The 111,642-nt window shown below is 40.1% G+C and overlaps 3 protein-coding genes across 25 annotated transcripts; 1 reads left to right on the forward strand and 2 right to left on the reverse strand.

Annotated features, from left to right (window-relative positions):
- Window positions 1-14,994: 14,994 nt before the first annotated feature.
- Window positions 14,995-51,323, reverse strand: MRPL22 (mitochondrial ribosomal protein L22). Of its 9 annotated transcripts, none has more exons than XM_033407943.1 (8): window positions 51,188-51,323; window positions 49,093-49,135; window positions 35,248-35,283; window positions 27,815-27,950; window positions 24,079-24,144; window positions 23,200-23,277; window positions 21,395-21,464; window positions 14,995-15,291 (listed from the first exon to the last, which is right to left on the reverse strand). In XM_033407943.1, the coding sequence occupies exons 1-8, from the start codon at window positions 51,306-51,308 to the stop codon at window positions 15,080-15,082; spliced, it is 762 nt and encodes a 253-aa protein (XP_033263834.1). In that variant the 5' UTR covers window positions 51,309-51,323; the 3' UTR covers window positions 14,995-15,079. The 9 variants fall into 9 exon arrangements, with proteins under 9 accessions (XP_033263834.1, XP_033263833.2, XP_049563803.1 ...); XM_033407942.2 differs by lacking the exon at window positions 51,188-51,323 and adding an exon at window positions 49,206-49,258; XM_049707846.1 differs by lacking the exons at window positions 35,248-35,283; window positions 51,188-51,323 and adding exons at window positions 26,382-26,880; window positions 28,562-28,654.
- Window positions 50,819-96,041, forward strand: GEMIN5 (gem nuclear organelle associated protein 5). Of its 4 annotated transcripts, none has more exons than XM_004280994.3 (28): window positions 50,819-51,052; window positions 51,865-52,025; window positions 52,743-52,924; window positions 55,765-55,916; window positions 56,127-56,246; window positions 57,897-58,029; window positions 59,078-59,243; window positions 60,113-60,325; window positions 61,327-61,412; window positions 65,156-65,238; window positions 66,607-66,743; window positions 67,992-68,065; window positions 68,770-68,951; window positions 72,977-73,116; window positions 74,114-74,285; window positions 76,108-76,335; window positions 77,356-77,469; window positions 78,217-78,339; window positions 79,113-79,208; window positions 79,635-79,772; window positions 80,778-80,925; window positions 83,985-84,104; window positions 84,631-84,841; window positions 85,898-86,152; window positions 87,596-87,758; window positions 88,383-88,887; window positions 90,254-90,350; window positions 90,913-96,041. In XM_004280994.3, exons 1-28 carry the CDS (start codon window positions 50,887-50,889, stop codon window positions 91,078-91,080), a joined length of 4,533 nt encoding a protein of 1,510 aa, XP_004281042.1. In that variant the 5' UTR covers window positions 50,819-50,886; the 3' UTR covers window positions 91,081-96,041. The 4 variants fall into 4 exon arrangements, with proteins under 4 accessions (XP_004281042.1, XP_012392619.1, XP_033263816.1 ...); XM_012537165.3 differs by having other exon boundaries at window positions 56,130-56,246; XM_033407925.2 differs by having other exon boundaries at window positions 50,833-51,052; window positions 79,110-79,208.
- On the reverse strand, window positions 59,502-108,353 carry CNOT8 (CCR4-NOT transcription complex subunit 8). 12 transcript variants are annotated; one of them, XM_049707835.1, is made up of 7 exons: window positions 108,335-108,353; window positions 101,414-101,598; window positions 100,037-100,230; window positions 97,855-98,016; window positions 96,974-97,118; window positions 96,168-96,278; window positions 92,957-94,484 (listed from the first exon to the last, which is right to left on the reverse strand). In XM_049707835.1, exons 2-7 carry the CDS (start codon window positions 101,528-101,530, stop codon window positions 94,335-94,337), a joined length of 879 nt encoding a protein of 292 aa, XP_049563792.1. In that variant the 5' UTR covers window positions 101,531-101,598; window positions 108,335-108,353; the 3' UTR covers window positions 92,957-94,334. The 12 variants fall into 12 exon arrangements, with proteins under 12 accessions (XP_049563796.1, XP_049563794.1, XP_033263829.1 ...); XM_033407934.2 differs by lacking the exon at window positions 108,335-108,353 and adding an exon at window positions 107,256-107,406; XM_004280995.4 differs by lacking the exon at window positions 108,335-108,353 and adding an exon at window positions 106,944-107,114.
- Window positions 108,354-111,642: the final 3,289 nt, after the last annotated feature.

Here is a 111,642-nt window from a genome sequence, read left to right on the forward strand (position 1 = left end):
GGTCCAGTGGTTAAGAATCTGCCTTCCAATGCGGGGGATGCAGGTTTGATCCCTGGTCGGGGAACTAAGATCCCTAATGCCGCGGGGCAATTAAGCCTGTGCACTGCAACTATTGAGCCAGTGTGCCACAACTAGACAGCCCATGTGCCACAACTACAGAGCCCACGCACTCTGGAGCCTGTGCACCACAACTAGAGAGAAGCCCACGCGCTGCAACAAAGGAGCCTGCGTGCTGCAATGAAAGATCCCGTGTGCTGCAACTAAGACCCGACGCAGCCAAAAATAAATAATTTTTTAAAGAAAGATAGTAACTTAACAAAAAAAATACCAATAACCAAATAGACATCGTGTGCCACCCTGTGGGGTGTGATTAAAAGAAAAAAAAAAGCATCTGTGACATTCCAGTCAAAACACATAACCTGAGTCTAACCATGAAGAAACTGGTCAAGACCAAACTGAAGGAGATTCTACAAAATGACTGGCCTACAATCTTCAACCATGTCCACGTCACAAAACATAGGATTACCACATGATCCAGCAATTCCAATTCTGTATAAATACTCAAGAGAAGTGAAAGCAGGGACTTGAACAGATATTTGTACACTCATGTTCAGAGCACCAATATTCACAGTAGCCAAAAGGTGGAAGCAACACAAGCCTCCACTGAAGGGTGAATGAATAAACAAAATACGATATATTCATACAATGGAATATTGTTCAGCCTGGAAAAGGAAAGAAATTCTGAAACATGCTATAGCATGGACGAACCTTGAAGACATTATGCTACATTAAACAAATCAGTCACAAAAGGACAAATAATGTATGATTCCCCATATATGAGGTGCTTAATAGAGTGGGAAGATTCACAGAGACAGAAAGTAGCATAGTGGTTGCCAGGGGCTGGGAGGAGGGAGAAATGGGGAGTTCGTGTTTACCGGATAGAGTTTCAGTTGGAGAAGATAAAAAGTTCTGGAGATGGATGGTGGTGATGGTTGCACAACAATGTAAGTGTATCTAATGCCATAAAAATGTACACTTAAAATAGTTAAAATGGTAAGTTTTGTGTTGCATGTATTATACCTCAATTTAAAAAAAAAGTATTCAAGCTTTCGAGTCAAACCTGGGTTCAAGGGCTGGGATGAGGAGATGGGTAAGCTTATGGCTCTGACAGTAATGATAGTTTCACAGGTGCATAGTTATCTCCAAACACCTCAAGTTATATATATTAAATACCTATAGCTTTTTGTGTGTCAATCATACCTCAATAAAGTGGTGAAGAAAAAAAAAACCTGGGTTCAAATTCTGACTGTGCTACTAACTCACTGGGTGACCCTTAGGAAAGTTATTTAATTTCTTTGAACCTCAGCCTTCTCATTTATAAAATGGAGACGATATTCAAGCCTACAAGATAGGATGGTTATGAGGCAGAAGATAATACATGTAGCACAATGCCTGGCACATAGTAGGCAGTGGATAATATTAGCAAGATGATAAATGTCCCCACACATGAGATAACATGCTACATGTTTTTAGAGGACGAAGCTACTTTGGTGTGGTTGGAGTATGTGGTGCTGAGCGAAGGTACTAGAATGAAAAGCAGATCTTTTATGCCAAGATGAAGAGTTTACACTTTGTCCTGAAGCCTGTGAGGAGTCACTGGAGGATTGTAAGCAGTGGAGGGAAATATTAGAGAAGAAGAGAGAGAGGACAAAGACATCTGTATATTTCACTCCGTCATGGGCTTTCTCCTCTCCATCCACACAGATAATTAACACCACTGGCTTCAGGCAAAACAAGCCATTAACAGAAACGCCACATTTAACACTCTCACTTTGCAGCAAACACCTTATCAGAAGAGGGAACTCGGATATAAAGAAGTAACGAGCCACATAATAAAGTTAGGCTTAAGCACAAACTCCAAAAAGATGGCTCTGCCTTTATCTCCCACTTGAATCACTGGGTGGAGGGTACAGGAGCTTCCCGTGCTTCTATGACTTAACCAAGGCTTCCCACTGCCTTCTCCATCTGTCCCCTAACCCGTGCCAAGCTTCCTTTGGCCCCTTAACATCTGTGATGAGCAGGGCTGGGTCAGAAGCATTTTGCTCCGGTTCAACCTGCACATCAAGAATGGCGTCACATAACCTCATCTCGTTTCAGTGTTCTAATGTGGTCACATTTTCACCACTGTCACTGAATGTCATTTTAAATAGCTGCTCTCTACTGATTTTTCTCTCCATCTATAACGCTTAAGCGTTTAGGTGAAACTCAAGGTAATGAAAGTAGCCAAAAGCACACATTTCTCCTGGCTAAGCTGCATTTTTCACCTGGTTCTGCTCAGTACTCTAAATGAGATTTTTGATTTTACTGGGTTTTTTCCTAATTACCTAAGTAATATACGTTCCACCTAGAAAATGTCAAAAATATAGAAAAGCAAAAAGGAAAAATAAAAATTACCTATATTCTTATCAACCAGATATAATATGCTTAAAAATACTGGTATACATCCTTCTAGGTTTGTTTTTTTTTTCCTAGTTTTCTATGCATATTACTACTTGCTCTTTTTAAAATTGGACTCATGTTGTACATAGTGAAAAACTTATGTTTTAAATAATAACTAGTAATTAGTCTTAACACTTCACATTTTATGTCATTAATAGCAATATTGTGAACCTATCCCTATGTCATTCAAAAATGTGCTTTAACGACTCCATAGCACACCATCACATTGTGTGTATCAGAGCTAGGATCTCCGCTGTCCACGTTGTTGCCTGCACAAACTGGTAGGCCTGGCATGGGGTGGGGTCCCCCTGGAATAAGAGGAGCCTTTTTTCTAAGTCACACAATGGTGTGCATTTTAGCTAGAAAACGCCCAGGTACACAAAGGGAACATAACCTAGCCAGTTCCCCAACATTGGAATGTTTTAGGTCATATCCAGTTATCTTTATTATAAATATCTTTGTACATATCTTGTTAAATCAAAGAATATACAATTTTTGAGACTCTTGTTAATGTTGCTGGACTGCTCTCCTACCAAGTGTTTCAGAGTGTTCTTTTCTCTACAACTTTCCAATTCTGGATGTTTCCCTTCTTTTTAATCCTGGGAAATTATATATGTGACAGGTACACACTTTTAATGTGTAACTACTTGATTACTAGGGAGAATGAATATTTTTAAATGTTTATTAGTAATATGTATTTCTTCCCTTAAAAATGCTCTATCCATATTTCTTGCCTGTTTTTCTACTGCAGTATTGGTCTCATTGATTGTAGGGCTCTTTGCATTTCAAGAATGTTAACCATTTATCTGCCATATATATATATATTTTTTTTAATTTATTTTTGGCTGCGTTGGGTCTTCGTTGCTGCGCGCAGGCTTTCTCTAGTTGCGGCGAGCGGGGGCTACTCTTCGTTGCGGTGCACAGGCTTCTCACTACGGTGGTTTCTCTTGCTGCGGAGCACAGGCTCTAGGCACGCGGGCTTCAGTAGTTGTGGCACGCGGGCTCAACAGTTGTGGCTTGCGGACTCTAGAGCACAGGCTCAGTAGTTGTGGTGCACGGGCTTAGTTGCTCCACAGTATGTGGGGGATCTTCCCAGACCAGGGATCTAACCCATGTCCCCTGCATTGGCAGGCGGATTCTTAACCACTGCGCCACCAGGGAAGTACCCTGCCATGTATTTTTTAAACTTTTTCCCCAATTGTACATTGTCTTTCCATTTTTGCTTTGATGTTTAAAAATTTGTACATCATTTTTAACTTGGGAGTAATCAAACCTGTCGATCTTTTCCTTATGTCTTCTGCCTTTGATATTTAAAAAGGCTTTCTCCATTCCAAGTCAGATTGATTTCACCCATATTTGTTTAATTTTTTATTATACACCTCATAACTGCAACCTAGGTTCTTTTAAACTGGGTTTGGTTTATGAGGTTCACAGTCTTTAAACCTGTGCTGAACCATGTAGTTGCTCTGGCTGGTAGAGCATTGTATAGGGAATGGGGAATTGGATGAGGAAATGGATTATCTTCACCAATGGACTTGGATCCTCTGTGCCTAAATCCTCTGTGTGTAAAATATAGGAAATTACATTTGGAACCCAAGTTTTACCTTTTTCAAAATTATAAAATATGGTACATATACAGAGGGCCGCACAGTGTGATGAACAATCATAAAACAAGTGTTCATGTAACTGCTATCCATATTACTGAGATGGAGAGGGAGGGAGAGAGAGGAAACGAGGGAGGGAAGAGGAGGAGGAAGGGAGAGTGGAGGGAGGGAAGGAGGGACGGAGGGAGAGAGAAGACAGAAATTCCTACAATGGGTTCTTTCTCAAGGACACGCTCCTTTTATCTCTTGATAATCACTATCCTGTTTCAGTCTTCACTTCCTTGTTTTACTTTATGCTTCGCTCTCGTATGTATTCATCACCTATCTTTTCTGCATATTTTTAAGTTTCTAATGGTTTGAATTTTTTTCACTCTTATTTATAATCCATTTGGAATTTATCTTATCATACGATGTGAGGAATCAAAAGTTAATTTTCCACAAATGGTTTATCAATTTTTTCAGCACTGTTTAGCATAATACTTTCTTCCTGAATCAGTTTTTTAAAGTCAGATCTCTCAAGATGTAATTCATCCTCTTTAAGATTATAATGCCACGAATTCTGACAAATACATAATGCGTAGTCACAACAATCAAGACATATAGATGGAGTATTTCCATCATCCCAGAAAGTTTGCTTGTGCCCTTTTGTAGTCAATCCCCCATCCCCACCTGCCAGCTCCTGGAAACCACCGATCTGTTCTCTGTCCATACAGTTTTGCCTTTTCCTGAATGTCAACTGAATATAATTATACAATGTATATAGCCTTTTTTTTTCCCCAATGTTTTATCCAGCCTTTTGAGTCTGGCTTTTTCACTTACTGTAATGCTTTTGAGATTCATCCATCTTATTGATGAGAAGTATTCCATTGTAGGGACGTACCACAATTTATAGATTCAATCTTCCAGCATTAAGTATAATGGTAGCCATAGGGTTTTTGTAGATGTCCTTTATCAGATTGAGGAAGTTCTAGTTTGCTGAGTTTTTATCATAAATGGATGTTCAATGTTATCAAGTGCTTTTCATGCAGATATTAAGCAACACATCTTGGTCCGTCTGCCCTGGGAGTAATAGACTCTGCCACTCCAGAGACTTGAGGTTGTAGTCTACTGTCCAGGGAAAATTGTCCAGGTTAGTAGGCAGGGCCTTGGGCCTCACATCCACTGATCACTTTGAACCCTGTGGGTAACTGAGTTTGCTGCCCTACCCACAGTAGCTTAGAGCTTTTGATCCCTAAAGGAGGAAAATCCAGGGAAGCCAATGGCATTTTGTGTCCCCAACATCCATTGATTGCCTCCCTCTGCCTGGACCTCAGAGGTGGGCTCAAGAGGGCCAGCCTCCTGCCCTGCTCCCAATATTTCTTGTGAGCACCTGGTGGAAGTCTGTGGAAGAGAGTTTGTAGCTGAGTGGAAACTCCTCTTCTACCTCAGCTTTCCCAGGTTTACACACTCACCCACACATGGATTTTGTGTTACAATTTAGCTGATTTCTTCTCCCCACGTGGACAGTGGCTATGCCTCTCCTCCCCATGCTCTGCCAGAATGGAGACAGCTGTGAAGCCCATTTCTCCTCGGAGGGGCTTGTCTCTCTTCTGAATGAGGTTACTTGCTTGCCTCACAACCTCATCTTTCTCATGAGCCCAACAAAAGTAACGATTTTGTAGTTTATCTGTCATTTTCTCATTATTGGGACAGAAGCGATGTGCTTAGCAGCTTTCTGTAACTTAAGCAGAAATATAAGAACATTTCAATTCTACCTTTATCCTAAACCATATGTATATACTTGAGCCTGTCTGGGCTATTTTTATTCTTACACAAGAATCATGCTACTTTTATAATAAATCTTTCTTTCTAGCAGTGTAAGTCACCTCTCAATCTTCTAAAAATTCTTCAGCCTTTTATTAAGCTTCCCAGGTGACCTTAGGATTATATGGTCTAGTTAAAAAGAAAAATACTTTTGACATTTTTATTAGAATTGAAATGGCTGAATTATTGTTATGCCATCCAAGAATGTGGTATGCCCTACCATTTATTTAAGTCTTCAAGTCTCTCAGGTAAGTTTTACAGTTTTATTTATATGGGTCCCTCATACTTTTCTTATGTCAAGTTTATTCCTAGATATTTTCTATTTTAGTCTCTATTTTAATGCCTTTTTTAAATTGTATATTCTGATGATTATTGATTTAAGGCATAAGCATTGACTTTTGTATACTGATTTTGTAACCAGCTGCCTTACTGAACTCTCCTTACTTCTAATAATTCTTCAGTTGATTTTCTTCGGTTCCTAGGGAGGCAATTATACGCAAGTAATAATTTGTCTCTTCCTTTCCAAAGATTTTTCTCTTATTTCATTTTATCTTACTGCTTTGACTAAACTTTTGGTAAATTAAATAACCATGGATGGTGGGCATACTTGACTTGTACCTGACTTTGGTGGGAAACTCCAGAGCTTCATCATTAAGTACGATGAAACCTGAGGCAGATACAACAAATTCGCTTACTGAGCAGTCACTCAAATTCCCTTCCAGCCTGTACTTGAAAAAGAAGAGAAAGGAACAGCCCCTGACATTCAGAAGCTGGCCAGGCACTCAACGCTGTTATTCTCCTTTTGGACGTAAACCAGGTGTCTCACAGAATACCAACTCAGACAAGGTCATTCTGAGAACATGATTAAATCATATAAAGCAAGTCCACAACATAATTTTGTCTAAGCACAGACAAAAATAAGGTTGCTGTGCCATCCACAAAATACCAACCATCACCCTCTTTTTGCTTAAATGAGTGACTGTTAATTCTTTATCAATTAATGACACCTGTTTCCTCACCCTAGTCTGCCCTCCCTATGTATAAAATTTGAGATAATCATAGAATTCCCACACACACACTTTCTGATGGCATCCAATACAGAGCAAACCTTAGCTTCCTTAGACTCTCCACAACTCAATCAACCAAAGCCCAGATCCTATAAAGTCACTCAACCAAAGCCCAAATCCTAATATCCTCTTGCTGAGGATTCCCCATGGTTCCCCACAGTGTGTGTTCTCCCTTGCTGCAACAATAAACCTGACTTTTTCAACTATAATTGTGATCATGGTGGTCTCTGGCTGCAGGACATTGACATGTTTTAAGAGGCTAGAAAACTAGAAAGTACATTTCTATACTCCTTTATAGCTAAGGTTCAGTCCTATGACATTTCTGCCAGTCACTGATACCCATGCTTAAATTACTCTAACAAGATGTTGGAATGGGACACTTGCTACCTTAGTGTGGTGTCTTAGACTGAGGCACCACTGTGATAGGTATCGAGATGCCAAAATGATTGTGAGAGAATCACTTCTAACTCCCAATTATGACTCAAGTTCATCTTTTGATCAATTCTAATCCAGAACCGTACAGAGAAATAGAATGATCCAGCTCATTCCTACAAAGAATTTTAAATTTTTTCTGTATGTTTTATGCCCTTGTCTCATACGTATTTTTTCATTTGTATTTCTTTTTAATTGTAGTTGATTTACAAGGTTGTGTTAGTTTCTGGTATACAGCAAAGTGATTCAGATACGTATATATATACACACACACATATACTTTTTCATATTTTTTCCATTATAATTACAAGATATTGAATATAGTTCCCTGTGCTATACAGTAAGACCTTGTTATTTACCTATTTTATATATAGTAGTTTGTATATGCTAATCCCAAACTCCTAATTTATCCCTCCCCCACCCCCTTTCCCCTTTGGTAACCCTAATTTTGTTTTCTACGTCTGTGAGTCTGTTTCTGTTTTGTAAATCATTTGTGTCATATTTTACATTCCACATAAAAGTGATATCATACGGTATTTGTCTTTCTCTTTCTGACTTACTTTACTATGATAATCTCTAGGTCCATCCATATTGCTGCAAATGGCATTATTTCATTCTTTTTTATGGCTGAGTAGTATTCCATTGTATATATACATATATACACACCACATCTTCTTTATCCATTCACCTACTGACAGATATTTAGGTCACTTCCGTGTCTTGGCTATTTGTATCATTTGTATTTCTTATTGGACTTACAAGATCTGTCCATTTCAATGATTCTTTCCCCCAAAGAACCAAGAATTAGGAGTGTTTTATTATCAAGTATATTATGCTTAAACTTTCTTTTTAAGAACAAATTTCTGGTTTTAGGGCAGTATTTTTTAAAGTGACCTAGGGCTTCCCTGGTGGTGCAGTGGTTAAGAATCCACCTGCCAAAAAAAAAAAAAAAAAAAAAGAATCCGTCTGCCAATGCAGGGTACATGGGTTCGAGCCCTGGCCAAGGAAGGTCCCACATGCCCCAGAGCAACTAAGCCCATGCACCACAACTACTGAGCCTGTGCTCTAGAGCCTGCAAGCCACAACTACTGAGCCCACATGCCGCAACTACTGAAGCCCGTGCACCTAGAGCCCGTGCTTTGCAACAAAAGAAGCCACCGCGATAAGAAGCCTGCACATCGCAACGAAGAGTAGCCCCCGCTCATCACTAGAGAAAGCCCACGCACAGCAACAAAGACCCAATGCAGCCAAAAATAAACAAAAATAATTTTTTAAAGTGGTCTATATAATTCTTATTTGAGATAATGTGAGGTCTTCTTTGTAAATCAATTTTACAATTGTAGAATCAATTTAGAGTCTACAACTGTAGAATCTAAAATTTGTAGAATCAATTATACAAATTGTTATGGACATTTGAAAAGGATAAGTATTCTCCTTAAGAGTACAAAGTTTGAAATACTTATCACAGCTGCTACTATGTAGCAAACTACCTCATATTTCAGTGGCTTAAACAATAAGAACTTACTTATTTCTTCATGAGTCTGTAGGTCATTTTGTGGTGGTTTACCTGTTCTCACCTGGGCTCATTCATGCTTCTGTCATCAGTTTTTGCTGCATCTGCAGCTGTGCTGATGTCTGCTGGGCTCTCTCGTGTTTTGTGGTTGGCTGCCTGTAAGCTGGGGCCCACATCTCTCTTCCATGTGGTCTCTCGTCCTTGAGCAGATCAGCCTGGGCTTGTTTACATGGAGAAGCAGAGGTCCAAGAAAGAAAGAGGAAGCAAACAGGGCCAAGGCTGAAAACCTGCAAACTGTCACTTCTGCCACGTTCTATTACAAAGTAAGCCCAAATTCAAGAGGTCAGAAGAGACTCCACCTCATAATAAGAGGCGCTGCAAAGTCACACTGCAAAGAGCATGGATATAGAAAAGAGTCAAGAACTGTGGCCAGAGAAAATGAACTTAAATCATTTCTTATGCTGGGGTCCACTATGGAAACTTGGAACTTTTCGATGACCTTCAGGAGGTTTAGAAATGGTTTCACATTGACTGCAGAATGTATTCCTCCATATGTGCATTAAACAACGCTTTTAGGTTCATTTATGTCTTTTCCTTAAATTCCACTTTGTGATATTAATATTGCCAACCCTTACTTTCCAGAGTGGAATTTTTATAAGTCTCCTTGAGCCATAAGTGAAAATAAAAATTCATTCAAGTCCCTATTGGACAAACACAAAAAATATTTTACTTGACTGCACAAGTATGATTCATTTCCCAATATTTTCTCTTTGATCCAATGTATTTGTGATTCCATACAGATAAATCCTAAGTTATGTACTAACATAACTCAGAGTAGGCTGGTTTGCTTAAGAATAAAGGCTAGAACCTCTCTTATATAGAGATCTGATCCTAGACAGTTATATCAGAGACAGCGGGTTAAGAAGAGGTGCCTATTCCTAGAAGTGTTAATAATGTCACCTACATAGACAAAACGACATAGTTTTGTCCTGCTTTAGAATCTTTCTGGAAGCTCACCTACGCCAAAACATTTCCTGTTTTAAACCCACACGTGTGATTGAGCTCTTCTTAATCAACTAAAATTGTAATTACAACCTCTGCACTAAAATGAAATGACTGGAAAAAATCTAATCGTTTTCATCACATAGAAAAACATATCCCTTTTATTTTGCAATGTTTGCAGTATACTCACTTTGCATGCCTTTCCCCTCAGTGTTAGCTGGAGCCTCATAAAGTTTAGTAACTCTGAGTCAGCTCCAAAGACAGTATATTCCCCATCCACATCCCACATCCCACATCTTATTTCTGGAAGGATGAAGTGGTCCTAACATTTATAGAGTTGAAAACAAAACCCAAGTCGGCATTCTGACAACATAACCCTTTACTGATCCATATGACATTTGTCATTTTACCCTTTCCCCTTACCGTATCTTTAAGAAAATAAACGTGCCCCAAAATCCAATGACTGTTTTCCAGGGCACCCTGATGTCTGCTCCCATAGGCCCATGTCCCTCTGCTTTCGTAACACTCAGGACAGTGAAGACTTGTAGTTAGTGATTTACTGAATTACTCTGCCTTTCCCAGCAGAGTGTGAGCTCCAGGAGCAAGGGCTGATTCCTCTTTCACTATCTGTATCCTCAGCACCAGGCATATAATGGTTGCCCAATAAATTATGCTGAGTTAAAGAAAACAAAAGCTAACCTTTAAAAAAAAAAATCTATCATATGGTAGCAGTCGGGGTGACGGTTACCTTTGGATAGGTGGGTAGTGACTGGGAAGGGGTATGAAGGGGACTCAGGGTTGCTATCACATTCTATTTCTTCACCTGTTTACCTGGGCACGTTCACCACTTGATCAATTATTGAGCTAAACTTATGATCAGTGCACTTCCTGAATGTGCTACACACCAACTAAAAAAGTTTAAATCTATCATAACTCTCTGACAAAGAAAGAAGGAAATCACAAGCATTCAGTTATTGCCATTAAAGAATAATTAAGACATTAGTTTCTGAACCATGTAAAGTTAATTTTAAGTGGGGACCAAAATGTTCATTTATGTTAGAAAGTGCACTCTCAGCCACGGAAACTAACCAGATGGACTTAGCAACAGTCACAATGGGAAAGATTCATTGAGAAAATATATATATACAGTGCTTAAAACAGTGCTAGGTACCCAGTGCTGCATGTTAGCAGTTAGTACACTTTAACCAGAAGCAGCTCCGAATAAAGGCTGAATCTTAGATCACAAGCAAACTTTCTTCATTAGAACCTAAGATCTGTTTTGTCCTTAACTCTTTCAAAACAGCTTTAACAGCCTGATGAAGCAGCAACCTCATTTACGTAATTTATAGTTACGGAGTCCACATCACCACCTGGCGTGTTTTAGTCACACCCGAGGAAGTCAAAACTCAAGGCTAAAACTCATGGAGCCTCTGCACTGAAAGAGAGCCCAGAGACCCTCTGGCCCAGTGATTCTCTAGCCACACATCACTGGGGCATTCACTACAAGTGCAAACCCCCTGGTCTCCCACACCAGCTCCTGACTCACTAAGTCTGAGATAGGGCCCAGGGATTTGGATCTTTTAACAAGTCCTTCAAGTGATTCTGAAGAAGGTGGTCTACAGACAACACTGAGCCTCTTATCTTCTGGATGAATGAAATGGAGGCCAGGGAGGGAGGAGACCTGCCCAAAGTCGTCTTCTGGTTAATGAGTATGCCAGGACTAGAATAAAGTTCCCTTTCCACCACTCCAGTGTTATTTCCATGATTCCATGCTATAATAGCTTAGCACCCAGGATCTGCCCTAAACCTCAGTGGCTTACTCCACTGAGCTCTTTGCCTTTTTACCCACACATTAAGGTAACTGCAGAGGCCCAGAAAATACCTGTATATTCACTAGGTATGCAGAACCAGGTACTTAAACCTAGAGTTTAAATCATAGCTCCAATATTCACAAACTGTGTGACCCTGAGACAGTTATTTGTAAAATATAGCATGGAACATGTCAAATAATGAGGTCCCAGTAAATAGTATCTATAATTAATGCCATCTTAAAACATGGCACTAAAGCTACATTCTTCATTTGACTAGAGGGATATTCTCAAAGTACAGTCCCCTACAACAGAATCACCTGGAAGTGCTTGTTTAAAACAGATTTCTAGTGAATCAGAATCTCTTGGGCGAAACCCAGAAGTCTGCACTAATAAGCAAGCACCCCAAGTTCTTCCTCTACATACAAACGTTTGAGAAACACCGGACTAGGGCTGTGGACAGAGTGCCTCTTGTCAATGAAAACATGTGTATCAACGAGAATCAGGTACTGCCGAACACTCTTAACAATTTTCTGCTAACAAGAGGGAAGTGAGTGCCACCTACTGCCTTATTTTTATTTATTATTTATTTATTATCATTATTTTATTTTTGGCTGTGCTGGGTCTTCATTGCTGCGCGTGGGCTTTCTCTAGTTGCAGTGAGCAGGGGCTACTCTTCGTTGCAGTGTGCGGGCTTCTCATTGCGGTGGCTTCTCTTGTTGCAGAGCACAGGCTCCAGGCACACGAGCTTCTGTAGTTGTGGCACGTGGGCTCAACAGTTGTGGCTCACAGAATCTAGAGCACAGGCTCAGTAGTTGTGGTGCATGGGCTTAGTTGCTCCACGGACTATGGGATCTTCCTGGACCAGGGCTCAAACCTGTGTCCCCTACACTGGCAGGCTGATTCTTAACCACTGTGCCACCAGGGAAGTCCTGTGCATTAATTTTGTATCCTGCAACCTTACCAATTCACTGATTAGTTCTAGTAGTTTTCTGGTGGCATCTTTAGGATTTTCTATGTATAGTATGTCATGGGCAAACAGTGACAGTTTTACTACTTCTTCTCCAATTTGTATTCCTTTTATTTCTTTTTCTTCTCTGACTGCTGTGGCTAGGACTTCCAATACTATGTTGAATAATAGTGGCAAGAGTGGACATCCTTGTCTTGTTCCTGATCTTAGAGGAAATGCTTTCAGTTTTTCACCATTGAGAATGATGTTTGCTGTGGGTTTGTCATATATGGCTTTTATTATGTTGAGCTAGGTTCCCTCTATGCCCACTTTCTGGAGACTTTTATAAGTGGGTGTTGAATTTTGTCAAAAGCTTTTTCTGCATCAATTGAGATGATCACATGGTTTTTATCCTTTAATTTGTTAATATGGTGTATCACATTGATTGTTTTGCATATACTGAAGGATCCTTGCATCCCTGGGATAAATCCCACTTGATCATGGTGTATGATCCTTTTAATGTATTGTTGGATTCTGTTTGCTAGTATTTTGTTGAGGATTTTTGCATCTATGTTCGTGATATTGGTCTATAATTTTCTTTTTTGTGATATCTTTGTCTGGTTTGGGCATCAGGGTGATGGTGGCCTTGTAAAACAAGTTTGGGAGTGTTCCTCCCTCTGCAAATTTTTGGAAGAGTTTGAGAAGGACAGGTGTTAAGTCTTCTCTAAATGTTTGATAGAATTCGCCTGTGAAGCCATCTGGTCCTGGACTTTTGTTTGTTGGAAGATTTTTAATTGAAGTTTCAATTTCATCACCTGTGATTGGCCTGTTTATATTTTCTAATTCTTCCTTACTCAATCTTGGAAGGTTGTACTTTTCCAAAAATTTGTCCATTTCTTCCAGGTTGTCCATTTTATTGGCATAGAGTTGCTTGTAGTAGAGTCTCTTAGGATGCTTTGTATTTCTGTGGCGTCTGTTGTAACTTCTCCTTTTTCATTTCTAATTCTATTGATTTGCATCCTCTCCCTTTTTTTCTTGATGAGTCTGGCTAAAGGTTTATTCATTTTGTTTATCTTCTCAAAGAACCAGCTTTTAGTTGTATTGATCTTTGCTACTGTTTTCTGTTTCTGTTTCATTTATTTCTGCTCTGATCTTTATGATTTCTTTCCTCCTACTAACTTTGGGTTTTCTTTGTTCTTCTTTTTCTAGTTGCTTTAGGTGTAAGGTTATATTGTTTATTTGAGATGTTTCTTGTTTCTTGAGGTGAGCTTGAATTGCTATGAACTTCCCTCTTAGAACTGCTTTTGCTGTGTCCCATAGGTTTTGGATCGTCGTGTTTTTGTTGTCATTTGTTTCTAGGTATTTTTTGATTTCCTCTTTGATTTCTTCAGTGATCTCTTGGTTATTTAGCAGCACTGTTTAGCCTCCATGTATTTGTGTTTTTTACTTTTTTTTTTCCTGTACCTGATTTCTAATCTCACAGTGTTGTGGTCAGAAAAGATGCTTGATACAATTTCAATTTTCTTAAACTTTCCAAGGCTTGATTTGTGACACAAGATGTGATCTATTCTGGAGAATGTTCCATGTGCACTTGAAAAGAAAGTGTATTCTTCCGCTTTCAGGTGGAATGTCCTAAAAATATCAATTATTTTAGAATGCAAGCCTGAGACTGGTTCAATTCCTCTCTCCATTAATTTGAATGCACTCTGAAAAATGAATCAATACTAAACAAGACAACCAAGCAATAGAAAGCATTGTTGGTAGGAGACATAAAATAGTCATTATTTAAGTAAAATAAAACTTTCTAAGTTAAATGGTTTTTGGAGTTTTAGATTAATATATCTAATAAACTCCTGTAATTTCAAGTTACTGCTAAATCAGTAAAGGAAAATATAATCCCTCATCCACTGGCCTACGCCAACAGTGAAAGGAAAAACTGAACTACAGAATGCCCTAAAATACTGCACTGAAACAATGTGCAGGGATGCTCCCGTCCACCACCCCCTCCCCCAGTTCCAGGAGAAAAATCAAGTGAAATAGTAAGGACAAGTTTTCTTATCCTGTAACTTTCTACTCAAGTCCAGTATCAAAAGTACCACCTGCAGGGCACAAGCTAGAAAGCTAACATTGCCTTCAAACATCACTCAAAAAAGCCTTCTGAATTACATAGTCTGTCACTATGTTTAAAGCTGATTTCTCCTTCTTAGTTGCAAATACATAAAATATACCCAGAGGCTCAAGAGAAATGGGCAGAGCTTTATAAATATTCATGTAAAACTAGCAGTTGTACTTCATATTTCAATAATTCAATGACAAATCATAAAAAGCATCTGTCTTTAATTTTTGTTGGTTTTAGGAAATGAATGGTAAAATATATACACTGTGGAGTCTTAATACCCCCATCATAGAGTGTGAATGATGGTCCGGTTGCGAAGCTCCTGGATATACTCTTTGGCATGGGCGACTGCTGTCTTTGGTGCCTCAGGTGGAGGTGGAGGGCCTTCCACCAACTTCACAAAATAATGGCAAAAAACCTTCTCCATAATCCCAAAGCGACCTCTGCCGTGGTATCGGATGCGTTTCAGGTACTGGCCTCGCCCTGAGGTGGACTGAGCTAGACAGAGAAGAAAAGAAAATTATAGGAAACAACTGTATCCACAAGATTACAGCTTGATCAGCTGAGCAATTTCTGCCCTTTCCTCAACTGGATTCTAAGACTACATGAGCTCACAGGCTGGCTACAGCAGGTTTGTCTCAAGACAAGTATCTCCTGAGTCCTTCCTTACTAAGGACCAGGTTCTACTCCAGGTGCTGCAGAAATAGGAGTGAACAAGAATAGCAAGGGCCCTGGCTCTGTGCAGTGCACACTCTAGAGGAGAAAGAGAGAAAATAAACATGATCATTTTAGTTAGTGACAAGTGCTACGAATAAAACAGTGATGTGACAGAGACTGATGGGGTGCTGGGAGGCAACTTGAGACTGGGGGGTGTCAAGAGGCATCCTTGAGGAAGAGACATTTGATCCAAGACCAGAATGAATCATTCATGCAAATATCTAGGGGCAAGGTGTTCCAAGAAGAGGGAACAGCAAGTGCAAAGGCCCAATGGTAGGAACATGCTTGGCTTGGTTCAGGAACAGAACCTGTTGAAGCATAGTAAGCAAGGGAAAGAGTGATACAAACAAGGGGACGAGATCAGAAATGCAGGCAAGATTACACAGAGCCCTGGAGGCTGAGGGATGACGTTCTGATTTTATTCTAACTGTATTATATTCTAACTGTTCCTTTGGAACCAATGATTCCCAAATGCTGTCCTCAGGCTACTACATCAAACTAACTTAGGGAACATATTTAAAATGCTGATGCTGAGATCCCATCTCTAGATACTCTATATTTGGAGTGGGCTTTGAAAATTAAATCCTGAGCAAACAACACTCCCCCACACCCCAAGCAATTCTGATTCACAGCCAGGTTTAGGAACTCCTGTATCACATCTGTCCCCTCATCTCCCCTCCCCCATTCAACATGTCAAAGTTTGACCCTGCAAAATTTGAAGAAACCTCTTGAACAGCACAAGAAGAAATCTGTTCACCTGTTCACCCACAGTAAATCAGGGTAGTAATTACCTTCTACCACCTTCTGAATTTACTTAGTCTTACGTTTTTAGTTAATTTAATAAGCCTTTTAAAAAGGCAAAATCTATAGCATATGTAGCAAATTAATTCACTTCAATACTCACCATTCTTTTACTGTGACAGAACTTTATATTGCAGGGACCATATCAAAGTACGTGCTCCACAACCCTCTAACTACAAACCTCTCATGAAATGGTTTCAGCAGAAGCACCCTAGCTTTGCCAAAGAGAAAGCTAAGGATGAAAGTGATTAAGAAAACTGCCTAGGGTCTCAGTGAGATAAGGAGAGAACTACCACCCTTTTATCAACTTCATCTACTGGCACTAAAGAAATGAATTTAAGAATTTCCAAAGATGGGGGTGGGGGGCAGGTGGCTGAAATGGGTGAAGGGAGTCAAAAGGTACAAACTTCCAGTGATAAAATAAATAAGCCATGGGGATGTAATGTACAGCACGGTGACTATAGTCAATAATACCGTATTGCATATTTAAAAGTTGTTAAGACAATAGATCTTAAAAGTTCTCATCACAAGAAAAAAAATTCTGTAACTATGTATGGTGACAGATGTTAACTAGACTTGTAATCACTTTGCAATACTGAATCATTCAGTTGTACACCTGAAAGTAATATAATGTTATACATCAATTATACCTCAATTTAAAAAAAAATTTAATTTTTCCAAAGAAAAAGCAGCATTACACAAATCACTTTATAATACAGTACTACCAGGTGCCCTGAATCCACTTGTCAGGAGGAATCCTACAAACAAAAACAGTGACACTGGGAAGAGTGTAGAAACTTCTAAAAAGATTTTACAAACATGATAGCTAATTTTATCCAAAACTGCTACTCTACCCAACTTGAGCACCAATTTCCAAATACCCTGAGAATAAGGAATACTACTCCAGTGAAGGAAGTATCAAAATTAGCTAACTGTGCAGGACTACATAATCTATCAAAACACAATGATCAACCCTATGAGGGTCTACGTTAACTACCATTTTCCTTCCATCTCTCCCAAAATACAGAAGAGAAGACACTCAATACCTGCTAAATGCCAGTTATGATTTCCTCCTTAATCCATAAAATATCATCTGCTTACCTTTATGCAAATAATGCCATCCTTTTTTTATATCAAAACAAAAACATTAATTCTTCTGAAACACCAGGATTCTTTAACACTCTGGAATGGGAATACCCAACACAGCCACTCGGACAACTGAATGAAATCAGGGCTTAGAGTATAAATTCCGAATTGGTTTTTTTTTTTTTTTGGCCGCACCACACAGCATACAGGATCTTAGTTCCCTGACCAGGGATCGAACCCGTGGCCCCTGAATTGGAAGCGTGGAGTCGTTTCAAACTGCTTTAGTACGGAACCATTTCAATTAAATGAAACAATACGTAGATGCCTACTTTCACGTGAATCTGTTAAGAATGAAACACGGGTGAGAGTAGATCCAAAACTACTGCCATTCATTCACCCAACATATAGAAATTCCAAGTTCCTGCTGGGTGTGAAGCGCCATCCTGGGCTCTAAGGATACAGCAGTGACCAAGAAGCCTTTCTGCTTGTCCCAGGCCCCACCCCTGGAGGCCTCAGAGCACAATTTCAAAACCAATGCTTAGAGTTAATAGTCTTAAAACACTGCCTTAATAACATAAATCTCTTACCTAAAAACTTCCTGTGGTTCCTCGTCAATACTGTTTTAACCAAATGCCACAGCTTGCCATGTTCAGCCCTCTGAAATCTAGGCCATGTTCACCTTTTCAATTTCATCTCCTCTAAGGCAAGCCTCTACTTCCTCTGCACTGTTCTACTCACTGTACCACACACTTACTGCTCATCCCAACCTATGTGGCTTTGCTTAAGTGGTTACCTCACTTTGAAAATTTTTCCTCTTGGACACTCCTTCAGATCCCCAAAAGCGTATCTTTAAAAGCTAAAATTGTCTAGAAAATCTCCATGACTATTTTAAACTATACTGACCTCCTCTTCTCTATTCCAACAATACCATTTACCTGTTACTCTTTTTGGTCCCAAACCATACACTACCTTGTGTACGTGTTCATGTTTCACCTGTAAAAGTTACTTCCTCAACAAAACTTACACTCCTCTTGTATTGTCCCCAAAGTTCATGCCCCATAAGGAACAGAAATGATTTTGAAATACATCTTCTGCTAATTAATATCATTTTTTCAATACAGATGTTTCTGGTAAATTTGCTTAAATTCTAAAATAAATTTCAAAGTTTTCCAAGTACATACAATACTAATAGTGTACATGGTTTTGTTCCAACTAGGGAGAACAATTTATGTATTTTTCCAAAGGGCTATTACTGTCAAAGAACAAAACTACTTGTGCTAAATGTTTTAAATTGCTATAAAAGATATACCATCACCTAACTGTGTGTGTGGTATACTCACTGAAGGCACTCAAATACTTTTTGAATGAAAGAAAAAACATAAAGACATCTCAAAAGTGGAAACGACCTTCTAAAGATAATGCCCAGCAGGTACCATATTTAAAATATTGTCAATATTTCCTAGTACTTGTATTTAGGTAAATACGAATCTTGACTTAACTTTAGAAACTCTCCCCCTTCCTCCTTCATCATTCTTAGCCCAGAAAACTGATTTACAAAGTCAGTCATTCACTTTCCCTGAAGTGAACTACTATAGATGTCATGAATCATGAAGCAGTGACATTTTATTAGTCCATGTCCACTTGTTAAGGCCTGTTCACAGTGTCATTAGTCATCATTTTAAGTCTGAAAAGGAAATGAACTTTCAAAGTCTGTGGTCATGCAATACCAGGTATTAGCTTTAGACTGATGACAAGCATTTGAGGGAATTACCACATAATGAGAACATATGCTACCAAAAAAGCAAGTCCCTTAAAATGCCAGTACTTACTTATTTCAGGGGACTGAAAGACCTATTGCTGAGCCGAAACAGTAGCCAACAAGTAACTAGTCTTTCAAAGCTCTAAAAGAAGTCTATGGAATAAAATGTCTAGGCCTTTTCAAAGACTGTAAGAAGATAAATCCATTTCCCAGATTTTATAGGTAAGAATGAATAGAACTTACCCAGGCTTCTCCCCTGGGGTTTCAGATTCAGTAAGTCTGTGGTGAGGCCTGGGAATCTGTATCTTTAATAAGAACCTCAGACGATGCTTATCAGGGAAGTTTAGCAAATACAGGGATAAAATGCCTGATGTGTTGTGGTCAGATACTTCATCTTCCTGTGGGTACTCATCTCTTTTTCCTTCATAATGGAATTAGGCAACAAAATACTTAGCAAATGAGTTTTTAAAATCATAAGACAAATCCAAAGTTATTAGCCCTACTTAAGAAAAGAGATTTTGACCCAGAACTACATGAAAGGAAGGTGTAGGAAGGGCAGAGGTTTTTCAGCAGAAATGTGCCTAAAGAGACCAATGCATTAAAGGACCATTCACATGGGACTGGTTAAGTTGATTTTTGCTTAAAGGCAACATTGGACTTTGCTCCTTCATTTGGGAAGACAGGATTAAGCTCCTCACCCTCTCTCTCAACAGTACTACAACTGTTGAAACATATTTAACACAAATTCCATTTCACTTGCATCTGATTTCCATTATGAAATGTTGCCTATCAGCTAAGAAGCCAATATTCCTATAAAGTTGAACAAAATTAAATAAATTTGATTTCATATTCAGTCATGGAGCAGGAAAGGTCACCAAGAGGTTTTAAGCAAACGGTCTTGCTCTTTATTTCATCTCTTCCAATGATTCTGGGTCCTTCCAGCATTATTTATTCATGCTGCTCCCAGAAGAAAATGCTTATGATTAATTACTGTGGACTGCATCTTCTGGGTTGCCATTTGATTCTCCTCTGTATAAGAATGTAATTAGTTATACAAGATTCAGCTTTAAAATAAGATATTTCAGTTGAAAATCATAACTCATTTGAATTTCAGAAGTAGGTGTGGTTGCCAGCATCAATTCCAGGTGAGATGAGGTAAGGTACTAACTAAATCAGAATAAATATCTCCAGTAGAGCAGAGGTTATATGACAAAGTGCAATTTAGATGTTTTTTTAAAATTCTAATTTTTGAAAAACTATAAGGCACAGCTAACTTCCCCCAGAATGATTCAGCCTTTTACCCTCCATTTGGAGAGCAGCAGTTCCCATATTTTGAGTTTAAAATAGCTTTAGGTAAAACAGTCCTTCTCATATGCAGGTTTGGCAGATTGAGAAAATTTTGCTTTGACATCAACATCTCTGTTTGATTACAAAACTGCTGAGGTTAGCAGTAATTGCTGCAGTAACTCCAGCCACTGCTCTACTTTACTGTGGTGTTAGGGGAGCGGGGGGAGAGCTTTATAATAACCATTGATCTCTTTCTAAAAAAAGGAGCAGTATGAAGGTATGCTACCAAAAAATCCCTTACATTTGTACAGTGTACCAGGCTTCCCAAAACATATTCCCACACATTAATTTAATGTGATGTGGAACAAGCATACAAAGCTGAAGTAATGCTTCAGGATGTAATAACAAAGGGGAACCAACACATCTGGGTCATCTGAGCCTTCGAAGGCCCCCTTGGCTTTTAGAGTTCAACAGATTTTCCATTCTGGTAAATGGAAGACTAACTTATAGGATACCTTTAGGGATTAGGCACCTGGTTTGGCACATTATAAATAAAGATTTTTTTAAGTCCACCTGTGATCCTTTATATATCTCCTTTGGGTTGACAAAGAATTCATTTTTTAAAAAATCAGTTACATTCTTCCATAGTTTCATTATGATTAACAGACCACTCTATATATCATCTTGATATCCATTATTTAATAATTATCAGCAATAGGTTTCACGATCTCAGTCTCATTACGGAACAGGTAACAATAAAGCAGTAAAGTTAGGACCATTTACAACTGACTAACATTAGCATGCTGAAGGCTGAAGAATAAGCTATTACCAGCAATTTTCACTAGCAAACACAGTCCAAAGTATTTAGATATCAAAGACTGTTATTAGATGAAGAATTTGGCATCACTGTTGGAAGCCATTTTCCAAAGCTAAGAATATTAAAGATCTTACCTATATATAAATTGGATCTGAATTCCACATTGTGGTCTCTCACTGCCATATCTTGTGCTTCTAAGAGAACCTTAAATAAGGAAAAGAAAGGCATTCATATGGCTGACCTGAACTAAAACAGAATTAAATTTCTCATTTCTTATTGTTATCTCTATGACTGCTAATCACATGCCTTCCTATTGCAGTCAGTTTTAAAAAGAGAATATCAAATTATAACAGTACTAAGGAAAAGGGATACAGTGAGCTTTCCTTCCTCAGACAAGAATTGCAAATGCAAAGAACACAGTCCAGGTCCTGCTAAGTTTTAAATGGAATGTGTAAGCTGTAAAGGAAGAGATAACAACACTTGCAGCAGTACCCTTGGTAATGGGCATTATGGCTTTGATTCATAGACTTGTCAAGTTCAAGAAGCTCAAGGGCTAAATCTTATTGAAAATTCTTAAACTTTAGATCCAAAATAACCATTAACAACATCAGACAAGTAGAGAAAATCATATTTGAAAATTTCCTTTAAGAATTATTAAATTTGGGAATTCCCTGGTGGTGCAGTGGTTCGGAACCCGCCTGCCAATGCAGGGGACACAGGTTCGAGCCCTGGTCTGGGACGATCCCATATGCCGCGAAGCAACGAAGCCCGTGGGCCACAACTACTGAGCCTGAGCTCTAGAGCCCACGAGCCACAACTACTGAGCCCATGTGCCACAACTCCTGAAGCCCATGCGCCCAGAGCCCATGCTCCACAACAAGAGAAGCCACCACGATGAGAAGCCCATGCACCGCAACAAAGAGTAGCCCCCTCTCACTGCAACTAGAGAAAGCCAGTGCACAGAAAGGAAGACCCAGTGCAGCCAAAGATAAATAAATAAATAAATTTTTTTAAAAAAGAATTATTAAATTTATACTCCAAGGATATTTTGAATTAACTTCCTCCAGAACACATTTTTTAAAATAGGACAACTGTTGTCAGAAATAACAGAAATCAGATCTTTCCCTCCTTTAAAGATGAAGAATGTAGTACAAAGCTGGGTACACAACAGATAATTAGTAACTGCATTCTGAATGGAAATAAATACAAGCATTACAACAGAGCTTCTTACAAGTCTGAATCCAACCACCTTAAATATTCACCCACTAAAAGATATGACTTTATATGAAAATTAACTGAACTATAGGAAATAATGCTAATATCCCCAGATGTCCTCAACTCAGCTTTTTGAAACAAAAACACTCATGTGCCTAGAATGAGTCAGCACAAATATCAACAGTCATGTGCACCTAGTGAATCAGCTACATTTAGAGCTAGAAGTGTCTTTAGAGATCATCCAATCCAACCCCACCTAGTTTACAAGTGAGAAAAATGGAACCAGACAAGTGTCTTGCCCAAAATCACAACAGAAACTATCAGAGAAAAGATAAGACTCCAACTCCCCTGAGTGCCAGTACAGTGCTCTTTCCACTCAACTAGTTATAAAATCCCAAGCTCTCAGTTGTGGAACTTACAAAAAAAAAAATCTTTTAAAAAGTTTATCAAGCCCCCAATCATTAAAAATAAGATGTATCACTTCACTTCACAGACAGATCATAAAACATAAATCACTATCTGGTGCAAATAAAAGCATCTAAGGAAAAAAAAAAATACTTAAAGCACAGAACATTCCTAAGGTATAAGGACATTAATAAAACTGAGTCCCCTAAATCTGTATTATATAAACTATGCATTTACACTAGCGAATTCAGGATTTAGGCAAAGCTTACTAACACCTGCAAGCCAACTATTCGCTCCCTCCCCACTAATCTTAGTTTACCTCTTTAATTATCTGGGCCCCTTTTTTGTCACTGAATTCCAACTGAGCCAGAGCCTGGTCAATGGACATTCCTCGTATCTAGAATTAAAGGGTAACAGACAAGAGAAAATAAACAAATTAGTTTACAAAGTCAGCATTCCCTTTTCAGTGAAAAGTAAAAGTCTTACATAATCCAAATAACTTCTAAAATTAGCTAACTAGTTACATGTTAATTACATCTCAATAAAAGTGGGGAAAAACCTTTTACATTAATAAAAATAGCTAACTGAATGCAGGCAAAAGAGAAGAAAACAAGTTTGAGAAGGGATGCCACCACCCTCTGTAGGTCAAAATCAAACTTAAAATTTTTAACCACTAAACCTGGATTATAATGGTTTCAATAATAATAAAAGAAAGCGGACGTGACAGAGAAAGGTCACAGGTTGGCAAGGATCACAGTAGGCACTAAAGGCATCTCCTTCTCCTATAGAAGAAATGTATTACATGTGTATTTGCTGCTTTTGTCTTCTCTCATATATAAATTTCATTTTCGAGGTAAAAAACTTACAAAGGCAACAGTTTTGAAATAGGTTGAATCAACTTTTACAGATACGTAAGTTTACTTCCTGGATTCTCTAACTATAGCCAGGTTCTTGATGCCTTTCTTCTAAAGTGTCTATATATCCAACATGATTTAGTTTGTCAGGAGGTAAAAATTAAGCAAAATCACCAATCTCTGAACTATCACTTTTGGATTACCTACGAAATGTCTAAAAATGTAATTATATTCCTCACTTTTTGGAAAAAACAGGGCAAGTTTTTTTGCTTTTTTCAAATCCTGGGGTAAAATTTGTAGCTTCTTTCCCTATATATTATACGGTAATAGTCATTTTAGCTTACCAATTTTGCCAAATACCACATCTTGTCTTTGCTGTACTTTATTTGTCTTCGACAATGGTAGATTTCCTTACAAACAGGAAAAAAAATTAAGCAATTTTATCAAAATGACAGTAAAACACTGTTAATAAAGTTTTTACTTTCTGTGCTTAATGAAATGCTGCCATAAGAAATAAAAACATTATTAAGAATTTGGAAGACTTCCCTGTGGTGCAGTGGTTAAGAATCCGCCTGCCAATGCAGGGGACACGGGTTCGAGCCCCGGTCCAGGAAGATCCCACATGCCACAGAGCAACTAAGCCCGCGAGCCACAACTATTGAGCCCGTGTGCCACAACTACTGAAGCCCGTACACCTAGGGCCCGTGCTCCGCAACAAGAGAAGCCACTGCAATGAGAAGCCCATGAGCCTAGAGCCCATGCTCTGCAACAAGAGAAGCCACTGCAACAAGAAGCCTGCGCACCACATCGAAGAGTAGCCCCCACTCACTGCAACTAGAGAAAGCCCACGTGCAGCAACGAAGACCCAAGGTAGCCAAAAATAAATAAATAAATTTATTTATTTTTTTAAAAAAAAATTTGGGGACGCTTTTTCCCTATACAAAGTTATACTTTTCCAAATTCTCACTATGTTATAAAGATTACTAAGGGAAAAACAAACTGTAAAATGGCTAGTTTGTGACAAAGTTTGCAATGCTGCTATACAGAGGAATAGTAAAAGACTTAAACTAAAGTATTTTGAAAACATTTAGCTGGCTAAAAGAACAAAAGAAAAGGTACAAAAAGGTTTCTTGTTAGTGAGGAGAACAATGGCAAAATGGATAAAGTAACTATTTTCATAAGAAAACCAATATTGTAAGTGTTCAGTCAAGAGCAGGTTCTAGAATCAGACTACCTCGGTTTGAATCCCAGCTCTACCATTTACCAGCTACTTAACTTCTCTCTGCTTAAGTTTCTTGTTCTTTAAAATGAAGATAATAGTACCTAACACATAAAACTATAATAAGGATTAAATAAAGTTACCTATATAAAGTAAGTACTTTACAGTGTCTAGCACATGGTAAGATCTTACTAAACGTTAGCTTTTATTGTCTTCTATTTATAGTGGTAGGTATATCCTACTGAATTTTTAAATCAATCATCCGTTAAACAATTTATAGTTCACAAAGCACTTTTCGTATTTCATATCATCTAACTCTATGAGTTGGGAGAAAAAACACTTTATAAACCTTTTACAAAATGAAAATCAGAGAAATCAAGTGACTTGTGCAAGATAGCAAAGTTGTAAGCTAGTGCCACACAGGGAAGTATGTGAAGGGCTTAATACAATGTCTGGCAGGTGTATCTTTAAAGTTCCCCTCATGACTCTAAAACCAACATTCTTCCTACTATTATACCATAATGCCACTTAAAAAAAAATTAGAAAACATTTTTCAAGGCAAATAAAAGCAGAGAAACCTCAAAACTTTCTAACATTCTGACTCCTGCTAGAAGTTTACAAATGCCTTAGGATTTTACTCATTGCCCCATCTACTATTATTTAACTACATATTCCAAATTCTGAAGATAAGAATGAGATAGAATAGTAAATATTATCTGGCCTTCTTCTAAACAAGAGATAAAACAAATTTTTAAAATGTTTGCAGGTAGCGGATTGGAAAGCCTAAGGGACACTGCAAATAATGGCACAGTGTATCAACTATGTGGCTAGGTGAGGAAATTATTCCCTGTTAATAAGCAAGGTGTTTATAAACAGCATTAATAATTTAGTCATAACAGGTATAACTGTTACACCAAAATCAATTTACTAAATACTATTTAAAATCAGAAAATGTTAAGGTATTTTCCAAAAGTCTTAATTTGTCCCAGAAAAGGATTACTCCCTCAAACAAAATCTGTGCAAAATAGAGAACTAAATGATGTTTCTCCAAAGTGCCCATATAAAATCTAACCAAACGTCTTCACACAGGCACTTATAGAAGTATATATTATGCAAAAGTTAACCAAAATAGTTTCAGTAAATTACAATATATAACAAATGATTTAATTGACACTGTTCTTCATTTGCTAGAGTTAGGTAGATAATCTACTGTTAACTATTTGAATTTTGCTATTTAGGATGTATCCTGAAGTGTGTTTAACATCCAAAAAGACTGGTACTTACAAAATACAAACTTTCGCTTTAGATTCTGGACCTGACAAATACTATTATGATTTCTTTATTTCCAGTTAAAGCCAAGTCCAGAGAGCTCAAGTAAGAAGTAAAGAAAGCTCATTATAGAAAATATATATATTTTTTAATTTTTACTTTATTTTTGGTTGCATTGGGTCTTTGTTGCTGTGCGTGGGCTTTCTCTAGTTGCGGCGAGAGGGGGCTACTTTTCGTTGTGGTGCACGGGCTTCTCATAGCGGTGGCTTCTCTTGTTGCAGAGCACAGGCTCTAGGCGCACGGGCTCAGTAGTTGTGGCACATGGGATTAGTTCCACCACGGCATGGGGGATCTTCCCAGACCAGGGCTTGAACCCATCTCCCCTGCATTGGCAGGAGGATTCTTAACCACTGTGCCACCAGGGAAGTCCCTAGAAAATATTTTATTTATGATATTTGTACAAATGTGTAAATTTTGGTTAATTACAAAATGGAGTCAATGCTTAATAGCACAGATTCTATGACAAATCAAACTTTTAAGCTCTGATGGCACAGTAAAATATGAAAGTTAACAACTCATTTGTTTAAGCTATTAAGATCTCTTTTTCTTCTTAGTTCCCAATCAGGTAGGAGGTCTTTAAATGAATAAATTAACTCCCCTAAATGAGAAAAAAAAAAAAACATAAAACTGTACTAATTCAGACTAATATCTAGATAGCAACTGAATTTTAATAAAATGCATGCTGTCAAGTTCATATAAAAACTAAGCAAATGACATTACTTAGATTATATTGATTATCCAGTAGCCTTAAATTCCAAAGGACCTTAAAAGATGTTTGCTAAACTGAATGATTTATAATTAACACAGTAATTCTATTTCTAAAGTACTTATCACAGTTCATTTTCTTAAGGATTCAAATGTTCCCACCTTGTTTATGCTATTATTACTTACTTAAACTTTTTAAGAGATGTGTATGTATCCCACAGAAAATTCATATTAAGCTAGAAATTTGTCTTTTATTTCAGACTAGAGCAATGTCTAGCAATTTGGAAAGGGCAAAAGGATTCTGAGCAACTAAAGATAAGTTAAAGTCTGGAAGGAATAAGGTATCTCTGGAAGGAATCCAATGATTAGATTCAAACCTTAGGTTCAAAGTTTTGTAAATTACAAAAAAAAAAGGAAGACAAACCTCACAACCAAGTGTGTCTATACTCAAGTATAAAACATTGGAAAATCATACATATGATTTAAATATTGGCCAACGGCTTAAGCCATTCTTACCAACCGCTCATGCTCCATTATCAAGCCTCCTGGAGTCAAAAATCAGTCGAAACGTCTCAAGCTATTAGCTCAGTTTTAGAGTTAAGGCTCCTATCCAGGAAGTTAAGTCAAGGCAAATAAGTAAAACAAAGACAATCATTTTAACTACAAAAAAGATAAATCTAGAACATTTTCTGTACCAATTAAAAGATCAAGCAAATTCCTGTATAATTTTTTTCTTTTCTTAACATGGAATAATAAATCACTGCTAGCCACACAAGAGCAAGAGTGCTTTATCAAAATCAAGAGATTAGTTCTACCCACAAACTTACAGCTGGTCTCCGAGGTTCTCCAGGCAGTTGTGGAGGATAAACAATTTTATTCTTCTTCTCCCATTTTCGAGATATTTCAAGAGAAGCACTTGTGTGAATATGTGATTGGGGTAAAACGCTGTGAGATGAAAAATGCCTGTAAAGCAACAGACATTTAGAATCTTTTCCAAAGCTTATCTATCTTCTGAACCACATCAGCTCCATTTTGATGGCAACTATTTAAGGATCACAAGTGGAAACATTCTAGACATATTTGTTAACAAAGAATCGAGATTACATAAAATACCACAAAGAGCTAGTAGTTTACTGAAGACTAAGAAGAGTGAAAAGTCAGTAACTCATGTAAGTCAAATAATAAACAGTTATTAACACAAGATTTTAATTGAGGTATAGCTGGTGTACAACATTACGTAAGTTTCAGGTGTACAGCACAGCGAGTCACAATTTTTAAAGGTTACATTCCATTTACAGTTATTATAAAAGTTTGGCTATGTTCCCTGTGTTGTACAGTATATCCTTGGAGCTTATGTATTTTATACATAGTAGCTTGTACCTCTTAACCTCCTACCCGTTCTGCCCCTCACCCCTTCCCTCTTCCCACTGGTAATCATCACCTTGTTCTCTACATTTCTGTTTCTTTTTTGTTTATATACACTAGTTTATTTTACTTTAGATTCTACATATAAGTGGTATCACACAGTATTTATCTTTCTCCGTCTGACTTATTTCACTAAGCAGAATACCAACCCAAGTCCATCCACGATGTTGCGAATGGCAGAATTTCATTCCTTTTTATGGTGGTCAACGACTATTGATTCTCTACTGTAAGTCATCTCAGTCCTAAAATAGATTTAAAGGCACAGAGGATCTCTGACATGATCTGTGGAATTCCTCAACTTTGTTGAATAATCAAGACAAAAACATCACTTTCTAATCCCTAAGAAATTAATGCATAAAGGTGGCTTCATTCGCCTCCTGATGTAAAAAGACACCACCCACCATCCATGAAGTAGTCTTTCTGCAAAAACAAACTCGAATTAATCAAGCCTCTAGATTCAATGCAGAAAATACAGAGACAGGGAAACCTGTTAAACAACACGAAGGGGATACACTCAGCAAAATCCAAGCTGTACAAAACTCTACAAGACGAACAGCCCATTTTCTTCAACAAGTAAATTACAAGGAGAAAAAAAAAGAGCTGAATAAAGAACCTACAGATTACGAGAATTAAGAAAAAAGTCAGTTAATGGGTGGACTTTTTAAAAAAATTTTATTCAATGTATTTAAACAAAAAAACAAACAAAACAAACAAACAAAAAACCCCAATTCACCCATTTCTCTCACCCTCAACCCGCTGCCTCTTGCAATCACCAATCTGTTCTCCGTACCTATGAGGCTGGTTTGGTTTTTGTTTTGTTTTGATTTTTAGATTCCACATATAAGAAATATCAAATGCTATTAGTCTTTCTCTGCCTGACTTATTTCACTTAACATAATACCCTCAAGGTCCATCCTTATTGTCACAAATGGCAAGATTTCATTCTTTTTTATGGTTGATTAATATTCCTCTATGTTTGCGTGTGGTGAGTGTGTGTGTTTATGTATTTACATATATCACAATTTCTTTAACTACTCATCCACTGATGGAAACTTAGGTTGTTTCCATACCTTGGCTATTGTAATGTAGCAATGGACGTGAGTGTGTATATATCTTTCCAAATTAGTGTTTTTGTTCTATTCAGAAGTGGAATTGCTAGATCACACGGTAGTTCATTTTTAGTTTTTTGAGGAACCTCCATACTGTTTTCCACAGTGGCTGCACCAATTTACATTCCCACCAACAGTGCACAACAGTCCCTTTTCTGCACATCCCTGCCAACACTTATTTCCTATTTTTTTGATAATAGCCATTCTAACAGGTGTGAGGTGGTATCTCATTGTGGTCTGGATTTGCATTTCTCTGATGATTAATGATATGGACTATCTTTTCATGTACCTATTGGTCAATGGCATGTCTTCTTGGCAAAATAGCTATTCAGATCATCTCATTTTTTAATTTGATTGGGTTTTTTTTTACTATTTAGTTGTCTAAGTTTGTTGTATATTTTGGACATTAGCCCTTTATCAGATATATGACTTACAATTATTTTCTCCCATTCAGTAGGCTGCCTTTTCATTTTGTTGATGGTTTCCTGTGCTATGCAGAAGATTTCTAGTTTAATTAGGTCCTACTTGTTTACTTTTGCTTTTGCTTTTGGTATCAGATTCAAAAAATCATTGCCAAGACCTATGTCAAAGAGCTTACTGCCTGCTTTCTTCTAGGAGTTTTATGGTTTCAGGTCTTACATTCAAGTCTTTAACCTATTTTGAGTTAATTTTGGAGTATGGAGTAGGATAGGATCAAATTTCATTCTTTGGCATGTGGCTGTCCAATTTTCCAAATACCATCTGTTAAAGAGACTGCCCTTTCCCCAACATGTATTCTTGCTCTACTGTCATAAGTTAATTGACAACATGTGTGAGGGATTATTTCTGGGCTCTATATTCTGTTCCATTGATCTATGTGTCTGTTTTTATACCAATATCATACTGTTTTAATTACTATACCTTTGTAATATAGTTTGAAATCAGGTAGCATGATGCCTCCAGCTTTGTTTTTCTTTAAGATTGCTTTGGTGGGGCTTCCCTGGTGGCGCAGTGGTTGAGAGTCCGCCTGCAGGTGCAGGGGGCACGGGTTCGTGCCCCGGTCCGGGAAGATCCCACATGCCGCGGAGCAGTTGGGCCTGTGAGCCACGGCCGCTGGGCCTGCGCATCTGGAGCCTGTGCTCCGCAACGGGAGAGGCCACAACAGTGAGAGGCCCGTGTAACACACACACACACACACACACACACACACACACGATTGCTTTGGCTATTGGGGTCTTTGGAGGTTCCACACAACTTTTAAGCCTGTTTGTTCAGGCTTCTCTGGTGGCACAGTGGTTATGAATCCGCCTGCCAGTGCAGGGGACATGGGTTCAAGCCCTGGTCTGGTAAGATCCCACATGCTGCAGGGCAACTAAGTCTGTGCGCCACAACTACTGAGTCGGTGTGCAACAAATACTGAAGCCCGTGCGTCTAGAGCCAGTGCTCCGCAACAAGCCACTGTAATGAGAAGCCCGTGCACTGCAATGAAGACCCAACGTAGCCAATAAATAAATAAATAAATAAAATTTAAAAAAAACAAAACAAAACACTGTTCCATTTCTGTGAGAAATGCCATTGAAATTTTGATAGGAATTGCACTGAATGTGTAGACTGCTTCGAGTGGTATGGCCATTTTAACAATATTAATTCTTCCAATCCATGAACACAAAATACCTTTGCATTTATTTCTATCTTCTTCAATTTCTTTCATTAATGTCTTGTAGTTTTTAATATACAAGTCTTTCATCTCCTTGGTTAAATTTATTTCTAGGTATTCTATTCTTTTTAATACAATTGTAAATGGGTTGCTTAATTTATCTTTCTGATAGTTCATTGTTAGTATAAAGAAACAAAAGATTTTTGTTTGATTTTGTATCTTGCAACTTTACTGAATTTGTTTATTAGTTTTAATAGTTGTTTGGAGTCTTTAGGGTTTTCTTATCATGTCATCTGTAAATAGTCATAGTTTTACTTCTTCCTTTCCAATCTGGATACCTTTTATCTCTTTTTCTTGTCTAATTTCTGCAGCTAGAACTTCTAATACCATGCTGAATAAAAGTGGCAAGAGTGTACATCGTCGACCTTAGAGGAAACGGTTTCAGCCTTTCACCACTGAGTATGATGTTAGCTGTGGACTTGTCATATATGGCCTTTATTATGTTGAGGTATGTTCATTCAATACCTGCTTTGTTGAGAGTTTTTATCAAAAACGGATGTTGAATTTTGTCAAATGCTTTTCCTGCATGTCAATATATTGAGATGATCATATGATTTTTATCCTTCATTGTGTTAACGTGGTGAATTGCACTGACTGGTTTGCAGATGTTGAAACATCCTTACATTTTTGGAATACAGCCCACTTGATCACGATGTATGATCCTTTTAACGTATTGGTGAATTCAGTTTGCTAAGAATTTGTTGAGGATTTTGCATACATGCTCATCGGGGATACTGCCTGTAACTTTTTGTGTGTGGCACCCTTGTCTGGTTTTGGTATCAGGAAAATGCTGGCCTCATAAAATATGTTTCGAAGAATTCTACCCTCTTCTATCTTTTGGGAGAGTTTGAGAAAGATTGATTTTAATTCTTTTAATGTTTGGTAGAATTCACCAGGGAAGCCATCTGGTCCTGGACTTTTGTTTGTTAGATGGCTTTTGATTATTCATTCAATCTCCTTGCTAGTAATCAGTCTGCTCAGATTTTCTATTTCATCATGATTCAGTCTTAGTAGTTTATATGTTTCTAGGAATTTCTCCATTTCTTCTAACTTGTCCAATCTGTTGGCGTATAATTATTCATAGTAGTCTCTTAAGATCCTTTGTATTTCTGTGGTATCACTGTCACACACTATCACTCTATCACTATCACTCTTTCATTTTTGATTTTATTTATTAGAGTCCTGTCTCTTTTTTCTTGTTGAGTCTAGCTAAAGGTTTGTCAGGTTTGGGGTTTCTTCTCTTTTTTTAATCTTTTCAAAGAATCAGATCTTAGTTTTATTGAGCTTTTCTTTTTTTTTTTTTTTTTTTGATCTTTTCTATTGTGTTTTTAGTCTCTAGTTCATTTATTTCTGCTCTAACCTTTTTATTTCCTTCCTTCTACTAACCTTGGACTTCATTTCTTCTTCTAGTTCCTTGAGGTGTAGAGTTAGGCTGTTTCTTCAGACTTTTCTTATTTCTTGAGGTAGACATTTATTGCTGTGAACTTCCCTCTTAGAACTGCTTTTGCTACACTGCATAAATTCTGCTATGTTACATTTCCATTTTCATTTTCCTCAAGGTATTTATTTCTTCTTTGACCCAGTCGTTATTCAGTAGCATATTGTTTAATCTCCTGAACTCACATCCTCCTACAGACACACTGAGTCTACAGCTACATGTGGAACAACTTCCTTTTAAAAAAAACTAAAGGCTGGCTGGGTGACAACTACATATCAGGCAAACAAGAAGAAAACGACATTAAAGCAGGTAGGAAAGGGTGGCTCACAATCCTGTCATAAACCCCACCCCCAGTATGGCAACCCACACCTGGGAGGGAACTCAAAACCCAGAGCTTCTCCCTGAGAAACAAAGGGTTCAAACCCCACATCAGAAACTGCAACTTTTAAGACACGCACTTCAGATGAACCCCCAAAACACCTAATTTTGAAAACCAATTGAGCTCATGGCCTGAGACTCACAAGATGGAGACAATCAGAGAAACACCTCTTAAAGAGTCACGCTCAGAAACTCACCTGCCCCAATGCCCAGCTCAGAGGCAGCTGATTGCATCCATACGTAAAGTAAAGGAGGCTCACCTGCTTACAGTAAAACCTCAGGCTAGGGGGACTTCCCTGGTGGCACAGTGGGTAAGACTCCACGCTCCCAATGCAAAGGGCCTGGGTTCGATACCTGGTCAGGGAACTAGATCCCACATGCGTGCCGCAACTAAGAGTTCACATGCCACAACTAAGGAGCTGGCAAGCCGCAACTAAGGAGCCCTGGAGCCGCAATTAAGGAGCCCACCAGCCACAAGTAAGGAGCCCACGTGCTGCAACTAAGGAGCTGGTGAGCCACAACTAAGGAGCCCACAGGAGCAACTAAAGAGCCCGCCTGCCACAACTAAGACCCTGTGCAACCAAATAAATAAATATTAAAAAAAAAAAACCTCAGCCTGGGGACTTCCCTGGGAGTCCAGTGGTTAGGACTCCACACTCTCACTGCTGAGGGCCCAGGTTCAATCCCTGGTTGGGGAACTAAGATCCCACAAGCCATGTGGCACGGCCCAAAGCCAACAAACAAACAAACAAACAAAAAAAACACCTCAGCCTGTGGATCAGGCATCCAATTTTACACACACATTTAGGAGCCTGCTGGAACACTCACTGTACGGGGATGGAGACTAGTGGGTACCATCTTTGCCCTCTCCCTTTACCGTGTCCCCTGCATTGGCAGGCAGATTCTTAACCACTGCCCCACCAGGGAAGAAGTCCCTAGGCGATAACTCTTTATTGCCTGGCTCTGGAGGTCAGGGGAGCTTGCGCTCCTGGTCACATGGGACTGTAATAATAGGTGTCACCCAGAAAGGAGTTCATAACCCTGTTTGGCACCGTGATTTTTATGACTGTTGCTAGAGGACACTTCTACATCACCTGACTCTGGTGACCAGTAGGGCTTATGCTTGTGGGCCCCCCAGGACTGTAACCAACAGAGAAAGAGTTCCTAAACAGCTGCCACCCCCAGGGCACAGCAAGAGGCAACAGACCTTTGAGGTCTGTCTTTCTGTGAAGGAGGCCTATTAGCTAATCATAACGACTGTGGCCTGGGGGCAGGCTTCTAATTAAACAACATATGGAGGGGCTGACTGTAATCCTTTACACACGGCTGGTGCAGTTTCTGCGGCTGACATCCAGAGGATGCCCATCACCTGGCCCTGATGGCCAAAGGGGCTTGTGTTCTGGGGTCTCATGGGACTGTGGCAATTGGGGAGGGATGGTTCTTGGCAGGCTACTATCCTCAGGAGACTGTGCAGACAGCAGACCAAGGCACACTCCCCATTCTTTCTGTGAGGAGGCCACTCTGCCTGTCCTGGAGCTTTCGACTGAGTGGCAGGCCTCAAGTCTGGCACACGTTTGGTGGCCTATGGAGCTGCTCTCAACAATGCAGGCTGGAGACACCATCTTGGTGCTCTTTCTCTGCCTTGCTCCAGCTCACCAGTAACTCCCAAAAAAGAAGCTTATACACTCATCTGGACAGTGTATCCTGATTTTTGCAACTGCTGCCCAGGGGACAGATCATGTGGCTCTGGGGGCCAGCAGGGCTTACATTTGTGGCCCCCCAGAACTGAATATATCTGCATACTTATAAAGCTGCTGCCTGAGGGTCTAGCTTCCAGTCCGACTGAATCTAGGTGCTGAAATCCTCCTCTTTGGGACACTGTCTATTCTTGGCACATCCTCAACTACTGGGAGCTAATAATAACATAACAGGATGCTTGGACAAGCACAAAAGTTTGAGAGATGACCAAAAGTTGGGGCAGGGCTGAATAAAAAGTTTTATCTCTTACATGAGTCCACTCCTTCAAGACTGGGAGAAGTGGTTGTTTCTTCTACTGTATAGAAACCAACACAGAGAGTCAAGCAAAATAAAGGAACAGAGGAATATGTTCCAAGTCAGTTAACAAGATAAAACCTCAGAAAAATATCTTAATGAAACAGAGATAAGTAATTTACCTGATAAAGAGTTCAAAGTAATGGTCATAAAGATGCTCACCGAACTGGGAAGACAAATGGATGAACACGGCGAAATCTTCAACAAAGAGATGAAAAATATAAGAAAATACCAAACAGAAGTCACAGAGCTTAAGAATATAATAACTGAACTGAAAAATACACTAGAAGTGTTCAACAGCAGACTGGATAAAGCAGAAGAAAGAATCGGTCAACTTGAAGAAAAGGCAGTGGAACTGACCCAAGCAGAGCAGCAAAAAGAAAAAGAATGAAAAAATTTGACTATAGCTTAAGAGACTTATGGGGCAATATCACACAGACTAACGTTTGCATTATAGGGCTTCCAGAAAGAGAAAGAAAAGGGCAGAAATCTTACTTGAAGAAATAATGGCTGGGGAATTCCCTGGCGGTCCAGTGGTTGGGACTCCAGGCTATTACTGCCAAGGGCCAGAGTTCGATCCCTGGTCAGGGAACTAAGATCGCTCATGGCCAAAATAAATAAATAAGTAAATAAATAAATTACTATCCCTCTACTCTACCATAAAAACTCCTCTTAAGAATGGACTTGAGGACATGGGGTGGGAGGGGGAAGCTGGGGCGAAGTGAGAGTACCATGGACATATATACACTACCAAATGTAAAATAGCTAGTGGGAAGCAGCAGCAAAGCACAGTGAGATCAGCTCAGTGCTCTGCGATGACCTAGAGGGGTGGGATAGGGAGGGTGGGAGGCAGGCTCAAGAGGGAGGGGATATGGGGACATATGTAAGCATATGGCTGACTCACTTTGGTGTACAACAGAAACTAACACAGTATTGTGAAGCAATTATACTCTAATAAAGACCTATTTAAAAAAAACCAACAAACTCCTCTTAAAAAAAAAAAAAAAAGAGAGAGAAAAAGAAATAATGGCCAAAAACTTCCCTAACTTGGGGAAGGAAACAGACATTCATATCTAGGAAGCCCAGAAAGTTCCAAGTAAGATGAACCCAAAGAGACCCACACCAAGACACATTATAATTAAAATGTCAAAAGTTAGACAAAGAATATTAAAAGCAGCAAAAAAAAACAAACAAAGTCTTGTTACATACAAGGGAACCCCCATAAGCCTATCCACAGATTTTTCAGCACAAATTTTGCAGGCCAGAAGGGAGGGGCATAAAACATTCAAAGTGCTGAAAGAAAAAAAACTTCCAACCAAGAACACTCTACCTGGCAAAGTTATTCAGAATTGAAGGAGAAACAGAGTCTTCCAGACAAGCAAAAGCTTAAAAGCATTCCTCACCACTAAACTGACCTTACAAGAAATAAGAAATGTTAAAAAGACTTTTTTAAGTGTGGACTACTATAATCTTAAAAGTACAAAAGTTATTTAACCATTGGAAATTTGAACATTAACTGGGCATTTGGTATTTTTTAATAAGATACATAGTGAAATATTTATGGATGAAATAATATACTATCTGGGATTTGTTTCAAAATATGATGGGGAAGAGCAGGGGCTCTAGGTAAAACAAGAAAACAAGATAGACCATGAGTTAATAATTGTTGGAGTTGGGTGATGGGTTCATGAGGGTTCGTCATATTGTCTACTTTTGTTTACATCTGGATATAGCCAAATAACAACTCTGGTGTTTCCCTACTGCTCAGAATATAGTCTAAACTCCTTAACAAGACACAGAAGGCCTTCCATAATCTCACACCAGCCTGGCCATCTCAGCTTATTCACCTTAAAGCCTAATGACACAAACATTCATTGTTCCCTGAACAAGCCACATTCTTTCATATCTTTACACTTTTGCTCATGTTGTTTTCTCCTCCCTTATTATCTCCTAAATGAAACGCTTGTCCTGTTTTAAGTCCCAGCTCAGGTATCACCTCAATGTGAACCAGATCCCTTCTCCAAGAGAACCAATCCCCCCATTGCCTTAGTACTCTGTTCTTGCCAGCCGTATAGCAATGAGTTGTATTACTCCTGAACTGTAAGGTGGCTGCAGAAGAATGAGTTCCTGGATGTAAGAGGACAGAATTTTCTAATAAAACTATAAGCCAGGTGATGAGGGCAGAGACTACAGAGTCAACTAGACCTGGGTCTAAATCCTAACTCTAATACTAGAAGAATGGCCTTGGGGAATTCACATCACTTTCTAGACCTCAGTTTTCTCATCCGTAAATGGAGTAATAATAGTAATTACCTCATAGGCTTCTTTTTTTTTTTTGGCCACACCGCAAGGTATACGGTATCTTAGTTCCCCAACCAGGGATAGAACCCACGCCCCTGCAGTAGAAGCACAGTCTTAACCACTGGACTACCAGGGAAGCCTCCCACACAGGCTTCTTAAGGAGCTCAAATGAGATACTTTAAGGAAAATACTTAACCTGACACATAATAAGGCTCAATAAATTTGAGATTATTACTTTTAGAATGAGAAGAATACCTACTTCATTCTGTTGGTGGTATATAAATAATTAACATACAACACCCCACAAAGTCTAGTACAAGATAAACACTGGTAGCTAGTATTAACTTTAAATTAGGCCCTCTGAACAGTTCATGTCTCCTGTTCTCAAAAAAAATAAACAGTCTGAACTGTTTGAATTGTGTAAACTTCGTATTACACAATTTCAAACCTTCTTCTCATGTTTATAATCATGATCATTTGTTTCTATGAAGTTGTAATTCATGGGTGCACTAAGTTTGTCAATTTCTTTATCGATGAGAAGAGGAACTGGCGTACTTCATCTCCAGGGTCTCTCCAAACCTTAATTCTTCTTTCATCTCATGGATGACAGCAGGATTACAGAAATATGAATACCTTGGCTTCTCTTTAACTCTTCAGTGAAACCACTACTATACTAAACAGTCTGAAAGACTGCTTGAGGGTGAGGCCCATGCCTTCTATATCCCCCATACCTAGCATAGTGTTCAGTACTCCTCAAATCCTCAATACACATTCAGTGAATTAAATACAATGGCTAATAAATTAAACACATTATGAATCAATAATGACAAAGCTTTCCGAACGCCTACAATACTTTCAGGGCTCAAATGCTTCATAAAATGAATTATCAACCAAATACTAAACAACTGTAATCAAATCAAAGTAAAATATGATTACAAACGGGGTCTTTAATTCAGAAGTATACTAAATCAAAACGTTTCATGCGCCCTCTCCTGGCCAACTATTGGAATAACACTAAGTTAAAGCAGGAAACGAAGAGCTCATAAAGTACAATCGAAAATAAAACTAGTTCAAAATTTAAGGCTTTGTTTTTTTTGCCATGCCAATCGTCTTGCAGGATCTTAGCTCCCCGACCAGGGATTGAACCCAGGCCACGGCAGTGAAATCACTGAGTCCTAACCACTGGACCGCCCGGGAATTCCCAAAACTTAAGGCTTTTATGAGACCACTTTATGTAAGAAAGCCTGTGAAAAGTCACTAAAGAAAACAAATTCAAGAAAAGGAAGTTGGGGGACTTCCCTGGTGACACAGTGGTTAAGAATCCGCCTAACCCATCATCAAAAAAATCTACAAACAATAAATGCTGGAGAGGGTGTGGAGAAAAAGGAACCCTCTTGCACTGCTGGTGGGAATGTAAATTGATACAGCCACTATGGAGAACAGTATGGAAGTTCCTTAAAAAACTAAAAATAGAACTGCCATACGACCCAGCAATCCCACTACTGGGCATATACCCTGAGAAAACCATAATTCAAAAAGAGTCATGTGGGCTTCCCTGGTGGCGCAGTGGTTGAGAGTCCGCCTGCCGATGCAAGGGACACGGGTTCGTCCCCCGGTCCAGGAGGATCCCACATGCTGCAGAGCAGCTGGGCCCGTGAGCCACGGCTGCTGAGCCTGAGCGTCCAGAGCGTGTGCTCCGCAACGGGAGAGGCCGCAACAGTGAGAGGCCCGCGTACCGCATTTAAAAAAAAAAAAAAAAAAAAACTCATGTTATTAGATGCATCAAGGTAAAAAGTTCTTTGTTCCAAATTTACTTCAGATAACATTAATCTCACACTTGAGGCTGAATAAAAGAACATCCTCCCTCTTGCCTCCATTAAAATCTAAAATAAAAAGCTGAAGTGATGTGTATATTCTCATAACTCAGTATAATTTTAGTACTTAGTGAAAGTCAAGGACAATCAAACAAGGAAACAAGAATTTAGCAAACAAAAAAAGTGAAATCCCAGCAACTATGGACCATGGTAAGTTCAGAGTTTTTCGACCTCAGCATTACTGACATTTTAAGCAGGACACTCTGTTGTGAGGGCTCTCCTGTGCCTTTGTCATAAGGATGCTTAGTGGCATCCCTCACCTCTACCTACTAGATGCCAGCAGCACCCCTGCCTTGTGACAATCTTGCAGCGCCTCCAAATGTTGCCAAATGTCTCCTGGGGGGAGGTGAGAGACAAAGCTGCTCCCAATTGGAAGTCACTATTAGCTAAAGCAGCATTAAAACAAACACACAAACAAAATGACAGTGCTAGTTTTTGCAGACTAGGGAGCATGACCTCTCTGTTCCAAAAGGTTCCAGTTATCACGCCATATACATGTGGATGGTTACTAAGTCAGATTTTCTCACTCTGTAAAGCAATAATGACTGAATGCCTAAATTTTACATTCTTATTCATAAGAATAAGCAGGCCCTTAAGGCTGCCTGGCATTCCTACTGTATTTCTCTAGTCCATTTACTCTCCTAGCCCCTGTAGACAAACTTCATACCTCTTCCTTGCTAGTTAAACCTCCCGTATCTCCTCCCTCATCCTCAGTCTCGGCTGAAAATTGTGCTTATTCCCTGAGAAAATTGAAAAATCAAAAGAGAACTTCCAGGGAACTTCCAGGGGACTTCCCTCAGTTAAGAATCTGAGCTCCCAATGCAGGGGGCCGGGGTTCAATTCCTGGTCAGGGAACTAGATCCCACATGCATGTCACAACTAAGGAGCTGGCAAGCTGCTACTAAGGAGCCCACGAGCTGCAACTAAGGAGCCTGCTGGCCGCAACTAAGAAGCAGGTGAGCCACAACTAAGAAGTCCGCCTGCCGCAACTAAGACTCAGCACAACTAAATAAATTAAATTAATTAATTGTTGCTTTTAAAAAAGAAGAAGAAGAGAACTTCCACAAGCTCCCACCACCTAATCTATATACCCACCAGCATCCATACCCACACACACTTACTATCTTCACTTGTTACTATGAATGCAAGTCTATGCCCTAATCAGGACCAATCTCATCCCTTGCTCCCTAGATCCCATTTCTTCCCATCTACTCAAGGGCACTGCTTTGGCAATTCTTTCTTCCCCCTTTAAATCATCAATTTTTCTTCTTTATTGGAACACTACCATCAGCAAACAAATATACTCCAATATCTCCCAATTTAACTGTCCCCTGACCAACTCCCTCTAGCTACTGCTGCAAAACTCCTTGACTGAGTTACCTAAACTCCCTGTCTCTAATTCCAGCCCTCCCATTCATCCTTAACCCTCTCCCATCATGCCATCAAAAGTGCTTTATCAAGGTCATCGAAGATACCTGTGTTGTAAAATCCAGTGGACAATTCTCAGTCCTCATCTGAGAATGATCTAAGTACCCCTGGTAAAAGGGCTCTCTGACTACCCAACAATTCCAGAAAGCACAGGCACAGCAATGAAGACCCAGTGCTGCCAAAAATAAATTCCTCACACCACCACTAAGCAACGCTCTGACACCAGCTGGGTGTCCTACAATTAAATTCAATTCTGACACTCTTTACCTAGGGACAGCATCACATTAAGGGCTCTGTCCCACAAGACCACCCTCCACTTCTGATGCCAATTACAAGCTCAGGTTGTTACCTGTGCTTCTGACCAACTGGCTATAAATCAAGAGGTTCTCATGATGCCCTTCTTGGGTTTGATTAATTTGCTTCACCAGCTCACAAAATTCAGGAAACCCATTTACTCACTAGATTACTGATTTTTTATGAAAGACAGTAAAAGATATGAATCAAAAGCCAAATGAGGAGATATGTAGGGCAAAGTCCCAAACAAAGAAGCTTCTGTCTTCGTGAAACTTGGGGCCCAGCACAGTGACACATAGAAGCATTCTGGTTCCCCACTCAGAAGCTCTCTGAACCCCCTCCTTTTGGCTTTTTATGTAGGCTGCATTACATAGGCAGGATTAACTAACTCATCGGCCTTTGGAAACTGATTCAACCTCCAGTCCTTCTCCCCTCCCTGGAAACCAGGAGGTGGTGGGACTAAAAGTTCCACCCCTCTGTTCATGGTTGGTTCCCCTAGCAACAAACCCCCATCCTTAGGTGCTTCCCCAAATTCACCTCATTAGCATAAACCCAGTTGTGGTGGAAAGGGGCCATGTCAGGAATAACAAGACACCCATTTCACTTTATGGCTCTGAAGCCATAAACTGAGGACAAGAGAACAAATATGATGACAAAAGAAGCTGCCATAACCCTATGGCTCAGGAAATTCCAAGGGTTTTGGGAGCTGTGAGCCAGAACCATGGACAAAGACAAAATATACATGAGAAATATATTTTGGCCTATTTGTCATAAATCATAATATCACATCTGGTCACCTGCTCTTCCTTGAGGCACTTTCTTTACTTGAGTTCCAGGACACTACACACTCTGGGTTTTCCTCTCACCTCTCTAGACACTTCTCTAGTCTCCTTTGTTTTGTCCTCCTCAACCTGATCTGTAAATGTTGGCTGCCTCAGGTAGGAATAAATCCTTGGACTCTTGTGCTTTCTATCTACTCTCAGAGTGAAGTCAACCAGACTCATGGCTTTAAATACCGTTCATACACTGATGGCTCCCAAACCCGCAGGCCTTCTATGAACTCCAAACTCATATATCCAATTGCATCCTCACGTCTCTACCTCACACTCACAAGCCCCAAATCGAGCTCCTGATGGTCTCCCCAACTTGCTCCTCTGGAAGTCTTCCTATCTCAGCAAACGGTGACTCCACGCTTCCATCTGCTCAGGTCGTAAACCCTGGTGTCACCCTTCTTTCTCACAACCCACGTCCAATTCACCAACAGGTCCTGTCAGCTGCTGTTAATGCACTGCCAGAATCCAACCATTCACCCACATTCACAGCCACCCTAATCCAAGCCACCATAATCTCAAACTTGAAATATCCAGTGGTCTCTACTTCTATCCTTGCTCCTCATCCCCACTCTGGTCTGTTCTGAACACTGAAAGAGCCACCACCCATAAACATAAGTCCGATCATATCACTCTTGTACTGAAAATCCACCAATGGTTTCCCATCTCACTAAGAATAAAAACCAAAGTACTTACAATGATCCATAAGGCTCTACATGATCTCCTATTCCTTCTTCTGACCTCATCTCCTACTACGACCTCCCCTCCTCACTCACCGCTTCTGACCATACTAGGTATGTTCCCTCCTCAGGGCCTTTGCACTTATGTCCCATCTCTCTAGAGTGGTGTTTACCCAGATGCTGGCGTGCCTTGACAGCCTGCTCCCTGGTTTCTTGCAGATCTTTACACAAATGCTATCTTAATGAGGTCTTTCCTATCTAAAACTGCAACCTCCCTCTTGTATACACACACTTCCTATTCCCATTCTCTGCTCTCATTTTCTCCTAAGCAGTTGTCACTATCTAATATACTCTGTATTTTACTTATTATTTGCCTCCCTCACTAGATTGTACACTCCATGAGAGCAATGATTATGTTCTTTGTTCACTACAAAATTCCTAGTGCTAGAATAGCCTGGCACACGGCAGGCACTACATACACATTTGTAGAATGAATTAGAGAATACAGGGGGCAGCCAGGTAATATAAATAAGAGGGCTGGGTATAGGTACCTATGTAAAAATTTCACACTTGGTTGGAAAATGAGGAAAACTGAAGAATATACATCCCATCTAAAGAGTGGTACACTCTTCTGCTCTAGAAAATTGTTGCCACGCTTTGCAATGCATAATAGAATCTAGAAACCTAGATTTTTATGAGCAAGCTACTACTTTTTAAACACTGATTGAAAAAGAAGGTTTTAAACACAATATAACATACAGACAAAACATATCTGTAGGCTTGATTCATCAGACAGATCTCCAATCTGTAACCTCTCGGGGTAAGCTAGCACAGCCCCAAAGCGGCTATCTAAAATGTTTCATTCTTCCCTGCCCCCATGTTACTCTTCTTTTTCATGATATAGCACATATTTATTCATTTATTTTTATTTTTATTTATACTTATATACTTTTGGGAGTTTGGCCCACTATAGAGGGGATGAGAACAAATTTAAAAAGTCACAATTCTCAGTAGAACAATTTTTAAAAAGAATCTGAGGATAAATCAGAAAGTTTATAAATGTATTCTTGTTCAACTTCCTAGTTCACAGATCTAACACCTTCCCTCAGAAAAGCCTCTGGTGTCAATAATCATGTGAAAATAAGGCATTAAACCTTTCAGATCACTACTGTATCATTCAGAGTAATAACAGTCATATTCTAGTGAGTAACTAACTGCATGGGTATATACAGCTTCTAAAGCCCTCATTTTGTCCTAAGGAATACTTAAAAGAATTTGTATAATCAGCATAAACTATTCTATTACATAAAGCTGGAAATCTGTACCTATACTTAATTTGCCATTAGGATTCCTTCTTGGCACTGGAGTGGAAAAACCTGAATCTCATTTCTGGCAATCTCTCAGACTACAACTTGCATCTGTTCAGGCTGACTGATGGTTCAACTTACACTTACTGACCAAGTAATAAGGATACGGTACTACAGGTACTATTCTAGGTGATGGGAATGCAAAGAGACATAAAACCTATTCCAGCCCTCAAGTGACTTAAAATTCAGTTAGAGAGATAAAGGATTAACCATAATGTGCAACAGGCATTACAATGTCAGAAGAAGTCACAGGAGGGCTGGGGTAATCAGGATGGCTTTAAGGAGTTGGGACTTGAGCTGAGGGTTGAACAAAGTATGGACTTCCACATTCAGAAATCTGGTAGAAGAGCACTCCAGGTTAAAGGCATAGCAAAAGTAAAGGTGTGATTTACAGGGCGTCTTTCTGAAAAAAAGGACCTGAAGATGATACAATAGACCTGTTTTGAAAGAGAATACAGTGGGCTGAATGGTGGCCCCAAAGATATGTGCACATCCTGACTCCCAGAATCTGTGAATAATACATTCTATAGAAAAGGAGGTAATTAAGTTAGGGATCTTGAGAGGAGGAGCTTATCCTGGATTATCTTGTTTGGCCCTAAATGTAATTGTGTTTTTCTTAATGAGAAAGATGCAGAAAAAGTTTTGAAACAGAAAAAAGGAGGGAAAGGTGAGGTAAAGACAGAGAGAAGCCGGAAGAGGCAAGGAATGGATTCTCCCCTATAGCCTCCAGAGGGAGTACAGCCCTACTGACACCTTGATTTTGGATTTCTGGCCTCCAGAACTGTGGGAGAATAAATTTCATTTGTTTTAAGTCACCCAGTTTGGGGTAATTTCTTACAGCAGCCCTAAGAAACTAATACAGAAACCTTTCAGATCCATGAGTGAGACATGAAGGAGATACAAACTCTGATTGAAAGAAGAGTCCTGAGAGTGCTTTCAAAGGAATGAAGTGTCACATAAACAAGAGACTCACTAAACAAACATAAATATTATGGAATTGAAAATGTCCATCTATAAGGTCTCCTTGTTTTAATGCATGGCCATTTTAGGGCTTATTGTCAAGCCTCAATAATGGTCAATTTTTCTTTTTTCAAAAGTAAATGTCAGGGGCTTCCCTGGTGGCGCAGTGGTTGAGAGTCCGCCTGCCGATGCAGGGGACATTGGTTCGTGCCCCGGTCTGGGAGGATCCCACATGTCTCGGAGCGGCTGGGCCCGTGAGTCATGGCCGCTGAGCCTGCGCGTCCGGAGCCTGTGCTCCGCAACGGAAGAGACCACAACAGTGAGAGGCCCAAGTACTGAAAAAAAAAAAAAAAAAAAAAGTAAATGTCAGGAAACTTGCCTGGTGGTGCAGTGGTTAAAAATCTGCCTGCCAATGCAGGGGACACAGGTTAGATCTCTGGTCCAGGAAGATCCCACAAGCCACAGAGCAACTAAGCCCGTGTGCCACAACTACTGAGGCCGTGCTCTAGAGCCCACGAGCCACAACTACTGAGCCCACACGCCACAACTACTGAAGCCCGCGCACCTAGAGCCTGTGCTCCACAACAAGAAGCCACCACAGTGAGAAGCCTGCGCACCGCAACAAAGAGTAGCCCCTGCTTGCCACAACTAGAGAAAGCCCGTGCACAGCAACGAAGACCCAGTGCAGCCAAAAATAAACTAAAAAAGAAAAAAAGTAAATGTCAGGGAATTCCTTGGCGGTACAGTGCTTAGGACTCCATGCTTCCACTGCAGGGAGCACGGGTTCAGTTCCTGGTCAGGAAACTAAGATCCCGCAAGCCACACAGCGCAGCCCACCCCCCTCAAAAAAAAAAAAGTAAATGTCAGCATACACTTGATTTCTATTTGAATCCTTTTAACTAAAACATTAAAATAAAAGATCACTAAATTATACCATTTTGATCATGGTTTGTGGTTCTTGGGGACTGTTGTCACTTTCAGGAAATACAACCTGAAGTGATTAGGAGTAAAGTACCATAACATGTACAATTCACTTTCAAATGATTCAGGGAAAAAAGCATGTATATTTATAGAGTTATGTTTACAACTGATGAATCCAGCTGAAGGACATTGTAATCTTTCAACTTTCCTATACGACTGAAATTTCTCAAAATATATTGAGGAAAATATTTCACCCATTAACACAAGGGTCACTGCCTGACACATTTTCCAACATACTTTACACCACTAATCATTATTGTGTAGTTACGTTTATTATTGTGTATCATTATTGTCCTTTTGTTTAGTTATGATGTCCCAGTGCAAAGATTCCTATACTAAGGGTTATGAAATTACAAGCCAAACTATGAATGCGATATGCATTTTTCTGGGAACATTTCTGGTGGCTTTCGCCATACTCTCAAAGAGGTCTGTGACTCAAATTTAAGAACCACTGTCCTAAAGGGCAAGGAATCACAAGCCCTCAGATCATAGGATAAGATCTATTTAAGAGAGCACAAATCAGCGGGGCTGTCAAATCTGCTGGCCATGGCACTCAGAACACTGAAAGCATGGATGCATGAAAACAAGAGGTAATGGCTACCCCTTACACTGGAAAAGTGTCTTAGGAGTGACTCAACTGAATAGGCTAATGTATATTTCAGTTTCTTATCTTCCTGCCAGTTGTTCTACAAAAGTAGGGCTGATAGATGAAATATGTAATCTCATCTAAGAGTGCTGAAAAACTACTGATTGGTTCCAGCATTAAATCTGATTCCTCTCAAACAACTTCACAGCAATATCATCCCCAGTCAACACCTCCACAGTGCCTAGGCGCTAAAATAGACATTTTACGTATTAGTCTCTTAGTTCTCACAACCACCCTTGAAGTTAAATATTATCCTCATTTTTTGACATGAGGAAACTGAGCCTCACAGAAGTTAAACAAATGGCCCAAGACCGCAATACCTGTCCCTGACAGAGCCCTAAAATCCAGCTCTATCACCTGAAGCCCAGTATTTATTCAAATATATCACACTGTTCTCATCATTTATCCACCAAACTACCGATTCATGACATTTCCAACTTGGTTTATCTTGTGGAGAATTTTAACCTATGTACAGCTTAGTAACCAGTGCCTTCAAACTTTTAAACCACCAAAATATACTCTTCATTCTTTAAACTTAAACTCACCTCTTCCAGAAAGACTCCTCCGACAAACCCCTTCAGGGCTCATCACTCAGTCCCTCCCAGGATGTGATACAGCACTATTTTAAGCCAGAGAATCTTTTGTTTAGATCCTAGGTTTGCCATGTAACCTTCAGTAAGTCACAAAAATTCCCAAATGCATGCATGAGTAAAATGGGAGACTTGAAATTCAAAGGTTGGAAATTGTCAATCTGCTACCAAATATAGCCTGCAGAAAAGTTTTATTTGGTCAGCAGCATTTTTTTAATCCAATTCAATGCCTTTAGAGGAGGAATGCACTCTATGACTGCCACAGGCCCTACCACTCTCTTTTTACAAAGACCACCTCTGCTAGTTTATTCATTTCTATTACCTGTCTGGCAATTGATATGTAATTAAGTTTCCAAACACTGAATTAGATATCTCTAAAATTCTACACGGTCATCAAAAGCATTAGTTATGCCTTTTCTACTTAGTTTTCATGTGGTCATTTCCCCACTAAAAAGTTCAGCATGGGGACTTGCAAAATTATATAACTTCAAAACTAGAAAGAGCCTCCAAGACTACCTAGCAAAATCCAACCCTCTTGTATTACACAGATGACAAGACTGAAGCCAAGCTGCTTTAGTTACTTGCTCAGAGCTTCCCAATATAAGTCAGTGCGGGACAATTTAAATCAACAAAATATTCACTTTGTGCAAGACCCTATACTGGAGCTACAAAAAAAACAAGAAGTGTCCCTAACTGTCCAGGATACACGAGGTTGCAAAGGACACAGACACATATACATGAAGCCATTATTTAAGGAACACATACTAAAGGAAAGGAGAAATTGATTTCTTTCATTTTTAGTGAGATCATGAAGGGGAAACAGTTAAAGAGGGGTCTGAATAATGAGGACTGCTGTTACTGACAGAAAGTGAGAGAAAATTATGAAAAACCAAGAAACAAGTAAAGGCACAGCATACTCAGAAAAAGTAAGTAAATCAGCATGGTTGGGGGTAGGGTGATATAAGATAATCTACGAAAGCAGTGAAGACAAATCCTAAATGCCAGTACTTCCTACTTTCTTCTGTAGCCCACCTCTTCCTCCCTCGAGCCGAATCTAAGACAAAGCTAGATATAATGGGAACTCAATAGTAGTTTATAATGATAAAAACACTAATGGAAGCTAAGATTTAGAGCGGGATTATTATACACCATGCACTGTACAAAACACTTCATAAGCATTATCTCATTTAATCCTGATTAAAAATATATGAGGTAGTACTAATTTTCCTCTCATATCATAGAAGATAACTGAAGCTTAGAAAGAATAAGTAACTTTTCCAAAATCGCAGTTAAAATGTGGACTCACACTCAACTTATCTGTCTCCAAAGTCTATGGACTAAACCAAAATTAATGTTAACAAATACATCGATCAGAAAATTTACAATCAGATTATCAACCTCCAAAGAGCCACAGCTGTACTACAGAAGAAGAACAATAAGAAGGGAGCAGAGAAAGCCTCTTGCCAGTACTGACTTCAGCTGCATTCCCTAACCTTAACGCTTTGTCCTGAGGTCAAAGAATGCTCTAAAAATATAGTATAAAGCTTCAAAATTCCTGTAACTGACGGACCTTGGGCAACTTACTTTACTTTGCGGGCTTCAATTTCCTTGTCTGAAAAAATGGGTATAGCAGTACCTACACTACGTAGGATGCTGTGAGAAAGAGATAAGGCGTACGAAGATTTTAACAATGTCAGGCACGATGTAAACCGCACCTGTCTACAATACAGTCCCTACCCGTAATAAGCAAATAATTACAGAGATAACTAGAAAAGTACGCTCCCAATTTGGGCGGGAGAATCTAACCATATCCAAAAAGATCAAAAAAAAAGTGTTCAGAAAAGACATTTACAACGTCTCTTCGGTCATAGATAATCCTGATACCCGCAGGGCTATGCAATACGGCGGTGAAAACACAGGGTAGCAAAGCAGAGACTGGCTGTCTCACTCGCTAGCCTCAGAGCCTAAAGCAGAGCCTGGCACTTAGGCTCTAACTAACTGAGACTAGTAAGACTAAGGCTTGGACCCTTCCCCAACTCCGAGGCGAAAGACTTACCCCAAGGCCAGCTTCCCCCTCAGATTCTGCATCCATAACGCACCTGCAATATCAACACACGCCGTCAATTCACACTCCCACCTCACTCCCTCCCTCCACCAAGAAATCCTTACCCATACGATCCAGTATTGCCGCCGCCATCTTTCTCCCGCCCTCTACGGAAGCCTCCCAGTTCAGAGGCCGTATGGGCAAAACGCATGCGCAATTCTCCGGACTTAACCCCCTCTTATCGCGAGACCGAGCCGCAACTGACACCCGAGGTGTTGTCATGGAGACCGTGAACACGCGGCCGGCGCTTAAGCCTTGCTTGGGAAAGAATTACTTAACAAAGGTCAAAGACTAGCGAGTTTCCGAAAATTCGTCGGGATCCAGAAAAACTGCGAAGCCTCACCTCACAAGTGGTCTGAAAGGATTTGGAAAACAGAGTCCGTGAACCAAGCCAACTAACCTGGGAGGGCTTCAGTTTTCTCAAAAGAACTAAGTATCCCTACGGCACAGGCTTGTGAAGATCACTAGAGATTGTGTGAAAGCTCTTTTAAAGAACAAACATACAAACTACTATGTATAAAATAAATAAGCTACAAGGATATTTTGTACAACACAGGAAATATAGCCAATATTTTATAATAACTTTAAATGGAGTATAATCTTTAAATATTGTGAATCACTATATTATACACCTGAAACTAATATTGCAAATCAACTATACTTCAATAAATAAATAAAAATAAAGAACAGTTCAAATACAAAGTATGATGCTAATCTCCAGGTTGACCTCCAAGAGATAAGGGTTAATAATCAGCAGGAACTTGCTACCATATATGGCCAGCAGGCATTTCACTAAATCTCGTGTATTCCTCACAGCAATCCAACTAGACCTGTATTATCAGGTCTTCAATTGAGAAAAAAGATTTAGGATAGGTTAACGTCTCTCAGATAATACCTGGCAAAAACAGTGGTCAGTCTAGGGTTGGGTGCCTCCAAAGTTAGTGCTCCTACCCACATCCGAATAAGTAAATGTATGTGTGTATATATATATATTTTTTCATTAGCATAGATAGCTCTGGTTTCGTTTGCTACATATGCAAGAGTTCCTGGTATCCAATGCAAACAAGCAATACGGAGTAGAAGAGTGTAAGCGCAGAACTGAGCATTTTAGGACGTTTGAGTTGGAAGGAAACTTTGGTTCTTTTTCCTCCACAGCACTTAACACGAACAGTCCCTTCATAGAGTTGGCACTTAATCAGATCAAAAGAGAGTCACTCTATTCTGCTGCTTCTTGAGTATCAAAAACCAGAGCCAGAATTTCCACCCAGTTGCAGAAACCCTTGTTTTTGATTTCTGATTCGAACTTTTATCTTTTTATTAATTGTCTTCTTGTAGATACGTTTAAAGCATCTCCAGAGCTACCAAGGCGCCTCGGCACATAGCTTTAAAAAAATATTTGATGGGACAGGGTTGAACAGGTCCAGAGAATAAACCAGCAGTGCGGGGAGGTGACTCCATCATTCTAACCTCTTAATTAACCTTCCTTGCTGTAGCAAGTGAGAATACCTAACAAGCAGCACCAGACCCTCCAGCCGCAGGCGGCATTGATGGAGCAAAAAGCCGCCCGCAGGGCCCAGCCTTTCCCAGCCCCGAGGCCACAGGAGCGGCGCGCGCAGTGAGACCTGGACCTCCGCGCGCGCCGTAGCGGCGTGCCCCAGGAGGCGGGGCTCTAAATTAACCCCGCCCCCTTCCCGTCTCTGGCGTAGGGCTACGAACTGTCTGCCTCATTCCCGGTTGCTCGTGATCATGGGACAGGAACCGCGCACGCTGCCGCCCTCCCCTAACTGGTACTGCTCCCGATGCAGCGATGCCGTGCCCGGGGGCCTCTTCGGCTTCGCGGCGCGGACCTCTGTCTTCCTTGTCCGCGTGGGCCCGGGAGCGGACGTGATCCCAGGGACGTCTCCATTTCGAGGTAATTCCCCACCTCTTGGCCCCAGCCTTCCTGCACTAATTGCGTTCCCCGGGGGCGCCGAGTGGGCGTGTCCAGCCACCCCCCTCTCTATTGATGGGGAAACTGAGACGCGGGCAGGGAGAAGGGTCCGCTCACAGTCATCCAAACTGAGTCGTGTCCCGGTCTCCGAGGTTGGCTGTACACCACGCTGCGGCTGAGTGGTCCCGCCTCCTGGCGCTCTCACGTGGATCCGCTGGCTTACTGAAGAGTTATCCATGTGTCTCGCCAGGAATTTATAACACCTAGCCCTTCCTCCCCAACCCAGTGCGTGCGGGCCCCCTGAGAGCCTTCCTGGGGTTGGGTGCTGCCTACAGCTCCAGGTCCTAAGAGAGATCCTGCAAATATATGATACTCATTTCTGTAAGATGAATGACTTGAGCCGGATGCTTTCAGGCTCTAAACTAGGTTTTGATTATGCCTTGGGATATGGTATGCCAGATACTTATTCTTTTCCAAATGACTTCTGGCCAGATCTAAATAGGAATCCCTTTTACATTCTTCACTTGAGCTGCTCCTCAGCCTAAGAACTAGGCACATCAAGTGATATGAATGCTATTTTACAGTTGAGAAGACTGAGACCCAAGAAGTTAAAAAGACTTGTCTGAAGTCAGGTGGCAGAGCCAATACCAGCAGTTGGGGTTTCTGATTGTGAGTCCCTGGAAATGTTTGTTACTCCATGGGATAAGTGAGGCCCCAATCACCATCTAACAACAGAAGGATTCTGCCTGGAATCCTAGGTAGCACTTTAATCTGGAGTCTGGTTTTGCTTGAAGTCATAGGGGAGTTGGTGGGACACACCGAAAGGGTGTCTGGCTTCACGTTTTGTCATCACCCGGGTCAATACAACCTCTGCGCCACCAGCTCTGATGACGGGACTGTGAAAATCTGGGATGTAGAGACAAAAACAGTTGTGACGGAACATGCGCTCCATCAGGTACCATGACTTGCTGGTTTCTCAGACCATTATTATTTATCTGTACCAGAGTTCTCTTCCTTCAAGTATAGTTTTGCTAGCTCATCTGTGCAAGGTAACTTTTATAATTGTGTTTGTTCATTAGATTAGAAGCTCTATATTGTAAGGTACCTCAAAACTTTTTTGGAAGGAGATACATATAAATCAGAGGTCAGCAAACTGCACTGCTGCCTGCTTTGGCGAATTCTTTCATTGGAATACAATCACAGTCATTCATTTAAGTACTGTCTACAATTTTAAGTATTGGCTGCTTGCACACTACCGTGGCAGAGTAGTTACAACAGAGACAGTATGGCCCACACAATCTGAAATATTTACTCTCTGGCACTTTACCATGAAAAAGACTCCTGATATAAACTGTAAGTGAATGAAACTTGTTTCCAAACTAGATGATTAATTGATATACCTACCTAGAGAATGTAGGAAAGGACTCAGTTAATCTTAGTAAGAACTTTGCATTAATCTATCAAAGGAAGAAATTTTTTAAATGGCTTTTTGATCCCCAGTAGCCTAAATTCTCCTTTCATTTGGTTATAATGTAGTCTTGCTCTACAAGTGGTCCTAACAGTATTTATTAAGTACCTATAATGTGCCTAGCATTATACAGGTTAAAAACTAAGTAAAAAAAGTTGAGCATTGACAAATGAAAAGCAAAGATATCTTTGTTTTGTTTTAAAGCATACAATATCAGCATTGCATTGGTCTCCTCTAGTAAAGGATTTACTGGTATCTGGAGATGAAAAAGGAGTAGTTTTCTGTTACTGGCTTAACAGAAATGACAGCCAGCACCTCTTTATAGAACCCAGGACAATTTTCTGTCTTACTTGCTCACCTCATCATGAAGATTTAGTAGCCATTGGGTAAGTACTGTGCCATCTGCACTGATGATCTATTTTTGTTTATGATCTTATTTTGCATTTTCTTTACCTTCTCCTGTCCCTTTATTCTTCAGAGGAAACCATTTACAGGTACTAACCACTCTCCCTTCACCCCTGGTATCATTTATTCTTGTGACCTCTGGGTCCTCCTTGTCTCTCCCATTCTATTTTTGTTTCCTTGGTTTCCATGATACTGTACTTTACTCATTCTTCATATCTGATTTCTTCAGTCAACCTCCAAATGTCAGAAATGTCCTCTTTCATCTTTTTTCCCTCCATACTTACCCTTGGTTATAACATTTACTCCCAAAGTGTCAAGTGACTCAGCTCTGTGTCTGGTTCTCAGCTCTCCCACTCAATTGGGAAAGCGATCTGGCATTGGGATCTGTCTCCCCAGTGATCCCCAAGGTTGTTTCACATGAGCTGCCTGAGAGCACAATCCCCTCTCCTTCACCACTCCATTTACTTCTCTCCCAAAGATGTTCAGTCTCTCTAGTTTGAATACTAGACATAAGCACAAGAATGTAGGAGGAGAAAGTTCAACTGGAGTGGATTCAAGAGACTGGGAGGTGAGGTAGATACACATGTAGACAACATTTCCACAGTTTGTTGTGACAATGTGCATATAGACATGAAGCCAGAGGAGGTGTATGGGGGTCAAGGGAGTATTAAATGGAAGATAACAAAGGCATGTTTTTATGCTGATGCTGAGGCAGAAAAGGGGGAGCCTGTGGCAGGGGTGAACAGTGAAGAATGCATGAGTGATAACAGGAGGTCAAGAGGAAACTGGATCCAGGCCACAATTAGAAAGAACAGCTAAGAATGTGGAAATAGGTGCAAGAAGGTTCACAGATCTTGTTGGAAGAGGAGGGTGTTTCATTCTGATGGCTGCTGATTTTCTTAGTGAGGCAGAAAGAGGTGGAGAAGAAGTCAAAGAGGTGGAGTCAAGTTCAGGGTGGGGAAGGAGCTGGATGCAGGAAGAGGGTATGTAAACAGTCATCTCAGAGAAGAGGAAAATGAACTTACTGAGAGAAACTGCAGGTCCTGTGGTCCTGGTTGAGTGCCAAGCCAAGGATTGTGGTCATGAATTTTAAGTAAACTTCTCAAACTGGCTGAGAAAGGAAATGGTGGGATTCAACCAGGTTTGGGGTTTTGTGGAGTAAATACCCCTGAGAGAAAGGGGGAACAAAGGAGATAAGGGTGTTTTTTAAGGAGTGAATATAATGATGGATCATAAAATCTGCACTGCATGGGGCAAAGGACAGGAAGACAGGTGTGGGTGAGTTAACAGTGAAAATGGAAGGGGTCTGTGATAGGAGGTCTCCATGAAATGGGAGCATTGTCTCAGTGGGAGTACAAGAGAGGGAGCAGAAAGGGTGGTAGGCAGGGGTCAGAGAAGCGTGAATCAAACTGACCTTGAAAGATGAGCAGGAATTCACAAGAAGAGTCTTTCAGGTGCAAGACAATCAAAGAGGATTGAATCAGAATTTGTTTTTAGAGGTTCAAAACAGTCCCTGAAGTCTTGACTGAAATTGTAAAACAGGTTGATCACATGACTATTAGGTTATATATCTTGATGGTTTTCAAAGTCTGTGTCTTCAAAGATTTGATATATTCTATGATTTCATGTTTTTTAAATAAAGCTGTAATGGGGAAAAAAAAATTTTAACAAAAGGAGAAAAATAAATAAAGCTGTAGTGGTATTTTTCCCTGTAGGACCGTCTAGTGTATAGGAAATGTAAACAGGTATGTCCACTTTGGAGAGCAATTTTGCACTTTATAGTAAAGCAAAAATGTGTATATCTTACCATCCTATTACTAGGCATCAAACCTGAAACTGGCTTAAGTGTGTATAAAATTCTTAATAGCATTTTTTGTTTGTAATGGTAGAAAAAAAATGGAAGCCCTTCAAAAGGAAAATGAGTAACTAAACTTGTGGTATATTCATACGGTGGAGTACTATGCAATAGTATAAACAACTGACCAGGAACTAGAGTTACATGTGTCAACATGAATGACTCACAACAAGAATGAGTGAAAAAAAGCAAGCTACAGAAAAACAGACAACATGATACCATTTATATGAAGTTTCTAAATGTACAAAGTAATTCTGTATCTTATTTAGGAATATATACAAAGAAAGGCTAGGATTAATGTAACACAAAATTTAGGAATAGCAGTTTACCTCTGGGGAAGAAAGGGAGAGAGGTTTGACTGGGGTGGGATGTACAGAGGACTTCAACTGTATTGGTAATATTTTTTTTCTTAAGCTAGAGAGTAGATATTTCTTGTATCTGAAATACTTCATCGTTAAAAAAGAAAAAACAAAACTATTACAATTTCTAAGTTTCTTCCGAATTCAAAAAATGACAGCCTTGGAATATCCAGATCTAGAAGTTAGAATTCTGCAGCTTTTGTTAGAAAAGTAAGATCATTTGTAAAAGGAAGGAGATATTTTTAGTTTATGAGGACAAATTCATTTCCAATTAGGGAAATTGCTGGGCCCTGTCAGAACTATTCTTCTGTAAGTTCCCCTTGGGCACAGGCATGGTCCACTGTTTGAGCTTCGTGACAGGCAATGTGTATAGTATAACTTAATGCCAGGAGTTTGGCATGGGGGAGGGTTTTTTTAAAAACTGGAAAACATGAAATAAGTACTTTGGAATAAGGACAGAACAAGATTATTTCTTGCTCTTTTTCCTTCCCCCCACCCCAAATGCACTTAACTTTTAGAAATGCACAATAACTCCTAAGCCAAAATGTTTCCTAGAAAGACAGTCTGTCTTCATTTTTCAGTAATATTTCTAACTCTCGTTTTTTAGCTACAAGGATGGCATAGTGGTTATAATTGACATCAGCAAGAAAGGAGAAGTTATACACAGGCTTCGAGGCCACGATGATGAGATCCATTCCATAGCCTGGTGCCCCCTGCCTGGTGAAGATTGTTTATTCATAAATCAAGAGGAAAATTCAGGTAGAGATGATTTAAGAGGGTTCAGTACTCTTTAGACCTAAAGAACAAACTAGGTAGAATAGTACAATTTGAATTATGTTTAAAACTAGATTTTACAGATCAAATCTATGAAAACAGTAACTAAGTTTCAGGAACCCTTGTAAACTAATTTTTCTTTGATAAGTGCATGTTTAATGCAAACTAAAAACAAAATTACCATCTCTACCCTAGAAGAACTTGAAATCCCCAATGGGAAAGTTATAGCACAAACTCCAGTAAAAAAACGCTGCTACTTAGCCACTGGAAGCAAAGATCAGACCATTCGTATCTGGAGCTGCTCTAGAGGCCGAGGTAAGACTGACATTTAACATTTCCTTTGTGATATAACCTATTATCAATCCAGTAGAAGTAGAAGCTTATTATTTCTTGTTATCCTCAGTGTGTGTCATCTGTCAGAAAGCAGTTCTTTACTTTTCTATCCAGAAAGTTTTAGCCTGGGCTAGAGCTCTCTGCACTCTGAACATCTGGCTTTGGTGTTGGAAATGAGGTTTTCTATTGCATTCACAGAAAGATCACTGTCTGGCCTGGAGGGCAAGATGTTTATTATGAGAATGGGAATATCTGAACTTGGCAAGGCCTGGATCAAAGGAATGGAAAAGATCTCTAGAGCTAGAGCTTTTTTTTTTTTTTTTTTTTTAGAGCTAGAGCTTTTAATGCACAAATGCAGAATTAATAATGTATACCTAATATAGAAGTACCTGTTTAAATGTAAAAGCTCACTTTACCCAAATCACAGAGACCCTCAGTCATAAGCTTTCCCAAACTTCTCTTCGAACAGAACTTTTACCTTAAGTTTATATTGAATAGATTGAGAGGAACTCCAGGCAGACTGAATTCTACCTTTACAGTAAAAATCTAGCTTTTCTCTTTACAGCAGGCTTCTTTCTCCAATTTATGTAAAACCATGGAAGTTTTTTCATCTTTGTCCAAATGCATTAGTACACGTAAAGCAAGTAGCACAGTGCTTGGCACATAGTTAGGGTTCAGTCAGTGGTACCTACTAGTATAATTTTGGAAAGCAGAATTTTTTAAGGTTTGTGGACTGCTTTTGGACACACTTTGGCTGATACTCCCTAGTAGGGACAACATTGGGCTAGGAATCCCTCCAAAAGGGTAATCTCTGAACTTACAGATGTCTAATACAATGGTATTCAATTCTGGTCATGCAGCAGAATCAGCGGGAGGTGCCTACACCCCACCTCGAATCTGCTGAATCAGAATCTCTAGGGGTAGAGCCCTGGCATATGTATTTTTAGAAGCGCGAGTGGTAGTTCTCATACACAGTAGGGACTAAGAACATCTGGTCAGTAGCATGTCAGGAGTGGAGAACTTACCACCGCAACTGCCAAATTTGTCCCCGTTGTTGGATTTCTTGCCAGCTAGAAGATGGAGTCCTACTCTCTGTCCTTCCAACTTTGAAGAATCTTGGGTTGTGTTACCACCTGGGTTCTCAATCCCAGTTGGAACCTCATTTTCCCAGATACACCATATTCTTTTTTTTTTTTTTTTTTTGCAATACGCGGGCCTCTCACTGTTGCCGCCTCTCCCGTTGCGGAGCACAGGCTCCGGACGCGCAGGCTTAGCGGCCATGGCTCACGGGCCCAGCCGCTCCGCGGCATGTGGGATCTTCCCAGACCGGGGCACGAGCCCGCGTCCCCTGCATTGGCAGGCGAACTCTCAACCACTGCACCACCAGGAAAGCCCCACACCGTATTCTTAATGTTTAAGTTGCCGAGACAGCCTGTAAGAGCTTGTTTGACCAAAATGTGCTAGACTAGTATTTACCACTATATGCGTAAATTTCCATGAGAAAATGAGGTCTGAATTCTAAGCAACCAAACTAACAAACTTTTAAACATGAACTGTGTTGTGAACTGCTGCTGGCTTCATGCATGTACTTTCATTGTCTTGACTGTCCATGGACCTTCTTTTAATCTGCAGTGGTGACGACTTTGAAATTGCCCTTTCTGAAGAGAAGAGGAGGGGGTATAGACCCAACTGTTAAAGAGCGCCTTTGGTTGACACTCCATTGGCCCAAGGGTCAGCCAACACAGCTGGTATCCAGCAGTTTTGGGTAAGTCTTTTTGGTCATGCTCTCTGACATATTTTGTTCTGTCTAGCCTCAGGAATTCCTAGGCCTTTCTTTCTAGACACAGAAGATGGAGAAAGCAGTGACTTAGGTTTATATTATAATGGGCCATTTGTAATGGAAAAATCATGGAACTAATACCTGTGCTGTCTAATAAGAGTTGTGAAAAGATCAAATAAGTACGGCCTGGTGGTTAAGTGTGGACTCTGAAGTCAGGCGGAACTGAATTTCAGAATCAATCTGTTACTTACCGGCTGTTCATAAGCAAGACCCTTCACTTTTCTGAGCTTCAGTGACTTCACATGAAAAAAGGGGAGGATATAAGTGTTTCCTCTCTCTTAGGATGATTATGGCCATTCATTAAGCAAAATTTATTGAGCACCAGCTTCTAGTTGCTTGAGATGATAAGTGAATTTAACAGACAAGTTCCCTGCTTTTAAATGAGGTAATACAGGCAAAGCATATAGAAATACCCCAAAGTGTTAGTCACATCCCAACTATCCCCACTGCTCCAAAAAAGACATACTATGTCTTAAAGCCTTTGTGGCTCTGCAAATTATGGTGGCATTTTATAATTAAAGCTTTCAGGAAAATCTGTTCAAAAGGTAGTCCAGTAAAACTGTATGATTCAAAAAGAATGAAAGGATATAGTAAAGCTCCCTTTTTTTTTTTAATATTTCGGCCACATCACACAGCTTGCGGGATCTCAGTTTCCCAACCAGGGACTGAACCTGGGCCGCCACAGTGAAAGCACCAAGTCCTAATGACTAGACCACCAGGGAACTCCAAAGCTCCCTCTCCACCTCTGTCTTCACTACTTGGTTCCCCTCCCCATAGGCAGTGACTTTTTTTTGTTTTTGTGTGTGTTTTTCCAGAGATTATTTTGTGCCTATTTCAGAATATGTAATTTTTATCTCCTTAAAGGAACAATGAACAAATTATTTTGCAGCTGAGGGCCCACACTCTCTGGCCCAAAATCACTTGTTTTCAGATTGCTCATGAAAGAGAACTAATACTTGTTTTTCCTTCACAGAGGCGAACTGCTACTATGGGATCTCACTCAGTCTTGGAGACGGAAATATACCCTCTTTAGTGCTTCATCAGAAGGGCAGAATCATTCAAGAATTGTGTTTAATTTATGTCCTCTACAAACTGAAGATGACAAACAGCTGCTGCTTTCCACATCAATGGACAGAGATGTAAGAACAGCTTATTTTGCATTCAGCACTGTACAGCAGTGATTGAGGACTTGCATGGGATTAGAGGGCTTTTTCAAACCGTACAATATTTCTCACACCTCACCTTGCCCCCGCGTTCCAGGTTCAGAGTTACTGTTACTGATTGGCATTAAATACATTAGCAGCAGAAAAGTAGGGGAAAGCTGAGAAACGACCAAGATGCCTTTTTGCTAAAGCAGGTACAACAAGGAAGAGTAGATGTGTCCATGGAAGGCTGTGCGAGATCATCAAGCCTTAGCTTTCAGATACCCTCGTCTGTCGTTCAGGTAGCAGAGCCATCCCTTCTTGGCACAGTCTCTGTAAGAGACAGTCGGCTTTACTTGAGACACCTTTCTGTTTTACAATAAGCTAGGCTTGTTTGACAGACCGTTCTCTTCCAAGTCACTGTTAAACAAGTGACGATTAAAAACTCAGCACTCCTCTTCCACTGGCTATGATAAAATATTTTGCTTTTGAAGATAACGACTCTGATTCTTCCACTGTCCTGAGGCACCTGTATCTTTTTTTTTTTGAGTCTGCCAAATGAGAAAATTACCAATGCTGTAATACAGTGATACAGTAGAGTGGAAAGGCCACTGAACTCTGGGAAATAGGAAGCCTGGGTTCTAGTTTATTGTGCTCTCTATTCACTTGGCATCTTAGGGAATAAATGTATTCTAAGATCCCTCTGAGCTCTACAATTTATAACTGATTATTTTTTTCTCATTCCTACTGGAATAGTTAAGTTACATTATCCTGATGTATTCTGAGCCCATCCTATTTGAAGTGTTGATTGTTTTCCCTGTTTCTCTGACCTTCTTTATAAAGACCCTAACCCTTCATCTTTTCAGGTAAAATGTTGGGACATGGCCACCCTGGAGTGCTGCTGGACCCTGCCTTCCCTTGGTGGGTTTGCCTACAGTCTGGCTTTCTCTCCTGTAGACACAGGCTGTTTGGCGATAGGCGCTGGTGATGGCATGATCCGTATATGGAATACATTCTCCATAAAGAACAACTATGATGTGAAAATTTTTTGGCAGGGTGTCAAGTCCAAGGTTACAGCGGTAAGGAAGCTTTCTCTGAGCTTGCCACAAACTTTTTTCAAATAACTAATTCTCTTTTAGAGAATACCTATTCATATAAATGAACTCTATTGGGAATTCAGACTTCTTCAAGGGTATTTTCGATGCAATTTGAAAGTGGAACAGCAGAAGGACTCTCTCTGACCAAGCCCATTACATGCCTCCTAATTCAGAAATTTGGCTTTGTTTGTAAAATTAAGTTTTTGTTCAAGTCACACTATTTTCTAATAGTAAGAAATTAGAAATAACCTGGATGTGTATTCATAGGAGATACATTAAATTGTAACCACATGGGGAATAGTATTAAACTATTAAAAGTGATAATGTAGATCTTTCTTTGATGTGGGAAAATGTTAATGATTCATGAAAAATGCAAATTACAAAACATGGAATGCAGATTACAAAACAATACGTATAATTTTTTTGTTTTTCTTCGAAGTGATATCTTTGTTGTGGCTATTTAGTCTAAAAGCAATAAAGGTTTGTGATTCAAAACGAAAACCACAGTACAGAAGTGTAGGAAGCAAAAAATGTTTCCTACCCCACCCTTGACTCCATTCTCCCACTTCCATCATCCAGAGAACCACTGTCGACAGTTTGTGATGTATCTTTCCAAGCTTTGTTAATGATGAATAGAATCATATTTTCTGAATTGTTCTGGAATCTTTTATTCCCCACTCAACAATGTATCATGCACATCATTTAAATGTTTGAACCTATTTTTGTTTTTTCAATTATATATAAAGTTCAACCACAAAAAATGTCTAGAAAGATACAGAATTGGCAATGGGGTGTTTGGATGGTGAGATTACAGGTGACTTTTACTTTGTTTTTAATACTTCTTTGTTTCTCTCTTTTAAATAATGAGAATTTGTTACTTTTAAAATTAGAAGACAGAAAGAACAAGAAAGTTTTCCAGCTGAACACTTGAAGTATAACCTAAGGATTCCCTTAACACTGCCCCTTTCCTCATTTTTTTGTAGCTCTGCTGGCACCCAACCAAGGAAGGCTGCTTAGCTTTTGGAACTGATGATGGAAAAGTGGGATTGTATGACACCTACTCCAACAAGTAAGAAATAGACGATTCCTATTTAGCCCATTGACCAAATTGTCAGTGAGTTAATTTTGAGTTCATAAACCTGGATGTATATCATAATAGGCCTGGGAAGCATCTTTAAGATTCTAACTCTGAGTTTAGGCTTAGAACTCAGAATTTTATTTAAAAAAATTTTTTCAGGTGATGGTGGTTCAGCCCATCTGACCTGTGGGAACCACTAAAATAAACCATTTGCTTTTGTTTTCCCTCAACATTTTTTTTACAAAAGTTTTCAGACATCGAAGAATGTTAAAAGCCGAGAACAAAGAACATCTCTGTACCTTCCATCTTGATTTACCAGTTGTTAACATTTTGCCATACTTGCCTTATTTGTCTACACTTAACAAAAATTAACAATATCCATAATATGAGCTAATATCCAGTGCATATACAAATTTCCTCATTTGAGCCAAAAACGTTTTCCTGAGTGGTTTTTTTTTTCAAACTTTTTTCAGTCAGGGATCACACATTGTATTTTGTTATGTCTCTTTAGTCTCTTATTCTAGAATAATCCCCCACTTCTTTCCATAACATTGCCTTTTCAATTTGAAGATTCCAGATAAGTTGTTTTGTAGCATATCCTGCATTTTGGACTTCTTAATTCTTTGTGGTGACTTGTAACTCATTTCACTATTCCCTGTATTTCCTATATTCCTTGTATTCCCTGTATTTCCTATAAACTGTCTAGAGCTGCACTGTCCATTACAGTAGTCTTTAGTCACAGGTGGCTACTGAGATGTGCTGAGTGTAAAACATACTCGAGAGTGCAAAGGCTTAGTCCCCAGAAAAGAATGTAAAATGCCTCAGTAATTATTTATTTTCACTATATTTTAAAAGATAATACTTTTTATATACTGAGCTAAATAAAATACATTCTTAAAATTGAATTTCACTGGTTTCTTTTACTTCTGTTAACTTGGCTACTAGAAAGCTTTGAGTTGCAGATGTTGCTCACAGTATAAATCTACTGGGCACAGCTATTCTAGATGCTTGATTAGATTCCAGACCTGCACTGTTCAGTTTGGTAGCCACTGGCCATGTGTGACTATTTATAGTTAAAGTAATTAAAATAAATAAAATTAGAAATTGAGTTCTTAGTTGCATGAGCCACACTTCCAGTGCCCAAGGGCCATATTTGGCTAAGGGCTACTTTATTGGACAGCACTGTTCTAGGCCAGGGATTAGAGAATTATGGCCCATGAGTTAAGAATAGTTTTATCTTCTGAAATAAATGAAAAAGAAAAGAATATTTCACAATGTATGAAAAGTAAATAAAATTCAGATTTCTCTGTCCATAAGTAAAGTTTTATTAGAGCCCAGCCACGCTCTCTTTTTTTTTTTTTTTAGCCACGTTGGGTCTTTGTTGCTTTGCATGGGCTTTCTCTAGTTGCAGCGAGTGGGGGCTACTCTTCATTGCAGTGCGCGGGCTTCTCATTGTGGTGGCTTCTCTTGTTGCGGAGCACGAGCTCTAGGCATGCAGGCTTCAGTAGTTGTGGCACACGGACTCAGTAGTTGTGGCTCGCGGGCTCTAGAGTGCAGGCTCAGTAGTTGTGGCGCACGGGCTTAGTTGCTCCGCGGCATGTGGGATCTTCCTGGACCAGGGCTCAAACCCGTGTCCCCTGCCTTGGCAGGAGGATTCTTAACCACTGCGCCACCTGGGAAGCCCCACACTCATTTTTTTTACCTCTTGTCTGAGGCTGCTTTCATGCTACCACAGCAGAATAAACGAGTTGTGACAGAAATTGCATGTTTCACAAAGCCTGAAGCACTGACTATCTGGCCCTTTACAGAAAAAGTTTGCCTAAAGATCATTTGCATCTAAGTGAGACTCATTCATTATACTGTGCAGCTAACCTTTTTATATGCCAGTTTTTTAGGTACTTATGTATAACTGAATACGCATTAACTATTTTTCTTCATATCTAGCTTTTTTTAAAAAGGCTACACTATTTCAAAGAAGTATTTAATAAAATAAAACTATATATCAATTTAAATAGGTTTGTGACATCACAAAACTGCTGACTAATTCTGGTAAATTACTATCGTTTGGTTATTGTAAGCTGAATATCCAAACTGATACCAGCAAAGGTATGTAGTAGGAGGAAGGATGTTGCTGTAGGTACATTGTTAGTATTCAGCCAGAAATGCTTATTCTACTTCTTTCAGCCAAAGAAAAATTGGTTCATTGTCTAGAGTGATAATGATAAATGTGTCAGATACATGGAAATAAAGAAGTCAACAGCTAAGTTAGTTCAGTCATAGGTTCTAGAATCCTGGAATTCTAAAATTATACAAAGAATACAGTGTATGTTAAAGGTAATAACCGCACTGCCCTGTCCTGACACATCACATATTATTAATCACCACAGCAACCTTCAAAAATACCCTGAAGAGCAACGTTTCTTTAAAAAAAAAAAAAATCAAAAACTCAAAAAGAACTACCATATGATCCAGCAATTCCACTCCTGGGTATATATCCAAAAAAAACAAAAACACTAATTCGAAAAGATACATGCACCCCAGTGTTCATAGCAGCATTATTTACAACTGCCTAGATATGGAAGCAACCTAAGTGTCTATCAACAGATGAAAGGACAAAAAAGTTGTGTGTATACACACACACACACACACACACAATGGAATAACGACTCGGCCATAAAAAATAATGAAATTTTGTCATTTGAAGCAACCTGGATGGATGTGGAGGGTATTACGCTAAGTGAAATAAGTCAGACAGAGAAAGACAAATACTGTATGATGTCACTTATATGTGAATCTAAAAAGTACAACAAACCAGTGAGTATAACAAAAAAGAAGCGGACTCACAGATACGGAGAACAAACTAGTGGTTGGGGTGGGGTGGACTATAGGGGTGGGGGAGTGGGAGGTACAAACTATTGGGTGTAAGAGAGGCTCAAGGATGTACTGTACAACATGGGGAACAGCGCCAGTATTTTGTAATAATTAAATGGAAAGTAACCTTTAAAAACTGTAAAATAGGGCTTCCCTGGTGGCGCAGTGGTTGGGAGTCCGCCTGCTGATGCAGGGGACACCGGTTCGTGCCCCAGTCCGGGAAGGTCCCACATGCCGCGGAGCGGCTAGGCCCGTGAGCCATGGCCGCTGAGCCTGCACGTCCGGAGCCTGTGCTCCACGATGGGAGAGGCCACAACAGTGAGAGGCCCGCGTACCGCAAAAAAAAAAAAAAAAAAAGAATGTGATGTTAACGACAGGGTAAGCCAAAAATGACTTCCAGTCTTTTACTTGAATATAAGGTGGATACATCTGCATGGTGATAATATATGCTTAGCAGTAACCTTAGTTCTGGGCTTAACAGTTTGCATTTTCTGTCTTGTCCTGTTTTTCTCTAGTTGTGATAGCCTTTACACTGGTATATAACTACAGTAATATTAGAATATTTGACAGAGATGGAGAGATTGATCCCAAGCTGGCCAGTTGGGGAGGTTAATAGCATTCTTTTACTGCGTGAAGTATGTTTGGGACTTAATTATTTTGTTAGTAGCTATCATTACATGGTATATTATTTAAGTGTTTGCTTGTTTACAGTCAGTTATTTGGAGAAGGGTACTGTTAAATTATTTTTCTTTAATATCAGCAGCTAAGTTTATATAACAGGTAACTTTTTGAAAAAGATGGTCTGTTTTCCACTATATCTTTCTGTTTTAAGTCTTTCTGTTTGTAATCCCCCTTCCCCCCAGGCCTCCACAGATTTCTAGCACATATCACAAGAAGACTGTATACTCATTAGCCTGGGGGCCACCGGTACCCTCCATGGCACCCGGTAAGTGTGAGTCATTCTGTAACAAACGTGAGAGTATTCTCTTTCTTTCAACTTAATCCTAGGATGTGCAACCTGGAAAGAGTCATAAATATTCTAATGCAGTGGTTACTTAAGCAAGCTGCTATGTCCCCAGGGGTCCATGAGGGCAGTTGTAACAGGTGATAAATTAGAAAGCATTCACCCAGAATAAGCCTCTCCAAACTCCAAACTAAAGCATATTTGATCTCTTTGAGCTGAATTTTTTCATTGTGAATATAGTTATCTCATGCTTGGTCCTGATACCTAGTCTAATGATTTTCACTAAAATTTGCTATCACCTTTTAATTTTATCAGAATGATAATGTTGGGAATTCCCTGGCAGTCCAGTGGTTAGGACTCTGTGCTCTTACTGCCAAGGGCCCAGGTTAAATCCCTGGTCCGAGAACTAAGATACCACAGGCCATGCAGTGTGGCCAAAAAAATAAATAAATAAAGATAAGCAATTTATTAAAAAAATAAATTTAAAAAAAGAATTATAATGTTAATGATCATCTGTTTTCACCTACAGTTAAAGCAAACTTAGAATTTCTCAAATGATCTCTTGTTGCCTTTGATGTATTCTGACCCTTTTCCTTTTCTAACCCCTCAGCCTTATATTTCTCTTTCGTATGCCTACAGTGGTAGGTCTTGCAGAATTTTAAAAATGAATGTGTTCAGCAAAAGTCTTTGGTAATCTTTTCTTCACCATATATAATGGAACATCTGTAAATTTCCATAATAATGTAAACGTTTACAGTGTAAATCATCAGAACTCAAGCAGCATTGCAGTGGTAGTTCATTCATTCATTCATTCAGCAAACGTTGATCCTTGATTTGTGCCAAGCATAGTTCTAGCAGTGGTGAAAATAAAACTTGCCCTTACAGAAACCCACCAGAACCACTGTTTGCTTCTTAAAAATCAACAGGATGATTGCTGTAACACCAAAGAAATCATTGCTTTGAGTACAGCTTCTTACAGTTAGTCATAGCAAGTCCTGCAGCTCCATATATTTAAATGCCCAAAGAGTACTTGTCGGTAAGAGAAGGTAAATTCCCCAAAACTTTGGAAACATGTTTTCTGATCCCAGCTTTGGCACCCCTACTATTTTGAGTGGCAGAAGAATGTTTAAAGCAAATATGTTGTATTATAAATATTAATGTAGAATTAATATACCGTTTATTTCTGCCCCCAACAACTGTGTTCAGATGCAAAGAACAGTGACTTTATTCCAATAAATTAATGTAATTCTTTTAAAACATCTCATAGTATGATATGGTCATACTATAGCAACAAATAGTTAAGCTGGTGAAGTACAAAACGGATACGCTTTCTTTCCTTATCTCATATAGGAGGAGAAGGGGACAGACCTTCCCTCACTTTATACAGCTGTGGAGGGGAAGGGATTGTCTTACAACACAACCCCTGGAAGCTTAGTGGAGAGGCCTTTGACATCAACAAACTCATCAGGGACACCAATTCAATCAAAGTGAGTTCTTGTGGTCTAAAGTCTTCTCATGATCTCTCCATCTTCTTGGCTTCTCATCTTGCATGATAAATGCCATTATAAGAGGTATCCATTATGCTCAGGCAGATTTCAAGCGTCTCTCAATTGCAATGGTGATTTATTATAAACTTTCTGATCTTGAATATAAAGCAGCCTTTTCACGCCAGCCACTTTCTCCAGAGTGAGGTATTCGTAAAAATAATTTTTTAATATGGTATTCAAGTGCAGATACAAGGTATTTTGCTCAAGACAGAATTGTCATTTTGTTTTTAATTTTTTTAGTGAAATAATTACAGATTTATACAAAAGTTGCAAAAATAATACAAATAATTTCCTTATATCCTTGACTGAGATTTCCACATTTAGCCACATTTTCTTTACCATCCTATCAGTGTATCTGTATGCCAGAACTGTCTTTTTAAATGAAACCATAAATGTTGAGATTTCCTTACTCTTTCAAATGAGCATTTTTTACTGTTGCTCATTATTTTGTATGGCTAGCATAAAAATAACATTTAATCATAAATTGAATTATTTTTGTTGACTGTATTCCTTCATGTCTTAAATGTCATCTGAACATTAACATTCAATAATGAATAAAAGAAACAAAATTCCTATTCTTAACAAACTTTTAGTTTTGTGACAGTTAAATGTATGGATCAGAGGCTCATATAAGGAGTTTGGGCTGGAAATAGAAATTTGGAGTCTCTTCACATGAATGGTAGCTAAAGAAGCTGCAGGTATGTATGAGGTGATCTAAAGAGACACGTAAGAAAAGAAGAGGGCCCAGGCAGCTTTGGGGAACACCAAAAAAAGTTAGGAAAAAAAAAAGATTCTGGAAAAGAAACAGAAGAGATAGGAAGAAAAAAGTGTAGTGTGTATGACTTCTATTAAAAAGGCAACGACCCCCATGTTATCAAAGCCAATGGATATGTTTCATGTCTTACTGTGGGATAAAAATCATTTTAATTAAGTTCATTTCACAAGGTTAGACACTGCAGACATGTAGTATTTACTGGCCTCTCTTTTTTATCCCATTTAGGAAATCGTATTTCAAACAGTTGCTCTTAGTACCTCTTTGGCGAATTATGTAGATTATTTATAAGAATGGCTGTTGTACAATTAGAACATTTTTAAACTAGGGATTTTCTTTTTTTTCCCCACACTGTCATCACTGATGTGTAAGAAGAACAATGTTTTCAGTCAAGATTGGTTTGTTTTGCTTTCTAGTACAAATTGCCTGTACACACAGAGATCAGCTGGAAAGCAGATGGCAAAATCATGGCTCTTGGCAATGAAGATGGGTATGTGTTTGTTTCTTTATAAAAAAAACTTTGTAATTGCGCATATATTTGATCACAAGCTAATGCCATCTGTAATGTTAGTTGGGAAAACCTAGTTGTGTTTGATGTTCTGACTTATCCTTGATATCCTTAAATGACTCAGCTCTCTGCATCTTTGAGAACTGCAAAATAAGTTAAATATTTTCAGCCCAAAGAGTACTCAGCTCTACTCTGTGTTTTGGCTGTTGTGTGCTTCACAGAACCCTCATCTCCAGAATTAAACTGCCTAAATCTCCCTTCATTTTTTTTACAGTAAACCTAGGCAGAAATGCTTTTTAGGCCTCACCATGCCCTTTCCAACATCTTTTTCTTTTGTTTTTGTTTTTTTGGGTTTTTTTTTTCCCCCTTTCCAATGTTGATCATAGTAACATAGCCCTATTTCAGCCATTTGTTTATTAATTCTTCTTTTAGCTTCTCCCTTGCACCATTTATTATAAGAGCCTGATAAACACAACTTTCCAGAGATTGTTGAGATTTGTGAAAACTGTTTGAAAGACTACTTTTTGTGTCTGGTTCTTTGTGAGAGAGTAACCTCTGCAGTTTATATAGGGTTATCCTATTCCATTTCACCTTTCTTTGACTGATGGGATGAGGGAGATACCTGTTTGCATTGGACTGTAATTTGAGCATCCATCTTTCTTGTCTTGGTGTGTTTCTTATTCCAGATCAATAGAAATATTCAAGGTTCCTAACTTGAAACTGATCTGCACCATCCAGCAGCATCACAAGCTTGTGAACACTATTAGCTGGCATCATGAGTATGGCAGCCAGCCAGAGCTGAGCTATCTGATGGCCTCTGGGTCCAACAATGCAGTCATTTATGTGCACAACCTGCAGACCGTCATAGGTAACTTTGGTTTCTTTCCATATTGGGGGTGGTATATGTGTTCTGCTACTTCTTGTTCCAATTTCTGTGCCTTTTTCCTTTCTTTTCGGTATTAAAGTAAATACTACTTTTATAATTTTTCTGCTTTCAAAAGTAGTATATTCACTTTATTTAAAATACAACAAAAGTTTCAAACATGACAAAATTCCCTAATCCCATCCCTCAGTAAAAACCAGTGTTATTAGTTTGCTGCATGTTTTCTCCAGATTTTCTAAAGTATAGTTATTGCTATAGTTATTCCAGGCCAGGGGTAGGGATATGACTTTTCATCTTGTGTGAAACTGTCGCTCTCCAAAAAGATTTTGCCAGTTTATATCCCCTTCCCTCAGTGTTTCCATGTGTGACTGCATCTAATTCTCACAGTCCTGGGAGGTAGGTTTTGTTATCTTCATTTTCCTGGTTAAATTGAGGCTCAGAGAGGTTAGCTCACTTCCATAAGTCCCACAGCTAGTATATGATAGAGCCTAGATTCAAACCCAAATTGTCTAATTGCAGAGTCTGCATGTGTTCTAGTAACTACTAGTCCCTGCCTGGCACGTTGATCTTTTTCATATTTTCATATGATGTATTCCTTAATGAATCTTAAACTTCTCTGAATTTCTTCAGCACCCAGAAGAACCATAATAAGTGGTCAGAGGCACCTGTTCTTTTAATGTGAAGGAGATGTAGTTACTTTTTTTTCTAATATGAAGAAATTATAATGTGACACTAATCTGTTTCCAAAGTGCTGGAGAGTATGTGCTGTCAACCATAGTGAAAATTTCAAGTTGACATTTTAAATTTCTCTAGAACTAATTTCCAGTGATTTCCTGAGAATCTTTATTTGTAATAACAAAACAATTTTTATTCTAGCAGTGACTCTCTCAAGTTAAAAGGAATATAGGAAAACTAATAGTGTACATAGATTTTGCTAATAATAAATAGCAGACAGTTTGTAACTAATAAGCATGATATGTTAGAAAGCTTATCCTAGTCCTAATTCCAAATTAAATATCTACTTTGGCAAAGGACATAAACTTAATTTTTTTAAACTGAAGTATAGTTGATTTACAATATCGTATTAGTTTTAGGTAGACAACATAGCGATTCAGTATTTTTATAGATTATGTCCATTTAAAGTTATTATATGGGCTTCCCTGGTGGCGCAGTGGTTGAGAGTCCGCCTGCCGGTGCAGGGGACGCAGGTTCGTGCCCCGGTCCAGGAAGATCCCACATGCCGCGGAGCGGCTGGGCCCGTGAGCCATGGCCGCTGAGCCTGCGCGTCCGGAGCCTGTGCTCCGCAACGGGAGAGGCCACAGCAGTGAGAGGCCCACGTAGCGCAAAAAATAATAATAATAATAAATAAATAATAAAGTTATTATAAAATAATGGCTATCTTTCCCTGTGCTATACAATATATCCTTATTGCTTATTTATTTTATATACAGCTTTGTACCTCTTAATCCCACACTCCCATCTTGCCCCTCCCCTCTGCCCTCTCCCCACTGATAACCACTAGTTTGCTCTCTGTATCTACGAGTCTGTTTCTGTTTTGTCACATTTATTCATTTTATTTTTTAGATTCCACATATAAGTGAAAACATACAGTATTTGTCTTTCTCAGTCTGACTTATTTCACTTAGCGTAATATCCTCTAGGTCTCTTTTGTTGCAAACAGCAGAACTTCCTTGTTCCTTATGACTGAGTAATATTCCATTGTACATATATACCACATCTTTATCCATTCATCTGTTGATGGACATTTAGGTTGCTTCCATATTTTGGCAGTTGTAAATAATGTTGCTATGAACATTGGAGTACATGTATCTTTTAGAATTAGTGTTTTCATTTTTTTTTGGATATATGCCCAGGAGTGGAATTGCTGGGTCATATAGTACTTCTATTTTTAGTTTTCTGAGGCACCTCCATACTGTTTTCCATAGTGGCTGCACCAGTTACATTCCCACCAATAATGTACTAGAGGAAAAAAAAAAGAGAGAGAGAGAAAAAATAATAATAATAATGTACCAGAGTTCTCTTTTCTCCACATTCTCACCAACATTTGTTAGTTGTGTTTGTGTTTTGTTTTGTGTTTTTTGTTTTTTTTTCTTTGGCTGCATTGGGTCTTCGTTGCTGTACACGGGCTTTCTCTAGTTGCAGCAAGTAGGGGCTACCCTTCGTTGCGGTGCATGGGCTTCTTATTGCAGTGGCTTCTCTGTTGCAGAGCACAGGCTCTAGGCGCGTGTGCTTCAGTAGTTGTGGCACACGGGCTCAGTAGTTGTGGCTCACGGGCTCTAGAGCACAGGCTCAGTAGTTGTGGCACACAGCCTTAGTCACTCTGCAGCATGTGGGATCTTCCCGGAGCAGGGCTCGAACCCGTGTCCCCTGCATTGGCAGGCGGATTCTTAACCACTGTGCCACCAGGAAAGTCCCTATTTGTGTTCTTTTTGATGATAGCCATTCTGACAGGTTTGAAATGATGTGATTGTGGTTTTGATTTGCATTTCTCTGATGATTAGCGATGCTGAGCATCTTTCCATGTGCCTGTTGGCCATATCTTCTTTGGAAAAATGTCTATTCAGGTGTTCTGCCCATTTTTTAATTGGGTGGCTTGTTTTTTTGACACTGAGATCTATGAGCTGTTTAGGTATTTTGGAAATAATCCCTTATCAGTCATTTGCAAATATTTTCTCCCATTCAGTAGGTTGTCTTTTCGTTTTGTCCATGGTTTCCTTTGCTGTGCAAAAGCTTTTAAGTTTAATTAGGTTCCATTTATTTATTTTTGCTTTTGTTCCTTTTGCCTTAGGAGACTGAGCCAAAAACAATACTGCTATGATTTATGTCGAAGAGTTCTCTTCTAGGAGTTCTAAGATTTCAGGTCTTACATTTAGGTCTTTAATCCATTTTGAGTTTATTTTTGTATACGGTATGAGAAAATGCTGTAATTTCATTCTTTTACAGGTAGCTGTCCAGTTTTCTCAGCATCACTTATTGAAGAGCATTAACTTAATACTTAAGAGCAGTGCAGATCTTTTTCTACTGTAATACTGTCACCCTAGTTTGTTTTTTTATTTCATATCTACTGAATAATAGAAAAAGGAAAAAAATGGCCAGAATCCATTTCATTTTATTTTTACCTTCTTATATTTAAATAATTGAGACTTAGAGGAAAGTTGCAAGAATAGTACAAAGGACTCCCATATACCCTCTCACAGATTCAACAACTTATATTTTGTCATATTGATTTGTTCTGTGTGTGTGTGTATGTATGTATTTTTCCAAACTGTTTGTGTTGCATGTGTCATGCCCCATATCCCTTAATATTTGTGTATTTTGTAAGAATAAGGCTATTCCCTTACATAACCATAATTCCATTATAAACTTCAATTAATTTAATACAATAGTTTGATCTGCCATGCTTATTCTCGTGTTGTCAATTGATCCAATATTGTCCTTTATATCTAGAACAGTCTGTCAGCCTTTTTTTTTTTTGCCGCACCACGCGGCCTGTGAGATCCTTGTTCCCCAGCCAGGGATTGAACCCATGCCCCCTGCATTGGAAGTGTGGAGTCTTAACCACGGGACCACCAGGGAAGTCCCTTATGTTGATTTTTTTGAAGAATACCAGCCTGTTATTTTGTAGATGTCCCCTCAATTTAGTTTGGTCTCCTATTTTCTCATGACTAGATTCAGGTCACACATTTTTAGCTAGAGTGCCATATACATGATATGTTCTTGGTATCACATCCAAAATGTATTATTTTCATTTTGATGGCTTTTAGAAAGAAAGAATGATAGCTAATACTTCTTGCAGTGAGCCCATGTGCCAGGCACTGTGGATATGCCTATGCACTTAACTACTAAACAACACTGCCCACGTAGAAACAATATTGAAAATCACACAGAAAGCACGTGGCAAAATCTTGACTCTTGCCATGTTAATACCTTCCTTTATGTCTTTCTGTTGTTGTTGCTGGTAGAAATGACATCATCCCCTTGTCTTATAGAGAGCAATCCTGAATCTCCAGTGACCATTACAGAGCCCTACCGGACCCTCTCAGGGCACACAGCCAAGATTACCAGTCTGGCATGGAGCCCACATCATGACGGAAGACTGATATCTGCTTCCTATGATGGTACAGCTCAGGTACTATTGCGTCCTTGATTCAGTGGGTTCTTCACTGTGTACTCTAACTCAGACTCTTTCCTCCTTTCCCCCAGTTTTGTACAGACTCCTTCCCTCACCATTATCTTCTATAGAAAGGGATTTTTTTGAGCTCTAGAGGGCATTTTAGTTTATTAAACATATCTGGGCCCTTGGCAGGCTAAGTTTGGGGTGTATTTTACTTAGATGAAAGGGGAAATATTAATAGGAACTAGCTAAATTCTGATGTTTTTAAAGATTTCATTCTGACCTACTGTCAGTTTAATGGACTAAAGTTGATGTGAAAAGTACTCCTCCCATTCTGTTCTATCACAGAATGGTGACTATAAGTAATGAAAAAATATTTCTAATAATAAATTGGTAACTCAGACCTCCAAGTTCTCAAAAATAAAGATGAGATGCCAAACCAGAGGTATGGGGTGAGTTTCGGTTATCAGAACCAGAAGAGACCTTAGGATCTATCATCTGTGATGGATGTCTGTCTCAGTATTGAGTGGTCAATGAGCTACCTGCACAGAGCTGAGAGCCATGATGGGCTACCCTTTGTGCAGTGCAGACTGGAGTAATTCAAGAAACAGCAAGGAAATTGATCATTTGCCCACAGACAGAAGAATCAGCTGTGAGAAGTTAGAACCCTAAGCATCCATCACATGTGCAGGTGTGGGCTCTGAATTAGAATTCTCTTCATGGTATCTGAATCCCCAGCCCAAAAATAACATATGATACTGGTTGAGGACAGTGAAATCCATAGGGCACCATTAAAGCTTACTCAAAATCATCCACATGGGAATGCCTCTATATCCCAGAATACAAAAATCTCCCACAGGAAGTAGCACTTTCTGAAACTGAACTCCTAAAGGTACAAATCACAAGAGGAAATAAGAGTACACAGATTTTTAAGATTTTTTCTAAAATGTATACCCCCCAAAAAACAATAGAATAACGAGAAATTATTCTCTTGTGTGAATTTTGGTTTTAGGTGTGGGATACTCTCCAGGAAGAGCCTCTTTGCAATTTCCGAGGACATCGAGGTCGACTGCTTTGCATCGCATGGTCCCCGTTGGATCCAGACTGCATCTACTCAGGGGCAGATGACTTCTGTGTGTACAAATGGCTCACTTCCATGCAAGAACATTCCCGACCTCCTCAAGGTCAGTCAAACCCTGGAGCCCATAAAGGCTTGCCTAATTCCCTTTCTCCTTTCCTCAGTAAGTGAGTTGACTGGAGTCAAGCTAGGAAGACATTCGTGCAGGGCGGCAGCAACAGGATGGTAGGGTTGGAAGCCCAAGCAAGGATAGCAGCCTTGAGGGGCCTGAGGACAACACCCAAATAGCAACAAGTATACCTAGCACCCAGATCTTATTTTCTAAATATCATTCTCCATTAAAGGGACCGACCAGGGCTTCTGGAGAAATGGCTAATTCCAGGTTAGGACAGGAAAAATACAAGATGAGCCTGCAACATCATATGCCACAAAGGAAGGAAGTGCTCAAAGAATAGAGATCATCAAAAGGACAAAGAAGCCAGCTTGAAGGGGCTGGCTACCCAAATCTGGGACAATCTGAACTTGAAATAACAGAATTTCATTTCTGGCTATAAAAGAATAACTGGTACCAGATTTGCCCACTCACCAGAAATAGCTAGAAAACTAGACAGAGTATATAAACAACTAGAAATATACCTGAAGAAATGAAATGATACATCCATATAAAGACCTACAAAAGAACGCTTATAGCTTTATCTATAATTGCCACAAACCGGAAACAACAACCCAAATGTACATCAGCTGGTAAATAAACTATGGTATATCCTGTAGTGGAATTCTACTCAGCAATAAAAAGTAACTACTTTTAAACACAGCAAAATGGATGAGTCTCAAAAAGGATTATGCCTAGCAAAAGAAGCCGGGCACAAAGACTAAATACTGTATAGCTAATACAGAGTATGAAATGTAGTCATAGGGCTTCCCTGGCGGTGCAGTGGTTAAGAATCCACCTGCCAATGCAGGGGCCACGGGTTCGAGCCCTGGTCCAGGAAGATCCCACATGCCGCGGAGCAACTAAGCCCATATTCCACAACTATTGAGCCTGTGCTCTAGAGCCCGCGAGCCACAACTTCTGAGCCCACATGCCACAACTACTGAACCCCGTGCACCTAGAGCCCATGCTCCGCAACAAGAGAAGCCACTGCAATAAAGAGCCCGTGCACCGCAACGAAGAGTAGCCCCTGCTCGCCGCAACTAGAGAAAGCCCATGCACAGCAACAAAGACCCAATGCAGCCAAAAATAAATAAATAAAATAAATTTTTAAAAAAAAGAAATGTAGTTATAAATCATATGAATTTCTAAAACAGACAAAACTGAACTACAGTGACAGCAAATCAGTGATTGCCTGGGGCAATGAAGTGCATAACCTAAATCTAATCGTGAAAAACATAAGGCAGACCCAATTTGAAGGAAATCTGACAAAATAACTATCCTGTAATCTTCATGAGTTTCCAGTCATGAAAGTCAAAATAAAATCTGAGCCTGTTCAGGCTGAAAGAAAGTAGAGACATAACAAGCCAGTGCAACATGTAGTCCTGGATTGATTCTTTTTGCTATAAAGGACATTCTTGGTACAACTGGCAGAACTTAAGTGAGGTGGGAGTAGACAGGAGTAATGTATCATCGTTAATTTCCTGATTTTAATGGTTGTGCTCTGATGATGTAGGAGAATATCCTTGTTTGTAGGATACACACTCAAGTATTCAGGGGTAAATGGGCATTGTGTTTATGATTTAATGAAGTCCCAAAAGGGTTTGGTTTGGTTAACGTTTTGATAATATAACTAAGAATTCATTGGGAAGGAAGGGAAAGGGCAAGAATGTTATCAAAAACAAGAGTAATAAGGTTTTGGAGATTATCTCCTAGAGTGCTTTTAACCAAGAATATATACTTTAATCTATCCTTTTCTGAACTGTGATTTCTATAGGCAAGAAAAATATTGAATTAGAGAAAAAAAGGCTCTCTCAACCTAAGCCAAAGCCCAAAAAGAAGAAAAAGCCCATCTTGAGAGTGCCTGTAAAGCAGGAATTGTGTGACGGGAATGAAGAAGAGAGTGTAAAGGAGAGCTCGGGCCCTGTTGAGAATGGAGTGTCAGACCAGGAGACTGAGGAGGAAGCCCGGGAGCCAGAGCTACCCTGTGGTGTCACCTCGGCAGGTATGTGGCCAAATCCTGTGTTTCACTAACTCTCTAGGACTTAGTAGTCATGACCAGGAAACTAAGCCAGGTCTACCTTTGACGTATTAAGGGGGTCTACTGGGTGACTGGGATGGAAATAGTGAAGTTCTATAGAGAAAACTTCTTATCAACTTGAGCAGGGTAAGACTGTGGGACAAAGTGAAACTAGGGCAATGTATACATAGAAACTTACATGGGGAAAGTTGTAACAATATGATGTCATCAGCCATGTTTACTGAAAGAAACCATTGTCCCTTACAAATATCTGACCTAGAAACTATCACCACTCTGGGAACTTGCAGGCAAACAATATAAATAGGACTGACTCATGTTTAATTCTACAGCAGAATATTTTGATGTGACAGAATTTAAAATGGCCAAAATATATGGTACAGAGTCCTCCCTGACCCTCTCCATCCCAAGGGATGGCCACTGGGACCCACAGTTTGGGTAAATAAAGATCTAAAAAGTTTAATGGATTTATTTTTTAGATTCATCAGAATACTTCTTTATCGTAAAATGTTCTTTACCCCTGTAGATCAACAACTTAGTTTGGGTCTTTTGTTTTTTGTGGGTTTTTTTGAGTTCATGGTGTGTACACTCAGGATTGTGACCCTGTATCCCATACACTTTAAATTTCTATTGGTAAAGTTGTTCCTTGTTTGTGGAATTAAATATGCAATTAGTACTTTGTCACCCAAGCCAAGTTTGGGAACTCCTAGACCTATGGTATAAAGCTGTGGAGGCTAGAACCTTTATAACTTTTCCTTAGATCAATTAGTCAAGAGTTCTAAGCAATAAACCTACAGATTCTTGGAAGGCAGTTTGTGAGATGGGGAAAGGGAGACTACCCATGCTTCCTATCTGAAATATTTCATCTTATATTTGGGGTAATAGATAAAATCACACCATTAAGACTGGTATACTCTTAATTTTTAAAAAGAACTAGATTCTACATTGTTCTTATCCACATTTTTTTTCTTTTTCCCCATGATGTAGTCTCTAAAGAACCAGTTATCTGCACTCCAGCATCCTTAGGCTTTGAAAAGTCAAAAGTCACCATTAATAACAAAGTCACTTTACTGAAAAAGGAGGCACCTAAAGAAAAGTCAGGTTGGTATTTAATAATTAAAATATTTGGGGGGACTTCCCTAGTGGTGCAGTGGTTAAGAATCCTGCCAATGCAGGGGACACGGGTTCAATCCCTGGTCCAGGAAGATCCCATATGCTGTGGAGCAACTAAGTCCGTGCACCACAACTACTGAGCCCGCATGCTGTAACTACTGAAGCCTGCGCTCCTAGAGCCCGTGCTCTGCAACAAGAGAAGCTGCCGCAATGAGAAGCCCACACACAACAACAAAGAGTAGCCCCCTCTCACCACAACTAGAGAAAGCCTGTGTGCAGCAATGAAGACCCAACGCAGCCAAAAATTTTTTAACAAAAGAATAAAAAACAAATTTATTTATTTGGCTATTACAATAAATAAAATATTTTGTTAAAGTATCCTCAAAAATTGCATGCAACTGAAAACTCAAAAGTTTTCAGTTTTTCGTTTTGTTTTAGATTTTAAATATTTGTAAGTGTTTTGATTGTTTCGATTTGGGGTCATTTTTTTAGTACTTGAGGAACTGTCATTTTGCAGTTGTTGATGTTGCTTCACAAGTTTTCACAGGGACACGTTTGTGTGTGTTGTGAACATTGCCCCCAGCTAATTTAATTTGAAAGCTTCCTTATAAGAGTGGGAACTTTCTCTGCCTAGCAGTATCCCTCCAGTAGGTTACGTATACAATGGGCATGCATTCAGTTTTGTGTTTTTGATCAACTCTTCTTCAGACAGTCTGTACTTTTATTACATTTCAGAAGCCTTAATCAAGAAGCGAAAAGCTCGTTCCATGCTTCCACTGAGTACAAGTCTGGACCACAGATCCAAAGAGGAGCTTCATCAGGACTGTTTGGTATTAGCCACTGCAAAACACTCCAGAGGTACAGAAATACACTTCCTTGGCCCATCTGTAGTCTTCTGGGAACTGACACATAAGAAGTGCTTGTTTATATGTTATATGAATGAGCCAACAAATGTCCAAAATTGTTGTATCTCTGCATCATCCCTCCCCCACACCCTGCTGCCAGGTTCTGTCCACACTCTGACTGCTGTCAGCACTCTCCAGTGCCTTGGAGACATAATGCTCTGCTTTTCTATTATAAATCAAGTTGTTGCCAGCCATATGGGTGCTGGAATTGGTATGATGGCTTAAATATCTCAGCGTGAATCAATTCCATCAACTGTTTTTCCCCAGTAAACAGCATGTACATGTAGAAAAAAAAATCATTTGCTCATTGGAAATAACCCTTAATACGGCAGTTCCTTTAAAATTTTTTGATGGAAGTTTTTGTCTATAGGTTTTTTTGGTTTCAGTTTTTCAAAGCCCTCACCTAATGTGTGTTATTTTAACATTTGAGCAACTTTTTTCTTTTTAATTTTGAATTTTATGTGTTGAAAAGGGATGCACATGATAAAATGAAATTCAAACAGTATAAAACCTGAGCCTAACAAACCTAACTAACAAACCTAACAAAGTATTTTCATATTTTGCCAACTTTGTAACCAGCAGGGGTCACTGTTAGGGTAGACAAGGGCACAGGACGCTTTTTCTCAGCATCTGAAGTGGGTATTACATACATTTGGAAGTAACTGGACAGAAAACAGTAACCTATTAAATGACTTCATCTGAATTTTTGTCTTTCTGAATTAGCAGAGCCAAAGGAGGATGTGTCTGCTGATCTTGAGGAAAGACTTCACCTGGGGCTTTTCACAGACAGGGCTACCCTGTACAGAATGATTGAGGTTGAAGGTGAGACTAGTCCAATCAACACAATCCTGTCCATCTTTACGCTTCCCTAACGCTTTACACATACCTCTTTTACGGCTGCCATCCTGTGGTGTGGTAATGGTTAGTTTTACATGTCAGCTAACTAGGTTTTGAGTTCCCTTATTTACATGTTCATAAGCACCCCTCACTCGCATCTGTCACAGGACCCTAAACATACAGTGTTCATTCTGAGTGTCTGAGTACAAGTGAAAGTGGGTGGGTGGGTGGACAAGTGACTGAGTGGGCTTCAGTCCCCATTATGAACACTCTGGGAAGTGACTTACCCATCAGCCAGTGACTACATATTCTAGGAATTTATTCCTGTCGTTCATCCTGCCTTTCTTTTTCTAGAAGACAGTGCAGACAGATGTTTCTAAAACATCTTCCAAATATTTCTCCTCCAAACAGGAAAAGGTCACTTGGAAAATGGCCACCCTGAATTATTTCACCAGCTCATGCTTTGGAAAGGAGACCTAAAAGGTGTTCTGCAGACTGCAGCAGAAAGAGGGGAGCTGACAGACAATCTTGTGGCTATGGCACCAGTCGGTATGTTCTTTTCAACAAAAGCCCTAGCATCTCTAGGATACATCCACTAAAGATAGACTTGTCTTGAAGGACAATTTGGCCATGTCTAATAATTAAATTTAAAATCCACATCCCTTTGACCCAGCAGTTCTAACTGTAGGAATTTAACTGCACCTACACATGCAAAATGGCAGCTATATATGGACTATGATTGCAGTGGTGTTTGTAATAGCAAAAGATCACAAGAACCTCTATGTCCATCAGTATAAGACTGGTTAAATCTTGTATATCTATACAGTAGAAACTCCTATAGATACCCCAAAAATGAGGCAGCTCTGTACATTCTGATACAGAGCGGAGCTCCAAAATTTAGTAAGTGAAAAGAATCAAGGTATAGATGCACAACAGAATATTTAATACTCTGTCCTTGATACTTATACATGTGTGGTTATATATTCATAGATTATTGCCAAAGGTTTCAAAAGAAACTAATAATAACGGTTGTCTCCAGGGAAAGGAATTTGGACAAGTTTGGGTAGTAGGATGCCAGGATAACAAGGAAATTTTTTATGCCATGCCTCATTTTTTAGCTTTTTATTGAAGTATGCCAGAGAGAGAGATGGAAGTACACAGGTCATGAGTGTACTTGAATTTCACTAACTGAATACACCCTTGTAACTAGCACCCATATCAAGAAACATAACATTACCAGCACCCTAGAAGCTTCTCTCATGCTCCCTTTCAGGCAGTCTACATGCACCCCAACAAGGGTAAGCACTGTCTGACTTCCATACTCATGTACATTTGAATTTTGTACTATTTTTTATGTATTACATAATCAGAGAAAATTTACATTTCAAAATGTAGGGATGGGGAGAGGTAGATGAAACATGATCAGATGAAACAGCAACTGAATTACTATCTAAATGTTCTGCTTAATGCAGTGACTAACAAGCATTTTCAACCCAAATGTACGTGCTTTTTTTCCTTAAATCTGCTGTTTTTTGTTTGTTTGTTTGTTTGAAGCCGGTTACCACGTGTGGGTATGGGCCGTGGAAGCTTTTGCCAAACAACTGTGTTTTCAGGACCAGTATGTCAAGGCTGCCTCTCACCTACTTTCTATCCACAAAGTGTATGAAGCTGTGGAGCTGCTCAAGTCAAACCATTTCTACAGGTCTGTATGACCCAACAGTTGAACCAGCAGTTGGATGTAATGTGAAATTAATCTACGTAACAGTTCTGTTTCATTATAACCACCATAAAACCTTTATTGTAATTAAACATCTCAAATGTACACAAATATATGTTCGCTAGCTTAAACATCAGTGCACCCACCACCTATACTTAACAAATGTCAACTTTCAGCAATATTTGCTACTGATATTTTTTTTTAATTTCTTTATTGTTAATACAAATAAGGAAAAGAGCATGACACAAATGAACAGCTTAATGAATTACTAAGAGAGGAACTTTTTTAAGCCCCACCCGTGAAGTGAGAAGTATAACATTCCAGACTTAGTTGAATTGCCTTTCCCCGATTCTGTCCTCATCCCTTCTCTAGGAGTAACCACTCTTCTGAGACTGGTATGAATCCTTTCTGTTCAAGTTATTATTCTTCCACTACAGTACATATTTAACTACAGAAAACAAAAGCAACAAAATATTTCTTGTAGACAGCATACAGTTGGGTCTTGTTTTTTATCCAGTCTGATAGTCTCTGCCTTTTAATTGGAGTGTTTTAATGTAAATATTAGTGCGACTGATTTAAATCTACCATGTTGCTATTTCATTTCTTCTTTTCCTGCTTTCTTTCAGATTAGTTAAATATTTTTTTATCTCCAGTACTGGCATGTCAGCTATAATCCTTTTTTTTTTTAATGGTTACTTTAGGGTTTATGATGAGCATTTTTAACTTATCAGTTTACCTTCAGATAATATTGTACCACTTCTTGCATACATCATACTTCTTTCTTTCTTCCTGTCCCTTCCACTATTGCTGTCATATATTTCACATACTATATACATGTTATAACCCCACATTACAATATTAGAATTCTTGCTTTAAACAATTACCTTTCTTTAAGTTTTTAAACATTTTCTTATATTTGCCCATATATTTATTTCCAGCACTTTCCATTCTCTTATGTAGGTCCAAGTTTCCAACTGCTGTCAATTCCTTCTTTCCCGTGAAGAACTTCAACATTTTTTTTTGTAGTGTGGTCCCGCTGGTGACATAGTCCATCAACTTTTGTTTGTCTATAAAAGTCTTTAATTTTGCCTCTATTTTAAAGGATCTTTCAGTGGGTGTAGACTTCTAGATTGGAAGGTTCTGTCATTTTGTGCTTCATAGATATCATTCCATTTTTTCTTGGCTTGCATTGTTGACTTGACTACTGCATTTATTCTTATCTTTGTTACACAGGAACTATGTCTTTTTTCTCTGACTGTTTTTAGGACTTTCTCCACCACTGATTTTCAGCCATTTCATATGATGGCTTTGGTGAGACTTTCTTTTAATCCTATTTTGGTGTGTTGTCTTCCTTTAGAGAATGCTGGACTCTGTTTGGCAAGCCGTAAAGTTACCTGCAGATCAACTTGATCTTTTCCTGGCTGTTTTAAGCTTTCTTAGGGCAAGTTCAGAGAAATCCATACTCTAGAATTAGTTTGCCCTCCTGCCTTCTGGTGTCTTTACCGAATGCCTTGTGTAAGTCAACAAATCAGAAATCAAATGTCTGGGTGGTCAAAACTTTTATGTCTCCACAACCTGAGTGAGCCCTGGGAATTATTCAGCTTATCGTTCCCTGATTATTCTTTGTACCAGCCTTAAGGACTTTCCTACATATGCAGAGCTTTGTGTTTAAACCAGAGACTCAACAGGATCCCTAAGCACTGTTGTGGAGCTCTTTCTCTGGACAGCTTCTTCCTTCCTACTGTCCTGCCCCACAAATTCCAATGGCTTTGTCTCCCCTCAGCCCTGACTGCTGAAGCTCTGCTGGGATTCCTTCTGGGAAAATGGTTTTAGGCAGAAAGCCAGGGCCATGACTGGGCTCACATTTGTTTCGTTCTCTCCGGGATGACAGTCCTGTGCTGCCTGGTGTCCAGTGGCTGAAAACAGTTGCTTCATGCCTATTTTCTCCAATGTTTTAATTTTGCAACAGGAGGATACGTCTGGTCCTAGTTGTCACTCCATCATGGCTGGAAGTAGAGGTCTCAAATTATGTACTTCTTAAATATTGCTGTGTCTAAATCACCTTAGTCTAAAACACTTCTATTCCAGCTGCAACTTTATGTTGGCTGCAACTCAGAAGTTGTATGTCATTTGGAAAATAGTAGTTCAGTCAGTTAACACAGATCCTCCAAATGTTAACATATCTCACTATAAAATATCAAAAAAAAATCACATTGCTTACTTCATCAGAAAAGTCTTTAACTTTGGGGAAGCCGTCAAGCTCACAGTGGCAGGCACAAGTTTCCTAAAACTCTAATTTTCACCTGAAAGCTCAAATTTTATCATTGGCAGCAGTACTGTTGGTCGTTTTCCATGAAATGACAGGCTTGCTTTGTTCATTTTTGAGAAAACATCTGCCAAATACTCAACACTAAATAACTATGGTTCGTTTGTTTGTCATTCTTTCAAGAAGTAATGAGATTCCATCTAAAAAAAAAAGCAACTAGTTCAGCTTGCAATTCGTTCATACAGGTTTTTCATAGAACCATTCTACTTTGGAATTCAGCAAAGAATACAAAATGTTCTTCCCATTTTGTCACATAGAATATTAACAGGATGTGCAAGATTTACTGAAATTAATCATTTCTCCTTTTCAAGGAAATTTACCTTTTTTTTTTTTTAACGACAAGGGCCACTAACTGGATTCCTGCTCCAGATGCCAGCAGTTTACCCACCATTGCTTTCGCATAATCAGTACAAATGTCAACACACTGAGAAAAGGCAAATAACCTCTTGACATTATTGTGAAAATAGTCTTGACCTCATGAACCCCCTGAAAGAGCCTTTGGAACTCCGGGAATCCACAAACCACACTTTAAGTACTGCTGACATAGGTGAAGAATTGAGCACAGCACGCAGTTCTAACTTGCCCTGTAATGCAGGGATACAGTTTTTTTATGGGAAGTTGGAACAAGACAGACAACACAAAGGGAACGGCTTATCCTACCTTGCAGCCCCTCCTAGGGCCTCTTTCAGATTGGCTAATTACCTATTCTTGCCTCTAGGGAGGCTATTGCAATTGCCAAGGCCCGGCTGCGCCCAGAGGACCCGATCCTGAAAGACCTGTACCTCAGCTGGGGAGCCATCCTAGAAAAAGACGGCCATTATGCCTTAGCAGCCAAATGGTAAGTCTGAGGGAAACAGGAGTGCACCCAAACAAAGAAGAGCTTTGAAAGAGCTGGACAAGGATGGAAGAACAAGTTTAGAGGTGGGGGTGAAATAACTAGCAAATTAAAAAGCGTATATGTATTAAAGCAGCTTCATAAGATTCATCAGGATCTACCTACTTGGTATTTATGTAAGTCACCATAACTTCAAGAAATCCAAGTCGTGGACTTGGAAATCACTCCTTTCTTTAGGGATGTCTTGTATCGGTAAATATGGGAAATGGGAGGGAATGCCTCCTTTGCTTGGGTTCAACTCAGCAACTGCTGAAGTTCCTTTATTTCCTTAACCTGTATAATGCTGCCTCTTCAGCTTCTGCTGCACTGGCCTCAGCCTTCACAGGGACAGCCACAGGTAATGACACACCTGGGACCACGGGAAGGCACGCAAGGCAAAGTGGACAGAAAGAAATGATTCAACCCTCTGGGGAGCAGGTGTAGGCGATCTGTTTATGACACTCTGCTTGAGTTTTCTTTTGTATTTTAGCTATTTAGGAGCCACTTCAGCTTATGATGCAGCCAAAGTTTTGGCCAAAAAGGGGGATGTGACATCACTTAGAACGGCTGCAGAGTTGGCTTCCATCGTAGGAGAGAATGAGTTGTCTGCTACCCTGGCTCTCAGATGTGCCCAAGAACTGCTTCTGGCCAGGAACTGGGTGGGAGCCCAGGAAGCCCTGCAGCTCCACGAAAGTCTAAAGGTCAGTCTGTTACTGCCTCTCCTGCTTTTAAGAGGGATGAGCCCCAAACCCTTTTCTAGTCAAATTCCAAGTGAATTACCCAGTTGCACAAGCTGTACCAATTTGGTAAGTATCCTTAGAAGTGTCCAGCAAGCCCTGGCCATACTATCCCATTTAAGTACTGTGGCTTATCAGTTGCCCCATTCAGAGTAAAAGATAATGTGGTTACTGACAGTAATTCCCAGTGCTTAGCAGTCGAATAGCCTTCAGTCCGTTCAGCCCCTGTGTTTCTTCATTGATGTCATCAGCACAAAAATGAAGAAGAAGAGGGTCTGCTTTGAAGAAAATGGATTGGCTTTAACAGAAATCACGTTGCTCTACCTGTAGCAGCCCTCTTCAGCTGTTAGCAGTAATTCTGCCTATATGAAACAGAGACCTTCCCAAGCTTAAGTGAGAAAATATTATAGGGATATACAAGGAATCTCATGGCAACTGAAAACCCAGCAGAAGTAAGGGTTTTTTTTAGACCTTTTCTCTGTGCTCTCTTCTCTTCCAGCTGATTCCCTCTGTTAAACCTACTTGGATACAGCCCCTAACCACTCCCCCAGCTCTCAGATCTACACAGCTTGTCTGCTCCAGCACCTTCTGCCTATGATGCTTTAACTTCTGTACGCTTTAATCTGAAGTTTGGGCAGAGAAAAGAACTAGATGAGTCCAGCCCATCTTTTCTCAAACTGGGCCACAAGTCTTAAGTGGCTGGCCTGCATGTGGCTTAAATTTCAGTGAGTAGGGCTATAGCTGGGGTGTCATATTACAAATATGGTTGCTAAAAAAAAAAGTAATAAATATGGTTGCTTGAGCCCCAGGAGCTGTGGGTAGGAATCCCCCAAAAGGCATTTGGAAAAACTGTCTGTTAGATCACCTCTTTTTCCCTCCCACAAGACTCACTGGGCTGGCAGCACAGAGGGGAAGGCTGCTGCAAATGCAAAGGGGGAGAATCTGAGAGACTGAGGAGAGCTCTAGATAATGGAGCACTTCCCTGCATAACAGCTCCTCTCCTTTGTTATTGGGTTCCAGGGTCAGAGATTGGTGTTTTGCCTTCTTGAGCTACTGTCCAGGCACCTGGAGGAAAAGCAGCTTTCAGAGGGCAAAAGCTCCTCCTCTTCTTACAATGCGTGGCCCGCAGGCAGCGAGAGGCCCTTTGTGGAGAGGGTGACTGCAGTATGGAAAAGCGCCTTCAGCCTCGACTCCCCAGAGCAGTCCCAGGCAGCATTTCAGCAGCTGCAAGATATCAAGTACCCATCTGCTACAAGTAACACTCCCTCCAAACAGGTACCCCTTCTGCATGAGCTTTTGATATTAATCACTCAGTAGTCTGAGACTTCTCTAATCCATGTCTAGTATAATAAGGAAACATGTAGAATGCCAGTTTGTACTTCAGAAAAGATTAAGCCAGGCCCAGGAAACCTGGAAAGATCCCTTCAGATGAATTAGAGCCCTTTATCTTTAAAGTTAGTCTTCGATCCGAATTCCCTTCTAAAAGAAAAAGAAAAAAGTCTAAAAACAAAGAAAAGCACAGAAACTAATATAATAATAGGCACCCATCAATTAGAATTAATTAACAGATGTTCACATTTTGTCATTTTTGCTTCATGGAGTCTTTTGGTTTTGTTTTGTATACTCCTTTGCTTTTGGTAGAAGAATCAAGTTGAAGTCCCTCATGTTCCCTTCCCCAGTGCCATTTCCCTGCCCTAGCTCACAAAAATTTCAGCCCCTGTATCAGACCACACGTGTTATTTTGTGGCTTCCTTATGTGATCATTGTTTATAAGATCTTAAACATACCTGTGCACGAAGACACCCAGCAACCCCATTGCTTAGATATTTCACTAAAAGAAGTGAACCCAGGTGTCTACACAGTCTTGTACAGAAATGTTCACAGCAGCTTAGTACATAATAGCCAAATAGAAACAACACAAATGTCCATCAGCTGGTGAATGCGTATACAAACTGCAGCATATCCATATAGTGGAAAACTATACTATGCAACAATAAAAAGGAACAAATTACTAATGTATCAGTGAGTATCAGTGAATCTTGAAAGCATTATGGTAAGTCAAAGAATCAAGTCACAAAAGACTACATACTCTACTGTTCCATTCATATGAATTATAGAAAAGCCAAAATTATACTGGCAAAAACTAGATCACTGGTTGCCAAGGGATGGGGAGAGGGGAGGTGAATGCAAAGGGGCACAAAGGAGTATCTTACAATGAAAATGTTCTATGTCTTGATTTTGGTGGTAGTTATACCATATGTACCTGTGTGTATATATATACATGTATACATATATATATATACACACACATATATGTATTTGTCAAAACTCATCATATTGCATACTTAAAATTGATAAATCTTAATTACACTCCAGATTTTTTTTAATTACAGCTTTTAGTTCAAGAAACTCACTTTTTGTTTTAATTTTTTTAATTTTGTTTTAATTTTAATTTTTTGTTTTAATTTGCATTTAGCAAATGTCAAGGCATTTTCTTAGCATGAACAGACTTTAACACCAGACAGTGTATGTTGCTGTACAACTAAATATGAAAGTTTCCAGTGAGGAAGCAAAAATGGGTGGTGGAGATAGGGAGGACCTTTCTTAATTGTGGACTGTGTGTACTTCCCAAATGCAGTTAATAGGAACATTTCTGGTGTCATTCCCAGTGCCTGATGTGAGAAGATGTTTAACTGAGTCTCTGGCTCCTCTCTCCAGCTCCTGCTTCACATTTGCCATGACCTGACCTTGGCAGTGCTAAGCCAGCAGGTGGCCTCCTGGGATGCAGCTGTGGAAGGACTGCTTCGGGCTGTGATCCGGAGCTACAACTCAGGAAACTTCACCATCATGCAGGAAGTGCACTCAGCCTTTCTTCCAGAGGGTAAAAGACCCCCAGCTCTGCTGGAGCACACCCACTAAAGGATGATATAACCACCGCCAGTGTTGTGGCACCAGGAGTACCTAGGTTATTGAAAGACATGGGCCAGTGTGTCATATAGTAGGAAGTTTGAATTCTCTTACCCAACCTCCTTAAGAGGTAGCCAGAATGACTAAGCTGTTTTCCTTTACCTGGTCCTACCTACCTACCTCACTGCCTCCTGTATACTTTCCTACACACAGCTCTAGAGAAATAGCAGTGTGCTCACAAGTTATTAAAAATGGAGAAGACATTCCTTGAGCTGCACAATTAGTCACTAACCTAAAACACTGTGGTTTTTCAGAGACACAGTGGGATCTTACCTCCAGAGCCTTCAGTGGGACAGATGAAATACTTTTTCTATCATGCTTTAAATGGCCTGTAGCAATGAGGACACTGCCTTAGGCCAAGAAATGTTTAGCTCTGGTTGGCTTCTGGTGGAAAGCATGTGGTCCCATGGATCACTGCTGTTCTGTTTCTTGGGATCTGATATGCCTCTTGGGTGACAGGAAACAACATGTGGGCAGGAAGCCAGATTTCTGACAGATAAAGAAATGAACAACCCTAAATCCTCTTCTTCTCTCCTAGGCTGTGACCACCTAAGAGACAAACTGGGTGACCATCAGTCCCCCACCACACCAGCTTTCAAAAGTTTGGAGGCCTTTTTTATTTATGGACGTCTGTATGAATTCTGGTGGTCTCTCTCCGGGCCTTGCCCCGAATCCAGCGTCTGGGTAAGGGCTGCTCACAGAAGGACAGCCTCTGTTGAGCAGAGCCAACAGCTTGACAATGTCAGCCCTGAAGAAACTGACCCCAAAGCTTCCCAGCCAGAGCCAAGCAGGACTCTAGAACTAGACGTGAGACTCACAGAAGAAGGTGAGCAAATGCTGAACGCTTGTAAGGAGCTCTTTTCAGAAGAGCACGCTGGTCTCCAAAATGCACAGAGAACCATTGCTGAAGTCCAAGAGACTTTGGCAGAAATGATCCGCCTACACCAGAAGAGTCAGCTTTGTAAATCCACAGCAAATGGCCCTGATAAGAATGAACCTGAACAGGAAGCAGAACAGTCCCTCTCTAGTTCCCAGAACCAGTGGTAAGTACTGATTCAATACAACATGGAACTAAAATACCCTGCTGGATTCTCACATAGTACTTGATGAGATTGATCAGGTCACTTGGAAGCACCACAATGCAGTCATTAAGGCACAGGCTTTGAAGTCAGATGTGGAGTTCCAATCCTGGCCCTGTTCAGTGACCTCAGGCAGGAGTCTTTAATGTCTCTGAGCTTTAGTTCCCTCATCCATAAATGGAGTACCAACTCCATCCTTGCTTGTTTTGAGAATTAAACAGAATCACAAATATTGTTAATAACAACAGTACAATAAAATCCTGCTTTTGTGCAATAGGTTCCTAAATCATCAATCATGTAAAATAGGGAGTTGCATTATTGCATCATTAATGAAAACCACTGATTTTCTTTTTTTTTTTCTTTTTTTTTCACCATACCATGCGGCTTATGGGATCTCAGTTCCCCAACCAGGGATTGAACCCGCACCCTCATCAGTGAAAGCAGTATCCCAAAAAATACACAAAAAGCGTAGTGTACAGAATTACACACTAAACTGTAAAAAATCCCAAATGATCAGATTGCTGCAGCATCCTAATCATTTCCATTGAAAATAAGGGCCAGGTAGATATAGATGATTATTAATCACTTTAGAGCCCTTTTGCATTATCACAGGGCACTTGGCTATGGGCATTTGCAGTGATTAACAGTTACTGATTAGTTGTTATGCCGAGTGCCTTTTACCTTGATTATGTCCCCCCGCAGCACAGGGCCTAAAATATAGTAACTAGCACAGTCAATAAACTTATAGCTATTATTACTAAACTTTTAAAAATTAAAGTTACATTTGTTGCTCTAAAAATACTACAAGTGAAATCTTGAGTCAGAGTTTTGAGTTACTTCTCTAGTGAGCTACCACACTCTAGGCAGCGCTTTATGTTTGGTTTTAGTAACAAGAAAAACACAAAAAAGTTCTCTAACCCAGCGGCTCTTAACCTTTGGATCAGAGGGCCCCTTTGAGAAGCTTAAGACACTCTTCCCAGAAAAATGTGCATCCACACACCCTGAGGGTAGGAACCCAGGCTCTGTCTAACCCATTCCCCAGAGAAGTCCAAGCCCTTTGCATTTGGCTGCGGACTGAATCCCCTAAAGGTCCTTAGTTTTCATTGGAGCTCTATGTCTAAGAAGTGGGGATTTGGAAAGTGGTGAGGAACAAGACTGCATTTTGAAAATTTTATATCACATCACATTAAATTCCCTTCTCTTAGCCTTTGTATTTAAAGATAAGAGATAAAGACCCAGGTGACAAAGTAATTTTATTTACAGGACAATAGACTTAAAAGTTAGGGGCAAGACATATAATTTGTACTTTTTTTATTATTATTATCACTAGTAAAGAAGAAAAAAATGAACCAGTTTCTTTGCCTGAATTAACCAAAAGGATTACAGAGGCCAATGAGAGAATAGCTAAGTTTCCCGAGAGTATTAAGGTAAGATTTATATAGCAGTTCATTTGGTAAAACATTACTTTTTATATTATCAATTGACTACACCAAATTCTTTAATGTCATCTGAAATCTGTACACATTTGTATGTGCTTAAAAACTGAAGATCCAGTTGCCTTTGGTGAGCTAAAATGTTTTGTGGGAGTAGAATTATTGACACCACAAGCAATTTTATACCTTAGCCTTCAAAGAAATGTAACAAATTTTCTAATGACGAGGTAAAGTAAAATTACAGTTGGTACCATGTATTTGGTTGCTTACAAATGGATAGGTATATTTGGATGTGGCCCTAGTAGTAACAGAAGCATCATGTTTTAAATTCATTTGAGTAGGGCTCTAGAAAAAGATTGTATCATTTGAGAGGGACATCTCAGTTTTGAGTATCATCTCTCCTTAGAGTAACTGATGAAGTCTTAGGAGCGAAATGGCTCAACCGTGCCAGAGAAGTGTCATGAGATAAGACTTGAGACACTCATGCCTCTGTGCAGGTGTCTGTGGCTTTTTTTTTTGCAAATGCTTCCTTATTTATCCCCGTGTCATCTTTCAGACCTGGCCCTTCCCAGATGTGCTGGAGTGCTGCCTCATCCTGCTTCACATCGGGTCCCAATATTCTGGCTTCGTGACCCAGGAAATGCAGCAACAGGCTCAAGAGCTCCTTCAGAAATACGGCAGCACTAAAGTTTACGAACGACACTACCAGACCCTCTGCACGTGAACTTTCAAGGACCTCTAAGAAACTGTGCCAAATTCAAAACATCCAACACCTTTCACCTCTGCATTTACACCTCGCCAGACATTCACTTTGATCCCTGTATGTTTCTGCAGTGATCCAGATAATACAAATGAGAGTCAAGTTTCAATCAACTCTACACTTAAACACAATGAAATCTGACTTTGGACTCAATTGTGGTTTCCTACTGGAAGAAAGATCATGAAAAGCCAGCAGTAGTTACTCAGAACTAACACCTACAAAGTGATTGTTGATAATCTCTAAAGCCTTATGCAGGTTTCGTCCAAAGAGGAGAAACTATTTTAATCACCCAAAGTGTTACATTCTTAAACACAAGCTACCTTTATAAATGCTTTGCCTGATCATAAACATGTACACTCTTGTTTGAGGGTAGAGATTATGTCTTCCCTTTACTATTTTACCCCTAGCACTCACTAAAGAGTGTCTAGTATCTAATAGGCACATAATGGAAACTTTCAACTGAATAAGTTGGGAAACAGAAAGAATACTCATCAATAGCTTAGACTTAAAGAACTCTAAACTGAGGTCATTGATACCAGCACTGGCTGACAACTAAGGCTTGTGATTGGTAGTTGACCTTACTGCGTTAGCAGAACACAGGAATTCAAGAACATCTGGCAGTACAATAGCACCCCCATCAGCCACGATTTCACTTTCCACAGTTTCAGTTACCCCCAGTCAATAGCAGTCCAAAAATATTAAATGGGGAAAATAGACAACTTATCAGTTTTAAACTGTGGCCATTCTGAGTAGCATGATGAAATCTCACGGCGGTCCCACTCCGTCCTACCCAGCACATGACTCATCCCTTTGTCCAGCATACCCATGCTGTATATACTACTTGCCCATTAGTATAGGAAAACCACAAAGCATACATTACAGGGCTCAGTACTACCCATGGTTTCAGGCCTCTACTGTGGGTCTTGAAACATAACCCCCGCAGATAAGGGGAGACTACTGTATATGGAGGGGCTGAATTACACCCATAGTTTGTATTCTCTTGGTTACTCTTCAGGACCATCCCTTTCTGAGGATGACCACTAACACAGCCCTACATACACTCATATATATACACAAGGCAAAGTTCTTTACAGTTCTACTACACTTGCGCCCCTTTCTTTAGCACCACTTTAATAAGCTGTTTCTTATCTCTCCCATGCAATGAGCACACCCCCTACTCAACACTCAGTTCCTCAACCCTTCATCTCAACATTTCTCCTGACATGTCAGTAAGCCTGTTGTCAACTGTGGCAAAAATAAACACCTATTTTAAATCCAAATTTGTTAAGGATATATGTGGAGGGCTCACAGTCACCAGCATGCTAAAGCACCTTGGTTGAGAACCACTGACCTATGCTGCTTTACCACAAATCTTACGATAAATATATCTCTTCCAGTATGTGAACATCCCAGGCAAAATCCTAGATCTGCTCCTGTACCTGACTTCTTACAACCCCACATTTTTGGGCCAACAGACAGGATTGGAAACAAAGTCCTGAACCAAGTTTAGGATATCAGACGTTCAATTTATCCAAAAGAAGTCCACTAATTAATAAGTGAATCTGCCGTATATAATGGAGTAGCACCAGGAAGTAGAATTAAAACTGATTTCCTAGTAAGGCCCAATAATCAGCGAGGCGTATGAAGTAAAGGGACAATTCCGCTTACACAGCTGCTCGTTAAAAGCTTCCTACAAAGTGAGACATTCTGTAATGCAAGCCAGCTTGTGGAAAATGAAGGCAAGAGATAGGGAACAGACAAGATGCTTCCATATCACTGACAGCGAACAACCGTCTTCTAAAGCCAGCAATTCAGAGCTTTGAAAGACCAAACCTTCATGCCAGTGGTTAAAAAGAAATCTTTATTTTACAAAATTAAAAACATAAATAATATTTACAAGCATCTTAAATACCAGCTTATAATACTTGACACTTTTGAATCATTTTAAATTGAGTTTTCCATAAGCTTTTAATATGCAAGACTATTCAACCACTTCAGTGAGTTACCAGTTTTCATTTCCACTATTCCAAAGGAGTTTTTGGTTTTTTGAAATTGTCCATACTGTAGTCATTCAAAAAAAAATACAGTGTACTTTTTAAATGACTAGTTTAAAAAAAAAAAAAATCACAGTCCTGAGCTTCCTACCCCAGTTGTGGGATATTACTCCAAGAGAACCCTATAAACCAAATTCCTTACTGTCCTGTTTACATGTAACCACTATAACTTTTTAAAGACTCACATTGCTGGTACTCACCATAATCCATCTACCTAACTTCTCCTCAGTTTGCTGAAAAGGAAAGGCAGGGAAAACAGAGAAGAGAGGCAGGAGAATACAGATGGCCATCTGAAGTCACATTACTGAAAATGTAACAGACTTATGATCCAAAAACCTGCTCTTAGTAGTTTCCTTCGGGATCAAATCCAAGGTATTTTATGAAATGAAAACTTAAAATGATTTCAAATGATGCACATGTGACAGCAAATCTCAGTGGCGCAATGGAACACAGACTTAAAGAAAGTGCTTAACTTAATACCCATTCTGGAGTTCCTTGTGAATAAAGGGTAGACAGATTCAGTAGAATTTTGTTTTTAAGGAAAGTTTTCATTATCTGGTCTTCGTATTTCAGCACTGAGTAATTCATTTCCACGGAATAATACATAAAGACCAACAAAGTGTGAGGAAAGCAAATGTCCTCGAGAAGGGTCAAAATAAACGAAAAGGAAGGAAAGGAAAGGTTAAACATCTATAACCCACTTCACAAGACCACCACTTGGTTCCACTTTCCCTTGAAGCCCTCAGCTCAGCTGAGAATCACAGCAAGAAGTCTTCATCCTCAGAGATTAGCAACAAATTTAAAAGAAAAAGAATGACACAGGTAGGAGTTATATACATTTTACTAGTTTGTTTCTGACTTGTCCTGGATTTTAGAAGGTGTCAAATGAGCCATGGATGCTGGTGGCAGGAGGCAACTGGAGAAGAGAGGCTTAGGGATGAGGAACAGGGAAGACGTGTTTACAAATTCAGAGCAAACTCCCTTCTTCCGGATCTAAAAGACATCTTTTGTCTTCAGCAAAACAAAAGTCTTTCTGTCAACGCAGATGGTAGGTACAGTTTGCTCAAAAGAAGCGTCTTCTCTTGGGGAGGAAGATAAGTATACACAGTCAGCACGTTAAGCACCACTCTGGGACCAGGCCCACCCTGCAGAGCCTCGCCACCATCACTGCTGCATGTTGTTGATGATTGCCAGGATGCTCATCTTCTCCTGGGCAGAGTCCACATCCTCATTCTGCTTCTGGGCCACTCCCGTGCCTAGGCCATACAGCCGCCCACAGTACTTGGCATCATCAATACTGTCCTCAAAAAACAACTGCAGAATAGGACAGAGAACCCCTGGTGAGAATCATGCCAAGAGTCATGCCAAGAATCAGGCCAAGCCGCAATACTACTACATCAACACCTCCCAGCTCTCTTAAAGCCTTGAAAACCTAGCCAACTAGAAACTAACTTCATAAAGAAAGGCTCCAGACCTTTCCTACACAGTCTTTTCATGCTCCTTTCTCTCTACATAGGCTCCCCTTTCTGAAGAGACTTCCACTTTCCATGAGTTTTTACTGCCAGGATCCCTGTGCTGCTGTTGCTGTTTAATACAACTGCCTCTATCTCCTCCCTTCTCTTTAACAGGTAGTGCAATGGTGAAGAGCTTGAGCTCTAGACTCAGACTGACTCACTGTGTGATCTTAGAAAAATCACTCCAACGCTCCTTAAGCCACGGTTTCCTATCCATAAAATGGGTAATATAATAATAGGTTGTTACGAGTGAGAAAATGGACAGGAAGCACATACACAGCAAGGTATCTCACCCTTTTGGGCACTACTAGGCAGGATAACTCTCTGCGGGGCATCGAGGAAGGTTGTCCAGTGTATTGTAGCACTGTAGGATGTTCAGCAGCATCCCTGGCTAGTAGCACACAACCCAGCTCCCACAGGTTATGACAGCCGAAAATGTCTCCAGACATTGCCAAAGGTGCCTCAGAGGGCAAAATTGGGGGCATGACGCTGCCAGCTTTGTTCTTCTTCCTCAGGAGTGCTTCGGCTATTTGGAGTCTGTTGTGGTTCCATACAAATTTGAGGATTATCTTTTCTATTCCTGTGAAAAATGCCACTGGAATTTTGATCAGGATTACATTCAATCTGTAGGCTACTTTGGGTAGTATGGACATTTTGACAATATTAATTCTTCCAATCCATGAGCCCAGAATATCTTTCCATTTATTTGTGTCTTCTTCAATTTCTTTCATCAATGTCTTAGAGTTTTCAGTATACAGGTCTTTCACCTCCTTGGTAAAATTTATTCCAAGGTTATTTTATTCTTTTTGATGCAATTGTAAATGGGATTGTTTCATAATTTCTCTTTCTGATAGTTCACTATTAGTGTATAGAAACAACATATTTTTTATATTAACCTTTTATCCTGCAATTTTACTGGATTCGTTTATTAGCTCTAACAGTTTTTTTGGTGGAGTCTTCAGGGTTTTCTATATATGTCATCTGCAAACAGTGACAGTTTTCCTCCTTTCTGATTTGGATGCCTTGTATTTCTTTTTCTTGCCTAACTGCTCCAGCTAGGACTTCCAATAACATGTTGAATAAAAGTGGACAGCGTGGGCATCCTTGTCTTGTTCCTGATCTTAGAGAAAAAGCTTTCAGCTTTTCACCACTGAATATGATGTTAGCTGTGGGACATTTGATAATTAATAGAACTTAGCATAAGATAAGTGGGTGGGTTCACAAATGTGTTCATATTTTAGAAATCAGAAGAAAAGCAAATAATTGCAAGGATGAGAGGTGCTAGGAACACCAAGTATACTTCTGAGTGACCTCCATTTCAGAATGCTTCTTTGCCTCCCAAAGCACATCTAATATAAACACATGCATAACAAACAAACCAAAAAAAAAAAAAAAAAAACCCACTGCTTTCAAGGTGATCACCAACTTCCAAGAGAAACTATAAATTTTCAACAAACCTCAGCCCAAAAAACCTTTGCCTTACCTCTTTCATCCTGAAGAATGCCATTCCCGTTAGCAGTGAGTCTGAGCCTGCCTGGTGCTGCCTTCCAATTCTCTGCAAATCCAACTGATCAGCAACTTCCTGAAGACCTCCCTGAAGATGTAAGGAAAACAAATATAATATTACAGACCCGACTTCTCTACTGGAGTCAACTATGTCTATTCTTGAGTTTACTTCTTGTGGTGACAGCAAGTAGGAACAGGCCATTTACTTAACAGGTCTTCCCCAGCAGTATCCCCTTTTTAGCCCTCCAAATGATACACTGTGTTATATTCCACTTTTCACTCCTTTCATTCTTTTCTGTATCGTTAGTTTTGTCAGACCTCCGCCCCTGAAAGTCCTCACTGCTGTAAAACAAGGTTGGGGAAATAGTAAATGCCAATCCAATTCTAGATGGCAAACCTCTTATACCAACAATTTATTAGAGGAGGGAGTTCTTAAATTGTTTAGAGCTAAGAACCCCTCTGAGAGTCTGGTACACTGTAGACCTCATTCCTAGCAAATCATACATATACCTCATGTCTCCAACTGTTTCACTAGGTTCGTGGGCCCTAAGTGAAGAATGCCTGCCTTAGGGTGACAGTAGCAGAAGGCTCCCTTCATGCCCAGGTTAAAGACAGTTACCACACAAATCCCTCTGCCAATCAACTCTATATATACCCTGTCTAGCACCATGCTGGCACCTAGCAGGTACTCAAGGACACATGCTGAACAAACTGCAATAAAGCAAAATGACAAGTCTGCGTTTTTGTCTTGTCGTTACTACTATTAAGAAAAATATTGTGTACCTTAAGATTTTTGCAACTTTTCATCAGGTATTTCACATCATAAATGGATGGGAAGAAAAGGTTCAGAATGTGAAAGAATTCATGTTCCTCTTCTGGCAAACGAGAATCCGTAAGTAACTTAACCATGTAGCCAAAATCATAGCCACTATGAGGAGAGAATGAGGCAGTAAGGTGAAAGAGCAGGAGTTAACAGGCCCCAGCATTCAACTGCTTTATTTCTCAGAACTTACGATGCTACCTCATGTTAGGAACTTTCAGTTTTCCAAAGTAGTTTATCCTGTCCTCTGAACTTTCCACTAAATGACCACATAACAGATTAATATGGGAGATATATAAGAGAACCCAAGGGTTTATAAATGTGGGTTTTATTCATCAAAAATTCAAAAGTACTGAAAGGTATGGAGTCCCCTGGTGGGCTAGTGGTTAGGATTTGGCACTTTCACTGCTGTGGCCCATGCTGAATCCCTGTTTGGGGACTGAGATCCCACAAGCCAGGCGGGGCGACCAAAAGAAAAGAAAAGGTATTGAAAGGTAAAATAACTTCTCCTAAGGGGAATTTGGCTTTTGAGTACCCAGGAAACTCCAGGCCAGCCATTTAAATGACAAGAAAAAGATGACCAAGTACTTCCATCCTTCCCACCCTCCATCTTTCCACTTGACATATGCCCACTGCAGCCACATGATACAGCCTAGTACTGTGTGAAAGAAACCAGTATGCGCTCCAAAGTGTTTTCTGAAAAACTGACATGTGAGCAACTGTTACCATTTCAACTTTATAACTGCTAGTGAGCAACAAAAGAGCGCCAAGAGGACTGCAAAAATAACATAAGAATTCAATTCTTGCTTCCAAAGGAAGAGAGAAACATTCTCTTGAGACTGACCTGTGAAATGAAAGCCATTTGACATTGTCACAGAGAACCACCCCTGATGTCATAAGCAGCTCTGCAAAGTGCAAAGTGTCAATCCCTTCCTCTTCATGCTTCTGAAACTGCAGTCCTGAGTTAGCAAGGAGATCTATGGAATCCTGGGAGTACATGTCCTCTCTAAAAAGAGAAGGTGTTTACTTCTTAGCTGCTGGTAAGGTAACAGAAGTAGTGGGCAACAATATTACCATCACCTTATAAATTATAGAATAAGTATTCTTTTTTTTAATTAATTTTTTAATATTTTATTTATTTATTTTTGGCTATGTTGGGTCTTCACTGCTGCATGCGGGTTTTCTCTAGTTGTGGCGAATAGGGGATACTCTTCGTCGTGGTGCGTGGGCTTCTTATTGCAGTGGCTTCTCGTTGTGGAGCACGGCTTCTAGGCGCGGGGGCTTCAGTAGTTGCAGCAGGCGGGCTCTGCAGTTGTGGCTCGCAGGCTCTAGAGCACAGGCTCAGTAGTTGTGGCACACGGGCTTAGTTGCTCCACAGCATGTGGGATCTTCCTGCACCAGGGCTCAAACCCATGTCCCCTGCGTTGGCAGGTGGATTCTCAACCTCTGTGCCACCAGGGAAGTCCCTAGAGTAAGTATTCTTGAAATACTTTCATAATTTAAGAATAAATCAATTCATTCCTTCCAGTATTCTAGCAAACACACAAAGTAATCTTACCTGTGACAGAAAGAAAAATGGGATTTTTGCCCCACAAAATAAGTATCTTAATTATGAAAGATCCACATTTTCTCATTATTTAATGAAAAGCAGGACTTCCCTGGTGGTGCAGTGGTTAAGAATGTGATCTTTTGTGTCTGGCTTCTTTCCCTTAGCATAATGTTTTCAAAACTCATCCATGTATAGCATATGTCAGTACTTTATCTCTCTGTACTGTGCAGTAACATTCCATGGCATGGATATACCACATATAGCCATTCCTCAGATCACAGACATTTGGACAGTTTCCAATTTGGGGGCTTTATGAATAATGCTGCTATGAACACTCACGTACAAGTTTTTACACGGATGTATGTCTTCATTTCTCTTGGGTGGAACTGCTGGGTCATACGGTAACTCTATTTTTAACCTTTTGAGAAACTGCCTGTTTTCCAAAGAGGTTGCATCATTTTATATTCCCAATAGCAATGCATGAGAGTTCTAATTTCTCCACACCCTCACCAACATTTGTTATTATGTCTTTTTGATCACAGCCACCTAGTGGGTATGAAGTAGTATCTCATGGTTTTGGTTTGCATTTCCCTAATGACTAATGGTGGTGACCATCTTTTCATAAGCTTACTAGCCATTTCTAAATCTTCTTTGGAGAAATGTCTATTCAGATCTTGTGCCCATTTTATTTATTTATTTATTTATGGCTGTGTTGGGTCTTCGTTGCTTCGCACGGGCTTTTCTCTGTTTGCAGCGAGCAGGGGCTACTCTTCGTAGCAGTGTGCAGGCTTCTCACTGCAGTGGCTTCTCGTTGCGGAGCACAGGCTCTAGGCAGGCGAGCTTCAGTAGTTGTGGCTTGCGGGCTCAGTAGCTGTGGCTCGCAGGCTCTAGGGCACAGGCTCAGTAGTTGTGGCGCACGGGCTTAGTTGCTCCATGGCACAGGAAATCTTCCTGGACCAGGGCTGAAGCCCGTGTTCCCTGCATTGGCAGGCAGATTCTTAACCACTGTGCCACCAGGGAAGTCCTTGTGCCCATTTTTTTTTTTTTTTTTTGCAGTACGTAGGCCTCTCACTGTTGTGGCCTCTCCCGTTGCGGAGCACAGGCTCCGGACGCGCAGGCTCAGCGGCCATGGCTCACGGGCCCAGCCGCTCCGCGGCATGTGGGATCTTCCTGCACCGGGTCACGAACCCGCGTCCCCTGCATCGGCAGGCGGACTTTCAACCACTGCACCACCAGAGAAGCCCCCTTGTGCCCATTTTTAATTAGGCTGTCTTTTTATTGTCGACTTGTAAGAGTTCTTTAAGAGGGACTTTACTTTTTGAGATTCTTTACTCCATCTTCTGCTTGACTACTCTCTCCAACCCCCTACTTGGGTTTGGTGAAAACAAAACTTAAAATTAATAAAATCAGTTAGAAATCAGTCTGTACAACTGTAGCAAATCTAAGAATAACATTGAGAAGTGTCTCAGACACTTACGTAAGGTTGAATTTGAAGTTGAACTGCCAAGTGTTGATTCCAGAAGGATATTCTCCCTTCTCATTCGTGAATGTAAGGCCCAGCTGGATAATTTTTAAAAGGTCAACATTGCACCGTAAAAGCTGATACTGGTAATCTATGGAACTACGAAATTCACCAATGGGTCGCACCACAACACCTGGAAATTCTGTGTCCTAGAAAAGGAAAAAATCTGTCATTGTAAGGTTTCACAAAACACTGAATGCTGGAAAAAAAAAACAAAAAACACTGAATGCTGACTTGACCATTCATAAATAAAAATTTTACCTCAATTTATAAAAGTTATGTGAGAAGCCCCAAGCTCAGGCACAAAAATTCACCTTAAAATGCTGATTTCATTGATGTATACAGAAGGAGCACTAGAAACATGAAGCTTTACACAACAACTTGGAGATCCTAAGCAGGATGTGAATAGAAGTAGCTGACTAACTCTAGGTCTATTAAGAACATTCTAGGTTCGGGAATTCCCTGGCGGTCCAATGGTTCGATCCCTGGTTGGGGAACTAAGATCCCACAAGCCACGCAGCACGCCCCCCACCCCGCCAAAAAAAAGAGAACATTCTAGGTTCATATACAGTTAATTAGGAACAGTCTAGGTTGAGAACAAAACACTATATAAATAAAAATGCAAATACAGGAAAGTGAAACAGCCATTCAACAAAAGTAATAAATAGCCACATTTGGCTTAAAGTAAAAAGCCTGGAACAAGATCAGAGAGAATTCTGAATACCAGGCTAAAGACATAATTCTACACCCTCCACAGCAGGAGCTGCAAACTCCAGGCAGCTAACGTAACAGAGTAAAGTGTGCAGGGTATTAAAATGGTTATGAGTAATGGGGACTGGAGCAAACTAAAGGGTACATGCCACCCCTAAAAGAGGCTCTTGATATCACTATGATACGTGCCTCCCTCCAGCCACTCAGTGTCAGGCAGGAATGTAGACCCTATAATGCCAGATCTGTACATTTCTTCCAGAGACACCAGAAATCTGGAGCTTAAGTAAGGTCTCTTGATTTTTAAATGTTGGCAACTACTTTTTAAAAACTGCTTTAACACTGCCAGTCAAATTCACCATACCTGTGGAGCAGATGTGCCCTATGCACTGACAACTTCTGCTTAAGGACTTGCAGACAAAAGTAACATCATAAACACTAGATACTAGAGGTTACATCCTTTTCAGACACACAGGCTACCTTGATGTTTCATAAAAGCAATATAACCTTCCATCATGTTTAATTTACCATGGCTTTAGTATAATCATTTCTTTCAAAAATCTCCCATTAAATATTCCCTAAGTCCATACCAGAAGGTGAGTCAAACAGAGTAGAGCTCTTTACCATGGCAATATAACTGTAACTGAGCACGATTTCTCGGATCTTCCTCATCTCTTCTTCTAGATTGCTGGCCCAGACTTCACAGATGACCTGGCTGTTCTCCACAAGTGCCGCAGGCATCCTGAAGAAACTTGAAGTCGCTTTCAGCTGACTATGTTAGAGGGGACTATGTCAATGGTTGATCTGATCTACATTCAAAAACACATTTTGAAATCACATTAATTTACATACTGGCATTAAGACATTAACAAAGATATCAAAACAGTATTTTACCATCACTTCATCAGCTTAAGCTAAAACATTAGGACTATTATATTTATTCTCCATTTTATATGATGAGGGAACCTGCCTTTGTCAAAACAGACACAAACACACACACACACACACACACACACACACACTCACTCTCCCTCCCTCAGTTCTTTAACCTGAAGAAAATAAAATTACTTAAGAAACATGAAGAAACTTTTGCCCAAGCTACCCTTTAGCACAGAAATGAAACCATTGCCCTAAACCAGTTTTTGAGCCCTCTCCAGACTACCGAAAGACTAAAATAGTCCCCTGTTGACACAAATATGCCCTTACCATGACTTTCACATCACTTTGCACAGGGACCAAATCATGGAAACATTTCTAAAGGAATCACTTTAGCCAGTTTAAATGTACTGGGATCTCCAAAAGCCTGAAAGAATGTGGACCTGAACTCTCACACTGAAGTCCTAACACCATCCGATGAATATGGACGTGGGACTTGCCCCTCCACTCCCCCAAAAAAGGAAATTCTTTTTCCCGACAATCCAAAAGTCAAATACAACTAGAGGCAAATAGATCATGAAGTGAGAGATGTAAGTTGTAAAAACCAATCCCAAGTTGAACAACCACAATGAAAATCAGAATTTATTAATGTCTACTTTTCAACATACAATATTATAAAGAAACTAAGTATCAATTCAACAATAAAAATAGAGAAGACAGCAGGTATAAATAATTCAACCAGAAGCAGAATGATTTACAGTGTATATTCTGGGAGGAAACTGGGGAGGCAACAGTATTCTACACGATAAAACTCAACATGGTTCAGCCTCAGAGTAATGCTGTTATTATAGCAATGATACGCTTAGTTATAAAAAGACAAAACAGAGCTTATCATAAGTGGATTTCCTTAAAACGCAAGCCCACGCACAGATCCTCAACACAATGTAAGAGTGGGCTCCAGCGCATATATTTAAGGAACAATTCCTAGAAAGAGTAAAACGAACCTTTGCTTTCTACTTTCAAGATAAGCAGATACAACAATAAGAATCTGGATCAAAACAAAATTGCCATTCTCAAGTGGCGTCATTTCTCTGAGACACTTTTGAGAAAACAATCTATTGGTCTGTCACCAACCCTTGAAGATTCCATTTATTCAAGTTACTCTACGTTTTTACAGATGCTTCTCTGAAATTATAGTAGACTTACTGTAATTACTCTGAAACTTAAGTAGACTGTGGTAGCTTCCTAACAAATATGGGTGAACACTTCTTAAAGGCAGAATCCATTTCTTCTCATTTTTGTTCTATACACAATGGGCATGAATGAAAGGCATGCAGATGAAGAAATCAAGAACATCAGAAAATGGCAGAAGTTCAGACTGAGTGTGTAGTAAATTCCCCTATCTGCCCATAATTACGAAAATGTTGGGGGAATTCCCTGGCTGCCCAGTGGTTAGAACTCAGCTCTCTCACTGCAGGGGGCCACAGGTTCAATCCCTGGTCGAGGAACTAAGATCCCACAAGCCACGCAGCAAGGCCAAAAAGACAAAAAAGAAAATGTTGGGGCTCAGAACTTTAGATTCTAAACCATGCTTAAGGTTTTCCCCTGCAAAAGGGCATAAAACCATTTCTATGCCCATTAATGTTAAATCAGTACCACTTCGCTTCCTTATTTCCCTAACTGAAACAATGCACTCCCTTTTTGGTGTCACTTTAAACACAACCATAAACCACTTTAGGGGAAGTGGGTATCACTAATTGAAACATCTCCATAAAAGCAAAAGCAACTAAAGGGACTCAAGCAAAAAATGTCTCTGGCCTCCAAGCAGCAAAGAGCAGACTTAAAAAGACGGCAATTAGATATTTACATTCAACCCTCAGAACAAGGCTCCCCAGCTAAGAAGCTCTTAAGGTTTTATCAGAAGAACTCAGGAAACAATATGAAGAGGCTCCCTCTCGTCAAATAAAATATGATATGAACATCATTATGGATAATTACTACGATGCATCACTTTTCAGATAGAGATTTAAATCCAGGAGTTCATAATGGACTAAGAAAATAAATTTACTTGGCCACCATTGGAGAATGCTAATGAATGGACTTATTTTTAAAAATATGTATCTTGTCTTGCCTATATAAACTGTAACCCCAACTAACCAAATAGTTGAAGGAAAGTTTCTCTTTATAAAAGTTGTATAAATAAAAATAAATAGGGAATGACAGACTATCACCGTTTTGTAACCCCTAATGAACTTAGAGATCTGGGCAATAATCATAATGGCATTTATACGGAATTTCCAGAAAAGGCAACTCTATAAAGGCAGAAAAGACTACATGGTGGGATGGGACTGAGAGTTATATAAATGGGAATGAGGTATCTCACCTCATGAGGTGACCAGAAATGTTCCCAAACTCCATTAAAATGATTATTGCACAACTCAGTAAATTTACTAAAAATCACTGAGTTTTACATGAAAATGGGTGAGTTTTTTAGTATGTAAACTATATCTCAATAAAGTTGTTAAAATAATCACTAGGGCTGTAATCATCACAAAAAGAGACCACCAGGTATTATATAGTGCCTCAAAACAACACATTACCACTATGAAACAGTCTTGACCAAAAAAAAATCTAACTTGAATCTGACCAAGCCTCTAGATTTAACTACCAATGTACAGAAAATACAGACAGAGAAACATATTAAATGACACCAGAGAAATGCAATCAGCAAAATCCAGAAACTTCTATACGAAACTAGAGAACCCAGCTTCTTCAACAAATAAATTACAAGAAATAAAAGTAAAAGACTCTCAGGAGACCTATCAGTCAATCAAAACATACAGACCTAAATTAAACCCTGCTCTAAACAAGTGATAGGAAAAAAAAATTATAACATTTTTGAGACAAGCAGAAGTCTGAACAGTGCCTGATTTGGGTATTTTGTTTCAGGGTTTTGTTTATTTTGCTTTTTTTTTCTTTCTGGTGTTATACTGTGGTTATGTTTTTTTTTTAAAAAAGAGTTCTTACCTTTTAGAGATAATGAAAAAGAGTTATAAGTGATACAATATGAAATGTGGGGTTTACTTCAAAATAACAGTGAAGAAAACTCTCAATAACTTTGTACAGTACTATCTTTCTCTACATTTTACAGATAAGAAAACTGAAATGCAGAGACAATTTTAAAAGGTAGTGTCCATGGCTTCCATTTCCAAGAAAATTCTTTTTTACAATATAGGGGTTGGGGATTAAGAGGTACAAACCATTATGTAAAAAATAAGCTACAAGGATATACTGTGCAACACAGGGAATATAGCCAATATTTTATAGTAACTGTAAATGGAGTATAACGTTTAAAAATTGTGAATCACTATGTTGTACACCTGTAACTTATATAACACTGTACATCAACTATAATTTAAAATTTTGGGGGGGTTATTTTTAAAAGCTAACCATTGTATACATATCTGACAAACAAGGAAGTCAAAACCAGACCAGTGGCAAAACATTTAAGATATTTTTCCACCAAACCCTTACCTAGGAAAACTTGCAAGCCCCAAATGTAGTGCCACACAAACAATGAAAAGGAATCACATTGCACACATTTAACTTAGCATAAATTACTGGATATGCTAGCCAAAAAAGAAATATTAATAAAATAATACTAGCAATTCTGCCTCCCACTTTCCACTCAGTGAGCACATGCTCCAGTATGAGCCTAAAATGGGAATCACAAACATACCATTCCCCTTGGTTATTAGTCTTCCTCCTTCTAAGCCTCTCAGAGCCAGCACTGCACAGTGCACCTCACAGTGCAGAATGACTCTATGCCATTCACTTATGTTTATTTGTGCAACATGGCCCCTAAAGGTAAACCTAATTACTCTACCTGGGTTACAACCAAAGAAATAGTAACAAGTTTCAAAACAGAAGGAAAAATGACTGTGCTGGATTTACTGAGAAACACTATGGCCACCTCCAACTCCACACCTTCCTAAGGAATTGTTAAGGATAATTTTGGTTGCATGCACTGCTTGCCTTGCAGGCTGACTTGAAAACTTGACTGCCACCTGAGCTACTCTACATGAAAGCAAAATACAAGCCCTGATACCTGCTGTTTCCCAGTACTACACCGTATAAGAAGGTCACCCAGGAGTTACTGAGGTCTCTGCCCTGCGCTCATCTGTAGAACAAACCGTGCAGTTCGCCCCCCAATGATCTACAGTGTAAACTTCTCCAAAACAAAGCTGCTTACTAACGCAGGAAAGCTCTGAAGAGCAAGTAAATGATAAAGGCAACCGAAAGCTTTCTCTGCAAGCAATCCAGAGTGCCAGACCTTGCTGGAGAAAAGCATGTTTTGGTTTTTCTGATTGTGTTTTGTTTAAGGCTAAGAGTGCAAGGAAACAATAAACATCACTTCCCCATTCTAGACGACCGGACAAAGGCTTTGCCGCGCATGGGTAAGATGGAAAAGGAAGTAGCAGCACTTCAGAAGAAATGGCAGCCGCTTGCAAGAGGGTTCTTTCTATCCACGGCCGCGGGGGCCGCAGTCCTCCATCCCCGCCAAACACAGTATCCCAAGACACCACCCTCGACCGAAGCGCAGTTCAACCAGATTTTCAAACCACCCATGGGGCCCAGGCCTGTGAGCTGGCTCCTCCAGAGCCAAGAGCTCGGGTTCATAAAGCCACCGAATAGCAAGGAAAAGTTGCGGGGACGCAAGAACCAAGAAGGGGAAAGCCCGCAAGGTTCCAAAGTCAGGTCCTCTGACTCACACCGTCTCTCGTCATCCTTCTCTTCCTGTTCAGGATCACTCTCCCTCTTCAAAACACCCTCATCCCTCTCCTCCTCCTAACTCCTTTTTTTTTTTTTTTTTTTTGGTAAAACGAAGGTTTTTAAATTGCATGCCTTAAGGACAGAGAGACCTAAGTTCGAAGCCAGGACACGGACGAGCTGTGTGGCTTTGCATAAGTTACTTAACCTCTCTCGTGCCTCAGTTTTCCCTTCTTGTAAAATGGGTCGTCTAATGGTGGTGCACACCTCGGAGGGCTGCTGTAGGGAGTAACAGAATGAAGCATATAAGGTGCTGGCACATATCACTAGAATATTAATATCGTGTGGTAGTGGTGGTTATTATGACTACTATTCGACGGACCTCTTTCTCTTTTCACACACCCTGTCCCTCTCGCACGCTCCCACTCCCCTTCCTCCCGCAGGCCCCCGATGGCCTCCCACACTCTCTCATCTCATGCTCCTCTCTGATAAGCGGGAGCCCGCTTACCCTGACCGGCAGGGCCCGCGAAGCGCGGGCAGACGGGCTGGCGGACAGACTACCCGGGAGCTGCGTGACCCGGTGCTCTCCGCCCGCTGCCTCGGATCGGCTACTGGAACCGAGCGGCTCAGTGAGATGAGCGCCCTCATGCCCAGAGCGACCTTACGCACGGCCCTCCAAACAACCTGGCCGCACCGCTCTACCCACCCGATCCTCCCGACTCGCCTGCTCCCTTCCCGTCGCTCCAGGCGGGCGCGCGCCTGACGCTGCCTGCCCCTCCCCTTCTGCGCGCCCCGGCGACTCCGTGCGTGTTAGCCCAACCTGTGAGCTCGCGGGAGCGGCGCGCAGGCACAAAACCAAGAGGGCGCCGCGAAAACGGCGGGGCGGGGCGACCTCAGACGACGCAAGTGAAATACGGCCCCCTACGGCCTTCGCTGGGTTAGTTTCGCTGGTTCAATTCACCAGGATCACTGCTCCTCCATTTCGGTTCTACTTCTGGGCGCTCAGAGGGGGCGTGGTCTAGAACTAGCCCCCCCCGTGGTGGGCGTGGCCTATCTGAGCCCGAGGGGAGGGCGTGGCCCGTCTGACCAAATCCTCCAAATTGCAACTTCCCCGTCTACCTTCTTTGAAGGGCCATTAAAATCGGCGGAAGCTGAGTTGGGAGGAGGTTCGCTGGGGGAGATCCTGACCGCTTCCTTCTGTACTAATGCGGCCCCCTGGACCTTCACTTACAAAACCTCTACCATACGGCTTCCTTTCTGGCAAACACTGGGTTGGGGGTGGGGCAGCACCCCGAAACCGAGTCTGGGTGACGTCAGCCAAGGCCCGCCTCCCCCCTCCGAGCCTCGGGGAGCTGAGCGAGCAGCGTTACCATAGCAACCGGCCCGCTAGGGTCAGCTCGAGTTACAAAGATGCAGCCTAGGTTGGGGAGACGCAGGAGGAGCGCTGGCGCCATCCCGCTTCCCGAGAAGGTCCGAGACCCGGCGGACGCTAAGCGAGCTCGCCAGATCTTCATTGAGAGACCAGTGGGGTCCAGGCCTATATTAGGAGGTTCCTTCAAAGCTCCCACCCGCCCTCCTATTCTCTGTGAATCCTGTTTGGAAAGAGAGCTCTTCGCCAACGCCTGTCCTTAGCAGCGTTTGTTCTCCAGTGGTGGGAGAGAAGACAAAACACTGACCTCCCGCACACAGCTATCAGTTCCGGGCCGCCCTCCTAGTCAGTCGCGCAAGACCTCCACCCTGTCCCTAAGAGAAGTTGCGGACTCCCCAGAGCATGGCTGTGGTCATACTCCTTGATGCCTTCCCTCGAAAGGGGCTAAGTGGATAGCAAATTCACCCCCAAGTCCCTGCACCTTCCTACTTTTAACCATTTCCCCCTAAAGAGGCTCTGCAAAATCCTACCTCCGTTTCCGAGACTGGAGGCAGGGCAAGTCTTCAGCGGCAAATTCCAACCTGGATTCCCAAAAGCTAGTCTCCAGGGACGTGAACCACCCCCACCCCACCCCCCACTGCCATCAAATGCACTTTCTGAACACTCCTCCCCTTCTCCCCTTCACATGAGTGTCTGTCTCCTTATCTGCAACATACGGATATGACTAACTATATCAGCGGATGTTTGCGTTAATAAATGGAAAAACCACCCCACACTGTAGAAGATATATAAGTGTATTCAATAGATAATTGTTTCTGGCCTGTCTCAGTTTGTTATCCCCGAGATATTCAGTGTTTGTTAGCTCTGCTGCAGACTTAGCACCCTTGTCATTCTGTTCAGCAATACTGTGATGGAGAAAGCAGGTAACGCTCCCTTCCCCCTGTCCTGTGAGTTTCTAATATTCTGTAATCCACTCTGAAATTACATTCAGGAGAGCGTAGGCCTATCAGCAGCTAGTCGCATGAAGAGCAGCCTGTTTTTTCCTGCAGCACTGGGCCTGGTGTGCACCGAAACAATCAAGCAGGAAACGTACCCCATATCCTTCCCCCTAATGCACCCTCACCCAGAACTGATGTTTCATTTCTCAGGTCACTGAAGACAAGGGTAACACAAACACAATGATGGCTTGTGTTTCCAGAGACCTTGGAGTGTCTGTTGCAAACAATGGATTTTATGCTGCTCTTATTGCAAAATTAGAACAATTGTGTAAATCACTGATTCCTGATGGGAGGGAGGCCCCAAACAAATAAGAGGGTAGTTGGAGTAGAATATATTCATTAATACATCACATTCGAAAAAAAAATATTGCTTGTGAACTACCAACTATAGAAAGTAAGGCTTAAACATCATCTCAGCTGGGAGAGTACAGGTTTTAAAAAACTGAGGAAAACATTGGTTGTAAAACGGGTCTCCTTAAGAACCAGACAGGGTGATTTCCTTAGCCAGCCAAGCCTTTCCGTTATTACCAAGTCTAAATAAACCTAACGAGATGAATTTCTTAAACTGGAATATGTACAGGAAGATAAAATCTAAAATACATATTTGGGTTTGAAATATTTTGAAAATGGAGAAAAAGGTAAATGCCTCCAGGCATATAGTACTGCTATATGAGCCCAAATCTCAAAAACCTTTATAGAGTGCTGACACACCTAGATGCCTGTCAGCTGATTAATTCCATTCCATTACAGTACCCACTGCCCCAAGCTTAGACAAGGTCTGTCACTTTGTATGATGTTTTTTTATAATATATATATATATATATATATATATATATCTTTATATTCAACTGAAGATGCATCCAGCTGTCTGGTTTCCTTGGTATAGTTGGATAAATTTCCTGCTTTTGAAGTGTGTTGTCCCTGCTTTTCCTACATAATAGAAAAACCTTCTGACTCTTGACAATTATCAGCAGAGCATCAAACTTCCCCTAAATGTAAAGCAAAGATCATGTTTCATGACTAAGCATTTGAGTATTATTTTGATCTTTTTATTACAACCTGAAAAACCTTCTGATCTCTGATTAGATCAGAGATCAGAGTTCATTTTTTAAAATCCAGAAATAGGTATCATTTTATTTGTATCTCATTTGATTTTCCTTCTCCCTTGGAGTCTACTAAACTAACAACATTTCAAAATCTACCAATAGTAATCATAAGACTTATTTCCACAGCTGAGAGGGTCCATCAAGGTGTCCTAACTAATACATTCCCCTAATTTCACAATAATTAAATAATTTTAGGTTACCCAGCTCCCAAAGATAGGACCAGGATTTGAGTCTTCTGATTTCCAGTCCAGTATGGGATTGGGTGTTCATCCAATCAGTTGTGTTTATGGTCCATTTGCTATGGGCAGGGCTGCATTTTGGCACTGGAGGATGCACTAGTGAATGAAACTGATATGGTTCCTGGCCTGGTGGAGCTTAACATTTGGTGGCAGGGACTGACAATAAAACAAGTAAGCAAGCACTCAAGTAAGAAATAAAAGGATAATGAAAATTTTGATAGCCGTCATGAAGGAGACTAATGAGGTAAAAGTCATGGAGAATAACTGGATTGGGGGAAGATATAGGCAATTACTTAAGACCTCTCTGAGAAGGTGGCATTTGGGCAGAGATAAGAAGGACAAAACGAGAGAGAAAGAGAGAGAGAGAGAGAGAGGGAGAGAGGGAGAAAGAGAGAGGCATGAGCAGTTGGAAGCAGTAAAAGGATTAGAAATGAGTTTTCTGTGTTAGAGGTAGTGAAAGGCCAGGGCAGCCGCCAAGAGGTGGAGCAAAGGCAGAGTGGCTCCACAGGAAAGCAGAGGCCCAGTGAGGCTAAAGGCTGGGAGGCTTTAAACTGCACTCTGTTCAAAGTGCATCAGGAAACCCAGAAGGATTTTACTTACAGGAATGACCTGATCCAATCTATGTTTGTTTTTTGTTTTGTTTTTTGGGTTTTTTTGGCCACACGGCATGTGGGATCTTAATACCCCGACCAGGGATTGAACCCATCCGTGGCCCCTGCACTGGAAGCGCTGAGTCTTAACCACTGGACTGCCAGGGAAGTCCCCCGATCTATGTTTTTAAAGATTACCTTAAAAAAATAAATAAATAGGGACTTCCCTGGTGGCGCAGTGGTTGAGAATCTGCCTGCCAGTGCAGGGGACACAGGCTCGATCCCTTGTCCAGAAAGATCCCACGTGTCGTGGAGCAACTAAGCCTGTGCATCACAACTAATGAGCCCATGTGCCACAACTAGTGAAGCCCGCTCACCTAGAGCCGGAGCTCTGCAACAAAAGAAGCCACCGCAACGAGAAGCCCGCGCACCACAGCAAAGAGTAGCCCCCGCTCGCCACAACTAGAGAAAGCCCGCGCACAGCAACGAAGACCCAACACGGCCAAAAATTAAATAAATAAATAAATAAAAGATTACCTTGACTCTCAGGGTCAGAGAACGGAGTAAAGGCAGAGACATCTTAATTTTTTTTATTTGAATTACAGTAAATTTGATAAGAAAAGAAAAGAAAGCTAGCTTCCCCCAGGCATGATAAATACGTTGCCTACGGAAATATTTGATGACAACTTAGGTAATTTTACTAGGTGGGTCTGACTAAGAGTTACTTGCCACTACTTTCGATTTTTGTTACTGTGAAACTCATCAAAGCTGCTAACTGAATATTCAGTACTTTATAAAGAAGAAAGTTGACCTCTGTCTGTACAGAGCAAGGCAAACAGAAATACAAGCCAATGGAAAGAGAGCACATCAATATAGCTAAGAGTAAAACTTTTACTTTGGGACTC

The sequence above is a fragment of the Orcinus orca genome, chromosome 3 (genome assembly GCF_937001465.1).
Source record: "Orcinus orca chromosome 3, mOrcOrc1.1, whole genome shotgun sequence".
NCBI classification, from domain to species: domain Eukaryota; kingdom Metazoa; phylum Chordata; class Mammalia; order Artiodactyla; family Delphinidae; genus Orcinus; species Orcinus orca.

Bases quoted from the DNA above. Each gene is read 5' to 3' on its own strand.
- GEMIN5 (XM_033407925.2), top strand. From the start codon at position 50,887: ATGGGACAGGAACCGCGCACGCTGCCGCCCTCCCCTAACTGGTACTGC. The intron at 51,053-51,864 runs GTAATTCCCCAC...TTTTGCTTGAAG, and splicing joins AGGGACGTCTCCATTTCGAG to TCATAGGGGAGTTGGTGGGA. The intron at 55,917-56,126 runs GTAGAGATGATT...TCTCTACCCTAG, and splicing joins AAATCAAGAGGAAAATTCAG to AAGAACTTGAAATCCCCAAT.
- MRPL22 (XM_033407943.1), bottom strand. From the start codon at position 51,308: ATGGATAACTCTTCAGTAAGCCAGCGGATCCACGTGAGAGCGCCAGGA. The intron at 27,951-35,247 runs GTGAGCATCTTT...GTTGCTTTACAG, and splicing joins CCATTTGTCTTCCCAGTTCG to GCATTTTTCATCTCACAGCG. The intron at 23,278-24,078 runs GTAAGCTAAAAT...CTTTAATTCTAG, and splicing joins TGTGGTATTTGGCAAAATTG to ATACGAGGAATGTCCATTGA.
- CNOT8 (XM_049707835.1), bottom strand. From the start codon at position 101,530: ATGCCTGCGGCACTTGTGGAGAACAGCCAGGTCATCTGTGAAGTCTGG. The intron at 98,017-100,036 runs GTAAGTGTCTGA...TTCTCTTTTTAG, and splicing joins AACTTCAAATTCAACCTTAC to AGAGGACATGTACTCCCAGG. The intron at 96,279-96,973 runs GTACACAATATT...TTACATCTTCAG, and splicing joins AAAGTTGCAAAAATCTTAAG to GGAGGTCTTCAGGAAGTTGC.